General features: G+C 32.2%; 11 protein-coding genes and 1 long non-coding RNA gene across 22 annotated transcripts; 8 read left to right on the forward strand and 4 right to left on the reverse strand.

The window, feature by feature from the left end:
• Positions 1-4,415: 4,415 nt before the first annotated feature.
• LOC107411716 (FACT complex subunit SPT16) lies at positions 4,416-8,907 on the forward strand. Of its 3 annotated transcripts, none has more exons than XM_016019359.4 (3): positions 4,416-4,754; positions 4,846-5,108; positions 5,442-8,907. In XM_016019359.4, the coding sequence occupies exon 3, from the start codon at positions 5,459-5,461 to the stop codon at positions 8,657-8,659; it is 3,201 nt and encodes a 1,066-aa protein (XP_015874845.1). In that variant the 5' UTR covers positions 4,416-4,754; positions 4,846-5,108; positions 5,442-5,458; the 3' UTR covers positions 8,660-8,907. The 3 variants fall into 3 exon arrangements, with proteins under 3 accessions (XP_015874845.1, XP_048324062.1, XP_015874844.1); XM_048468105.2 differs by having other exon boundaries at positions 4,846-4,947; XM_016019358.4 differs by lacking the exon at positions 4,846-5,108.
• Positions 8,908-12,592: 3,685 nt separating this feature from the next.
• LOC107411648 (putative RNA polymerase II subunit B1 CTD phosphatase RPAP2 homolog) lies at positions 12,593-17,809 on the forward strand. Its single transcript, XM_016019267.4, has 6 exons — positions 12,593-13,332; positions 13,529-14,350; positions 14,471-14,718; positions 14,796-15,059; positions 15,160-15,315; positions 15,845-17,809. The coding sequence occupies exons 1-6, from the start codon at positions 12,732-12,734 to the stop codon at positions 15,947-15,949; spliced, it is 2,196 nt and encodes a 731-aa protein (XP_015874753.2). The 5' UTR covers positions 12,593-12,731; the 3' UTR covers positions 15,950-17,809.
• LOC107411657 (shaggy-related protein kinase alpha) lies at positions 17,672-23,158 on the forward strand. Of its 3 annotated transcripts, none has more exons than XM_016019277.4 (13): positions 17,672-17,892; positions 18,971-19,165; positions 19,283-19,375; positions 19,894-19,953; positions 20,063-20,335; positions 20,532-20,606; positions 20,782-20,838; positions 20,924-21,064; positions 21,145-21,195; positions 21,793-21,888; positions 21,964-22,047; positions 22,563-22,665; positions 22,770-23,158. In XM_016019277.4, exons 2-13 carry the CDS (start codon positions 19,052-19,054, stop codon positions 22,850-22,852), a joined length of 1,230 nt encoding a protein of 409 aa, XP_015874763.1. In that variant the 5' UTR covers positions 17,672-17,892; positions 18,971-19,051; the 3' UTR covers positions 22,853-23,158. The 3 variants fall into 3 exon arrangements, with proteins under 3 accessions (XP_015874763.1, XP_015874764.1, XP_015874765.1); XM_016019278.4 differs by having other exon boundaries at positions 18,993-19,165; XM_016019279.4 differs by having other exon boundaries at positions 19,015-19,165.
• A 1,045-nt stretch (positions 23,159-24,203) lies between these two features.
• LOC107411643 (zinc finger CCCH domain-containing protein 3) lies at positions 24,204-29,697 on the forward strand. 3 transcript variants are annotated; one of them, XR_007239248.2, is made up of 7 exons: positions 24,204-24,437; positions 24,535-24,596; positions 24,824-24,905; positions 25,067-25,135; positions 25,441-25,584; positions 26,081-27,744; positions 28,023-29,697. XR_007239248.2 is itself a non-coding variant. In XM_048468831.2 (5 exons), the coding sequence occupies exons 1-5, from the start codon at positions 24,308-24,310 to the stop codon at positions 25,548-25,550; spliced, it is 453 nt and encodes a 150-aa protein (XP_048324788.2). In that variant the 5' UTR covers positions 24,207-24,307; the 3' UTR covers positions 25,551-25,797. The 3 variants fall into 3 exon arrangements, 1 of the variants encoding a protein (XP_048324788.2); XR_009634544.1 differs by having other exon boundaries at positions 26,128-27,744; XM_048468831.2 differs by lacking the exons at positions 26,081-27,744; positions 28,023-29,697 and having other exon boundaries at positions 24,207-24,437; positions 25,441-25,797.
• Positions 29,698-46,573: 16,876 nt separating this feature from the next.
• On the forward strand, positions 46,574-50,130 carry LOC125421201 (uncharacterized). 3 transcript variants are annotated; one of them, XR_007239391.2, is made up of 5 exons: positions 46,574-46,934; positions 47,306-48,718; positions 49,107-49,259; positions 49,501-49,587; positions 49,857-50,130. It is a non-coding gene; the product is annotated as an uncharacterized LOC125421201 (long non-coding RNA). The 3 variants fall into 3 exon arrangements; XR_009634317.1 differs by having other exon boundaries at positions 46,578-46,934; positions 47,687-48,718; XR_009634316.1 differs by having other exon boundaries at positions 46,611-46,934; positions 48,533-48,718.
• Positions 50,131-50,901: 771 nt separating this feature from the next.
• On the reverse strand, positions 50,902-55,349 carry LOC107411650 (receptor-like protein 6). The gene is made up of 2 exons (XM_016019268.4): positions 51,987-55,349; positions 50,902-51,581 (listed from the first exon to the last, which is right to left on the reverse strand). Exon 1 carries the CDS (start codon positions 55,284-55,286, stop codon positions 52,005-52,007), a length of 3,282 nt encoding a protein of 1,093 aa, XP_015874754.4. The 5' UTR covers positions 55,287-55,349; the 3' UTR covers positions 50,902-51,581; positions 51,987-52,004.
• A 33,897-nt stretch (positions 55,350-89,246) lies between these two features.
• On the reverse strand, positions 89,247-93,402 carry LOC107411655 (uncharacterized). Of its 2 annotated transcripts, none has more exons than XM_016019275.4 (5): positions 93,246-93,402; positions 91,881-92,212; positions 91,222-91,326; positions 91,070-91,117; positions 89,247-89,745 (listed from the first exon to the last, which is right to left on the reverse strand). In XM_016019275.4, the coding sequence occupies exons 2-5, from the start codon at positions 92,145-92,147 to the stop codon at positions 89,503-89,505; spliced, it is 663 nt and encodes a 220-aa protein (XP_015874761.1). In that variant the 5' UTR covers positions 92,148-92,212; positions 93,246-93,402; the 3' UTR covers positions 89,247-89,502. The 2 variants fall into 2 exon arrangements, with proteins under 2 accessions (XP_015874761.1, XP_015874762.1); XM_016019276.4 differs by lacking the exon at positions 93,246-93,402 and adding an exon at positions 93,065-93,202.
• Positions 93,403-99,384: 5,982 nt separating this feature from the next.
• On the forward strand, positions 99,385-104,276 carry LOC107411652 (inactive glucose-6-phosphate 1-dehydrogenase 4, chloroplastic). 2 transcript variants are annotated; one of them, XM_016019271.4, is made up of 12 exons: positions 99,388-99,642; positions 100,342-100,507; positions 100,767-101,026; positions 101,351-101,445; positions 101,921-102,035; positions 102,157-102,362; positions 102,508-102,616; positions 102,707-102,744; positions 102,844-102,964; positions 103,031-103,233; positions 103,499-103,699; positions 103,810-104,276. In XM_016019271.4, exons 1-12 carry the CDS (start codon positions 99,538-99,540, stop codon positions 104,045-104,047), a joined length of 1,857 nt encoding a protein of 618 aa, XP_015874757.3. In that variant the 5' UTR covers positions 99,388-99,537; the 3' UTR covers positions 104,048-104,276. The 2 variants fall into 2 exon arrangements, with proteins under 2 accessions (XP_015874756.3, XP_015874757.3); XM_016019270.4 differs by having other exon boundaries at positions 99,385-99,642; positions 102,844-103,233.
• A 1,516-nt stretch (positions 104,277-105,792) lies between these two features.
• Positions 105,793-106,672, forward strand: LOC125421095 (uncharacterized). The gene has a single exon (XM_048468877.2). The coding sequence runs from the start codon at positions 106,170-106,172 to the stop codon at positions 106,596-106,598; it is 429 nt and encodes a 142-aa protein (XP_048324834.1). The 5' UTR covers positions 105,793-106,169; the 3' UTR covers positions 106,599-106,672.
• Positions 106,673-110,019: 3,347 nt separating this feature from the next.
• Positions 110,020-113,468, reverse strand: LOC107411651 (pentatricopeptide repeat-containing protein At1g56690, mitochondrial-like). The gene is made up of 2 exons (XM_016019269.4): positions 110,500-113,468; positions 110,020-110,416 (listed from the first exon to the last, which is right to left on the reverse strand). The coding sequence occupies exon 1, from the start codon at positions 113,218-113,220 to the stop codon at positions 111,109-111,111; it is 2,112 nt and encodes a 703-aa protein (XP_015874755.2). The 5' UTR covers positions 113,221-113,468; the 3' UTR covers positions 110,020-110,416; positions 110,500-111,108.
• A 741-nt stretch (positions 113,469-114,209) lies between these two features.
• LOC107411654 (GDSL esterase/lipase At1g09390) lies at positions 114,210-117,342 on the reverse strand. The gene is made up of 5 exons (XM_016019272.4): positions 116,823-117,342; positions 115,497-115,685; positions 115,126-115,286; positions 114,772-115,036; positions 114,210-114,607 (listed from the first exon to the last, which is right to left on the reverse strand). The coding sequence occupies exons 1-5, from the start codon at positions 117,076-117,078 to the stop codon at positions 114,375-114,377; spliced, it is 1,104 nt and encodes a 367-aa protein (XP_015874758.3). The 5' UTR covers positions 117,079-117,342; the 3' UTR covers positions 114,210-114,374.
• Positions 117,343-118,833: 1,491 nt separating this feature from the next.
• On the forward strand, positions 118,834-122,135 carry LOC107411647 (WAT1-related protein At1g09380). Its single transcript, XM_048468936.2, has 7 exons — positions 118,834-119,164; positions 120,383-120,445; positions 120,571-120,687; positions 120,809-121,061; positions 121,189-121,347; positions 121,493-121,644; positions 121,732-122,135. The coding sequence occupies exons 1-7, from the start codon at positions 118,986-118,988 to the stop codon at positions 121,958-121,960; spliced, it is 1,152 nt and encodes a 383-aa protein (XP_048324893.2). The 5' UTR covers positions 118,834-118,985; the 3' UTR covers positions 121,961-122,135.
• Positions 122,136-144,179: the final 22,044 nt, after the last annotated feature.

Consider the following 144,179-nt stretch of genomic DNA (forward strand, 5'->3'; position numbering starts at 1 on the left):
ATACAATTCTATTATAAAATAATTAAACTATGTAAAATAATTATTATGTCTTCAATAATGAATAATTTGTTCAATTACATTATCAATCTAACTATTATATATGATTTTTTTTATTTGGTGTAACATGATTTTGTTATTTAATATGGACGGCATAAAATTGAAAAGGAAGAGATATAAATCTATCATTTGTTTGATACAGGAGAGCAAAACAGGACAAGGAAAAAAAAATTAATTGTGAAATTTAAGATATATATATATATATGTGTGTGTGTGTGTTTAATGGACTGAAATACCGGGTTAAAGGGGAACTGAAAACCATGAATAATAGTAATAAAAAAATGACTTCGGTTATAAAAGTCAACAACAAAACTTGAACGGAAAAAACACATAGCATGAGTAAAACTAAAAAGGTCATAAATAAGACAAACCTAGCTAAATGACAAGTTAGACCAAAAACGACAAAAAAAATAAAAATAAAAATAAAAAGAGGAAAAAGAAAATACAGATCATTTTTAAAAAATAAGTTAAAAATATAAAAGAACGGTACGTAGAAAAATATATAATTTGTTAATTTTGTTTTAAATACAAAATAAAGAACCCGAGCATAAAACAAATATATGAATACAAAAACACAAAGTATGAGTTTATAACATATGTGACCATAAAAATAAACGATAAAAAAAAGGGGTTAAAAAACTGATTTTTTTTTTTTTGGGGGTGTTTTTAAAAGGATATGAAGTAAAAAATAGGATAAAATAGCCAAAAAATACAAAAAAAAAAAAGGAAAGCCTTTGTTTCCACTCTAACTCCCCATTTCCCACTAAACAAGTAAGGCATATTTGGTACCCCAATTAGTCAGTGGAATATAATATTTATTTATAAAAGTTAGCTATTCTTTTTGTTTTGTTATATTTTTGAATTAAATAATAATTCACCTCTATAGCTTCTAATTTTTTCAAAAAATAGTAATTCAATATTGTATTAGGATCAAATATCTTTAAATTTTAGGTTTAAAACTCATAAATTTAATATAAAGATAAAAGAAAACACATGTAAAATCTTAATAGATCCCAAAAGAAATGTGACTTACATGCAAAAATGAGTGTTAGAAGAAAATATAAAAAAATAATGGCTTATCTCTCATTTTTAAACTTTTGGAGGAAAAAAAAAAGTAATTAAACAATCTAATTATAGATAAGTGCACAATTGAAAGAATAAATATAACAAAACATAGAATGATTTAATGTTAATATATATCACTTGACATATATCTCAGTAAATTTATTTTCTATCTCTAATTTTTAAAAAATAAGAAAAATGCTATTTGTTACCTTTTTGCAATTTAATTATCTACCCTTTCTTTAGTTAGGTTTTTAATATAAAAATATATATAATTAAATATATGTAATTAAAATTTGTCATTTTAACATGTATCCTTACTATCAATCATTATTACTAATGATAAATAGCAAAATTTATAAAGAATAATATTATAATTATTCAAAAATTTATCAAAATGACTAATCAATATAGTATAGTAAGGTGATATATTATTTTATTTATTTAAATATTAAATATAACTTAATTATGGATAATTGAACTTTTGAAAAAAAATAAATATAACTAAATATAAATCAATTAAATAAAAATATTTAATTTTTTTAATTTTATAGTAAATATTTTGATAGATTTTTTTAGTACATTTCATATTCTTCTTTCAAAAAACCTTAAAATTATTTTCATTTTACTAGACATATAAAAACACGTTTTTCCACCAATGTTACAAAATTTATACCTAAAATACATTTGGCTCAAGAAATTATATTATAAAACATATTTTGTTTTTATTCCACCTAAAAAAAAAAAAAAAAAAAAAAAAACCCGCACATACGCACATAGGGACACAATGTGTTTTAAAACTATCCCTTCTATTTTATATTCATTCCCTTTTTTTTTTTTTTTTTTTTTTGGCTTAAAAAGGGGGGTTGTATTAACCAAAACAGGCAAGATACATCAAAAAACCATATCAAAGGGAAGCAATCAAGCTTCAATCCTGATATGCAGCCTCAACAAAATTTTCAAAAGACAAAGAGAGTGGAGTGTGGTAGTGCAGAAGACTCCACTTAGAAATATAATGAGCTAACTGATTATTGTTTCTTGGAATCCAAGTAAAGGAGAGATCATGAAATGCAGGCTGTAACTTGAGGATTTTTCGAATGACTTCGACCGTAGACCAATGGCAAGAGGCCTTTAGAGGATCATTAAGGTTTTCAACGATAGTTTTTGCATCACTCTCGTAGCAGATGCGGCGATATCCACCTGCTAAGGCAAGTTGGACCGCGTGGAGGATATCAGCTGCTTCTGTTGCTTCCGGAACCCCAATCTTGAGTCTAAACAACTGCACCATAAAAACTTGGCCCTCATGATTTCGCATAACTATTCCAATGCTCGCGACAGCACCCTTAACTGAGGCATCGCAATTAACTTTTATTATCCCATTCCCGGGAGGGCGCTAGGAGGTTGGAACAACTTCTCTCGAAGAAGAGTTAGGCTGTTGGGGAGGAAGGAAATTTAGAATCTTTTTATGATCTTCGAATCTATTGAGCAGAGCTCGAACTTCCTCTCCTAAATCAAGTTGCTTTGACTCGAACAAGATGCTATTCCTCAACTTCCACAAGGAGTCCAAAGTAAGAGCAGCAAACAAAAAGAAACAGGTACTGTCATCGGCGTGGATTGGAAGCACAGTAGTAGGATGAATCAAAATCTCAAGGAAATTTTCTAAACCCTCTAGCTGATAGGAATCCCATCTAATGCTCCGGGGTGATGCCAACCAAAAGGCCCTAGCAGCAGTACAGAAGAAGAACAGATGGATCTCAATTTCAGAGCATTCGCAACCATGGGGACATGTGATATCAGTAAGACCCCAGTTTCGATTTCTCAAGGTCGCCCGTAATGGAAGACCCCTTGATGCTACTTTCCACAAGAAAAACTTCAAACGTTCATGAATCTTGCTTTTCCACATGTGGTTCCACCAAATTGACTGATCCCCAGTCACGGGATTGATGAATTGGTAAAGCTGATTTGACTTGAAACCGACCTGAATGGGATCCTAACCAGATACTTCTGGGTGTAGTCGACCTAAAAAAGATTCAGAATTTGCTCTATAGAATTTTTATCAAATAATCTCAAAAGTGAAGAAGTAATTTTTATCTTTCCATTTTTGTCCTACTTCCACTTATTTATTTCCAACAAAATTATAAAAATCATTGCGATTATTTGTTATTTAATTCTAATATATATAACTGAATTACACACATATATATAGAGAAAATAAGTACCAAAAAAAAAAAAATCAATGGTGCAATAAAAAATTATGTGTTTGATTGATGAAATAAAATATTTATTTTATATATTCCTATAAGATTTGTTTTAAAGATTTTAAAACCATGATTTAATAAGCTCATCCTTTTAATTTTTCATTTTAAATTCTATAGGAATATTAATGATTTATATATATATATATATATTATTTGATATTGTTAATTAAAAATTATGATTTTAAATTTCTCAAATTACCTAATTATATAGACTTATCCCCCACGCCACATTGCAATTGACACATTGTATTTTTTTTGTTATACAAATACGAAACATTAGTCATGCATATATAACATAAAATATGAAATTAGTAATAGTTTTTTTTTTTTTTTTGGGTAAAAGTCCCCTCGATAACACTTTAGCGGCAAAGTCCACTCGCTCTTAGTAAACTGCATGGGTTCGAATTTCTTAATTTCCAATATTAAAAATAAAAAATTATACAAGGCAAACGAACACAATTGATTATGTTCAAGATTATAATACCAATTTCTGTTATTGTACGATTTGTGTATTATTTTTCATTTAAAAAAAAATCCATGCCAAATGCTGGAATGATTGGTGTTATTACTGACTATGTATCCATATTTATAATTATTATTTTTTTTTTTCAAAATCAGGATGAAAATCTGTATTAATTATATATATACTTTTTATCCAATAAAAAAACCTTATTTCCCGCCACATTTTCAACAAAAGGGTATTGATTTCCCGCCACCGCCCAGAAAAAACACGACAGCGTTTTATATCTGATAAACAAACAGTGACACAGGACTCCCATTAAAACCCTTTCCATCGAAACGACACCGTAAGGAATGAAATTACGTGTCCCACTATCTCCCAGAAGAAAAGGATCCGAATTTCCTTAAAAACCCTTACAAAAATTAAAAATAACATCCCAAAATGATTATAAGTTGGGTGTAATTTGCTTGAATGGTGGCCCTATTTCCGTCACACACAAAGTCTGTTACTGGCAAAGCTGCATAATCCCCCCTGAGCCCCCCATTTAAATTCTCTTCTAGAGCCCTCAAAATCAATATTTTTTTTTTTAATAACATTTTCAGTCTCTCCCTCGCTTTTTATTTTTTATTTTTTTCCTCTCTATCGCTCTCTCTGCTTCTCCAAAGCCTCTTTTACTTCAATTCTTTCTCAAACCCTAAATTTTTCTCCCTTCATTTTTCCCAAATACATCTTCCAAAAACTCCTTCTACTCAATCAGCTTCATCGTCTACAAGTATATATATATATATATAAATGTTTTTTTCAGTTTCTAATTGTTTTCGTTCTTTGAGTTTCGAGGACTGCTCCTAGCGGCCGTATTCTAAATCTCCATTTCGAGAAACCCTAATCAGCAATCGCAGTATTCGACAAACTCGAAGGTGAAATTTCTTTCAAAGGCTTTATAAATTTTCGTTTTCTGCTCTTATTCCCTTGACATTTTTTTTTTGATGGTTTTATGTGTTTCTGTAGGTTTTTTAGGGTCGTTCGTTCGTTTTGGAAAACCCTAATTTATGGGGGTATTGGTCGGAGTTTTGGGAATGAGAAATGGGAGCCTGTGATTGTTTATTTCTGGTGTTTTCGCTGCATTAATTTGGCTATTTTTACCATTTTCGAACACTATTTGTAGCCCTAGAACTTCGACTTATATGAAAACCCTAATTGTCTTTTTGAGTTTCTGAGTTTTCGATTGGGACACTGTTGTAGCCTATTTGTTGGCTTTAGATTTTGAGGAAGTAAGTGGTTTATGAATCGATTTTGTGTTTTGTGATTATTCTCCTTTCTCCTAAACGGTTCACCAAGGATTTTACCTTAACCTTATTTGTTTCGTCGAAGTGCTTTTTGCTTTTTGTTTTATTTCTTCATTTATTTATAGTGGAACATTTATTTATAGTGGAACTAAGGCGTAGAACACAATTATGCTTATTGTTAATTTATCTGATAAAGTTGCTTAAGAAAACAGGAAGAAATTTGGACATTGCGTCCTCGTAAATTTTCCCTTTTTTTTTTTAATTTTTTAATTTTTATTTTTTTGGGACTAACATGTAAGTGTTCTGCGGACTTTGCAGGCTTAATTCACTTTCCAATGGCTGATCATCGGAATGGAAGTAGCCAGCCTCCTAATGGGAAAGCCACTGCAGCAGGAAGTGCATATGCTATTGATTTGGTCAAATTCAGTGCACGATTGAAAGCCCTTTATTCACATTGGAATAAACACAAATCTGAACTGTGGAGCTCTGCTGATGTCCTTGCAATAGCAACACCTCCACCATCGGATGATCTGCGGTATCTCAAGTCCTCAGCACTGAACATCTGGCTCCTAGGCTATGAGTTTCCAGATACTATTATGGTTTTCATGCAGAAGCAAATCCATTTTTTGTGTAGCCAGAAGAAAGCATCTTTGCTTGATGTTGTGAAAGCACCTGCCAAAGAGGCTGTGGGTGTAGAAGTTGTGATGCATGTGAAGGCAAAGAATAATGATGGAAGTGCGCTAATGGAAGCTATATTTCGTGCCATCCGTGCTCAATTGAAGGTAGATGGCGATGATAGCCCTGTAGTTGGATACATAGCTAGAGAAGCTCCTGAAGGAAATCTCTTGGAAAAATGGGCTGAGAAGTTAAAGAATGTAAATTTCCTGCTTGGTGATGTAACAAGTGGATTGTCTGATCTTCTTGCTGTTAAAAGCAAGGAAGAGCTTGTGAATGTGAAGAAAGCAGCCTTTTTGACCACAAATGTCATGAATAATATTGTTGTTCCAAAGCTGGAAAATGTTATTGATGAGGAAAAAAAAGTCACCCATTCAGCATTGATGGATGAGACCGAGAAGGCTATACTAGAACCATCTAAAGCTGGTGCAAGGCTGAAGGCTGAGAATGTAGATATCTGTTACCCTCCAATTTTTCAAAGTGGAGGACAGTTTGATCTTAGACCCAGTGCTGCAAGCAATGATGAGCTACTTTATTATGACTCTGCTAGTGTTATCATATGCGCTGTTGGTGCCCGTTATAATAGCTACTGCTGCAATGTTGCCAGGACATATTTGATTGATGCCAATCCCCTTCAGAGCAAGGCATATGGGGTTCTTCTCAAGGCCCATGAAGCGACCATCAGTGAGTTGAAGCCTGGGAATAAAGTCAGTGCTGCATACCAAGCAGCTCTTTCAGTCGTTGAGAAGGATGCACCTGAATTAGTTCCAAATCTGACAAAGTCTGCTGGGACAGGCATTGGTCTTGAATTTCGTGAGTCAGGGTTGAACCTTAATGCGAAAAATGACCGGGTTGTAAAAGCAGGCATGGTCTTCAATGTGTCTCTTGGATTTCAGAACTTGCAGAACCAAACAAATAACACAAAGAACCAAACCTTTTCTTTGTTGCTTGCTGACACAGTTATTGTTGACAGTGATAAGGCAGATGTAGCGACAAGTAAAAGTTCTAAAGCCTTGAAGGATGTGGCATATTCGTTCAATGAGGATGATCAAGAAGAAGAAAAGCCTAAAGGAAAAGACGATGCTAATGGCACAGAGGCCTTCATGTCCAAGACAACATTAAGGTCAGATAACCATGAAGCTTCTAAAGAGGAACTACGTAGGCAGCATCAGGCAGAGCTTGCCCGACTCAAAAATGAAGAAACTGCCCGTAGACTTGCAGGTGCTGGAACTGGGGCTGGAGACCATCGTGCTGCTGCAAGGACTTCAACAGAGCTGGTGGCCTATAAGAATGTAAATGATCTACCCCCTCCAAAAGATCTGATGATTCAGATTGACCAAAAGAATGAAGCTGTTCTGTTTCCTATTTACGGGAGTATGGTCCCTTTTCACGTTTCTACTATAAGGACAGTGTCTAGCCAGCAGGATACTAATAGAACATGTTGTATTAGAATAATCTTCAATGTTCCTGGGACACCTTTTAGTCCTCATGATGCGAGCTCGTTGAAGGTCCAGGGATCTATATATCTGAAGGAGGTTTCGTTCCGCTCCAAGGATGGAAGGCACATAAGTGAGGTGGTACAGATGATTAAAACGCTTCGACGGCAAGTTATGGCCAGGGAGTCTGAGCGAGCTGAGAGAGCAACCTTGGTTACTCAGGAGAGACTTCAGCTAGCTGGTAACAGAAATAAGCCAATCAGATTATCTGACCTGTGGATCCGTCCTCCTTTTGGTGGTCGTGGAAGGAAGATGCCAGGCACACTTGAAGCTCATGTGAATGGGTTTCGTTTTTCTACCACCAGGCAAGATGAGCGCGTGGACATAATGTTTGGAAACATTAAGCATGCATTTTTCCAGCCAGCAGAGAATGAGATGATCACTCTTCTGCACTTTCATCTGCATAACCACATAATGGTGGGGAATAAGAAAACCAAGGATGTGCAATTCTATGTTGAGGTGATGGATGTTGTTCAAACCCTGGGAGGTGGAAAGAGGTCTGCCTATGATCCGGACGAGATTGAAGAAGAGCAGCGGGAGAGGGATAGGAAAAATAAAATCAACATGGGTTTTCAGAGTTTTGTAAATCGGGTGAATGATCTGTGGGGGCAACCTCAATTCAATGGCCTTGACCTTGAGTTTGATCAGCCTCTTAGAGAACTTGGCTTCCATGGGGTACCCTATAAATCTTCTGCATTCATTGTCCCAACATCTACTTGCCTGGTTGAACTGATAGAGACTCCTTTCCTGGTTGTCACTCTAGGTGAGATTGAAATTGTGAATCTGGAAAGAGTGGGCCTTGGACAGAAGAATTTTGACATGACAGTTGTGTTCAAGGACTTCAAAAAAGATGTTCTTAGGATAGATTCAATTCCTTCCACAGCACTTGATGGCATCAAGGAATGGCTTGACACGACAGATATTAAGTATTATGAAAGCAGGCTGAATCTAAACTGGCGACAGATACTGAAGACTATCACTGATGATCCTCAGAGCTTCATTGATGATGGCGGTTGGGAATTTTTGAACTTGGAAGCTACTGATTCAGAATCAGAGCGCTCGGAAGAGTCAGACCAGGGTTATGAACCATCAGATTTAGAGCCTGAATCAGATTCTGAAGATGAAGCTTCTGACAGTGAATCATTGGTTGAGTCTGAGGAAGAGGAGGATGATGATACTGATGACTCAGAAGAAGAGAAAGGAAAGACATGGGAAGAGTTGGAGAGGGAAGCAACCAATGCAGACCGAGAGAAAGGTGCTGAGTATGACAGTGAGGAGGATAGGAAGAGAAGGAAGACGAAAGCTTTTGGGAAGTCTCGAGCTGGTCCTATTAATACTGTCTCCAAGCGATCTAAATTGAGATAGATGTAGCTGGAAATTGCTTGTTTTCATCATTAAGATGTTTTTTGGGTTAGTCTCCTGCAGGAGCAGCAGCTGCTGCTACTGTACACTGACATAGCTTGGATCTCTTGTTTTGAACTAGATTTTTTTTTTTTCTTGGGGGTTTAGCCCTATTTTTCTACTAGATAAGGTTACCTGGAAGTCAAGATCTTTGTATTGTAAATTGGTAGCATTACTTTTTCTTGAAGTAAAATTTCTAGTTATTATTTCTACAGTCGTCTTTTTTATTTGTTCTTTTACTTGGTTGGCTCACTGATCTTGCTAATTGATTGGCTAATGTTCTTTCATCTCATTTTTCTTCGTGTGGATATTTCGTGATTGCAATTCCAAAGAACCAATTGTTTTTACTTTAGTTTGAATTAGAAATAGTTTTTGGGAGTTTAGTGGTGGATGGTTCACATAGAATAAACAAAACCTGTTGTGGATTTAGGACTATGAAAGTTTTGTAATTGTCAATTTGTCGTGGTGCAATTAAATTCCAGCTAGCTTATGTGGAGTGAATATAGGTAAGAGACTGCGTTGCTGTAAGTTTTGTGTGCTTTGTTCTTGAATTCTTTTTATATCCGCGTATGTTCAACATGTTTGCTATGAACATAATAACTATTGTCTTGTACTTTTGCATAAAGACTAATTGTTAATATTGATTATTTTGATCATGTCTGGAGGCATAATCCCTTGGCTAAGAAAGTTGAAACTTCAGAACATAGAAACAACGGGTTTAGTAGAGGGAATAGGTAAAACATAAGTTGGGTAATCCATGAGGACTAAATTGGTAGTGCATAAAGAATAACTTGAATTGTGAAAATATCTCATTGATATTTTCTATAATTACGTTATATATATACATATATATATACACACACACACGCTTATGAGTGTGTATAAGTTTAAACAATGAAAAGCTATTGAGGGAAAAATGAACAATTACTCTCTGACGTATAATTCTCCATGATCCTATGCCTATAATGTGTATGGCTGTATTGTATTGGTTTCAGGCTTTAATCTTGTGATTGGGAAACCTTTGGCTATAGCTTTGCATATTGCCAAGTTTGACTCCAACGGGTAGTGCTGAGTTTCTGTAGAAATTGGTGAAGTTTCTGCACTGGTTTCTTTACTGACAGTAGCTGTAAAGAAATTTTAAAGACGCTTGTTTACTTTTCTTGGGACATTTTCAAAATCAGATGTTGGAAGGTAAATGTGACTGACAATATCTAGTTTACAAGTACAAGAAGCCTAGCAGGTGTAGAAGGCAATCTTATAAGTGCCTGTAGAAACCTGCTTAAGTTTGTACTCTTTCTTTGGTATGGGAGGGCGAAGGAGGGTGTGTAGGAAGATTACTATTTGTATTTTTGATGTATAGTTTCAGTGTGCATACCATGTTACTTTGGTTGCTGGAACAAGATGCATAACTCCGTAAAAGTGTTTAAAGTCTGCCGTCATTTCACCTTGATATATTGAATGGTTTTACAAGGCATGGTTGTTTTTATTCTTGTAGCTTCACATATGAATTCTCCCTAATCCGTATCAGTCGGGTTTTCTCAGTTTGATGTTCCTCTACTCTTTTCCATTCTTTTAGTTAGTTAACATTTTCAGTTCATCCACATAGTTCTGAAAAGCATTATGTTTTGGAGGATGGAATGCTTAAGCATAAAAGAACATATGAAATCATATCCCCTGAAGATATTGGATTTGAATGATCCAATGAAGACATTGTCAAAAAATTTAAGTAAGCTGTACTTCTTTTGCTGTTTTTCAAAATCCCAATTTCTGTGTTGGTCTCATAGTTCTGTTATTTTCCTGCACGGTTGCATTTTCTGTTCATCCTAGGTTTAAGTGTGCTGGACTTTGTATTTGTCATGCTGGTTGTTATACAAAAGCATGACCTGATACCACAACCTGCATCTAGGGCAGGTTCTTTATGTGCTATAGTCGCTTGTTAAAGAACATTCATTCTATATCCTTAGTTGTGATGAATAGGACAATATAAGTCATTTTAACACGTCTCCCATTAAACTGGTATATTTACTGCCTCAGCTAATCTGGGAATGACCAAAGATTGCAAAAATAATGCAGTGCGAAGTTTGAAACAGGAGGACCAGCTCCTGAAAATGCATTATATTCATGTACTTAAACCGTTCAATTTCAATATTAACCTATACTGTTGGAACATCTATATGTTAGGGTGGCTCTCTCTTCAATTTGCGTTGATTTTAGAGTCTGGCTTATTGACCAAGGTTATCAAGGTTTGTGAGGGTCCCTTGTGTAGCATGTATAGATTAGAATGAAGTGTAGTGTCATTGATAAGTTTTTGGTTTTATAATGAACTAGTTAAGCTTTTGCACTAAAATGAAGTTTGAAATTTGAAATTTGTTTTAAATAAAAAAATTATGTGGATCTCTTGGATTTACAATAATTGTAGGGTATTTTACTTGAGAAGAGCATTACAGAAGATTTTGGCTTTTGTTTGTATGGTGTTCTAGAAAGTTTCTATACATTTTGCCAGTCCCAACATATTCATATCTTTTTTTTTTTTTAAATATTTACCTTTCAAGGATTCAAGATGTATATTTCATTTATAACTAGTTTAGTGCTTTTCTATTTCATAATTTGGGGGGTGAAATGTAAGAGATTTTTCAGTTTAAAATGGTAAAAACAGTTCTCTGCACAGTATTATAGTCGGTCATCTAGAATCTAAATATTCTCTTACACTCATTTTCTAGCTGATCTTGACAGGGTCATGATACTTTATCATATTATCCTTTCTTTACCTTAGGCTGAAGTATTTACACTTATTTTTTGGGCAAAAAAGAAGTATTTACATTTATTTATAACTCTTTCTTTGATAAGTCATTGCAGATCAATTCACCGTGCCATTCACTAGCTTATGGTTCTGTATAGCTCTGTCACATATAGGTAGGTCAATGTGCTTTGCTATTGGATTCAATGCAGGTTAGGTTTGGAAAATTTTCAGCAGTAATTAAAATTGGTGGAATTTGTAATGTTTTTATTTATTTATTTTTTTATGGAAAGGATATACATAAACAGCATGCATACAGTATAAAAATTGAACGTTAAAGTAGGTAGTCTATGCAATTCTAATTGAAATTTTGAAGTATCCAGTTGTGAGCAACACAATTAAGCAATCAAAATTGAAGCAGCATGGAAAAACCAATTGAAATTAGCAAAATCAAGCTAGGACCACGGTTTCGTGAGGAATCAAATTGGAGACCATCTTAATATTTTCTGTTTCCTTTTTGTCACATGGTCAAAAGTTCAGAAATTAAATAAGTATACAAAGTCATATGATTTCAAAATACAGTAATTTTCATATTATTTATAAGATAAAAAGCCCTTGAACAATATTTTTCATATAGTATTTTATTTCAAATGATAAAAAAAAAAATAATTAGAATAATAATAACACGGTTCAAGTTCATAATGCAAATTTCAAAACAGTCTGTATTCTATTTTGTATTTTTTTTTTTGGTTGAGTATATTGCATTTTTCTATTTTTTTTAAATATGTTTTTGAGTTTATATAATTTATTCTTTTATATTTTCTTTTCTTTCCTTTTCAATTTTACAGAAGAGTCACACTTTGTTTAACTATTAATCGTCTTATAATATAAAAATTTTTTTTAAAGACATTTTTGTTACTTTTATTTAAAAAAAATCATTACTCAATATCAATATAAATTAGTGAAATTTTTTTATTAAAATTTCAATAATGTAATGTGAGAAGACAAAAATGTTTTTTTAAAAAAAAAAAAAAAAAAGCAATGGAAAAACAAAGAAAAAGTCCAACACCAAACACAACCTCGAAAAGAAACGCCGTCGTTTTAATTTGCCCCCATCAATTACCGACTGAAGCAGCGGATGGTATAAATTTCGTCTGGTCTCCGTTTGAATTCATTAGGAGAAAAAGGTATCTCCAAAAAGCTCCAATTTTCCGGAAGCAATTCCTTCAGAACCCAGAACCCAGAACCCGAAACTCCCCCAAAATCTCAATCTTAGAAGACCTCGTTAATTGTCTTACCATGGCGAAGGAACAGCAGCAATCGCCAATCTCAGTCTCAGAAGCCGTATACAAGCTCCAACTCTCTCTTCTCCAAGGCATTCGCGATGGCAACCATCTTTTCGCAGCTGGTTCGATCATGTCCCGCTCCGATTACAACGACGTCGTAACGGAGCGCTCAATCGCCAACCTCTGTGGTTACCCTCTCTGCTTCAATTCTCTACCTCCTAATCCTCCCCGTAAAGGTCGCTTCCATCTTTCCCGCAAGGACCAGAAGATTCTAGACCTGCGTGAGACCAACATGTATTGCTCCTCTGATTGTTTTAACGGCAGCAAAGCCTTTGCTTCTGGGTTTTTGAAGGAAGAGAGGTGTTCGCCTCTGGATTTGGCGAAGATTCGCTCGGTTCTCAAGCTGTTTGAGGAGGAGGATCATGATGATTCGGTTTTGGAAGGTGATGTTGGGGATTTGGGATTGTCTGGGTTGAAGATTGAGGAGAAGACGGGAACTCGTGTTGGTGATGTGGATTTGGAGCACTGGGTTGGTCCTTCAAATGCAATTGAAGGGTATGTCCCCCAGAGAGAGCAAATGTCCAAGCAGTTTGCTTCGAAAAGTCCCAAACAAGGTTTTTTTTTGGTCTAAATCCCTTAAGCTGAGACTGCATTTTTTGTGTGTTCAATGACAAGCTCTGGGTTGTAGTTGTTGACTTGTTGTATAGAATCTATTTGCTTATATGTCGCTGAGGAAATTATATTACATTTTTCTGTTAGTTAAATGGTTTCTTTACGTTATAAAAAGTGATTTAAGATTGTATATTGCAGAGTCTAAAGCTAACAGTACTAAGACGACCAGTACGAAAGATCTCCTCGTCAATGAGATTGATTTTATGAGCACCATAATTACCAACGATGAATATAGTGTGTCTAAAATGCGGTCGGGATTAACGGATACTAAATTCGATGAAAAATTAAGAGAACCAAAGAGAAATTTGAGTGGCGATGCTGCGAAGAATCAGTTCACTGTATTGGAAACATCATCTACTACTATAAATGGGAATGATTCTGAAAGGAAAGCTATACAATCGAAAGGGGAAAGTAGCAAAATTGCCTTGGAGAATGAGCTTGGCGTTCAAGAATTGCCTTCAACTTCAACTCGCTACAAAAGTGGTTCACATGCAAGTACTGGACAAGCAGAAGAGGAACCCCAAGTAGAGAAGGCAGATATATCAAATGAAGCAACCCTTAAACCTTCCCTTAAACCTGCAGGGACAAAGAAACTTAGACGCTCCGTTACCTGGGCTGATGAGAAAACTGATAGCACTGGGATTAGAAATCTTCTTGAGGTTAGAGAAATTGAAGATATGAATCTTGATATGGACAAACTGTCTCTTAACCCTTCAGGGGCAAAGAAAGTCAGTCACACTCTTACCCAGGACACTGAAAGGATTGAAAGCAGGGGTAGTAGAAGTCTTTGTGACATTAGAGAAATGGAAGATAGGAAAGAAGCTCCTGATGTTTCATTTAGTAAGTATGTGGAAGAAAAAGATGATATGTTGCGTTTTTCTTCAGCGGAGGCATGTGCAATAGCATTGGGCGAGGCATCAGAAGCTGTAGCCTCAGGAGAATCTGATGTCACTGGTGCCAGTATGTCCCATGTGCTTATAGTGTGTGATTTGAAACTAAGTCATTTCTGGTTTAACTAATTTATTTAATTTTTTTTTACTAAGATTTTCTCTCTCCATGTCTTTTGAACTTGATATGCAGTGTCTGAAGCTGGAATTATCATATTTCCACATCAGGAGGATGCTGATGAAGGGGAATCTTCGGAGGATGTTGATGAAGGAGAATCTTCAGAGGATGTTGATGAAGAGGAGTCTTTGATAGATGTTGATGCTTCTGAACCAGAAAAAGCTCCTCAAAAGTGGCCAATAAAGCCTGGAACTAAACACTCTGATATGTTTGACCCTGAGGATTCTTGGTTTGATGCACCACCTGAGGGTTTCAGTTTAACAGTAATTCCTTAGTACCATCATCATAAAATTATGTTAATTAAGATTTATTCATGACAAAAATCTTCTGTATCTTTCAGTTATCGTCTTTTGCAACAATGTGGAATGCATTATTTACATGGACGACATCATCTACTTTGGCTTATATATGTGGACGGGATGAGAGTCTTCATGAAGAGTATCTATCAGTCAATGGGAGGGAGTACCCCCAGAAGATTGTCTTGGGAGATGGTCGTTCTTCTGAAATCAAGCAAACTCTGGCTGGTTCTCTTGCTCGAGCTTTACCTGGAGTTGTTGTGCAGCTCAAGCTGCGAATTCCAATATCTAATTTAGAGAAAGGAATGGTATTAATTTTGAATCTTTCTGTTTTGTTTCAATTATATTATCCATAATTAAATGGATCAATAATGACTGATGGACTGTCTCTGAGATGCTTATATACAGGGGCGCTTGTTGGATACAATGTCTTTCACTGAAGCACTACCAGCACTTAGGATGAAGCAATGGCAAGTGATTGTCCTTCTTTTTATCGAGGCTCTATCTGTTTGTAGGCTTCCTGCATTAACCCCACACATGACAAATAGAAGGATGCTTCACAAGGTAAGAGTCAGACCTGGAGATCTAGTTTAATCTTCTTGTTATCTTTTATGCTTGTGCTTGGTAAGAGAACTTCAAAATAAATGTAGATATGTAAATAATGTGCAATGTCAAAAGTATGTCTCATGATTTTCTTCCGTTAAATTTCTAGACGCATCTTGGTGAATGATTTAGAACGGTGCGGATAAAGTGTAGCTCTATAGTTTTATGCCGCACTTTTAGCATTATTAAGCCGCTCTTTTAGCACTATTAGCTTTTTTAAAGATAATGCTTATTCTTACTTTTTTGCGGTTCAATCTCCTAAGGAAGTTTATCAGCTTGTGAAACTAAGAATTCTAGATATGTTGAAAGTAATTGAGATGTTGAATGTTAAAATGAATTTGCAATTTAAACTCAGTAAACTACAACTTGTGTATCATTTCAATAAATACTATACTAGTCTAATTTCAAATCTGATTTTCAGAATTATGTCTTTTATATTTCAAAAAAATTTGATATTAATCATTCTTTTATTTTGGTTTTGCCTAAGCAGGTGTTGGATGGTACCCAAATAAGTGCAGAAGAGTATGAGGTTATGAAGGATCTCATAATACCTCTTGGGCGAGCACCTCATTTCTCGGCTCAGAGCGGTGCTTAATGGAAGAACTTAGTAACTTTTATCAGCTTTATGATATCGGCAATGTTTTTCCTTTCCTTGCTACCAAGGCTTCCTATAATATATGCTGCCAAATATGTGGTTTTGTTCCAAGAACCAACTTGGAGTTGTATCAGAGATTTGATCATGGACATGGAAGGTAGACTTTGACAGTGTAACAATTTGGGTTTTAGTTCTTGAAATGTGAGAAAAGCTAATATCAGTACAACACTTTTAGGAAATGACATACAGTACAACACTTTTAGGAAATGACATACTTTCTAATTGATACTAAACTGTGTTAAATTTTGAAGTTTAATTGTGAATGTTCCCTGAATATTCCATGGTGGCATTTTTGATATGTCAAGCGTAGTCATATATGTGTGTGTTGAAAATTTGTTTATATATGTTGAAAATTTAGGAAAAAAATTTCAAAGTTGAGAATTTTGACATTAATGTGATAGTTTGCCATACTTTATCATGCGAATGCCAAATGGGATATATGGATTAAATTCCACTGCTAAGCATGAAGAAGCACCTTCAACCAGTCATTCTTGTAATGTCATTAGGGCCCCCTTAAAACTCTTTTTTTTTTTTTTTTTGTTGGTGAATCGGTTAATCAAATTATTATTATTATTATTATTTTTTGTGATCATATTGAATCGGTTAATCAAATTATGAAGAGGTGGTCTTTGAATATTTTAGTCAAATTTGTACTGTATTTTAAAAATCAATACGTTTAATTTTACAAATATATTGCATTTTCATGGTTGATTAAAAACCTAAATGCATGAAAATGATCTTTACTCTATTATTATATTGGGATTTGGATTTGTTCTCCATTTGGTAAAACATTGTAGGCTTTCTGCCTACTTCCAACCACTAACCTAATGGCTAATTGACTTTAGGCCCAAGTGCAAGGGTAGATTTGTAAGTTCAAAACGTGTTAATGATCTGAGATGGATTAGATTGGAATGGGGACTGGCAAATAGCACTTGTGGGGCACATTCGCATGCTCCAGTAAATGATATGGGCGCTCCTTCTTACGTCATGGGCCGCTCTTTGAAATGACACTAATAACCTCACTGGATAATGAATTATTCTGGATAATGTTGGTTTAAATAAAATTTGCTTCTCTTTTTGCAAATAAGATAAACATTTTGATATTTTAACTTAAAACTTTAAAACCTTTTTTTAAAAAATATTTTCAACTAATATTAGAAACTAAAATTATAAACAAAATGACAACTTTTAACACAGATAATTGACTTTTGTTGCTTAAACATTTTAATGATAAAGTTATTTATGCCAAATCGGAAAAACAAGTGAAAATGTGGGTGCCCAATGAAAAAAAGAGTGTCAAAAATAAAAAAACCTGGCTTTACAAATTAATTATCTCATTTCTAACTTTTTAAAACTCCAAAAACCAAAAAAGTTTGTTTGAATGGTCAAAAGAGAAAGCCCACAAACCAGACTACTTACTTCACACCCTTAAAAAACATAAAATAAAAAAATAATAAAAAAAGAAAATTTTTTTTCTCTCTCTCACTCTGTTTTTTCTTATTAAAAAAAAAAAAAAACCTTCATATTTTATTAATTAAAAAAAATTAAATATATTTTAATGAGGAATAATAATAATAAAAAAAAGAGCTAATAATTTAGGGCTCTTCTTTGACTGTCACCAGCGCATCATAACACAACCACACACCAAAAAACACAAAAAAGCCAAAATAAACTCAACACACACTCTCTCTCTCTCTCTCTTTCTCTCTCTCTCTCTCACACACAATCCAAAGGAGGAAAATCAAAACCAAAAAAAAAAGAAAAAAGAACAGAGCTTTTTCTTCACACAGCTTCAAAATCTGGGATCTAAGCCTTTGATTCTCACATGAAGCTTTCTCTCTAGATGATCCCTCGTTGATCTTCGGAAATTTCTGCTTCGATCGGTATATTTTCCATCCGATTCCTCTTCTCTGGATACCATTTCTTTTTCATTTTGCTATAAACTTATTTTAATTTATTTTAAATTTTTTTTTTTTTTGGGTGGGATATTTGATTTTTTGATCGCTTTTTGTTTTGGGTATATGGATCGGCTTGTTTTGGTGTCTGGGTCTTAGTGTCTAGTTAATTTCTTCTGGGTTCGGGGTTGGGAAAGGGGTTTCGTTTGCCTTTTTTTCTTTTTTTTTTTTTTTTTTCTTCTTTTCTGTTTTTGAAATTTTTGGGTTGTATATATTTAGTTCTAGTTGGATCTCTGTAGTATTTTTGGAAGGTAAAAGATTTATTTATTTATTTTTTTCTGTATCTCTCTTCTTTCCCTTCTCCTATCCTCTGGAGGTAAGTGTATGAAGCAAACACGGATTACAATAAATTTATGGTTTTTCAAGTTTTTTTTCCTTTCTGGCTGAAATTGGTAGTTAGTACAGGAACATGATTTCCTCTAGAGAAAAACAGAAAACAGAAAACGGGAAAAAAAAAACTGGAAAATAAATTTATGGTTTTTCAAGTTTTTTCCTTTCTGGCTGAAATTGGTGGTTAGTACGGGAGCATGATTTCCACTAGAGAAAAACAGAAAACAGAAAACGAAAAAAAAAAAAAAAAAAACTTGGAACAGAATAGTCTGTACATAATTTTTTTTTTTTTTTTTTGTCATGAATATGTTGCCTTAGTTAGCAGATTTATGGCTTCTCTCACTATGTGATTTAGTGTGCTTTTCAACTTGGGATTTGGCATCCTTACATGTTTGAGTAAGACGCTTATTTGCTTGACCGCAAATTCATGATTTGTTTGGGTAGCTCTTAGCTGAAGCTATACTTGCGTTTTAATCTCGTTTAACATGAAAATGTAGTCGAAAGTTGTTAGAATTATGCAAGTTGGTTATTGGTTGGAACGGGCAAAGTTGGTGTGAAGGGCATTGTTTTAATTTCTTGCTGACCTGATTTTTAAAGGGTTCATCCAGCTTTATGATGCTTATACTGTTGATTACGGAAAATGAAGAGAACCCATGTCTTATTTTTTCGAATATAGATTTTTTTTTTTATTTGAACAGGTCAATGATTGGTTTTGTCAAGGTAAACTGTAACAAGATTTGAAGAACACTCTGAACAAATGGCTTCAGTGGGGGTGGCGCCTGCTGGTATGAGAGAACATCCCAGTGGCCATACTGTAGGTGTTGATAAGTTGCCTGAGGAAATGAATGACATGAAAATTAGGGATGACAAGGTATATCGTTTTACTGGTTTGGTAGTTCTTCTTTTCCGTCGTAATTGTATTCTTTGTATTTATTTGGTTCATTGACCTTTTTCATCGAAGACTCAAAAAGCCTTCTTAATATTGTAGGAAATGGAAGCCACAGTTGTTGATGGTAATGGGACAGAGACGGGGCATATAATTGTGACAACTATTGGTGGTAGGAATGGCCAGCCAAAGCAGGTATTTCTCTTCTTTTGGTATCTAATTTTGTAAATTGTATTATTGTATTGGTATGGAATTCTTTGCACTGTTCGATCTACTGCTGTTGATTTTATTACGTCTAATATTGATGTAAATGTGGTTCAAGACTGGTTTGCATGTTGGTGGTCTCTGTTCTTTATAACGAGGATAAAATGTTTTCTGAAGAATTGTTTTTCATGTGTTAAACTTGAACATTGAAGTGTGTAATGAAAAATTTAAGGTGAGAAATGCAAATGAGTAATTCATTCGTATAAAAGTCCAATTTATGATTTTCTAGTATTATCTAGTTTGAAATATGTCTTTTTTGATATGTTTTAGTAAATCCTAGTTGAGATGTTAATATCCTGTTTTGCATCCATGATGTTTGCTTGTGGTAGATATGTTTGCACGGTTGCTTAGAAGTTTCCATCTTGCTCATTTTGGAACTCTTTTTTTTTCCCCCTGATTTTTCTATATCACATTTTCCTCTATTGATGATATATGTTTCACAATTGCAGACGATAAGTTACATGGCTGAGCGAGTTGTTGGGCATGGATCATTTGGAGTTGTATTCCAAGTGAGTTTTCATAACATTTCACTTATAAGTAACCTGAGAAACTTGTTTATATATAGCTGAAAATCAGTATCATTGGTCTATTTACATGCCTATTTACTATTTTATTTAGGCAAAGTGCTTGGAGACTGGTGAAACTGTGGCTATAAAGAAGGTTCTTCAAGACAAAAGATACAAGAATCGTGAGCTGCAAACCATGCGTCTTCTAGATCACCCAAATGTTGTTTCTTTGAAGCATTGTTTCTTTTCAACGACTGAAAAAGATGAACTTTATCTCAACTTAGTACTTGAATATGTACCTGAAACTGTTCATCGTGTGATCAAACACTACAACAAGTTGAACCAGAGAATGCCTCAGATATATGTTAAGCTCTACACTTATCAGGTATATTGTTAATATAGAACTTTAAGTGTTTGATTTCTTTTTGTATATGCTGGAAGAACGTAAATATGTTCTTGAAGTTGGAAATCACTCAATTTTATTCTTAAGCTCTTATTACATTGTTGCTTGAATCAATTGTTGCATATTTTAATCTCAAATTTCTTACGTAAATTGTATTATGGACTTTGTAATTTGGCAGATTTTTAGGGCTTTGTCGTACATTCATCGATGTATTGGAGTGTGTCATCGGGATATTAAACCTCAAAATCTTTTGGTATGTTTTTTGGATATCCTTACATTTACATGCCGAGTTTATATTCACTTAATTACAGTTGTAAATTTCTCAAAAGCAAAGCATGTGAGGAGTATTGGTAGTGGTTTGTATTATTTAGAATTGAAAAGTGCCGGATAGAAATTTTTGAGAGTAAAATGATGTGTTTTCCATGCAGGTCAATCCACACACCCACCAAGTAAAATTATGTGACTTTGGAAGTGCAAAAGTTTTGGTATGTATTTCTTGCTTTATTTTTATTTTTTATTTATAATAGTCTTGAATTCTCTGTTCTACTAACATTGTCTTTTGTTTTACAGGTGAAAGGAGAGCCAAATATATCTTATATCTGCTCTAGATACTATAGGGCGCCAGAGCTTATATTTGGAGCAACTGAGTATACTACTGCCATTGATATCTGGTCTGCTGGCTGTGTTCTTGCAGAGCTACTGCTCGGACAGGTTGGTAATCTGTACCTTATAGTTTTGGGATTATTAATTGTTTGTAGGAGGCTAAGATAATGATTTTTCTATCATGCCAGCCTCTGTTTCCTGGTGAGAGTGGAGTGGATCAGCTTGTTGAAATTATCAAGGTAATTTTGATACCTCTTTAACTTTCTAGTGAATATTGTCATGTGTTTCTGTCCTGTAGAAACCAGATTAAACTTCCATCTTGGTTGGTAATCATAGTTAGCTTTCTCAAAGAGTTTGAGGTTGCAGCTCGTCCAATTGTTCATTTGCTTTACTTATGAAACTGAACACTTTTAGTGTGATTTTCCAAATTGGACACACTGCAACCCAACCTTCAGTGATATGTTATACTGGTATTTGCAGTCAGGAATTCTATGATGTTTCTAAAAATGTAATTCTTTGGGTGTATTTTTTTAGCCATTATTTATCAAGATGCCCTATACAAATATTTCATACTTTACATGCTAGTAGCTTTGTCCTGGAGTCTTCGTAACAGTGATGTAAAAGGAAGTATGTGGATCTAATATTGTTTCATTGGTGGAACATTGTTTCATTTGGGTTTGCATTGATCGACAATATGGCTTTGATGTCATCATTTATTGATAAATGGGGGGTTGATTTCCATTCTTGTTTTATTAGGTAAGAATATACCATCTTTAACTAGGAATTGATCCCTTTCTTCCTTCTTTCTTACCTTTTTATCCCTCTCTTTTGTGTAGGTTTTGGGCACTCCGACAAGAGAGGAGATTAAATGCATGAACCCTAACTACACAGAGTTCAAATTCCCTCAAATTAAAGCTCACCCATGGCACAAGGTATTTGAAAAATACTATATTCTGTTTTGTTTTATTACTTTTGATTCAAGTTACTTATATTTGTTTCATTTTTAGATATTCCATAAGCGTATGCCTCCAGAAGCTGTTGATCTGGTTTCAAGACTGCTGCAGTACTCTCCTAACTTACGATGCTCAGCTGTGAGTGGATGATATTTTTATGCCTATTCTATATATATATATATATATATATTCCCCTCCCCTCCCCCCCAAAAAATAAAAAAATAAAAAAATATGGCTTTGAGAATGAAATCTAGCCTAGAATAGATGTTTGACCATGCAGAATATTTCAGTTAATGAGTATAAGCCATTTTCTAGATTATTGTCATGGTTGAAATAGATTGTGGCACCAAATAATATATGGTATATGTTATTAATGATGTGGTGATTGATGGTCAAGTTCAAGAATATTCATGAATCAAGGGCGACTGAAGCATGTGTATCAAGAGAAGTGGGTAGCTAACGTTTTTTGTTCGACATTTTCATTTGAGTCTTAGTTTGCACTGTCACTGTTTGTCGTTTTACTGGTATTGGCACCATATTTATTCGTCATGTTGGCAGCATATCCAGGATTTTGAGTCTTATTTAATTGGGGGTGCTTCCTTCAAGTAGTATTTATTTGATGTGTTTTGATCATGTTTCCAAATCTAATGCAGCTGGATGCCTTGATTCATCCATTTTTTGACGAGCTCCGTGAACCAAACACTCGCTTGCCTAATGGGCGTTTTCTTCCACCGTTATTCAATTTTAAATCCCATGGTATGAAATCTTGTCTTGTCTTGTAAATTGTTTTTGAAAACTTAATCCTTCAATCATCATTCTGAAAGTGTTTACCTGTGATGTTGTCGCTGCCATCAAAATAGAATTGAAGGGGGTGTCAGTGGAGATTTTGGTGAAATTGATTCCGGAGCACGCAAGAAAGCAATGCCCCTTTCTTGGCTTGTGATTAGCGAGTTGGGGATAACAAATCTGCTAGTGGTGTCCCTTAATGTATGGAAGCGATGTATTGTCATTATCTACTATTTGTTCCCCTTGTCATTTAAATGTTACTCCATGTATCTTCCTGTTTTGTAAAAGCAGATCTAGATGTATTCTACTTTATATCTTGCCCAAACCTCAAATGGGTACTGTGATTACCCTATTCCTGTATCCCCAGAGATTTGTAACAACATAGAAGATTGACATGAGCATTTTATGTTACATGTATGTCTGTATTGGTATTTCTAGTAGACAGATTGACATTTGCAACTTATTCTCACTCGACTGCGATTTCCATTCTGGTTCAGGGTCCGATTGGTTGTTTACTTAGATATTTTGATATGGTAGATCAAGCATATGCTCTATAAGTAAAAATCTCAAGTTTTTGGTTGTTGTTAAATAAGTGTTTGTAGACGAAAAAATGAAAACCTTTTTGAGGTGTCAAGAAGCACAAGTTTTAAGATTTTCTATAAAACACTTTACTACAAGAAGCCTAAGTATCATTTTATTGCTTACCGGAATTATCATAAACCTTTATTATATACCAATTTATTTATTTATTTATTGTTATTTTAATAAAGTATCTAATATATTTTAAGGGTATATTAAGCAGCATATTTTTTAAGTTTTTCTTAATTATAGTAAGATATTTTTATAAAATTATAAAAATATAAATACAAGAATATCCGGAAATTAATAAATGAAAATTTTATACTCTGTAATATATCCAATATCTAATATCAAAATTCATTTGCTAAGATTTATTTTTATCTTCTTCTTGGACAATATTTTTTGTTTTGTACATTTTTAAAGAACTAATATATAATGTGGGAGTGGGATTCAAACCCAGGACCTCTAGGATGGTTGTGGGTGTAAACTTGACAAATTGTATTTAAGGTCATGGTGAGTGTGGGTGTAAACTTGACGAAAGGTCATGGTGGGTGTGGGTGTAAACTTGATAAATTGCGGAAAGGCAGCATCTTCCACTGAACTGGACTCCTACAAACCAGCCTGATCTGGTCCATATCTTGTTTCATGATTTGAATAATTAACAATGGTCTCTTTCTTTCTTGACCCACAAAAAAAAGAAAAAAGGAAAAAAAAGAAATAAACTATTTTATTAGAAAATTATACTTTCTTTTAAATGTAGTTTTAAAAATAAAACTAAAACGTGTCTTCTAATTTTATCATATTTTCATTTTAATGATTATTAAAAGCTTATACTTTAAAATTTGCAAATTTAGCTAATCATATGCAAAATCAATCCAACTTCAATGATTCATAGTATAAAATTAAAAGGAATTAAAAATCAATTTAGTGTAACCTTTGTAGGGCACATTGAAAAGAAAATAGGAAAATAAAAGAAGTTGACCGAAAACTCTAAAAACGAAGGGGAGAGAGGACAAGAGGTAGAGAGGCGAAAATGCCATTGGGAAAATATTACTGTGATTACTGCGACAAATATTTCCAGGACACTCCTTCTGCTAGGAAACGCCATCTTCAAGGTCTCCAGCACCTCAGAGCCAAAGCTCTCTGGTACGACTCCTTCAAAGGTATATATATATATATATATATAATTTATACATGATATATATATATATATATATGTATGTATATGTATATAGTTATTGATTTTGAGTTCAACTGCAGATCCCCATCAACCTTATGCTGAAAGCTTCGGCAAAGGGGTTTGCAACCGCTTTGTCAATACGGTAACGACTTCTTCCTCTCTCTCTCTTTCTCTAATCGAATTGTCCTTGTTTCATTATGTATACCGAATAATGGGTTGGAGGCAGAATTTGGATTTTCTTCGATTAGCCACTAGTCCTAGAAATTTTCTTACATACTGGGTTTGTGGCAGAGATTTACTCTTTACATCAAACTTTTGGGTTTCTTATTAATATGTTTATGTTTGATATTATTATCGCATGGATTATAGGGATTTTGCCAATATGGGGATTCTTGCAGATACGTTCATCCCATGAACAGGATGCAGAATTTGAATCCTCAAGGGATATCGGGTAAAAATATTAGACATACTATCTGTTTTGTCAATTGCTTGGTTAATGATCATTTTATTATTATTATTATTATTATTATTTTATTTTATTTTTTTATTTTTTAAAATGAAATGAAGTGGAGAAGATGTTTCTAATCTATTTGATCGACCATTTGGTCACAGGTTTCGCTGATAGTAGTCAGCTACCAACTTTTCAAGGAAATCAATTATTTGGAGGTAGCTCTGTGCCAGGTAATTTGAAATATATGTTGCTGAGATTCAAGAAATTGATTGTAAATTTTGCTCTTGTATCTTAGTTGTGCAGACAACCATGTCAAAGTTTTATTTCTTCACTATCTAACTTACAGGATTAATCCTTAAAAAATGGCCTGTGTGCTTGTATTGGTGGTTTTCTCATGATAGTCATTGATTTGTTTTGTATGTGCTTCATGTTTGATGAAATAGTTATGGCCTTGTGGGAATTTGAGCTGTTCTTACTGTTTTCATAATACATATTTTATTCCTGCTGCTTACTCTTTTCTAGTTGTGATTTGCAGGTGATATGGTTAGAGATAGAATGGGAATGTCATGGGGTAATCTACCTCCATCACTAAAGCCTCCTCCAGAGTGCGGATATCCGATGTTTCCCTTTGTGGACTGGGGTTAGGCGTGCTGAGTTGTTTGTCTATAATTTTTCATAGGTAGTTGTATGGAAGCTTCTGGTTGTCAGAAGATAATTTTGCTTCTATTTATTATTCTCTAATGAAACATGTACTTGGTTCTTCCTCGTTGAAAAGAATTTGTTGCACCTATTGTTATTTGTTCTTCCTTGCTAGTTGCTGTCCTGGGATGTTTCACAAGTTGCTTATTTTGTTTAGTTCTTTTGACTTCCTTATAACAAGTTTTTTGTGGGACTTTGTTTTTGTTATGACATGCACACTATATCTAAATCCTTTATGGGGAAAAAACAACTTGAGTATCTCATAAAAGAGACAGACATATTCCACTTTATGCTTCGAGGAGTCAACAATTGCAATATTGCAACAGTAATAAGGAGTCTAGAAATTAACTCAGATTCCTGAAGGTTGTTACTTTCTTATAATTCCATTTTTTTTATTTTGATGCTTCTAGCAGACTTTTTTGTGCTGTTTGCTTGTTTTTGTTGCTCCATCAAAATCTCTTGTCTTTGCTTTTTAGTGAGAATCATCTGATGAATGTTAGCATTCTACATGTGAGGGGGTCAGTTGTGCTTCAGCACAACAGAAAAGACAAAGGCAAGGCTGGCAAACAGCATGCACATTGCTGTCAAAATGAGAATGTCTGCGCCTATTCTTTCGTGGCGTAGGCTTCTCACTGATGCCATACATAAGATCCATCTGGAAATATTGGGCACTTGCAAGCTGATGTGCAGTTTTTTGTATCACAGTAAAAACTGATTGAGGTCAGTGCATTCATTGCATATTGGAATGGGTTGCTCCAATACATCCACTGGTAGAATTTTATATCTGATAGCACAACTACTACCCCAGAAGCAGAAACCCAGAGTGATGTCACGATGGACATGGCAAATGCAGCTAATGTTGGCACTGGTGATAGGAAGGTGATCATCATTCCAAAGTAGGTCATGCAAAGTGTGAAAATCAAAAGCACTATCCAATACATTAGGAGTTCTGCGGCAGATCCTGTCCCAGTACCTGCCATGCCATTCCCAATTGCTACAGCTGCAAGTGTTGCGAAGCAGATGTAAGGAATCTCACCCATTGCCCATGATCATGGATAGAAGATTGGAAGATACATTCCAGCTCTTTTTTCTCTCAAGTATACTAACTTGTCTGTGCCAAGCTGGGGAATAACATTGTTTGCTGAAATCACTCCTATGAGTATAACTTGCATGTAGATGTATAATGCTCGTGAAGTTACCCTATATTCGTCCTTATATCCAATTTGGAAGTACAGGGAACCCATTAGAAGACCTATCATCACGCACACTATAAGTCTACCATATGTATATTGGATGTTCCTCCATAACAATCTTAATGTTCTTAGTAGTACTAAAAGGGCTTGCTGTAAATATGGAGCTGGGTAACTAGAAGATTTATCCACCATTTCTCTGTTCTTCATCAACTCTTTTATACTGAGAATTTTTTTATTGTTTATCTCATGTAAAGAGCTTTCTTGATAGACCTCAGCGAAATTCATTTGAGGTGATGCCTCTCTATTTAAATTCCTAATCCCAGAGCTCCCACGACAAATTGAACTGGACTTTCTCTTGTGGAATAACGAGGTGCCATTGGGATTGATGTGAAATATGCTAACAATTTGTGGCAGTTAGATCCTGTTGGCCCAAAGTATGCTTGATTTCCTTCTCCTGTTAGAATGAGAACCTGATCAAAGAAAGAGAGTGTGCGTGCATTAGGATGTGATAGAGAGGCAACAATGACTCGCCCTGAATTTGACACTTGTGAGAATTCTGAGGATGGATTGGATTTCTGTGATATCGAGACCTGAAAGTGGTTCTTCAAGAAGGATAAGACTTGGATTTGCGGCCAGTTCAACTGCAATAGTTATCTTTTTGGCTATTTCAAATGTCTTTCTGGTGGCATCATGAAGAGAACCAACAAGTTTGTTGGTGTAGGGCAGTAAATCAAGTTGATTCAGAACCAGTTCAACATGGATTTGGTGGCTCATGGGGCTAATTCCTTGGTCAAGGCGAAGTGCGGCACTGAATTAAAGAGACTCACGAAGAGAGAGGTAATGTTGGTGGGCATCAAGCTTCTCAACATAGCCTGTCAATCTAGAGAAGGTTGCACTTATCTTGATACCATTTGCCTGGAGGTTTCCTCTGATGCTTCCAGTTAGAGGTATTCTCCCAGCTAGGCATTTCAGAAGTGTAGTTTTACTTCTTTTAGAACCACCCAATAATGCTAGCATGGTTCTTGGTCTAGCATAGCCCGTAACATAGTTGAAAACTGATGTGTTCTTTTTTGTTCCTCCATCGTACCTGAAACATGAATAAGTGGACTTGAAAGTACATCATTTAGTCGGTCTCTGAAAGCTTTATTTTACATGGCTATAGCTCTTAGTGGTTCTTAATATTGTTTTTTAACTACAATTTAAAACTTCTTTCAGATTAATCTAGGTGCACCAGGTGTGAAGTTGGGAAAGGATGTAGTAAGTAGACTTCATAGTTTAAAGGATAAAGTACTAGACCTTGAGAAAGATAATTCCTCAAATAGAAGGGTAACTGGCTTCACTGGAATGCCTAGCCCCTTTCTTTCCAGGTCAACACGAAAGTCCTCAATCCATTTCTCGACTCCACCACTATTATCATCTTGTTGTAGCCTCTCTTTGAAGTTTGTGGTCCATAACAGCTAGAAGAACTGTAATCATCAGATTGCTCCTTATGGCTACTGTTTGGTTGAAATTCACTTTCCCTGTCTTTCTTATAGTTGCTAAGCACTGGACTGTTTTTAAGGTGGGGTAGTCCTGGGCTCATTCCAGTAAAATCTATTTTCTTCAATCCTAACAGTGTTAACAAATTTGCAAGAACAATCCAACCCAAGAGAATGGCAAAAGGTAGCCATGGTCTCTCAGCATCTTCGTAAGCTCATAAAAATTCAGGTAGGCATTTCCAACTGTCATTGTATGATGTTTGTCACAGAAAGAAAGTTGACCAAGGTAGTTGGAGCAGGGCTCTTTGTAGTCCTTGTAAAATTGGGTTCTGCAAAATGAGACATTAGCCCAGTGAATTGGGTTCACATAAGTAAGCCATTTCCAGTATGTTGGTATATTGGATGGGTAGATCACAAAGCCACTGAAGAGTAGGAAGATTGAAACAAGTAGACCTGCAACAGTGCATTGTTGGAAGTGTCAGTATGTAGTTGATAGATTAGAGGGTTAAACAGTATCAACTTAAAGGATTAAAACATAATCTGATGTACTACTAAGGTAGTTGGGTTTACATATTAATGATAAATTAAATGCTTAAAAGCTATTTATGGATAAGACTTGACTGCTGGAGTACTCATGGTGTGTGAAAGAAGACCCACCATCCCTACCATGTAACTTCAGATATGCTAACTGCTTGTGTTAACGCTTCAGTTAGTGAAACCACATTATCATTTAAACTGCTATCTGATATAACCAGATATCACTTGTTTTATGTTTTCATAATGCTTCTTAATGTATCAAAAATCAGTCAAGGATGTGATCACAGGAAGAACATTTTCTCAGAGGAAAAGAGTTACCTGCCAAAGCGTTTCCTACTTCTGGAATTGAAGAGATGGTGCTGAGTAAGAAGAAGACTGATGAACCAAAATACGCTACTAAGAAAAAGAGAACCAGATACTCAAATAATGGTCCCCCATGTCCTGCCAGTGATAGCCCAGCAAAAAAGTGAACAGAGAGAGTATAGGATAGTGCCTGCAAAAATTAATATGTATCTGAGTTCTATGGGAGCTAAGGTTAATTCTATTGAGAAAAAGTAATAGTCAAAGAGTACTTCTAGGAGGGTCTGTGGGAGATTGACTATGCCGTTTGCAACTATGTAAGAGGAAGTTCTGAAGAATCTCTGGTTGCGATGCTTGTTAAAAATTGGCCTTTGAAGCATGTAGACAGGAAGCTGTACTAAATTTATGAGCATTATGGTCATGGTGGACACATACCCTAGGGCTCTTATTGAGTTCATTTTCTGTTGGTTGTATTCACCCCCAAGTTTGTAAAAAAGTGTCCCTGCTAACAAACCCAGCACAATGGCCTGCAAGGTTTAAAGACAGATTAATTTTATAGAAAGATATTTTATTCTTGATTAGGATATATGATTCTGTCTCCATATATTCTTCAGTCTATATATATGTATATGAATATATTAACATAACCCAATTATGGACATGGCTGGATAATTCTTGTTGGGTTAATTTTAGTACGGAACCAAGAAAGGAATGTGTGGTTCTGTCACTTACCTGCAACAGTCTTAATTTTATTAGAGAATGCAGTCTTTTCGTGATCTTGATTTGCCTGTTGATCAGAGTCCTAGTGGATTTCCACCATGTCTGAACAAAGGGCCTCTGAAACTGCTCCCATTGTGCTTGGTACTCATCTTCCTAGGTAAAAAAATCGAAACCATAGTCATTATTAGTCAGAAAAATAATTTATTTTGTCATTATTTATGTATGTCTGCTCGTTTATTTGTGGAATAGATGTTTGGATTGTAAATTCCTGCTCTGTTGCTTCATTTGTATCTGTAAAAAAAGGAAGATACCTCTTCTCTGTATCGTTCAACTTGGAGACAGATGCGGCCCTGTGCCCGCTTCAACATGGAATATGCATGCGAGGTCTGTTTGTGCTGCATATTTTTGGTTCCTACTGAAAGGTATTGCATTTCATCATTAATTGTGGAAATTGCAGTGACTAGATCTCCAACCTGAACTCTTCCTGTGCTCTCAATTCCCCCTGGGTGCCCTACTTTGTTAGAGATCTTGGAAACCACTAATTCTACAACCATGCAACCATTGGAATTGGTATAGTATAATGGTTTTTCAGTTGGAAGAACCTGTTCAAGTTGTAACTTATAGAATCCAAAATTTGACTGTAAAAACATGTAAAGTAATTGCTGTCATATGCTTGTCTCTCGCCTTGGATGTGCATCGACGGGGCAGTAGTACTTGGATGGTGTTTTAAGAGAGAATCCGAGCTCGGCCTCACTCTCCACCCAATAGATGTGCTTCACTTCGTCTTCATGAACGATTCTCATGATATCTTTGTAGTGATCTGAAGCCCTGTAGCACTCTACAAGCTCTTCTAGTGTATAAGAAGTTGCTTCTGGTGCAATATACTGGGAACCATCTTCACCTGCAATGCCTTCGAGAAATCCACTGGATTCCACATGTGATGGCTTTATGTACCTGAGCATTTAACCGGGGGACTGGTTTTAATGTCATCTGAATATGTTGTTACTGCAACTAACTTTGTACATGTTAGCTGCCATTTCTTTACAACTAAAACTATACGAGTTTATGGTGCATACTAACCCTAGTTTGGCAAAGTAAGGAATGATGAGGGCCTTGGAATAAAACTTGCCCTTCACTGAGTAGTATAATTCTATCAAAATGATCAAACACTTCCTCTGACAGTTGGGTGAGTGACATAATTGCCAAAGATTGCTGAATCCTGCTAATGGCTCTTATGGTGTCCACTAAATCATATGTAGCTGCTAGATCAGAGCCTGAAAATGGTTGATCATAAAGCATGACAGAATATGTTCCGAGTGCTAATTCTGCAGTTGTGAGCCTTTGGTGATCAGTATCTGAGATACCTTCTCCTGTCAGTTTGTGTTCTATCTGCTTCAAGTTTAAGGTTTCTAACACATATTCTAAAAAAGGATTCTGTCCTTCCACCAATGCTTGCGCAAAGAATTTTCTCATCTGAGGAGTGAAGTTCTCTTGTCGAAGTCCCTGAGTGCAACCCTGAGTGCAGTCCCTTGCAAACTCATTGAGTTTCCCGAACAGATAGAAATGGAATGTGGCTGCAAAATTTTACGAGGAGGTGAAAGTAAAAGAAAGTGAGAACGCTACTGATTGTTTGAATGTGTGAAGGGGGAAACCTGTTAGCATATGAAGACAATAAAAACCTGACCTTGGAAAATTTGGAATTGATAAAAGCAGTGTATTATGTGTTCTCTTGGTGGTTCCTTTGATAAATTAATATCTAATTGGCTTGTGGGTGGGTGGATATGAAATCAAATTTTGATTTATAATGAGTATACACATACACATATAATTTTGCCCTCGTGGGTGAGGTGGCTCATATAATCCATAAATTACTTATAACCAAATGTTGGGCGACATTGCCCACCATTGCAGGACTATATATATGTATATCTATATAAATATATATATTTGTATGTATTTTCTTTTCGAAGGTTTATTGAACACTTACATGTTAAGTTGTCTACTAATGTATGCAATGAGTCTGGTGAGACAAATATCAGAGGTATCCTTGTCATTGTACATTACAGAACCTTTCATCATAGAGTTCTTATTTTCTTTGACTCTTCCTTCCAGAATTTCTAGGAGACTACTCTTGCCACTACCTGTAAAATTCCATGAATGAATTATTTTTCATGGAAAAAGGATATTGCACTCCTATTTATAATACTTGTGAAACATTCACAGCTTGGCTAATTCTAGTGCCTACCTGAAAATCTACATTTGTATAAACGGAATTTTAAAATGTTTGTTTTTGAAACCAAAAAGAGATAAAGAGAAAGAAGATACTCATAAACCATGAAATTGTCAGTCTACCTGGAGGACCAAGTAGTAGGGTGATTGAACCAGGCATTATATACCCATCGACTCCCTTGAGAATATGCACCCATATTGAATTGTTGGTCCTAAGAAGAGTCTTCAGGGGCCTACAAAACACCCTACAATTTTGCTTCCAAAAGTTTCATATTCATTTTCGGAGACCTCAAAAGTTTTTTCTATAGTTTATGTTGGAAATCGAACTACCTGCAAAAATATATCAATCATTTTGGGGTCCATGAGATGTTTAACTGCAACACATGAATGTTTTGATAACTTATATGACAAATTATGCACCAATATTGAATGAAATTCGTTTTTAAGTTTGAGTTGATTTGTCACCAAAAAAAAAAAAAAAAAAAAAAAAAAAAAAAAAAACTTTGTCAATTCTATTTTTCACTTGAACAGTAGCCATTATGATACAAAGCAAAAGGGGTTGAAGCTTGTCTATATGGTTATGCATTACCTTGTTTTCCATTTTTCTTCTACATTCTTTGTCATTGTTTGATTTGTTTATTATTTATTATGAAGGTGGGTCAATTTGAATTCAGAATTATTGTCCTAAGAAATAATGACTTTGCAATTGGATTATCTCAACCAAGAAATATTATTGGTTGACCTTAGCCGGTTAAAATGTGTATCAATAACCTGATATTACCATTTCCTAGAGTTAGTGATCTTGTATAATCATTAATTAGAGGCTTTAAATTAAATGATCAATTAATTATAAGTTAGATGATTCTGAATCTAGACAAATCTTATATTCATTTTTATGAACCTATGGCTAGTCGAAGGTTGTAGGCGAATATTGTTTTAGAAAGTAATAATATTCAGCTTTTCATTATACTTTTTAATTAAGTAGTTGGTCAATTGCATCATAGATACTGATTTAAATCCATGCTGCTTACGACAGCATTGCTTATAGAAAAGTTATTCTAGATATATTATAATCTATCCCCTGGTAAGAGGAAGAGTAGGTCAGAAATATTAACCATCCTTTTAATAATTTAGTCTATTTATTAGTGACTAAATTATTATCTGTTCAACATTGCTTAACCACTAATCATTATTGTATTTAGTGACTCTATTCATTTATATATTTCACAGTATAGCACCAAAAGAATTAAGAATGAAGGGAAAAGAAAAGAAAGAAGTAAAATCACAATGTAAATCATGGTATAGAAAAGTGAGTCTCTAAGGTGCAAGCATGTTTTTGATGGTATGGTGACGACGTTCAATAAAAACATAAATTTTTTTGATATTGGCAGCTATGCATCTTAAATTTTATCGGAGTTGACACATCACCCTAAATTTTTTTTCCTAGTATTATGCATCCCAAACTTCTTTTTTCCTTACATTGTTAGTTCTTTTGTTAAAAATGCTTAACGGAATCATCACGTGTTGCGCATATGATCATCAAATAAGGGTAAATCAGGTCATTTTGTTGTTCTCAGATTAGAAATTAAAGCTTAAAAAATGGAATTTTAGCCCCAATTTTGAAAGAGATATTGCATTTTGAAATGCCTTCATTTTTCTCTGTCCTAAAAAAAAGAGCAGGAATTGTGAAGAGATAGCCATGGAAGGATACAATCGGTTTCCAATTCGAAAGCTTCTTTGCACACGGAATAGTGCAATTCATTCGAGATGTGAGAATCGTCGATCACAATCGTCGGCATTGACTAGATCGCAGTTTTGGATGCCGGTGGCTGCTTGCACCGTCCGATATTGTTGATTTCAATATGAGAAAGCTGCTCTAAAAGCTGATTGAATCTAGACCACAGTAGAACCTCTAACATGCTCGGCGGCAAAGGTCTCAAACCCGATCCAGCACTATCGTCCTAATAGGGCTTTAACCCACATTCCTCTGAACCACCATCACGTTAGCTCCATCCGACGATGATTCGTAAAGCACGATCACTGGGTTGAAAGGAGAACGGTCGCTGCCATGTCTTTCACATGAACAAAGCTTCCCTTTCCATTCCACAAACCATTAGAACCAGAATTTGCAATTAAAAAAAAAAAAGACTTATTGGATGGATTTTCAAGAAGTCTTCTCTACGAAAAGAAAAATCATCTTCACTCGAATAAGAGAGAAAAAAAGGGATAAGGGTGGTGTCTAGGAGACAAGAAAATGAAGAAATTAGGACTTTCTTGGAAAAAAAGTTGGACAAAACTCTAAGAAACTTTTCTGTTCCTTTTTTTTTTTTTTTCCTTGATTGTTTATATTTTATAAGTTTTCTTTTTAATTTGTATGAGAGAGGTCAAATTTTCCTTTGGAAAAGGGGTTTTGAAGAAACCTGAGAACAGTGAAATGACCTGATCTACCCCCACTTGATGATTCCGTTAAGCATTGTTGACAAAAGAACCAACGGTGCAAAGGAAAAAGAAGTTTAAGGTACATAATGTCAGTAAAAAAATTTAGGGTGCAATGTGTCAACCCCGATAAAGTTCGGGGTGTATAGCTACCAATATCCAAAATTTTTTACCTATTATTTGGCTTATTAGAACTTTATATATTTTGGCTTTTTGAGTGTAAAGAGACTGTTCATCAATGTTGATATTAGAAAATAATGATATAAGAATACCTGTTGAGGAATTGGAGGTATAATTCTGGCCACATCACGTAGATAACTAACAAATCCATCCTTCAACAAGTAGTCCATTCCTAAAAGCTCCTCACTTCTCTTCCTCACCCCATCAGCACCCTCTTCCTATATTACTTCCAATTCTCCGTCATCATTTTCACCATATTTTTGCAATGTCTTTCCAGCCTCATCTCTCAACCCATGCTTCTTCAAGCTCTCATACATTCTTAGTGCCATATGTCTAGCTGTCTCAAGCGATGCATTTTTGACATTTTTCCAAACTTCCGGTGACACTCCACCAGAGATTTTCGGCGTCTTGGCTTAACTAGTGCTGCTTGTTGATATTGCTGTCACTGGGGTCATGGTGCCTGTGATTGGCAAAGTCACCACGCTATCATTATTCATGGAATACTCACTCTAAAAAGATGATGGTCCAGGAGACTGGATCCCTCCGAACTCAACATCATCCCGAACCCACCACGTAAAGCTTGAAAAAGTACTTGAAGAGTAGTCTGCCATTATTTTCTTCAGAAAGAGTTTGTGGGAATTAATCATTATTGAAAGGTCTTGTTATACATGGTGTTTGAAGCAGTACTAATTGTCGCAAAATAATATGAATATAATATGAATATATGTATATACATGTGGATCTGCAGATGTAAACAAAATACAAGGAAAATAAATAAATCAAAGATTAGATTTGAAACCTGTGAGCCTTAGTATTCGATATGCTTTTGATGAATTTGTCTGAGGCCTGTGTGGTACCACAGTTTCCTTAAGACAATTTCCGTCCCACCGGTGCAGATGTTTCCCGACGGTTGTCTCCCAGGATATAACGGAGTCTAAGCTTTTGGACATAGCACCTCCAAAGCTTCTCTTCGAACTCTCAGTATACCTTTGCTTTACCACACTCCTCTGTCTCTCAAAAAATTCCAAACAAAAAAAAACAATTGATTTTTTTTTCTCTCTATTTTCAAAACTCACGTAGGAAAAAGATCCTTTTCCACAAAATCCTCCCAAATCTTTTTATTTTCTTCTCCTTTTTTTTTTTCTTATTCCAAAAACAGTTTTCTTATTCCAAAACTGTAAAACCAATTATGACAAGCCCATTAATGGCCTTATCAAATCATTCACATTAATATTTAATTAAAAAAAAATTTAATTAAAACGTTACAATCCCCCACATGAATGATTAGACTTCTAAGTACTATGCAAGACTCTGGTGGTAAAGCTCTGTAGTTGGAACCTGCATAGGATAGGTAGATGTTACTTTTTGAACCTTCCCTTGTGAAACTATATCTTCTTTACTGACTAATGGTAGATGCGATATCTTTGAACCATTTTGTCGTTTGTGTAAATAACAACATAGTTCACACATATTACTTCCTGGTACACTTCAGTTCTCACTATTGTGTTCATTTTGGCCTTGAACACCTGCCTGGTTCTGTGAGAGTTTCTAAAGAATTGCGCTCTTAACAATTTTCCTTTGAAGCGGCCACTCTTCTCTCTCACATAGATGATTCCTATTTCCAATGTAATCAGCATAACTATGCATAGATTACTAAACACACACTTTTAGGAATCATTAAAAGCATACTTCATGCTTAACCTCTATTTATCACTGTTTTATCATAGGAATGGGCAGAGGATTAACCCCCACAGTGATTCATACCAGTCTTTACAATTGCGTTGTTCCATTGAACCTAGATCTTGGGATCTCCAGTCAACTAGGTTGGGTTTCCATCGTATCGACTTTACTCACGGGCTTCAATTCCATTCCCCTCGATGACTTCTCAACTAATTCTCTATTTAACCCTTTGGTTAGCGGATCCGTAATGTTATCCTTTGACTTTATATAGTCTATCGAGATAACTCCAGTTGAGATTAACTGTCTAATCGAATTGTGTCTATGACAAATATGTCTAGACTTTCCATTATACATAATATTCTGTGCCCTGCCAATTGCAAATTGACTATCACAATGTATACTTATAGCTGGCACAGGTTTAGGCCACCTTGGAATGTCCTCTAAGAATTGGCGTAGCCATTCTGCCTCTTCTCCACATTTATCTAATGCGATGAACTCTAATTCCATCGTAGATCGAGCTATTACTGTTTGTTTTAAGGACTTCCACGTTACAGCTGCACCCGTTAATGTAAATACATAGCCACTAGTGGATTTTGAATCCTTTATATCTGATATCCAGTTAGCATCACTGTATCCTTCTAATACAGCAGGATATCTCGTATAGTGCAGTCCGTATTCACGAGTATATCGTAAGTATCTTAATACTTTAACGATTCCTTTCCAATATTCATCATTTGGATTACTCGTTATCTACTTAGTCTACTTATAGCATAGGCTAAGTCTGGTCTTGTACAATTCATTAAGTACATCAGACTTCCAATCACCCTTGCATATTCCACTTGAGCTACACTCTCTCCTTTATTCTTAGATAAGTGTAAACTCATATCAATGGGTGTTCTGGCTATATTAATGTCATCTTTACTAAAATTAGCCAGTATTTTATCTACATAATGCGTTTGACTTAGAATGATACCATTCGAAACCCTTGTGATTTTCATCCCTAAAATCACATTTGCAAGCCCCGTATCTTTCATATCAAATTTGGATTTCAACATCGCTTTTGTAGTTTGGACTATATTGTCGTTACTACCTATTATGAGTATATCATCTACATACAGACAAAGAATGACATATCCATTCTCTATATCTTTTACATAGATGCACTTATCACACTCATTTATCTTAAATCCATCACTAAGTATGGCACTATCAAATTTTTGATGCCATTGCTTTGGAGCTTGTTTAAGTCCATACAAAGACTTTACCAATCTACAGACTTTCTTTTCTTGTCCTGGTGTGGAGAAACCCTCAGGTTGCTCCATGTAGATCTTTTCGTCGAAATCTCCATTAAGAAAGGCTGTTTTCACATCCATTTGATGTACTTCAAGATTCTGCAATGCAGCAATCACCAGTACCATCCTTATGGAATTTATTCTCGTCACCAGAGAATAAATATCAAAATAATCAAGGCCTTCTTGTTGCTTGTATCCTTTAATTACAAGTCTTGCCTTGTACTTATCTATTGTTCCATCTGCTTTCATCTTCCTTTTAAATATCCATTTGTAACCTAACGGTTTACAACCTGGAGGAAGATCTACTAGTTCCTAGGTATGATTTTGCAATATGGAATCAATTTCACTTTTTATGACTTCTTTCCATAAATTTCCTTCAGGAGAACTAACAGCTTCTTGGAAGCTTTGGGGTTCACTTTCTAGCATATAAGTAAGAAAATCCGGACCTTAGGATTTTTCGGTTCTTACTCTTTTGCTTCGTCTTAATTCAACCTTAGTCTCAACTTCGGTCTCCTGATCTTGATCACTATCATGATCATCATCACTGATAGCATCATAAGTTCGTTTAGACGTTCTCGGTCTTGCTTTAATTTTATACGGAAAAATATGTTCGAAAAATGATGCATTTTTTGATTCCATTATTGTATTATTGTGTATATTAGGAATCTCTAACTTATACATGAGAAACCGATATGCACTACTATTTTGTGCATATCCTATGAAGATGCAATCTACTGTCTTGGGACCTATCTTTACCTTTTTAGGAGTAGGTACCACAACTTTGGCAAGACACCCCCACACTCGTAAATATTTATAGGTAGGTTGTTTTCCTTTCCAAAGTTCATACGGTATTTTCACCTGATCTTTACGAGGCACCTTATTTAAAAGGTCGTTTGCCGATAAAACGGCTTCCCCCCACAAGTTCTGAGGTACTCCAGAACTTAACAGCATTGCATTCATCATTTCCTTCAAAGTTTTATTTTTCCGTTCAGCCACACCATTCGATTGCGGCGAATATGGTAGAGTAACTTCATGTATTATGCCATGTTGAACACAATACTCTCCAAATGGAGTTACATACTTTCCACCACTATCACTTCTGATCACTTTAATTTTGCGGGTGAGTTGATTCTCAACTTCCGTTTTGTAGAGAATAAATTTCTCTATAGCCTCATCCTTGCTCTTAAGCAAGTACACATAGCAATATTTCGTGCTATCATCAATAAAGGTGATAAAATACGTATTACCACCTCTAGTCGGTGCAAACTTTAAATCGCATACATCACTATGTATTAAATCCAGAGGTTCATTATTTCTTTCAATTGTTTGATATGACAACCTCGTTAATTTCGCTTCTACACAAGTTTCACACTTATGTTTGGTATCAATATCGAACGTGGGAATATGATTCAAGTTAATTAACCTCCGCAGAGAATTAAAATTAACATGACCTAGTCTACCATGCCACAAAATGGAAGACTCAAGCAAGTAAATGGAAGAAGTACTAGCTTTATTATTAATAAACTTTGGCTTTACAGTCATTACATTCAATTTGAACATACCATTGACTTCATAGGCCTTTCCCACAAACATCCCATACTTGGACAAGATAACCTTGTCTGACTCAAACACTAATGTAAAACCATGTTTGATTAGCAGTGATCCAGACACCAAAGTCTTTCGAATGTCTGGTACATACAATACACTATTTAGAGTCAGATCCTTCCCAGAGGTCATCTTCAAGATAATCTTGCCCACCCCTTGGATTTCTGATGTGGCAGAGTTACCCATGAACAACTTCTCCCCATTTTCCTTTGGTTCGAAGGAGGTGAACATGCTCCTATCTGCACACACGTGGCGGGTTGCACCTGTATCTATCCACCACTCTCTTGGGTTAGAACCCACTAAGTTCACCTCAGAGACAACAGCGCTAAGGTCAATATCATCAACCTCTCTTGTGATGTGCTCCATCATCTGTGCCTCCTTGCTCCTTTTTCTTTTCGGCAATCTACATCTGCTGCTCTGTGACCCATCTTGTCACAATTGAAGCATTTTCCTTGGAACTTGGCCTTTTTGGAGATGCCTCCTTTAGGCTCCAACTTGGAACTCATTCCAGGTTTCTTCTTTTGACTATTGGAGCTACTCATATGCTCCACAACATTGGCCTTAACAGCAGCCTTCATGGATCTCCTATCAAATCTCCTATTATCATCTTCTATGCGAAGCTTGCTAACAAGAGCCTCCATATCCATTTCCTTTCTTTTGTGCTTCAGATAATTCCTGAAGTCACTCCAGCTTGGAAGTAGTTTCTCAATCATACAAGCCACTTGAAAGGCTTCATTAATGATCATCCCTTCAGCAAGAAGTTCTTGGATGAGCACTTGCAACTCATGTACCTGACTCATTAGTGGCTTGGTATCCACCATCATATAGTCCAAAAATTTGCCTACCACAAACTTTTCGGATCCAGCATTCTCGATCTTGTACTTCCGGTCCAAAGTTTCCCACAGCTCTTTCGCTGATTTCAAGCTACAGTATACTCCATAAAAGGAATCCGATAGGGCATTCAGGACATAATTCCGACATAAATAATCGAAATTCTTCCACACATCCACCACCATCAGAGTTTCTTTGTCACTTTCTTCACTACTCGGTGGTGCGTCTTCAGTCAGAAACCTTGCAAGGCCCAATGTAGTCAGGTAAAACAACATCTTCTGTTGCCATCTTTTGAAATTTGCTCAATCGAACTTCTCAGGTCTTTCTGCATGACTTGCAGTAGGAGGAGTTTGAAACACAGGAGTCTGTTTTGCTACTTGTGCAACGGGCACATCTCCACTTGCCATTTCTGTGAAATTACAAAAACCAGAAATCAATTAGTTGTTATTCTATCTTAACAAACTAATTCCAACCAATTTCCAATAGGAAAACACAAACAATATGATTTTCTAGGGTTTCTGTATACACCCACAAAATTTATTGTTCACGTGTACTGTTCAAAGGCACTGTTTATGTACTGTTCACTGACACGTGGCATCACCAGAGGCCGACACCTGGCACTGTTATACACCAACACGTGGCACACTGGAAGATTGACACGTGGCACATGTGATAGGTCGCAACGTGTCAACTCCATGATCCGACACATGTCCTATGTGACACGTGGTGTCTCCATGGTTCGCCACGTAGCCTTGCCACTGTGCACTGTGTCATTGTTCATATGCCACGTGCGCTCTCTCATGGAGACACATGGCGTGCCCATACCAATTGGGCCACTGTTCATGTGGGCTGATTCTTATCTGGGCTTGGGCCTTGGGTTAAACAGTAGCATGTTCTAACCTGGGTTGGGCCTTTGAACTGGCCAGATCCAATAGTACCCAATTTTAGACCCATTAACCTAAAATCCGGCCCGTCTACCCATTTTTAACCCTTCTTCAACCACCAACCGGGTCAAATTCGACCCATTTTACTGGTAAACAGGTTTTCTGACCCGGTTAATATTTTTTCACCTTGTTTTCACTAATCCGGCACCAAAAATCATCAAAAATCTTAAAATTCATGGGTAATTTAGTTTTGGAAAAAAATTTTTAATTTTAAACAATGATAAGGAATTGCCCAAGAATTTTCAAACCCATAAGAAACAACTTTCTCACATACCCAACACAACAAATAGATCAAATCATGGACATGTATATTTTACAAGAAATATTTATAAACATTTGAATAAGTAAAAACAAAAAATACCACATGTCCATCACACAACCCACTCGAGTTTGAAAGGCTTTTTTTTTTTTTAAAAACAAAAAAATTTACACCCGAAAGTCACTAATCAACAACAAGATTGAACAATCCACATATATAAACATATATTCATGCGGAAAATTGTTTTAAGATTGTCGCAAAATAATATGAATATAATATGAATATATGTATATACATGTGGATCTGCAGATGTGAACAAAATACAAGGAAAATAAATAAATCAAATATTAGATTTGAAACCTGTGAGCCTTTCGATCTGCTTTTGATGAATTTGTCCGAAACCTATGTGGTACCACAGTTTCCTTAAGACAATTTCCGTCCCACCGGCGCAGATGTTCCCCGACGGTTGTCTTCCAGGATACAACGGAGTCTAAGCTTTTGGACGTAGCACCTCTAAAGCTTCCCTTTGAACTCTCGGTATACCTTTGCTTTACCACATTCCTCTGTTTCTCAAAAAATTCCAAAAAAAAAAACAATTGATTTTTTTTTCTCTCTATTTTCAAAACTCATGTAGGAAAAAGATCTTTTTCTACAAAATCCTCCCAAATCTTTTTATTTTCTTCTCCTTTTTTTTTTTTCCTTATTCCAAAAATGGTTTTCTTATTCCAAAACTGTAAAACCAATTATGACAAGCCCATTAATGGCCCTATCAAATCATTCACATTAATATTTAATTAAAAAAATTTAATTAAAACGTTACACTAATTATTGATCGGGTTTACATTAGTAGCATGCATGAAAGTCAGTTGTTTTTCTACCACAAGTTGTTGTTTTATATAATGTTATGCGTTTTCGTTTAACATTGTGGACAATGAGATCAGATACAAAGTAAGAAAGGTATACCTGAAAAATGAAAATTGGACAGCAAAATGCCATGTGTCCATATATATGTATATATTAATATAAATTATATATGACGGAAGTTGAACAAGGACAAGGAGATATGGACAACTTTCATGTGACAGAAGAGGGTAAGTAATTAGGTAGAGGATTTTTCTTGTCATCTCAGTGCAGTCATATCTTCTTAGTTCTCAGGAGGTTTTCTCTGTTTTCTTTTGTAGCTTATTAGTGTATATAATAAGGCACACCTTATTACCAATAAAAAAAATAATGTATATAATAAGGCACACCTTATTACCAATAAAAAAAATAAGGCACAATAAGGCACACTTCATGCTGACAATATTCATTGCCATATAAACTAAGATTCTATGACTATTTCTCATACCTGATTGCTTAAAGTTCAATCATTATTTTATTTGAATTCTATGACTATTTCTCATACTTGATTGCTTAAAGTTCCATTATTATTTTATTTGAATAAAAGTAGCAGATGTGCAGCAGAAGCACAGACGGATAGAAATGCAAAAACAAGTAAAAACCATCAACTATTGAATAGGAATAGTCGTAAACGATTAAATGGGTACTTCATCAGATCAGCATATAATCTTGAGCTTGAAGCCTTACATGCAAAAACCAATATCCCTCTAGTGGTCTCCTAATAATCCACATCCAATATTTTAGTAGAAATGCTATTGCTAAAAGAAATTTCTTCTTGAGGACTGTTACTTACCTTGCCTCTAAAGGCCTACTTGGACCTTCTAATCTGAAGCAAAAGTCCCTATAAAAAAGGAATCTAATTTGGGTCTCAATATTCAAAATAGTGACAAGCAATGATGCAATTAGCTGCTTGAGTCCATGACAATTTAAAATACTCTTATATGTCACCACAAACAGAGGCATTTATAGCCAAATTGGTGAATTGGGTTTCTTTGGCACTAATGGTTGTTTTATATATATATATATATATATATATAAGCTTACAAGGCATTATTAGCCAAAATGATCTTCCGAGGTGTTGTAGACAGCACGCTTCCTGAACTTGCATATTGTTAGGTGTTTCAGGAACAGCAAATCAGCAATTTTTGGTCCAATTCTTTTGCAACAAAACCGCTTCATGAATTACGTTCAGATGATGGAAGGTGTTCCCATTTTTTGTTGTTGCGGTTGTTGTTGTTGTTGTTGTTGTTGTTGTTGTCTGTCGCAGATTGAAAATTTGAATTTCTTTCAGTTTTGTGATTATCACGTGTATACAAAGTTTAGAGAAACGGGGGAAAAAAAATGGAAAGAAAAAGCAGGTGATGACACTTGGAACCTTTTCATTGAAATCAACCATAAAGGCAGCTGCCGGCCAGCATAGCCTGAATTTAGATGTGACACTCAGATAAAGTGATTAAAATAACAGCTACTTACTCAATTGGTCTATGAATTCCTCAACCTGCTCAGTTCTAATTAATTACATGCCGGCTTACATAAATGATTGTGCCTTGCTTTGTTTAATAATGGACTTTGGTTGTTAAGGTGGAATTAAAAGTAACAAGGTTAACTATATATATTAGTCAAGGAAGTGAAAATGAATCTACATAATTAATTCCATTGCCACATGCACATATGAAACACCTGAGACATGTAGTTGCAACATAGATATACCATGGATGACTTGCTTCTCTTCTCTATTTCAAATTGTGGTCTTCAGGGACAACTAAAATTAACAGCTAAAACCTAACATATAGATATATTTTTTTATTACTTTAATTAACTGTCACGGCATTTGCTGAAAATGAGTGACATAGAATAAAATTTAATATATATATATATATATGTATATTATATAAAATTTGTGTCAAACTTAATTAAAAGATGTCTAATAATATTTAGCTACATTTTTCCTGCTACTTAATTATGTGGGGCATGCATATACATATATATATATATATATATCGAGAAAAATTATACAATGCGTACTAGTCCGCATACGATCTACATTTAAGCCGATGTTTTTTTTAGAAAAAAATATTGATTTTGTTGTATATATTTTTTGTAAAAGTTGATTTTTTTTTTTTTAAGACATCGGTTTAATATGATCCGCATTATAGAACTATTTTATATATATATATATATATACATGGACATTTTGGAAGAAAATTGAAGGGAAAAGTCTGATAAGAATGAGGAATAGTTATTCATTTACCTTTTTTCTAAACTAAAATTGTTTCATTTCTGCTGCTGATCCTACAGTTTGGAAGTTACAGGGCCTTTTACGGTGAAACACTATTTCTGGACAGCCATGGTCACTGAAGAAAATTAAAGGGAATTAAGAATTCGATAAGAATGAGGAAGTTATTTTTTCAATTATTTTGTGAGGTGACGATAGCCTGACATTTCAATTAAAGTTGTACGTAAATGTGATTTTAGACTTACTGTGCTTTTCAGGAATGCCATTTCTTGTGAGCTATACATTTAAAGTTTATTTTTTATCATCTGCAGTTGAATTATTCTGCTGATCCTGAAAACCAGATCAGGTAAGAAGGATTATCCATAGAGGAAGAAACATTGCATAATCCATGCACGAAGAATGGGAAGCTTTGACAAACATATACGTGTTAAATATTGTAAGGAAATATATACATATATATATATATATATAATTTAAAGGAAAAATATATAGATCGATGTATTTATTTTTCACTTATTATATATAATAATTCAAAATATAAAATGAAGAATAATTTATTAATAAAAGGACAAAAAGATCTAAAAAAACAATATCATTATCAAGAAAAAAAATATGACATAGAGAAAATAAAAAATATTTAAAATTCTGGACAATTTTGTTCTATTTTAACTAATGGTAATATTTTTACAAAAAAAAAATTGTTAATTTTTAGACTAATTATTTGATGAATATATTTAACTAGCAACTTCTATAAAGTATGTAAAACCACAAAAACAAAAAAGAAAAAAAAAAAAAAGAAAAAAAAAGCGCATATTAAACAGGAGCACTAATGCTAAAACTTAAAGAATAAAATAGAGTTATCTTGGTTCATCACCTTATTATTAAAAATGTATATAAAATTGCTAATTGAGTGTATTATATCTTTAAGATATAAACTAGATTACTTCCATTTTTAGCAAAAACGGATATTTTGATTGGAAGCCTTAAAAGTAACAATTGATTGTAGGAAAATTTATTTGGTATGTTATTAACTGGGGGAGGGCAAATTTCTATTTTCATTAACTTTAAATAGGTTATAAAAAGATTTAAAGGAAAATTAAAAGAAAATTGGATGGGTGTGAGGGACCGTGGCCCTTTGAAATATGAGAGTATCTTCGTTAATGATGAATATAGATTGCTATTGCTATTTATGTGATATAAAAATTAATATTATTTAAATATAGATGGTACAAGCACATCTTCAATAATTATGTTCATTGATAGATTTTATTTCACCACATCAAAAAAATAGATATTCATTAAAAATTAAAAACTTTTTCAATGAATTTGTCTAAATATCCTTTCAAGTTTATATGACAAGAAAAAATAAAAAATACTGTTAATGATTTTTTACTTTTGAAGACTTTATTAGATATTGTGAAATTTTTTCAAAAGTAAAATTTTTTTTAAAAAATTATTTTTTTTTGAAACAATTTTAATAAAATATATGTAATTAATTAATAACCATAAATAATTTTAAAATTGACTTGTACATTTATGCCTAATGGATTTGAAGTTTAAATTAATACTCATATATTTTGTACTGTGGTAAATTCACTTCTATTCAAACCTTGGTTTGAGTAAAAATTCTTTTTCCTTCTCTATTTGTAATAAATAACCCCAAAAAAAAAAAAAAAAGAAGAAGTACACTTCCTCCTGATAAATTTCATTGCCATAACTAAGATTCTATGGCTATTCCTCATACTTGATTGCTTAAATGCAATTTCATTGCATATACATCAAGATATCATTTATATTTAATTTAATTTTAAAAGATAGGAAGTTAAACAAACCCAACAAATTCAATATTTGAGATTTTAGTATATAATTATTTATTATTTATTATTTATTTTTTGTTTTTTGTTTTTGGGGTTTAAAACAAGGACTTCTCGGATTTAAAATAGGGTGCACACTAAAAAGAAAGAAAAAGAAAGGCACCAAAGCAGTCTATCATATCATAGTAGTATAATCTGGTTTGAAATTTTAATCTTTGTGAAAAATTTAATTATATGCATTTACTCAAATATATATATATATATATATATTCCTTCAAAACTGTTTTGAATTTTATCTAAATAAAATCAAACTGGTTATTTTCCAAAACTTCCAAAATCAATGGAAAAAACCTGACGAAACGGGCTTTAGAACACGGTTTCGGAATGGAAGGAAGGCACGTAAACGGAACTCTAACCCGACCCGAAAAACATATGCACAAACCAAAACTGTCTTCATTCGGAGCTCCGTGAACTACACTCTCTTTTGTCTCTCGGTTTCAGAGAGAGGGAGAAGAAAATGATGGAGCAGAGAGAGAGAGAGAGAGAGATAGAGAGAGCTCGTGGATGGCTTCAATGTGTCTATTCGCTGGTGGGGGCCGAAAGAGTACACAGTGTCACAGTTATGATCACAGAGCTCTGGTCAAACGCCGTATGCTCAACTCTACCGATATTCACTACCCTCGCGCCACTCCGGAGGTACACTCAATTTCGAATTTTAGTCGAGGAAGGGAAATTTGGCTGTTTGTTTTGTGGGTTCGCCTTGACTGTGAAAAATATATATATATATATATATATATTAACGTGTAAAAAGGTTTGCAGAGCAAGCAAATGGGTTGGATTGCATTTGGTACCGTATAATATGAAGTTAATTTTATTTTATTATTATTTTTTTTCTCTTGTTGGCTTTTTAACTTTTATGATGGTCTCTTCTTTTGCTTCTTTGTGGTTTCCAATTTTGTTACAAATTATTTAACTGACTTCTATGATAATGGTTGGTAGTCTAGGTTTTTTGTTTTTTTGTTTTTTTTTTTCAAATTCCTCTATAAAATTAACATGGTTTTGGCTAGGCTTTCATATTAAATTGGTTACACTGGTCTACCTTCATAAATCTAATTTTTAAATTGAGTCCTGCCCCAAGGTAAATCAATCTGCTATATAGTTTGCCACAAGGTAAATCCTTTGTTTTTTTGCTTTGTTCCAATCTTCCATCTTAAAATCTCTCTGCTTGGTAGGCTAGCATACTTCTAGAATGCACAAAATATTTGCATATATGGTTAGTAAGTACTCCTTGAAGAAGCTTTTCTCAGAATAGTACTCCCCCCCCTCCCCACAAGACATTAGACTGGTCGTTGTCTCTTGTAATCCATTATATGTAAATTTTTTTTTTCAATCCTTTATTATCATTGTTATTATTGTTGTTATTATTGTTATAATATAGCATGCATTAGGATTTTACATGTGCCCTGATTTGGTTGCAAAGACAAGGAAGGTGGCGTAGATGTGATCGAAATTTATGATTATTCATCACCATGCTCACTATTTATTTTTATCTGACTGCTGGAACACACGTGCCAAGGTTTGCTTCTTTCCTGTGCATTAGTAGATTTGATAGTTCAAAATTACTGACAAAACGAGATACATGAGCTTCGTTGGAAAGGCGATATACTTTTAAGCGTGACTGTACTAGACATTAACTTCAGTTAGTGCTGCTAGTCCAGTTAGGGAATCACCAAAAAGTGGTTCATTGGAAAAACAATATTTAGAATTAGAAGTAAATATAAAGGCCATTTAACTGTTGATACGAGTGTGCCTTTTATAAAAAGAGTATAATTAGCTGACATGTCACTCCAGTGCTGATGATAGAAGAAGATCCGTTAGTTATTGTACAAAGCATGAGTCATACAGAGGCTAAAAATACAAACAATGAGTCATACACTCATACTATGTGTGATCTAACATTGTAAAATCCTAGGTTAGAAATATCACTTAACAGGCAGGAAGCTGTTTAAAACATGCTTCAAGCTTACACAATCATGATTGCAGAGTCAGTTACATCTAACTTTTGCGTGTCTCATTATTTTGAGAAGTTTACTTCTTCCTATCTCACACAATTATGTGATAAAATATCGATCTTTACTTGGTCTTTTATCATTGTTACAAATGGAATGAATATAATAAGTATTTTTAGTGGTCCTACTTCCTTTCTTCTCTTTTGAATTTATTTTTGGGAAATGCATACAATTTTACCTCATATTGAATGTCTCTATTCTTTTCCTTTGTCATGATTAAAGCAGGTTGCAAAAAAATTCTATTAAAGATGGTAGAGTATGATTTGCCTCTTTCATTAGATGCAAGAAATGATGATTGAGAATAATGGTTTTTAATGTGGTGAAGTTCTTGGGGAGAGAAGAATACATTTATTGTCCAATGTATTTCAGCATTATTTGACAAAGCATTTGTCTGACTATATCTCTAATCAGGTATGTATTATTCTTAAATATATGATGATAACCAGATCAGATGATCTACTGGATTATCAACATTCTTATGTATCATAAATCTCTCCTTTGGTATAATGAAAATGTCAGAAATCAGATATAGTTATCAAAAATGTACATTTTCTTATGAAGCACCCCTTTTGTCTTCTCAGCTTTTGCACTGCCTTTATTGGTTTTACACATGTTATTGCTTTTAATTGTTCTTTAATTTTCTGTTTAAAGAGGTTTGTTTGGTAGAAATAAATACGGAGCTTTCTTGTGGAATAGAACGGTAACTGGAAGAGTATTAACTTTTTGTGCAACCTGGCCGTTTGGAAAATTAACATCTTCTTCTTTTCTTTATTAAAATTAATGTCTCCTTCTTCACCAGGGGCTTACCAGCAACGCCTTTTTGGTGGAGTTGACAATCACTACTGGACCTTGATTTCCTGCATCTGCATCAATCCCTGCTTTACCTTTTCCCATCTGTGGGCTGCACGTTATTTTTACCGTAAACAGCCTTGGAAAAGCAGGTTTGGTGAAGGTACCTTTCTGCCTCCCCTTGCCTCCATGATCCATCTAATGGGTTCTTTCAGTATGCTTCATTTTGTATCTACTTGGATTTAAATTTGTAACTACAAGCTCCTTTCTGGTATAAAACCATGCCATCTCAATGAGTAAATTGATTTTATGTGCTATTCAACTGGCATCAGATCATTCAACTCTATGTGCTATTTTAGGATTCTAACTAATGATATCTGTTACTGCTTAATGCTCTTATGTAGAATATTTGTTTTTGATGATGAAATTGCATTTTGGGAGTTAGATGCGTGATGTGCTGCTGCCTATATATGTTAACCGCCAACTTCAAGGTAAGTTAGCTTTACACACTGGAAGCACTGAATTTCAATTTTGGAAGAAATTGTTGAATATTATGCATATCATCTGAACTTGGTAGCTCTTTTAGTGAAGCCTTGGAATAAATATATTTTTCTTCTAAATCTGTTGGAAGTTGTGAAAAGGTTATTCTGATCACTGGTCCCCGTGGACAACCACTGGGAAAGAAAAATGGATAAAACCGAAAAAGTACCTAAAGGTGGTTCATAAATCCACATTGTTAATCTCTTTCGGTCTTCTGCAGGATGACTAGGAGCCTTCTCTTTACATTTTATTCACCTTTGGATATCAAACACACAATACAGTAGAAAAAACTTGCACAATAAACGAGGAAGGCAAACCATGAACGTGAAAACAATCTGTGATTAAAAATTTTGGTTCAAATGTTGAAGTTACAAGTTCTATAAGAAGCCAGAGAAAGTAGTTTTCCTCATAGAAAAGAACCTATTGTGGGATATAGATTTTCCCTTTGATGGAATCATCTACTATAAATCTTTTTATTTTATTTTGTTATCTTTCCTTTGTTGTTTGGTGTGTAGGAAATAATTTGTCAAACTGAAAACAAATCTTGGTTGAAGGGGTTTTCCCTTCCTTTCTGATTTCCAACAGTAATTTTCATTAAAAAAATCCTGCAGATTTTGAATACTTTCTTCTTATTAATGTTGCTGCTGATGCTAAACCCTCCCTATGGTCCATCCAACCAAACCAACAAAGTCCTTCCTTCCTTTCTGATGCCCAGCAGCTCTAGAAATAGGAAACTGAACTAAATCTATGAAGTATAAGTGCCAATTAGCACCTTTACTGCAATTGAAATGCAAAGTTTATGCACGTTGGTTAATGAATGTTGATTTTAACGTTTGTTATGAATGTTGATTTCTTTCTTGATCCTTTGAATTTCTTTTGATAGATTATAAAAAATTCTTGTATTATTACCTTGTTCCCCCTAAAGGAATGGGGCAGGGTTTAGAGAGGGGCAAATTAAACTATCTGAATTTAGAAAAATTTGGACATTTAGGACCTGTGAAAAGTAATCATTGTGGACTACCGGGTACGCTTCCTTTCCTTGGATTTTGAATACATGTTTATTTCTGTAGGAAAACTATATTTTTATGTTATTACAAAATTTTTCTAGTTTGAAAGTTTAACATTTTAAAGTTTAACTTTAAACAAAAATTTTGAAGTTTTGGGATTCTTTAAAAATTATATATACATAAATGAGAAAAAAAAAAAACTTAAAAAAATAATAATAAAATGTATGTATACCAAAAAACAAAAAAAAAGAAAAAAGAAATAGGCGTGCCTAATTTTAAAAATTATTTGAGATGATTTTCAATTTGTCTTGGTAATTTTATTTGCTTTTTGAAAATTAGCTAAAACTGATCTTCCACCTTAAAAAAGAAAAGGAAAAAAAAAAAAAAGACGTGCCTAATTTAAAAAATTATTTGAGATGATTTTCAATTTGTCTTTATAATTTTATTTTCTTTTTGAAAATTAGCTAAATATGATCATTCACCTAAAAAAATAAAAATAAAAAAGAAAATAATGAACAAAATTGAACAAAATCATTCACAACCCAATCTCAGGGAAAGATTCTGAGGCTAGGCTGACGCTTCCATTCCATCAAACGAGCTTAAAAGCTCATAAAAGAAACAACAAAGGCAGCCAAAACTTCTGCCTTCAGCCCAAAGCAACAAGACCATATACATACAACTTACCAAAACAACATCCACTGTAGCACTCAGGGCAGAAATCCTGACTCCATAGCTACGTCAACAACACATGGACACTACTAAGCCACATGGGCCATTCTTTAAAAGGAAAATAGCAAATAAAGACCAAATTCAAAAGAGCCCTGTCATCCCAATGGTAACAAAGTTCAAATAGGACGATGTCGTATGGGAAACTTCAGTTGCCTTCTTCAAGTCCCTTCAACAATGCTCCAATTCATCTCAACCGCCTCCTCTGTAGTCTGAAAAATGTGGTAAATGTGTTTATGAATTTGTGGTTGAGAGGTTTTAAGGTGTTCTTTTGTGCACAATACTATTTGTCATTTGTCATTTTTTCTATGGTCTCACATTTTGTATGGAGGACGAGATTGGAAAAGATAAGAGACATAAACAAGGATTTACGAATGGAGAGGACTGATACTGATATATAAACTTGGGCTTATATCATTTTAGGACTACATAAACTTTTTGCATATTGTTTATTCTAATATATAAGTTCTGCGTTTTCTATTTAATTTTGCCAATGCAAAACATCAAAATGTGCATAGAAGAAAACGTTAAAATCATAATTATGAAGTGCAAATCACTTATTACATGCTTTTGCTACAGACATGAAAATTATTCTAAATTTTATTATCATTACGTACCTTCAACTATGCTCCAATTCATCTCAGCCGCCTCGTTTGTAGTCTAACGCGAAACATTTTGGAAATCAAATTTGGCCTCCTTGAGGTGATCACATGTCCAACCATGAATCCAACTAGTAGTCCACATCCATATCCCACCGCTACAACCTTCCAACCAAAATCAAATATTGAATCTGATTTCTGAAAGTCATGATCATTATTAGTAGGTGTTGATGGAGGAGTAGGGGTACATTTTGTTGACAATGGCAAGCCACATAATCCTAAGTTTCCTTCAAAAGAAGAAGTTCCAAATGTGGTAACTTGTCCCCCTTGGGGTATTGCACCCTCAAGTCTATTATGGGACAAGTTTAAAAATGAAAGGAAAGTGAGGATTTCCAATTCTTGAGGGATTTTACCGTAAAGCATATTATTAGAGAGGTCCAATGACTGAAGCTCCTTCAAATTCCCTAACGAAGGGGGGATGCGTCCAGTAAAACTGTTTCTTGACAAATTGAGCATAACGAGAGATTTAAGATCCCATAATGTACTAGGAATTTCTCCATAAAATTTATTATCAGAGAGATCCATGGATATGAAGAGAGGTAGAGTATCGACAAATTCCATTTCTTGTCCCTTATTCGTCATGTTCACGGAGTTCTTCTCATATTCAGCTATCGGCCGCTCGACCCTCCAAATGACTTTGATGGTGACTGCCAAGTCATCATGTTTCTGGGAAACTTTAGCAATCATGGACGTCCAATTCCTAAAATATTCGGATGGAATCTTTCCAGTAAAATCATTATGAGAAAGATCAATGGTACGCAACATCACAAATTGAGAAAAGTTACGAGAATGCCATATGGAACCATGAAGTTTATTACAGCATAATATGAGAACTTGGAGCTGGGTCAAATCCTGTAGCCAAAAAGGAAATGTGTCATTTAACTTGTTGTGGCCAAGCTTTAAAACACTCAACTTCTTGCATTTGATTAGAGATCGTGGAATCTTCCCATATAGTTGATTGTAACTCAAATCCAATGTTTCTAAATCTTGGCTTTCACCGCTGCATAGCCGAGGTATATTGCCGTGGAAATTGTTATTTGCAAGCTTGAGAATTAAAATACCAAGTTTATCCGAACATTGAGGAATGGTGCCACTCAGATGATTCTTTGATGCATCGAGCACTTGAAGATTCTTTAGTTTACAAAACAGCGGATCAATTCCTCCAACCAAGTTATTATTTGAGATTAAGAAGACCCGGATGGACATTGGTGGAACGACAAGTGGTCCTTGAAACTTATTGGAACGCAGATCTAGAATTTCAATTGCCTTCCATGAGAAAAACAATAATTGGGCTTCTTCCCAGCCGCTAATGAAGTTGTGAGAAAGATTGAGACGTCTCAAGCTCTTTGTGCCTATGCCAAAGAACCATTTAGGCATTGGACCGCCAATCCTATTGCTGGAAAGATCCAAGCACTCTAATTCATCTTGTGCTTTCAAGAATTCTGGAAACACACTCAAGTTGCATGAGGATAAATACAGCTCATGAAACTGGGGAATAATAGTGGAATCCATGCTCGTATTTGCTACAGATAAGCGGCTGTTAAATGAAAGATTAAGAATCCGAAGGTTGCTCAGTTCTGAGAAAATGCCAAAATCAACATTGCCACTTAAATTATTTGAATCAAGCCTAAGTTCACTCAGCTTTTTGAATTTGGATATGGAACTTGGAATGTGTCCATTGAATTTGTTTCCACTTAAAGACAGAGTGTCTAATAAGGATGAATTAGAGATGTTCAAGTCTGTGAACTGATTGTGATCCAGACGTAGGGATGTCAAAGAAGGCATTGCAAATAAAGACCAAGGAATGACTCCAGTAAATAAATTGTTTGACAGATCAAGGTAAGAAAGGAAGGACAAGTTAAGATTGTATGATGGGATCGAACCTGTCAAATTGTTGTATCCAAAATCGATATATTCAATACGATTTGGGAATGACACTGGATTTGGGAATTTGCCGTGGAAAGAATTTTGTGAAATATTCAAATAGGTTAGCTGGGTCAAATTTCCCAATGAAGTTGAAATTTGACCACCGAAATTATTCTTTCCAAGGTTTAAATATTGCAGCTGTGGGAGGTTTTTAATGGAAGAAGGTAATTCACCACCAAATTCATTATCATCAAGACGAAGTGAAGTGAGTTTTGGAAGGTTCCCTAGAGTAGATGGAAACTGCCCTTTGAAAAAATTGGATGACAAGTCGACATCTACGAGTTTAGAAAGGTTCGAAAAGGAAGAAGGAACTGTCCCTGAAAATAAAGATCTAGAGAGATTTAAAACATTCAAGGACTTGAGGTTGCCAATTGAATCGGGCAATTTCCCTGAGAATTGGGTTGTGGAGATAATCAACCACTTTAGGTTACTGCTAGAATTAAATTCCGGAAGAGAACCTGTAAGATCAACGTTCAGTGACAGATCAACGAATTGTATATTTGGCATCCGAAAGATATTCTTTGGAAACTCGCCATACAATGCGCAATCTCGAAAAGAGAGATGTGTCAAGAAAGAGAGGTTTGCCATGGATTGAGGAGGCACTAGTGAAGAAGAAAGATCCACTTGGTCCAGGTTAAGGAGTCTTAAATTTGTCATGTTCTTGATAAGCCTTCCTAGTTCCCCTTCTCTTACATACAAACCACGCCCATATGTATAAGAAAGATCAAGGGACATAAGATTTGTGAGCATGGAGATTTCAGATGGAATCTGCCCAGAAAATTCAGAGGAAGAGAGGTTGAGATGGGTTAACCTGGAAAGTTTGCCCAATGCAGATGGGATAGGACTCGAGGCGAAGTCGTTGTAGGCAAGGTCGAGGTATTGGAGATGAAGCAACCTGAAAAGGCTGCTGTTAGAACTCAAAGGCCCATGAAGCCAGCCGCCGCTGAGGTCTAGGCTAACAACATGACCTGTTGCCATATTGCATTTCACTCCCTCCCACAAACAGCAATCGCTACCAGCCTTCCAATCACTCATCTGCGGATGTTTTCTATGCCAGCTGATATATGGAGGCAAGCTGAGATACGGATCCAAGTTGAGATATGGATTCCAGTTGAAATGTGGATCCATGGTGAGATTTGGATTCAAGCTGCGTTCTGTATAAAACATTTCGGGCTCCTTTAGAGTGAACTCTTGTTTTAATTGGAGTAAAACAGAGGCTTGCTGAGGAAGACAAGAGAAAGTGGTAGTGGAGGAATTCAAGGAATGTGTAAAAAACGTAGAACAGGAGATCACCACAACGTAAAATAAGAGGAACTGATGGGTCCTCTCCATTTTAGCTGCAGATTATGATATATAATAATGCCGAATGGAAATAAGAGGAAATAAATATTTGGAACTGCTGGAGGGTGTTGTGTGTGTGAATGTTAGAAGGCTTTATGGTTTATATAGTGCTAAAACTAAAATCATCAGATTATTAACGGAAAGTTCCTGTAAGTAACCTTTACGTCAAGAGAATGGGCATACGGGCGGATGACTCATCTTTAAACATTTTACATATGTAGTGCTAGCTAGCACCGGAACATTACATATATAGTAAATTTTTTCTTTTTTTTTAACAATCCAATACATAGTAATTGAAATTAATTACTATCTTTAAACATATTTATAACAAATGAAACGTTTAATATTGCTCAAAAAAAAAAATCCTCATCAAACTTGTATATTTTGCGCCCCCCCCCCCCCCCCCCCCAAAAAAAAAAAAAAAAAAAAGAGAAAGAAAACGCTTGTATCTATGCATCCAAATTATATGTAGAAAAAGAATTTTTTTTTTTTAACGTTGAATTAATTACAATATATATATATATATATCTTATCCACATATACCCTACTAATACCTATCTTATTCACATATGCATCTAGATTGAGATACAAATATTTTTTAGCAAAATTAAGAATTTTTACTCTGTGATTGATGAGCTGCAAGAAATTCCTACACTAGTATTTAACTTGTCATACAATTATTCAAGTCTCTGCAGTCTAGCGTTTTGCTTTCTTTCCACACATTCTCTGTCACTTCTTTTCTGTATATTTGACTGGATTATTTTGTCGTGGCCATTGACTTTGACTTAGACGTGTAAGATGTTCTTAACTATTAGGTTTAATGTTCACAAAAAAATAGAAGTCTATAGCTAATTACTAGTTGCATTAATATGTCAGTGCAAAACATCATAAGATGCATAAAAATAAACAAACTAACACAATTTAGCTATAACAATCTAATTTATTTTAAATTTCATTTCAATCCCTTCAACTATGCTCCAATTCATTTCAATTGCCTCTACAGTTTCACGCCAAAAATTTCGAAACTCAAATTTGATCTTCTTGAGGTGACGACATGTCCAAATACCAGTCCAACTAGTAGTCCACACGCCCATAAATATGAAGTCTGCTTTTGTTACGTTAGTTTTTACCAAACGTAGATGAGGGAGTTCCACATTTTCTTGACAATGGAAACCCAAATAATCCCATGTTTAATTGAAAAGAAGAGTTTTGAAATGTCCAAACTTGTTCCCCTTGTTGTATTGGACCCACAAGTTAATTTTGAGACACGTTTAAATCTTCTAGAATTGTGAGACTTGTCAACTGCTGAGGGATTTTATCGGAAAGCTTAATGTTTGAGAGGTACAGATTGAAGCTGCTTCAGATTCCCTAAAGATGATGGGTGAATCCAGTAAAATTTTTATTTGATAATTTTGACATAACTAAAGGTTGAAGATCCCATATTGTATTTGGAAAAAAAATATCAAATTCCTTATGAAAATAGCACCTCAACCTATATGATCAGTATTTTACACAAACCTGATCACATCATTTGCCATTCTAATAATTGAAATTTACAACTATTGATGATAACTATTACTATTATACTATTCAGAATAATCTTCTGCACATTAGTTAGTTGCTAATTTATGTCTCCCTGTTCTATCCCTGCATATTCGTGAAAGTGTGCTGAGTATTATATTTATCAAGACATTATCATTATTTAAAGTCGGTCTAAATAATGCAGTTCTCCTTTATCAATTATCAAAGGCATACGAAAAAAATGAAAGGGTAATTGGAATAAAAATAATTTTTAAAAAAATTTTAAACAGGGCAATTATATGAACTTGTTGTTAAACATAAGCTAGATTTAGAGAGTGCTGTAGTACTGACAGGAAATTCGTTTTCTTCCTTCTTCTTCTCAATTTACATGAGTAGTAAAGGCATTTAAGCTTTTATCATTCATACTTTTATTATTATTATTATTATTATTCATAGTTGGTTTGAATGAAAACTATATATATATAAAAAATTATAAATAATTCCCCCAAAAAAAAAAAGAAAAAAAGAAAAACTAGAATAAGAATAAATTACAATAATTTTATTCATAGTTGGTTTGACATTCAATATAATGTTCTGTTTTTTATTCCAAAAGGAAAAAAAGTAATGTTCTAATTTTTATGACCATATATATCTTATCCACATATGTTCTAATAATACCTATCTTATCCACATATGCATCTAGGGAAAAAGAAAGCATGATACTTCTCAGCCTAATTAAGAATTTGTACTCCATGATTGATGAGCTGCAGCAAATTTCTACACCATTCTTTAATTGTAAAACAAATTTTCAAGTCTCTACAGTCTAATTTTTTGCTTTCTTAATTTCCACATTTTTTGTCTATATATTTAATTGCATTATTGTCTCAATGAGGTCCCACCACTGATTTGAAGAGTATAAGGTGTAAGAATTCGACAAATGTTGCTTTTTTATTTTTTTCATATGCAGGGATTATATATATATATATATATATCTAAAAATATATTTTGTCAAAAACTAAAAAGACGGCATTTAGCAAGTAACTCCACCTTAATTATTAATTATTATGCTTTTATACTTTGGTCCCTATTTTTTTTAATGTCACTTTCGTCCTTAAGATTCAATTTTTTGCACTTTTATTCATTAACCTTTTTTTTTTCTTGTTTATTTTTTTGGCAGTTTTGAGGCTTGTAATATGCACGGATCTTCTAATTTTGTTGTTTTATTGTTTTAATAAATGCATTACATGCCTTATTAATGCTGCTAAAAAATATACAAAAAATGTTTAAAGGGCTAAAGGGCAAAAAATTTGAAGTTTAAAGTTCCAAGTGCAAGTAATAACGATAATAATAATAAAAGACGAAAGTACAAAAGCTTAATAATTGAGGGGCATAGGCATTAAAAATCCTGCCCCCAAAAAAAAAATAAAAATTTACAGATGATAGAAACTTTAAAAGATTTTTACACCCAATAAGACGTTAGTCATCATCTCCTTTTCATTGAGATTGAAAATTAATTATATATTTAATCACTGCTTAAATTTCACTTTAAATTTGCACGTAAAAAGTACGCCTCAATTATAAATTTAATGGTTAGTCATCAATTCTAATTTGGTAGATTTATCCCTATCATGGAATCTAGATTTCATCCTCTAATAAAAAGGAAATTAATTAAACTTGAAACTTCATCTTAATTGGCTAAAATTTCAAGTCTCTGCAATAGTCCATGCTCTTCTTCCTAATTCTACATCAAATAGTAATTAAATAACAGAGCTATTACCATTTACCCATACTCCATGGTTGAGCAGGAAATTCTGCAATGTACGTGTTATACAAGGTAGATATTTGCAGGTTGGTCTACTCTGTTGTCTGGCTTTTCGGCTAATTTCTTTTCCCACAATTAACTTTGATTAATTTGACGTTTTGCAGATTCTGATTGGCTTATAATTAATGTTGACAATCAAATATATATTCTCATGCATGTTCCAACACTTCGTTATGACTAAAGATGTGGAAAGTCATGTTCTGATGTGCTTATATGCATTAGTATGTCAGTGCAAAACATCAGAAGGTGCATAAAACAAACACACTAACACAATTTAACTGCAATCATCCATTTTATTCTAAATTTCATTTCAGTCCCTTCAATTACGCTCAAATTCATCTCAGTTATAACCCTTGAAATTGTTCAACATATATGCACGAAAACCCAGACATAGAGGAATATTGTTATCTAAATGATTATTATTTGACAGGTCAAGTGTTAAAAGATTACTTATTTTACAGAACAATGGATCAATTCTAATTCCAGTCAAGCTATTACTTGAGATAAAATAATCTTCCAAGGTCATTGGTGGGACAGCAACATGTGGTCCTTGTAACTCTTGGGTAATTTGTGTGGAAGGTGTTCGGAAACTAGGAGGTATTTTTCTAAAGAAAGAAAAGAAGATAGTTTTTTAAAATGAGAGGAGACTAAATTCCAGTCAAGCTAATATTTGAGATTAAATAAATCTTCCAAAGTCATCGGTGGGACAACAAGTGGTCCTTGTAACTGTTGGGTAATTTGTGTGGAAGGTGTTTGGAAACTAGGAAGCTTGCGTATTTGATATGCTAGCTGGACATTTAAATTAAAGACTACTTTTCCAAAGAAAAAAGAGAAGATAATTTTTCTAAAATGAGAGGAGATTAAGAGTTATACAACTTGAATGCCAATGCATGTTTGACACTTGTCTTGATTCTAGTTGATGAAGAACCATTAAGGTATTGGACCATCAATTGTATTTCTGTAAAGACTCATTGATACCAATTCATCTTTTGTTTTAAAGAAATCTGGAAATTCAATTATGTTGCAATGTACGTGTTATACAAGGTAGATCTACGCGGGTTAGTCTACGCTGTAGTTTGGCTTTGTTGCTAATTTCTTTCCCCACCGTTAACTTCGATTAATTTGACGTTTTGGAGATTCAGCTCATTGGCCTATAAATAATGTTGACAATCAAATATATATTCTCATGCATGTTCCAACCCTTCATTATGACTAAAGATGTGGAAAGCCGTGTTCTGATCTGCCATTAAAAGTCCAACATGCATAGAAGCAGTGGGGTTGTTCAGTTTGAAGCCAATGAGAAGGAGCTTTTATGACAAAAGATGTTGAACGTCGTTTTTGTAACCAATGAAAATAGTATCATGGAATCAATACAGAGTTTTCACACTCTTCCTAGCAAACCAAGCATGATATTTAGGACACTTACCGCCGAAGTCTCATCTCTACATATATACCTATATACATCAATTGTGTTTTATTCACCTTTGAGATATTTTATGACAAATATGAATTTGTAAATTATTAGTTAGTTTTTTAAAGCTTGTTTTACTTTGAGATGTAATTTCATTTTTAGGGAAACAGGGACCCAACAAAACAAACTAACAACGACGAACATCCTCCAACATAACCAAAAAGCAAGAAATGAAGTACCAAATCCACTAAAACTATGAACACCTAAGGAAATACTACAATTCATATTAGCTGAACGGTCAGCTACTTTGTTGAATTATTGTCTGAACCTTTTAAAAGTGAAGATTGGTACTATTGCAGTAGCTTACTATAGATACACAGATTGAGCAGGATACTCTACAGTTTTTTTTTTTTTTTTTATTGGGTAATGAAGGATATTTTATAGTTGAACGTACGTAGCATAAAAGAGAGCCAAGTCAAGTCTCCGCAGTTTGGCTTTTGCATTCTTTTCCTCCATGTTTTTTTTTTGTTTTGTTTTTTGGGACTACTGCTTCTCTGTGTTTGTGTGTGTACTTTTAGATTATTTTGTTGTTACAATCCCATCATGGCTTCAATCACTCGCACATTTCAGAGAGATCTCAACAAATTATAATCCACTTAGTTAATGTTGACAATAAACATAATCCATCCACATTAATGGTGTTCATGTGCGTGTATTTAGGGAAAAAGATAGCATGATTCAAATTCATAATTTAAGGTGTAATTACTCGTGATGTAAAAGTTTCACTACGCGAAAATTAAGCTCTAGCGACACACTATTAGCAACGTTATGAAATAAATGCATCTAAAAAAAAAAAAAAACCATGACTCTGAGTTTAATGCGTTAGTAAAAATTCGACCAATAGACGACGCATAAGAAAAATGTTGACGTCGAGAAGTCGCGAGAAACAATAACACACGACGCATCCGTTAAGAGTCGCTGAATATTCAGCCCAACAGAGTGGCCTTTAATAGAGTGCGTATATTTTATATCAGTTGTATTGTTTAAATGCTACACTAAAGAAAATTTTTAATCAATCTGATTTTCTTTCAACTTTCCAAATAGGTGAAAATATTTAATAAAACTTACAGAGCTGTATTTTAATTTTTTTTTTCGTTCCACCTTATAAGTATCCGGTGATGCATAACAAACTCTATGAGTCGCCTATTAAATTATTAATTTTTTTTTTATTTTTGTAAATATTAATCAGTTGATTTTCTTTCAACTTTAAATAACAAGTGAAAATATTTAAGCAGCATGAGAAAGATAATTTTTTTTTTTCCCAAAAACATATACATTCGGCGACACATAGGCGTATTGTGAGTCGCCTGATGCCCTTATATTTATTTATTTTCATTTTTCATAAAATATTAATCAATCTGATTTTCTTTCAACTTTAAAAACCAGTGAAAATATTTAAGAAAAATAACAGTGCTGGATTTTTAATTTTTTGGAAGACATATTATTGATATCAGGCGACGCATAAGAAATATTATGAGTCGCCTATTAGTTTAATATTTTTTTTTTTTTTGGGTTTTTTGTAAGTATTAAACAGTTGATTTTCTTTCAACTTTAAATAACAAGTGAAAATGTTTAAGCAGCATCAGAGAGCTTTTCTTTTTTGTTTTATCCAAAAAATATTTGTATCAGGCGATGCATAGGTACATTTTGCGTCGCCTTATTCTCTTATATATATATATATATTTTTTTCTCATAAAATATAAATCAATCTGATTTTCTTTAAACTTTAAAAACCAGTGAAAATATTTAAGAAAAATAACAGTGCTGGATTTTTAATTTTTTGGAAGACACATTATTGATATCAGGCGACCTGTAAATAATATTCTGCTTCACCTATTAAATAATTATTTCTTTTTTTTGGTTTTTGGAAGTATTAAACAGTTGATTTTCTTTCACTACGCGAAAATAGCGATTTAGCAACAGTAATATGGCGACCTAATACAAAAATATGCGATAACACGTCGTTGAATAATAATAATAGCGACGAACCTCACTCGTAGTTGCTACGTACAACACAATTGAGATGTAGCGACACCCATATTGCGACGTAATAAAGAATGCGAGATAACGTGTCGCTCAATAATAATATTAGCGACATACCTCACATAACGTTGCTATATTCCAAAAAATTGCGATCTAGCGACAAACAATTAGCGACAGTACGAAACAAAAACTCAGTTAGTGTCGCTACAAACAATACTAAGCGACGTTGCTTTTCAGCGTAGTTCAATATGACTCAAAACTTATTAGGTAGTTTAGTTGATATTAGTTATTTGAGTGTGTTTCAATATTTGTTTAGTTGATATTACAATTTGAAATCCAAGTAAATTACTCGTTTCTCTTCATTTTGTGTTTTTGTTTATAAAAAAAAGAAAAATGTATCCGGCAACCCACGTTAATTACATGAGTTGCCCACCAAGATAGGGAAAAGGGCAAAAAATATGATGATTTTTATATGAAATTTGCATTTCAATCAACCTCCAAATTTATTTAGTGTTTGCAATATCATTGGACATTTAGGGAAAAAAAATTATCATGTACATAAAAAAAAAATTTTGATATGGGGCGACATGGATTTAGTCGTCTGCGTCGCCCCATATGAAGTTTTTTATATCAAATTTACATTTCAATTAACTTGCAAATTTATTTAGTGTTTGTAATATCAGTGGATATTTAGGGAAAAAACATGATCATGTATCTAAACAAAAAAAAAATTTGATATGGGGTGACGTGGGTTTGGTCCTCTGCATCACCCCATATAAAGTTTTTTTTATGAAATTTACATGTCAATTAACTTGCAAATTTATTTGTGTTTTCAATATTAATTGACATTTAGGGAAAAAAAATGATCATGAATATAAAAAAAAAAAAAATAATGTGACATGGGGCGACGTGGATTTAGTCCTCTGTGTTGCCCCATATGAAGATTTTTATATGAAATTCACATTTCAATCAACTTGCAAATTTATTAATGTTTGCAATATCATTGGACATTTAGGAGAAAAAAAGTATCATGTAGATAAAAAGAAAAAAAGTTTTTTAGATATGGGGCGACATGGCTTTAGTCTTCTGCGTCACCCCATATGAAGGTTTTTATATCAAATTCACATTTCAATTAACTTGTAAATTTATTTAGTGTTTGCAATATCATTGGACATTTATGGAATAACACATGATCATGTATCTATATCAAAAAAAAAAAAACAAAGTTGATATGGGGCGACGTGGGTTTGGTCCTCCATGTCTCCCCATATGAAGGTTTTTTTTTTTTTTATGAAATTCACATTTCAATTAACTTGCAAATTTATTTGTGTTTTCAATATTAATTAACATTTGGGGAAAAAAATGATCATGAATATAAATAAATAAATAAATAATTTGTGTCATTAATAATTATTTTTAAGAAATTTTTTCTCAATAATTGTGTCATTAAAGGTTTGAAAAATTATTTAAAAATCTTTTTTATGTTTAAAAGGTAATGAAAAATTATTTTAAAAACTTTTTTATATTTAAAAAAGCATTTAGCGACGCATTTTTAAAAACAGTCGCCTATTATTACATTTAGCGACGAATCTGGAAACTACTCTCACAGAAATGCGTCGCTGTTTAATGAAGTTAGCGACGCATTTTTAAAAACACTCCTATTATTACTTTTAGCAACGCATCTGGAAATAGTCTCACAGAAATGCGTCGCCTATTCCAGCTTTAGTGACATTTTTTTTTTTTCCCTCCAATTTGAAAGTTGCTTTTTGGTTTTATCAAATTAGGATTATTTGATAGATAAATTCATACAAAATAATTGATAGAAAATAAATTTCAAATAAATATAGGCATAGAAAACTAATATTTCAAATAAATGAAATATTAACTTATATAATAATTTTATTATTTTAAAATTAATAATTTAATAAATAGTTAATACATATTTAATAGATAGGAAATAAAAATATTGTGAAAAATTTAATTATTTTGAAAATTTTAATAAAGAGTTAATAAATATATGAATAAAATATTAATTAAATATATTAATTAATTAATTAATTATTTTTTTTAAGTACAAATTATTTTCTTATTAAATTTCAATTATTTTAAATAGTATTTTTGTTATTTAAAAGGGAATCGACGACACAATGTTTTAATAGTGCGTAGCCTGTTTTTGGTTTTATCAAATTAGGATTATTTGATAGATAAATTCATACAAAATAATTTATAAATAATAAATTTCAAATAAATATAGGCATAGAAAACTAATATTTCAAATAAATGAAATATTAACTTATATAATAATTTTTTATTTAAAATTAATAATTTAATAAATAGTTAATACATATTTAATAGATAGGAAATAAAAATATTGTGATAAATTTAATTATTTTGAAAAGTTTAATAAAGAGTTAATAAAAATATGAATAAAATATGAATTAAATATATTGATTATTTATTTAGTTTTTTTTTTAAGTACAAATTATTTTCTTATTAAATTTCAATTATTTGAAATAGTATTTTTGTTATTTAAAAGGGAATAGGAGACACAATGTTTTAATAGTGCGTCGCCTATTACATTTGTTTTTTATTCATTCCCTTTTCTTTTTTAAAACAAAAATATAGTTTACATACTTGCAAATTGAAATAGAAAATATTTTTTTTCTTAAGAAACAAAATAAAAAGAGAATAACAATAAATATAAATATTATAGGAAACAGGCAACGCAAGTAGGAGGAATTGCACCGCCTGTGCAATTTTTTTGTAAAAAAAAAAAAAACAATTTACATACTTGCAAGTTTAAATACAAAATAAAATGTGTTTGAGAAATAAAATAATTAGAGAACGATAATAAAAATAATCACTGAATGCAACAGGCGATGCAATTAGGCGACATTGCATCGCCTTTTCCTTCTTCTTTTTTTCTATTTTTTTAAAAAGCCAAAATATAATTTAAAGACTTACATATTTGTAGGAATGTATCTTGTAAAATCAAATAAACTATCATTGAAGCACAAACACATGACTGAAAGTATAGCTCATTTAATATACTTATTTAGATAAATTGATCAATAAGTCTTTGTTGTATTAGTACTCTATATTTGGTATACCCTATCTTAGATCTTTAGATATTTGTGTTTTGTATATACACATATATGTGAATAATGAAATAACAAAATAACAGATATTTGCTTCATACTTTTTAGAATTATTTTTAGTATTTATTTGCAGATAAAAAAGAAAAAAAATGAAATAACAAAATAAAAGGAAATAATTGAACAGGCGACGCAGTCGTAGCAAATTGCGTCGCCTATTATTTTTTGTTTTATTTTGTTCCATTTTTTGAAAAAAAATTCTACAATTTAAAATTTTACAATTTTAAACAGAAAATAAACTATGTTTAAGAAACAAAATAATTAGAGAACAACAATAACAAGCGACGTAATCAGAGGGTTATTACGTCTCTTGTTCCCTCATTTAAAAAAAAAAAAACAATTTAAAAGACTTGCAAATTTTAAGAATAACTAAGCTATACTTGAAAAACAAAAAAATTAAACAACTATCTTAGTAGTTTTGCTTCACATTTTTTATAATTATTTTTAATATTTATTTGTAGATGAAAAAAGAAAAAAATAATTAGATAACAAAAATAAAAAATAAAAGGGGAACAAGCGACGCTACCAGAAACAATTGCGTATTCTGTTTTGTCGCCTTTTTTGCCATTTTTGTGAAAATTTTGGGGCGTTTTGAAATTTGTACGCGGGCTTTTGAATCTCTTTTATTTTCTAAACTACATCAAGTACTCTATCTAATAAATATTAGATTTGGAAACAACCTAAGAGGGACTTGAAGAGTGAGATATTTCAGATTTCATTTGTCATTTGCCTACGTTGCCGTCAAAAAGCCGAGTTTCTCTGTGTCACCCTCGTTGTGAGTTGGGTTTCTTCTTTTTTCATCTCCATCGTGTAGATGAGTTTCTTTTTTCTTTGTTGTTGGCAGTTGCATGTGGTGGGTTGAGTTTTTTATTTTTTTAATTTTTTTTCATATTAACCATAGATTAGTTTCGTTAAATTTTCTTAATCTTGCTTTTGTAGATATTTTGTTTGTGATATTGCTTAACATTGTTTTGATTCGAGATGGTCTATTGTTTTAACTCCACACAATATCATACTTTTGTTGAAGAAGAATTGGTTGAAGAAGATGTTCTGGGCGACACTACAACGGCTCACAACCCATCTCAATGAGTATGCAATTTATGGAGATCTCCATGGTAAGTAAAACTACCTTCTAAATAAATTGGTAAGTAAATTTATTAACTTATTGTCGAAGTAATATTTATGACATTTAATTAATTTTTTTATTTGCTTTCCTAAAAAACAACGGTAATATTCTCTATATCATCTACTAAATTACTTTTTAATAATTAATATTTTTTATTTTGCATAAGTGTTTATAATTTTATTAATTTTTTCATGCAGTACTATGAGGGTGTAATATATTCAACAAGAGGATGTCAACTTCCATCTCAACGAGTATGCATTCATGGAGATTTAATTAATATTGCTTTTGCTTTCGCATATACAATAATTCAATAGTTACCAATTCAAAAACTAGTTCATGAAATAATATTTAATTTATTTGATAATTATTTTGTTATGAAAATATTTTTTATGCAATTTTTGTATTCCAATTACTTTCGATCAAGATAATTTTAGTTATTTTGGTATTTTTATTATTTTAATTTTTTGGTATTGATAATTTCTAATCAATTTTCACACAATTCCAAAAAATAAATATAATAAAATAAAATAAACTAAACCCTAACAAATTAAAAAATAAAAAAATAGAAAAAAATATACAAAAAGCAAAAAGGGCGACGCATGACACATTTAGCGACTCATAACGTAAATGTTGCCAATTCAACTTTTAGCGATGATAATATTTAGCGACGCGAAATAAAGGTCGCTAAAGGTTAAACATCAATATATATAGCGACATATTAATTTCCTCAACAGCAACGTACAATTAAACTTGTCGCTAAAAGTCTAACATTTAGCGACGCGTATATTTGCCAAAACAAAGACATAGTATTTTAAATGTTGCTAAAAATCCTAACATTTAGCGACGTATATATAATGTCGCTGTTTAATCTATATTTAGCGACATAGGTTTTACAACGTTGCTGTTTCTCCATTTTTAGCGAACTTTTCTCATACGTCGCTGTTTATCTAATATTTTTAGCGACAGAGCATTAAGCGATGTGGTATAATGCGTCTCTATATATTTCGTTTTACTTTTTTTTTTTGCATCGCTAAATCGCTATTTTCGCTAGTGTTTCAACTTTAAATAACAAGTGAAAATGTTTAAGCAGTATCACAGAGCTTTTTTTTTTTTTTTTTTCGTTTTCTCCAAAAAATATTTGTATCAGGCGACGCATATGTATATTTTGAATCGCCTTATTCCCATCTAAATATTTATTTTTTTTTCATAAAATATAAACCAATATGATTTTCTTTCAACTTTAAAAACCAGTGAAAATATTTAAGAAAAATAACAGTGCTGCATTTTAATTTTTTGGAAGACATATTATTGATATTAGGCGACGCATAAGCATTATTATGCGTCGCCTATTAGTGTATTGTTTTTTTTTTTTTTTTGGGTTTTTGTAAGTATTAAACAGTTGATTTTCTTTTAATTTTAAATAACAAGTGAAAATGTTTAAGCAGCATAACAGAGCTTTTTTCTTGTTTTTTCCAAGAAATATCTGTATCAGGCGACGTATAGGTATATTTTGCGTCGCCTTATTCACATATATATATTTATTTTTTTCTTCATAAAATATAAATCAATCTAATTTTGTTTCAACTTTGAAAACCAGTGAAAATATTTTAAAAAAATAACAGTGCCGCATTTTTAATTTTTTGGAAGACACTTATTGATATCAGGCGATGCGTAAGCAATATTATGCGTCGCCTATTAGTGTATAAATTTTTTTTTTTTTTGGTTTTTTTAAGTATTAAACAGTTGATTTTCTTTCAACTTTAAATAACAAGTGAAAATGTTTAAGCAGCATCACAGTGCTTTTTTTTTTTTTTGTTTTTTCCAAAATATTTTTATCAGGCGATGAATAGTTGTATTTTGCATCGCCTTATTCCCATATATATATAATTTTTTTTCTCATAAAATATAAATCAATCTGATTTTCTTGAAACTTTAAAAACGAGTTAAAATATTTAAGAAAAATAACAGTATTGGATTTTTATTTTTTGGAAGACACATTATTGATATCAGGCGACGCGTAACAAGAATTCTGGGTCGCCTATTTATTAATTATTTTTTTTTTTGGTTTTTTGTAAGTATTAAACAATTGATTTTCTTTCAACTTTAAATAACAAGTGAAAATGTTTAAGCAGCATCACAGAGCTTTTTTTTTTTTTTTTTTTCCAAAAAATATTTGTATCAGGTGACGCATATGTATATTTTGTGTCACCTTATTCCCATATAAATATTTATTTTTTTCATAAAATATAAACCAATCTGATTTTCTTTCAGCTTTAAAAACCAGTAAAAATATTTAAGAAAAATAACAGTGCTGCGTTTTAATTTTTTGGAAGACATATTATTGATATCAGGTGACGCAGAAGCATTATTATGCTTCGCCTATTAGTGTGTTATTTTTTTTTTTTGGGTTTTTTGTAAGTATTAAACAGTTGATTTTCTTTCAACTTTAAATAACAAGTGAAAATGTTTAAGCAGCATCACAATACTTTTTTTTTTTGTTTTTTCCAAAAAATATTTGTATCAGGCGACGCGTAAGTATTTTTTTGCGTCGCCTTATTCCATTATATATATTTATTTTTTATTCAAAATATAAATCAATTTTATTTTCTTTCAACTTTAAAAACCAGTGAAAATATTTAAGAAAAATAACAGTTCTGGATTTTAAATTTTTTGGAAGACATATTATTGTTATGAGGCGACGCATAAGGCATAAGCTATATTATGCGTCGCCTATTAGTGTATAAATTTTTTTTGTGTGTTTTTTGTAAGTTTTAAATAATTGATTTTCTTTCAACTTTAAATAACAAGTGAAAATGTTTAAGCAGCATCACACAGCTTTTTTTTTGTTTTGTTTTTTTTTTCCTTATTTGTATCAGACAACCCTCAAGCATTTTGTGCTTCGCCTGTTCACCTTTTATTTAAATATTTTTTTTCTTTTGGTTTTGTAAAAATAGTTATCAATCTGTTTTACTTTTGGCATCAAATAATCTATTAAAATATTGAAGCACATAACTGTGATGGTTTTTGTTTTTTTTGCATTATTTGTATCAGGCGACTCTCAAGCATATTGTGCGTCGCCTGTTCACCATTTATTTTAATTATTTTTAATATTGTTTGAAATTTTGTAAAATTGGTATGTTTAGAACCAAAGTTCATGCAAAACAAATATTACCTTATGAGCGATTTTCACAAATTTGTCTACGATATTTTATATGTACAAACAAAAGCTATTAACAAAAGCTAGCTATTTCACTACCATTCATATATATTCATTGGTTTGAGATACTTGTGATAATCGCTGTTGCCCATTCATCTCTAAATTCGTTGACATTTTCAGCTTGTAACCAAGTGACACCTTCGTACTGAACATAAGAAACTTATGTTAATACATATACAAATAATCATAAATATTAATTATTACATAATAGAAATATGATGAAATCATTAAATTAATAATAATTTACCATTCCTCTTAAGTCCCGGGGAGGAACTTTGTGCCTAATGATATCTCGCATTATCATCATCATATAGTAACCGCATTCCGTACTCCCGGACTGCATCGGTGTCTAAATTTGCAAACAGTAAATTATGTGTAATATTAGATACGAATATATACAAGTATTTAAATTAACTAACAACTAATAAAGCTAAGTTTATATATAATAATTACCTTAGTATTTTGCCACTGAAGTTTCTTTTCAAATGTCTTTCCTTGGTTCCATGCAACGAAGGAACTATATAGAAATATAAATATTGTATAAGATTGTATAGTAGCTTCAAAAGTACAAATCCAATATAAGAACAATTAATTAAAAATATTAGAGTTATTAACTTACTTGTCGATCAAAGTTTTTAGATCCTTATCAATTATATTCTTATGAGTCTTCAAAGAATCAAAAAACCATGCTACTGCTTTGTATAAATCAACAACACATAGCATCCAATGATTCCTAAAAACACCAATAAATATTTTAGTTAATATGATGTTTTTCGAAATCAATATTTTCACAACATAATTCAATTAAAACTAACACAATATTACCTTGCACAGTAGGGAAAGAACCATAGTTGATTATTTCTTGCATCTTGACATCTACTCAATATATTTATCATCTGTTCATGAGGGTTTGGATGACCAACCGAAGCAATAATATCCGGATGAACAAAGCAATAATTCCCTTCGAAGGAGCCCGTCAATCCCTCACATAAATGCCTACATAATCCGATTACAAGTAATTATAGTGTTTAATTAATTAAATTAAAGAATTAGTTATAAAGACATCCAAATTTAGTTTACCTTATGTAGAACAAGATGCATTTGGAAGATAATTCTTGTATGTAACAAAAATTGTTTATATCGCTACTCACTATGCCCAACTGTTGTTCATCCCCAAAGATCTCTTTTTTCATATTAAAAAACCATAAATGATCGCTATCGACGTCCTTGATCCAACATAGCAACTCTCGGATCGTTGGGGTAACGACTAAGGGATCAACATTATCATCTTGATCATTCTCAACATTTGACCTGCTCGAGCTTCCCTACAAATATCAACAAACAACATTTAAAATAGAACAAAAACAAAATTATTTTAAACTTCATTAATATATATAGCTGCATCGAACAATACCTCCTCAGATGGCAAGATAACAAGATCTCTTGGCCATGCAACAAATGCACCTTCAGCATCACCGACACGTATGATGTCAAATGACAGAATAGGCAAAGGTGCAAATCCATCAATAACGTCATCAACAGTGACCTTATAATTTGATGCACCTAGCTTCACACCATGGCACATATCCGTTGGCAGCGAAGGTACCAAAGTGCCACGTGCTACTATATGGCCAACATTGCCTTGTGCAAGATTGCATTTTACACCTTGTAAAGTTTTAAAAAAAATAAAAAAAATTAATATATGTTCACATGACAATATTCCTTCAACTTAAAGACTCGATCCCATGACCTTATGGCGGTAGGTAAGACTCTTCAACCATGGGAGCTATATAGATAATAATAACCCACTTAAACATACATACATATATATATATATATATATATAAAATAATTACCTCAGGATAGATCCGAGGAGCATCAATCCAAGATGTAGATTGGGTCCCATGAGTAGCAACATCATCGAATTGGGTCCCTAGAGCATCAACATCATCGGCTGGGGGGGTCCCATGAGCAGCAACATCATTGACTTGGGTCCCAGGAGCATTAACATCATCGGCTGGGGGGGTCTTTTGACCAGCAATATCATCGACTTGGGTCCCAGGAGCAGCAACAGTATCGGCTGGATGAGTGAGTGACGGAATGTCAATACCACATGCCGATATGAGTGCATCAACTTGGGCAGCACTGCTGCTGCTTGAATTTCTGACGATCGCCACCAGACCTTTGAGCAGCATCTCATAGATTGAATTGTTTCCACTTCCCTCCAACTTGGTCTTTTTTTGTGAACTCGGCTTAGGAGTATGGAAAAAGTTATTCACCGTGTATCCTTTGCCTCGACCCCTAAGCCTACCTCCATACTCCTCTTTTCCCAAAGCTTGTGTTAGGATATCCACCGGAGGTAAAGGCCGAATTTCTCCTTCTGTTGCCTTTTTCTTTAAGTCATTCTACAATATATTTTTTGAATGATTGAATATATCAGCTAATATAATAATGAACTAAATAATAATATATGCAACAAATATTCATAAAAAATACAATACTCATAATTTTTTCCGCTACATGTTCAGTTTCTTCATCTGCATATTTTCCATCCTTCCCCATACGTGCCCGTATCCACAGGTCATCTCGGTCTACATAATCTTCGGTGCCTCTTTCAAGTTGCTTCAAAATTATAAATAAATTAATTTTAATAATGCAAGTGATCAAATAGCAATGACAAAATTAATATGGTTAAATGTAAATAAAAATAAATTGCATACAATGGCTCTTTCTAATCTCGCGTAGCCCATTGCACCCATCCTATGCGGATACCTGTTTAATTGCCGTTTTCTGAATATTTTTGACTTAATGCCTACAAAAGTTATAAACATACATATTAGAAAACCCAAATAACATAAGTCACCATAACAAATTTTAATTTTTATATAAATAATGGCAGCGCAATTTATCCTGGAATTTATCCGACAACCTTTGTTGTACAAAATCATCCCACACCTCTTGGCTTATGAATTCATAAATTGAGGGTCGATGCTTCAACTTTTTAGGTGTGTCAATATATGGTCGAACAAAAGATCTATATAAGTAATTCTTGAATTTTCTCCATTTGTCACAACAATCTTTTAAAGTTGCCTTCCTAAAACTATCATCCTTACCCGTATATTGCTGCAAAATTAAAAAAAAAATATATATATATATATATATATATTTAGTAACATTGATTGACAAGTAAATGCGGTAAGTTAGAAATGCAAGTAAAATGCATATATACAAGCTACAAATGCAAAAAAGGAATTATAAAATCTTCATCAATTAAATATTATTCATAATAAACAATATTTAACAATAATGCACTCCGTACCTTTATTGATGCCCATAGGTTATCTTTTAACCTATTGGACACATCTCTCCAATTAGGTATATTAATTGGTATTGTGCTCCTAGCCAACGAGCCCTCCAAATTGTTTAGTCGAACGGCCTCAGAGTTAATAGCAACTCCAACCTCATTATATTGAGGTTCCAAGTTTTTGTTTCCCGCCAAATACTTCCTAAGGCCTTTCATTGTTGTAGCCCCTCATTTTCTATGCCTTGGGGATGATGTATTCGGCCTTTCCATATCACTGGATGGTGATCCAGTGCCATCCCCATCCGAGAGGACATGTTCATTAAAAGGATCCATAATTCTACATATAAAAAACATAAACACAAATTAATATTACTAACAATATGAACATAGGGTGTAGTATAATGAATAAACCATTAATAACAATAATAAACGATAAATTCATGTATTTATTTACCAGGTGATGCAGTAATAGTATCTTCTCTTAACATCTATCCTCTTTAATAGTCATTAACATTTTCAAACTTTGCATCCGGCGACTAAATCACTAATGGATTTTGAGCCGTACAAACGACATTGTTTTAAGACCCGCAACAGAGCACCACCTCTGACATTTCCCACGCAATTTATAAAGGCTATATCTTGAATTTAACCATATAAACATATAATACAAATATTAGCATATCATTTTGCTTTACATACAATCGAACCCCACTCAATAAATATAGCTATTTTTCCAAACAAAATTTAGCTAACCCATTGTCGACGACAAGGCATGATTTTGACAACATAAAACCCCACCAAAATTACAGTAACAAACAAATATTTAAAAAAACAAAAAAACCAGCAAACAGAATATTTTTTTCCAGCAAACACATACACCACCGAAACCTAAAAGGGATGAAAAACAGCACACCTTTACAAATCCAGCAATCAAGAGGAACTTCAAGCCACCACAGCAGCCGACGGCGACGGCACGGCAGAAACCCAGCAACCCAATCCCCGCGACGAGACACCAAAAATCCCAGCCACCCATCGCGACGGCGAAGTACACGACCCACCGAACATGGCGACGGCGACGGCGACGGCAAAAGGGTGAAGTGCTTCCAACCCAACCACCGGCAAGAAGAAGAAGCAGAGGAAGAAGGAACTTTGAAATTTAGGAAAGAAACCCACAAAATCCTTCAAACTCGTGAAAGAAACAAGAATGCATAATGAGAGTGTGATCCTTCAAAATCTTCTCATACCTCCTAGATTGCTTCCAACTCTCAAGTTTCCGTACTTGGGGTTAATTGTTGAAAAAAAAGCCCATCGATTAACGTGCCATTTTATTTCTAATATTTTCTGAATATTGGAGAATAAAAAATGGTTATTAAAAACATTTTAGGGGCAAATAAAAATATTTAAAGACACAAACAAAAGAAAAAATGGAAATACAAAAAAAAAAATTGAAATTAGAACGCGCGACGTATAAAGAAGAAACTACGTCGCCTATAAAAATTAAAAAGCACATAAATTTTAAGTGTTTTGAAATGTTAAATAAAAAATAAATATACTTGAAAGAAAATCAGATTGATTAAAAAAATAAAAATAAAAAACTCATTCATGTTGTTTAAATATTTTCACTGGTGATTTGACTGAGAGAAAATCAGATTGATTAAATAGAAAGATCACACACCAAAAAAAATTATTTGCTAACATTATTTGAACAAAAAATTTGTTAATTTAATAAGTTGCTTAAATATATTAACAGGATATTTGATTTTGTAAAGAAAATCAAATTAAGTTAAAAAAAAAGAACCAAAAAAATTTATATTTGATTATAGGCAACGCATAAGAGCGATTATGCGTCGCCTATTAAAAAAAAAAAATCCTACTTTATCTTGTTTAAATATTTTCACTGGTTATTTGATGCTGAAAGAAAATCAAATTAATTAAAAAGGAAGATAACACAAAAAAAAAATTATTATTTTCTAACAAGCGATGCATAAATTCTTTTATAAGTCGCCTGTTACAATGAATTAAAAAAAAATTTGTTAATTTAATAATTTGCTTAAATATTTCCACAGGATATTTGATGTTGCAAAGAAAATCAAATTGAGTTAAAAAAAAACAAAAAAAAAATATTTGATAATAGGCGATGCATAAGAGTGATTATGCGTCGCCTATTACTTATAATTAAAAAAAAAAATGTTCTTTATCTTGTTTAAATATTTTCACTGGTTATTTGATGCTGAAAGAAAATCAAATTGATTAAACAGGAAGATTAAAAAAAAAAAATTTATGATTTGATTATAGGCGACGCATAAGTGTGATTATGCGTCAACTATTACTTATAACTAAAAAAAAAAAAATAACCCTACTTTATCTTGCTTAAATATTTTCACTGGTTATTTGATGCTGAAAGAAAATCAAATTGACTAAACAAGAAGATAACACAAAAAAAAAATTTATGTTTTGATTATAGGCGACGCATAAGAGTGATTATGCGTCGCCTATTACTTATAATTTTAAAAAAAAAAACTACTTTATCTTGTTTAAATATTTTCACTGGTTATTTGATGCTGAAAGAAAATCAAATTGATTAAACAAGAAGATAACACAAAAAAAAAATATTTATGATTTGATTATAGGCGACGCATAAGAGTGATTATGCGTCGCCTATTACTTATAATTAAAAAAAAAAAAACCCTACTTTATCTTGTTTAAATATTTTCACTAGTTATTTGATGCTGAAAAAAAATCAAATTGATTAAACAGGAAGATAACACAAAAAAAAAAAATTTATGTTTTGATTATAGACGACGCATAAGAGTGATTATGTGTCGCCTATTACTTATAATTTAAAAAGAAAAAAAAAACTATTTTATCTTGTTTAAATATTTTCACTGCTTATTTGATACTGAAAGAAAATCAAATTGATTAAACAGAAAGATAACACCAAAAAAAAATTATGATTTGATTATAGGCGACGCATAAGAGTGATTATGCGTCGCCTATTACTTATAATTAAAAAAAAAAAGAATAACCCTACTTTATCTTGTTTAAATATTTTCACTGGTTATTTGATGCTGAAAGAAAAACAAATTGATTAAACAGGAAGATAACACAAAAAAAAATAAATTGATGACTTGATTATAGGCGACGCATAAGAGTGATTATGCGTCGCCTATTACTTATAATTTAAAAAAAAAAAACCTACTTTATCTTGTTTAAATATTTTCACTGGTTATTTGATGCTAAAAGAAATTAAATTGATTAAACAGGAAGATAACAAAAAAAAAATTATGATTTGATTATAGGCGACGCATAAGAGTGATTATGCGTCGCCTATTACTTATAATTTAAAAAAAAAATCTACTTTATCTTATTTAAATATCTTCACTGGTTATTTGATGCTGAAAGAAAATCAAATTGATTAAACAGGAAGATAACACCAAAAAAAAAAAAATTATGATTTGATTATAGGTGACATATAAAAGTGATTATGCGCCGCCTATTACTTATAATTAAAAAAAAAAAAAAAACCTTACTTTATCTTGTTTAAATATTTTCACTAGTTATTTGATGGTGAAAGAATATCAGATTGATTAAACAGAAAGATCACAAACCCAAAAAAACAAATTATTTGCTCATAAGCTACTCATAAATATTTTAATGCGTCACTTGTTATTTGAAATGTCCTTCCCCAAATGTAATCTATTAGTTTATTTGGGTTCATATAAACTATCACTGATAGCCAAAAACATGAAAGTGTAACTCGTTGAACATACTTACTCCGAGCAAACTACAATCTCAAGAAATCACCACACCACCAGGTTAAATGACTTGTATGTACTAATACAACAAAAACTAGCTAATATAGTGTTAGACGACGCATTATTTAAATAATACGTCGCCAAAGATGAACAGGCGATGCATTCCTCAACAAATGTGTCGCCTTTTCCTTCTTTTTTTTCAGTTTTTTTAAAAAATAAAATCAAAATAGAGTCATGACAAGAATTGAACCCAGGACCTACTACACTCTCAAAAAATTACCACACCACCAGGACAAATGACTTATATGTACTAATACAAAAAAAACTAGCTAATATAGTGTTAGGCAATGCATTATTTGTGACGCATTCTTCAAAAAATGCATCGTCGTTTCTTTTTCTTTTTTTTTTTTTTAAACATTTAGAAACCCATAAAAATAATAAAATCAAAATAGGGTCATAACAAGAACTGAATTCAAAACCTTCTACACTCTCAAGAAACCACGACACCACCAGACTAAATGACTTGTATGTACTACTACAACAAAAACTAGCTGATATAGTGTTAGGCGATGCATTATTTAAAGAATGCGTCGCCAAATAGATGAATAGGCGACGCATTCCTCAACAAATAGGTCGCCTTTTCTTTTTTTTTTTTCAATTTTTTTGTTTAAACATTTATAAATCCATAAAAAAAAATAAAATCAAAAACAGGACCATAACAAGAATTCAACCCAGGACCTCCTATACTCTTAAGAAATCACCACACCACCAAGCCAAACAACTTGTATATACTAATTCAACAAAAACTAGCTAATATAGTGTTAGACGATGCAATATTTAAACAATGCGTCGCCAAATATATGAACAGGCGACGCATTCTTCAACAAATGCATCGCCTTTTTTTTTTTATTCAATTTTTTTGTTTAAACATTTAGAAACCCATAAAAAAAATAAAATCAAAATAGGACCAAAACAAGAATTGAACCTAAGACCTCCTACATTCTCAAGAAATCACCACACCACCAAGCCAAATCACTTGGGTACAATAATACAACAAGAACTAACTAATATAGTTTTAGACGATGCAATCTTTTAAGAAAGAGTCACTAAATAGACGAAAAGGCGACGTATTTGTCAACATCAACAACTGCATCGCTGTTTCACCCAACCAATTTTTAACTTTTTTTTCAATTTGAAAGTTGTTTTTAGTAATTTTTTAATTTTGCAAATATGCTTTCTTTCTTTTTTAATTTGTAGATGAGAAATCAACAAAACTAATTAAAGATTTAAAAAAAAATGGAATAGGTGATGCGTTTTAATTGAATTGCGTCACCTGTTCCTTCAATTATTTTTTATTTTTTTTATAAAAAAAAGCAATTTAATAGACTTTCAATTTTTAAAAACAAGTAAACTATCATTGATCACAAACACATGAAAGTTAAGCTCATTTAACATACTTATATAGATAAATTGGTCAATAAATGCTTGTTGAATTAGAATTCTATATTCGGTATCCTTTCTCAAATTGGGTCTTGAGATATTTTGTGTCTCGTCTATCCACATATATATGAATAACTGAGAAGAGCATTGACAAAACTATTTTCTATTTTTAGATCAATGGAATTTATGTTCATTGGATTGCTACATGAATATATTTGTAGATGAACAATTAAAAAATTATTTAAAGATTATAAAGAAAATATAAAAAAAAATGAAACAGGCGATGCTTTTCAACCATAATGCGTCGCTTGATCCCAAAATTCAAGAATAGGTGATCCTTCTTGAAGAGAATGCGTCGCCTATTCTCTCAATTAAAAAAAGCAAAAATTTTGAAAGACATTCAAATTTTATAAGGAATAAAGGTGTACTTGAAAAGCAAAAAAATAAACAGCAATCTTCGATATTTTTCTTCCCATTTTTAAGAAATATTTTCAGTTTTTATTTATAGATGAAAAATAAAAAATTAATCAAAGAAAAAAAAATACAATTGGAAGAAAATACGCGTTTTTGCTATTTTTTGAAAATTTTTGGCGTATTTTAAAATTTTTATGCATTCCTTTGAATCCCTTTTTCTTTTTTAAAACTGCATCAAGTACACTACCTAATAGATATTAGATTTGGAAGCAATCTAAGAGAGACTTAAAGAGTGAGATATTTCGGATTTTATTTTTCATTTGCTTACGTTATCGTCGGCCAAGAAGCTGGATTTCTCTGTATCGCCCTCGTGATTTTTTGGGTTTTTTCTTTCTTTGTCTCTATCGTATAGGTGAGTTTCTTTTTTCTTTGTGCTTGGCAGAAACATGAGATGGGTTGTTTTTTTTTTTTTTTCATTTTAACAACACGTTAGGTTCGTTAAGTTTTATTAATCTTACTTTTGTAGAAATTTTATTTGTAATATTGCTTGACATTGTTTTGCTAAGTTCAACAAGTATTTTATGTCAAAGATTAACTTAATTCAAGATGATCTATTGTTTTAACTTCACCACAACATCGTACTTTTGTTGAAGAAGATATTCTTGGAGATACTACGATGGCTCACAATCCATTTGTCATATAGTTGCCAAGTATCGATGAAAATGATAATGAGGATGAATGTGAGAGTGACTATGTTTGTAATGACTGTGAGGGGAGAAATGTGCCTCGTCAAATCTTAAGAATAATGTTAATATTCTTTAAATTTTCATTTACTAAATTACAAATTTAATAATGATTAACATTTTATTTATTTTGCATAAGTGCTAATAACTTTTTTAATTTTTCCACATGTAGTATGAGGGTGTGATATTGTCAACAAGAGGATGTTGACTTCCATCTCAATGAATATGCATTCATGGAAGTTTAATTAATATTAAATTTGTTATGAAAAATACAATAGCTCACAAGTTATGTAAAAATATGTCAATGAGATGATATTTAATTTTTTATAACAAAATATTTATTTTAAATTTTTGTATTCTAATTATTTTGGATGAAGCTAGTTTTCATGTTTTTGTATTTTAATTATTTTTATATTTTTACTATTTTAATAACTTTTCACAAAATTTAAAAAAATTAAGAAAAAAAAAGAAGGGGCGACGCATTAATAAATATTGTTTCGCTGAAAGTGTCGATACGTCGCTAAATAGGTGATTCTATTAATGCGTCGCTAAAATTATTAATGCATCGCTAAATAGGCGAATGCGTCGCTAAATAGTCAACTCTATTAATGCGTCGCTAAATAGGCGACTCATTAGCGACTAATATATTTAGCGACTTTATATAAAACAGTCGCCAATATATTTTTAGCGACATTGTTGTGAAACGTTGCTAAATAAAAGTCACTATAAGTGGATTGAGAGAATGCGTCGCTAAAAGTCAATATGCGTCGCTAAAAACTAAAAGATAGGTGACTCTCATACTGTGTCACTTGTTGTCTTATGGATTTAGCGACAGGACGTTAGGTGACTCCGTGCTATACGTCGTTGTTTATTTTGTGCAACACATTTATTGCATCATTTATCAATGCGATTCTAGTAGTGAATATACATTGATACTAATTAATCATGTCATGGGTATAAATTTTAATGTCACTTGGTGAAATCTGTCAATGCATGCAAATAATTTATTAAAAAAGTCATTTGATTAAATTTTATCTAATTTAAAATAAAATGGCACAATGTATATGAATATTTAGGAGGAATGTATCAAATATAATTTGTCGGTACCAGTCTACCAGATGATCATATGATGGACATATATGTTATATACTTTATAATTAACGAGAAAAAATACATGAACTCTCTCAGTATATAGTCAGTTCTTGGTATTGTACTTATTAATTATTTGTGGATGATTTTGGTTGGTTTCATAATTTGCCTTTAATTATTAAGTACTAAAAGAAGTGATTACCAGAAAAAAAAAAAAAAAAAAAAAAAAAAAAAAAGTGAGCACAAAACGAAGAAAGAAAATCACAGAATATATATCCAGAAAAAAAAAATCTCCAATATGATGGTCTATTGGGCTTGTTCAAAAAAATGGGCTGGTTGGGCCGAGAATGAGAATGTGCGACCAGATCCTAATCCAGAGGTTTCTTATGTAAAATAATAATAATTATTACTATTATTTAATCTGAATAGACTGTTAATGAATTCTAATAAAAGTAGAAAGCCCATAGGCCGAAGTAAAGAGGCAGATTTACCATTGGTTTCATGCTATTGTATGTAATATATATAGTGCTAAAAAAACATCTAAACAACAACTTGCGAGATTTTAAAAAGACGAAGTATAATAATAAAAACCAAAATAGCACAAACATCATTAATTTATTTCATTTTTCTTCTAATTAATTAATAGAGGAAATCATTTGTAGAATTTTGTACATTTAATTAATTATTTAAATCATCAACTGCCTAGCAAAACTGCAAAAGGCTAATACCTTATTTATTTAGTTCTAATTTGTTTCAACTTTACATTTCAGGGTGATCAGTATTGATATATATATATATATATATCTTCATTATGTAATGAGGGCACATTCAAAATTTGAAACTGCAAGTCTACCATGATTGCCATTTTCCTCCCACTTACAACAACTTCGAACTTTGCAGGTGACGTAACAACTTTATCTATAGAATTTGCCAAATTATTACATATTAAAGTCTTTAATTATTTCCTAGGTGATGGAACATGTCCGCTTAAATTCAGCTCCTTTTATCTTATTTATTTTGTTTTTTATGTTCTATTTTTGTTTATTGGTGGTTTTTTTGACCAAATGAGTCTGTTTATTTGGACTCAAATTCAGAGTATACAATATTCCACATATCCTCCAAAATTCTAAAGTTGATATTAAAGGAAAATGCATACACTCTACTAAAGAACAGCTAGTGGCAGAAAAAAAAAACAACAATATTCATGCATCCTCCTGATATAAAGTGTAAGTCCCCATCAAGTATTTATGTTCTTCAAAGTACACCAAATTATAACAATCACAAAATTAATATCCTAGAAACTCCCTCCAAGGGAAATAATGGCAGACAATTCTTCAACTTCAAGTTGGCTTGCTCAGTGAACAGTTGGTTTAGTTTTGTTATATGAACAGTTTGCTAATCTAGCCGTATGTAAAAAAGAATAGATTACGTGTAACTTAGATTATCTTTTGTTTTGCAGTAAAATTACTGATGAGGGATGAGGCATTTGTTTGGAAACTTTCTAGCACCATCAATTTTCTTCTTGTTTTTTTGGTTTTACATGACTCTCATTTTCTTAAATAAAGCTTATTATGTCATTATGTAAGTCCTTAGTCATCTGCAAAAGTAAAAAGAAAAAAAATATTCCAAAGCCAAAAGGGCATTAGAGTCATTCTCTCCAAGTTTTTGGCGCATAAATTCATGAACCGCCTATGACCTACCTAAACCCCAATTTCGTTGCACTTACAAGCTAGAAATGTATAGCTACATAGACACACACAGAGAGAGAGAGAGAGAGAGAGAGAGAGAGGACCAAAAATGAGGCACCTGATTGGTTGATTGGCTGTTGGTCCCCTCTTTCTCCTTCACTTTTTCTTTCTTTTCCCTTCTCTTAGGGCCTCCAAGGCCCAAGCTCTTATATATGCAATTGAAGAATTCCTTCACCCCAAGCTAATAATAATTCCTTGAGCCCTTGGCTTCCAACTACTTACTTGATAGCAACAATGTATATATCTTTGGCTCTACTTGGCAAATCTTGCAACTGCTTAGGCTTGTTCTTAGTTTGTCATGAGCAAGTTTGCTTAATTAAGATGATTTTTCTTGGCTTTTGTCACATATTATATATATATATATGGAAGAAGCAGGAGATCAAGATGAAATAAATTTGATATATATTCAAGCTGTGCGTCTCGTATGGAATGTTTATAAACTTTGAGGACTGAAAGACAACTGGAATTTATTATATATACCTTTGGCTTAGCAATAACCAAGACATTTACTTACTTGTAATGAGCTCTCTCTCTCTCTCTCTCTCTCTCTATATATATATATATAGTAGCTGTTTTTCGCTCGAGGAAAAAATCCATTAATTAATTTGATGAAATTAATTTTGTTTACAGTATTGTATTAATTATTGATATATTTTCAATAGGGAAACATCAAAGCATAAGAAGGACATGTAAAGTTGGTTTCAATAGATATGCTATCTCAAATATAATTTATTCGTAGCCGGCTCAAGTTGCCCCCTGGTTTTGATGTTTTTGAACACTATCTTTTCCTTTAATTTATTATCTGTATTTTATAGTATGAGTTACAAAAGGGTAAAACCTTAATTAGACTTGATTATTCAACTTCTTCTTAGCTTGCTAAAGTTTCTATATTGTCTCAATTGGTGCAATTTTTTCCATTTAGAGCGCAGATGTACATATGTCTATTTGACTACTAGTGTTCTTTTTGTAGAGAAAGGTAGTCCATAGGAAAAATAAATAAATAAGCAACTTTTGATTTGTTTGTTTATACTAACTTGTTCCCCGTCACTTGTCCCAATAGCCAAAGTAACATGCTTTGATATGCAATTTACTCTCTGTCAAACAAAAAACTTATGTATATACATTAAACAATTGAAAATGGGAAATTATCTTTCTATGCAATGGTTTTTTTTATCATACTAACGCTTCCATTTTTATTTTTATTTGGGTAAAAGAAAGTAACACTTACAATTTTTTTTTTCTTTTGTTGAATAAATTGGGAAGGAAAATTTTTGTAATTGATATTATCACCAATGGTTATTAATTGAACTATTTCAATGCTACTTATATACACATTCTTTGCTCAGTATAAATTACAAACAAAGGTTTTCTCCTTTAATAACATTTAAATAAAAGAACTATTCGAAGTTGAGTAATTTTTGTTAATTTAAAAATTAATATATATTTACTAAAATAAATCCTAATTCAATTAGAATATGTAAATTGTCAAATGAGATTGATCCAATGGTAAGCCTCTTACATTCTTATGGATTCGAAACATGTTCTCCTTTAGAGTATCAATTATTGTAATTCAATAAAAAAGTAGAATATGTAAGTTTTTGTTTAAAAAATTATTAGAGTTCTTTTTTCCCCTTTTTTGAGGCTAAAAAAAATTATTAGAGTTAAGAGGTAGTGTATAGAAATTAGAAACATAATAGGATTCATTTAAATAAAAAACTATCGTGAAGTTGAGATAATTTTAGTTAATTCATTAATCAATATATACTAGTAAAACAAATCGTAATTTAATTAGAATTGTAATTTTTTTAATATAATAAGAGGATTTCTAATTAATTACCAACAATATATCTAATACTTTTCTACCTATCCTGTTATAATTCTAGTTTCTACACACTACCAAATTAGAATTATAATAGGATAGATAAAAAAATATATATTTATTGTTGGTAATTGGTTAAAAGTTTGTTTTTATTATTTTTATTTCTTTCTTTTTTTTTGGGTTTTGGGGGGGGGGGGGGGGGGGTGGTGTGGGGATATAGATCTTTAATTAAAAAAAGTCACAGTATAATAAACTATTAATGAATTCTACCTAAGAGGCAAGATTTGCTACTGGTTTTATGCCATCGTATGAAAATATATTGCTAATAAAACATCTGAACAACAGTTGAGAAGCCAGGCAAATTGATCCGTAATTAAGAAGGAAGGAACAAATTTTAAAATTTAAAATTTCATTTTTTTTTAAAGTATGATAATAAAACGAAAATAACACAAAAATCATTGGCTACCAAATATATTGCAACATCTCTTGTTTAATCGATTATGGCACCTAGCAATCACCTTTGGAACCCTAGTGAACAAATAACTGAGCAGAGTACAAAATGATAATTTGTTATCCGCTGCCAATAATATTTGCATTATTAATTTATTTTATTTTTCTTCTAATTAATTAGTAAAGTGAGTAATTTCTAGATTTTTTTCAATTTAATTGATTAATTAAATCATCAACTGCCTAGTGTCTAGCAAAAGCCTAATATCTTCTTTATTTAGTTTTGTTTCAATTTTGCAATTTCAAGGTGAGTATTTATATATGCAATCCTTCATTCTGTAATAGGGGCAGAAGTCTACCATAGCAGCCATTTTCCTCCAATTATGACAATATCGAAACTTTGGGAATGATTTAACAGCTTCATGTAACATCCTGTTCCGAACAACATCGGAATTTTTTTCACATTAACTGAGGTTGATCGGGTTTGACCGCCATTAACCGAGAGGGGTCAAAATTTGACTTTTTGATCCGGATAGAATTTCTCTTTGACCAGGATATCGTTGCAAAGTATGCATCAATCCGAGTCCATAGACTAAAACGAAGCTACAGTTTGAAAGATATGAACAAAACAAGTTAAGGTTTGAACTGCCTAAGGGGTGCCAGAATTGACTTTTTGTTCATGCAAAGTTGAGCTTTGACTCATGCACGGTTGTGAAGTACTCGTTGATATGAGTTTATAGACTAGTGGCATGCCCGAAACGGACATATAGTTTACAAGTTATAGATCTACAAAGTTTTCTAATACATTATTATTTTATTTTATATTATTTTATTAATTTCTTTTCCTTTTCTTTTTTCTTTTTCTTTTTCCTTGATTTTTCTTTCTTTTTCTTTTCTTTCAGGCACGTGAAAAAGAGGGGGGAAGGGGCACTATTCATCATCCTCTCCCTCTCTCTCTCTCTCTCTCTCTCTCTCTCTCTCTCGCCCGTGAATATCTCTCTCTCGGTCTGCACCATTTCTAGCCACACGAACCGGCTACCGGTGAAGCCTAGCCATTAGCGAGCTTAGCTGCCAAGTTTGGCGGCCGGCCGACCGATGACACGCCCAGATCGGCAGATGAAGGCAGCGGTGGCCCATTTTGTTTCTCCGGCGATTTCGTTGTTTTCAGGCCAACCCAATCTAATTTGATACTCTTTTCCCCTTATTTTGGAGCTACTGAGCTCGATTTTGAGATCCATTCAACTCAATTCCTTACCGTTTGGGAGACACGACAAGTTGAAGTTCGGCCGAAATCTTCCGTCCACTTTCCGGCCACTTCCAGTCGAGTTGAGTCCAACGGAGGTCGGTAATGTGATCCTCATTTTATTAGCTTTCCATAGACACCTCATTTGTGAATTTTGGACACCGTTTGTGTTAGCCCCCGGGTACTGGGTATTATTTATCCGAATAAAATATTAATTTATTTGATCCTGTATAATATTATTATTCTAGGAGCACGTGTGAGTCGTAGAATTGATCCTATGGAAGATCTTGGTTGGATTGCCTGCTCGAGGTGAGTGATCCACCTTCAAACTTAATTTTGGGTGTTTAATTATATGTATTTTATGATAATTGATTATTTGAAAATGTAATATTTCATGTGTTAATTGTATATAATTGAAATGTATGTGTATTAAATCATAATTTGATTTTGACAAATTATGGAGATTTTATTTTTATGAAATTCAATTTTAAAGAAATTGTGAATTTGAATTGTTGAATTTAATTGTGAATTTATTTGTGTTTTATAAAAATATATTTACATATTGATGAATTGTGGAATTTAATTATATTTTGAATTTTGAGGAATTGAAGGAATATTTTTTTTTAAATTGTTGTTAATTTCATTGATGGATTTGAAATTGATGGAATTTATGCGATGGATTTATGATGATGATTTATAAAGAAATTGTGGAAAATTTATGGGTTTTATTGGATGGAATAAACCCGGTGGTACTTATGAAATTTTTTGAGATTTTGAAAACGTATGAATTTTATGATTTTTAGATGTACCATTCACGTACTGGTGTTCTGTATACATGGATATGATTAGGGTGCAAGTAGATGTGGTGAGTGCGTAGATGGGTGTGAGTAGCGCACAGGTGATTATGAGGTTGTCTTGTGGTTGCCATCAGATGAGGGTAGGCCACCCCTCCATGGCCGAGATACCTGTTTGCAACGGTGCTCCCACGCGACAGTATGCCGGTTTCTTTCTTTAATCTTCTGTCTGGCGGTGCTTGGGACGCTGGGTACCATTGGCGCCACTAGTATATAGTGGGTGCATCAAATGGTTTTCACGATGTGCTTTTAATCATAAAATATTTTAGAATTTTATTTAAATTAAAATGTTTTTATAGTGTTTTATAAACTAAATTGTTTTGGTATTTTAAATTGACATCTATTGTTAATTATTTGGTTTTATTTTATTTATTTAAATATTTCTTGGATCATTTTTGTTAATGTAAATTTTATTGTGTTTTGGTTTTAATTGTTTACAATACTTTATTTTCAATTTAATATTTGTCATTATCTTATTTTTTATAATTAGTTCCCATTAAAATTTTTGGATTATTAATTTATTGTCTTTTATTTGTAAATTATTAATTAAATATTTTCTGGATTTTTGGGGCATAAAATGTTGGGTTTTGCGAAAATGTTTTAAAAATGAAACTTTTCCAGCTGAGTGAATTGTGAGGGTTTTGAGGAAAAATATTATTTTTAACTACCTATTATTTATTTACTTATTTCTTATTAATCAATTAATTTAGTTATTTACTTTTTTATTTTTATTATTGTATAGTAGATTGGGTCACTCACTGAAATGATTAGCATTTCACGTATTTAAATTCTGTTCTCTTAGACCTAGGTTAGTCAACGTTGATCGTCCGGGAGCGAGCTCGACATCTTGGTTCGTTGCCGAAAGTTCAAGAGGCTTTTCCTTTCCTTTCTATCTTGTATTATTTCTTTTTATCTTGTATTGTATTAAATTTCATATTCAATTATACTGATAACACTCTGTATACTATTTAGATGATTATCTATTTAATTATGCATTGGTTCCTTGTTAATTATTGAAGTGCTGAAATTTGTGGTAATACTTTATAGTAAGATAGGAGGAATAAGGTGGTTGATTTAAAAGTGTGTTTTTTGTGTAGAAAATTTTGTGGTAAATCCTACCCTTAGAGGAGATATTGCCGGATTTTCTGTTGGGAGATTCAGTGGTATTTCCCTGGGATCAGGACTTGTCTAAGGTTCCGGTGAAGAATTTTGAACAGATCCTGACATTCATATATGAGATTTGCCCAATTATCACTCGTGAAAGTCTTCAATTAAATCCTGGTGGTGATAGAATAATTTTGCTTATATTCAACTCTTCTTTTATCTAATTAATTTTGTTTTTTTGTGTTCCTTTTTTTTTCATTGGTGGTATCTTTGACCAAATGGCTCAAATACAGAGGATCCACAATATTCCCCATATCCTCCAAAAGTCTAAAGTTGATATGAATATCTCAAAGTTTACAAAGCACAAAAATAGATCTTTAATTTTGCTCATGATGAAATATATATAGCTTTCTAAGGAAGAGAAAAGCAATACCCAAAAGAGTGATTAGAAGAAGTCAATTTGATTGCTAGAGAAAAGAAAAAGTATAAGCAATGAAAACGACATAAACAAAAGAATAAAAGAGAAAAAAGATTAAGGAAGATTCATCAGCAATGACAAGGCAAAACACAAAAGAGGAAAAGAGGCGCAAAACCATTGCTGGCTCTGGTGCAAATTTTGTACCTGAAAAGATAGCGCAAATTTTCACAAAGCAAAGACCCACCAAGAAACTAAACAAAGCCACAGCAGGAACTAACTGAATTCTCACATATTCACTAAACAAAGTTCCTAAAACAATTCCCACAGCGCAAGCTATTAGCTTCAGCTTTATGTCCAGTTTAAGATCTTTTGCTATGAATGTTACTTCTATCAGATTTGGATAATGGCCTTCTGAATCAACGTTACCGAACACGTCAGAAAACCATGCTCCATCTCTGGCTTCACCTTGGTTGGTCTCCATTCCAGAGGGGGTTGTGGAGGAGATCTTCAGAACAGTCTCTTCGTAAATTGAAAGCATGCTTCATATATGCTTATGTTGCTGTGTATATTTGTATTTTTTATTTTATTTTATGGGTTTGGATCAGTTTTAGAGTTGTGTCAATTTCGGAGCACCATAACAGATGTATCAACCTTAGAAGAGCTGATATCTTCTCCTTTCCTAGAATTTAGCCAAATTTGACCTCTTCATCAATGACATGTATGTACTACGATTGCTAAACACTAGCATGTATATATTGTATTTTAGGAACTAATCAATGTGTAGTATTTGTGAATATAATACTGCTGGTACAGTTTAATTCTGCATTTAGCAAAATAGTGGAGCTTTAGTTTGAACTTCATTGAAAAATCCATTGAAGCAGATTTTCATAAGATGTTGCAGAGACTAGATTGTACATAATAGAGTGATTAAATTGTAGATAATTTACAATCAAAGGCCGTGGAGGAACAAGTCCTCTAATTGACCATTTGGTTTCTAGTTGTTCTTAGGTTGTCAAGCTCTTATTTTGATTATAAATTATGGTGGCTTTGATTTTGTTCTTCAGGGTATCGGGCAAATTATCTCAACCAGTACAATCAAGTCTTACAATGTAAACCCGTAAATGTAGTTATTTATCACACCAGTTGAAGATATATATCACCATTCACCAGTAAGTTAAATAATAAACTTTGCTACCACACCAAATGTATAGCAGGCGTTGGTAATTAGAATAGATAAGGTATCAGACAAACGTAGACCAAATCGTACGTTGTGCTCTGTAAACAAACTGAAACCTCATTCACAAACTGCATTTCAAGCAAATCTTGACGAGTTGCCAAAACCTTCTGAAAACACTTAACAAAGTACATTTAGATGCAAGTTCCATGGATACATTTCTCCCCACTTTCTGATTATTAAAGCCATTTCAATTAACAAGCATCCATCCACTTTTACAAACATGATCAATGTTCATTCATACACATATATGAGCTCCTAAGCATTGCATTTAGACTCTGTGGTTGAATGATTGACAGATTACTGGCTTAACGAGGCAAGCACCTCTAACAAGGAAGCAGCAAATTGCATCTGAGTTTCCTCATCTATAGTCAAGAAGAGAGGAACATGCACAAACAGAGATTTGATCATGTTTTGCTCAGCAAACCGAAGTGAATGGTAGTAAACATAATTGCATACGAAGCGTCCTGCATCATCTGAGGTCATCACCTCGAAACCCTTCTTTGCCAAGGCCTTGGTTATCTCCTCAACAGGAAGAGAGGTCTGTAAACAATTGAACCTTTATCAGAGATATATAACAGACTCAGGATAATAACAGTTTTCCTTAGCCACATATTAACAATGAGATTGATTCACGAAAATATAAAGAAAATATAACCAGCAAAGAAAACGGCAACAGCTTGAACTTTTCGCATATTCTCAAATTATTTGTGACAGAAGCAGCTTAAGAATACATATACAAACCAGCATGCCCAAACAAACATAGAAAATCGGAAACAGAAAGCATAAGCAATCCGCCATGCCCTCTCATCCACAAAAGACCCAAGGAAAGTCATGGGATTTTATTGTTGTTGTTTGTTACTGTCAGGCATATAATTACTAACTTGAAAACCATGATTCCAAGCTCCCATTTCTAATTCAACTGCTCAAGTTAAGCTGCAAAGAACTCCAAGAAATAAGGGACAAGAAAGAAAAGAAAAGTTGAAAATTCAACTACCCGAAAGTTACCATTCCATGTTTTTATTTATACTTGATTCTCTCTATGATCCTATAATAATCAAAGTTATTTCAGCTTAATTGCTCGTGCATAAAACAGGAAACAAACCATAGCTTTGGATGATGGAGCAAATGAGAACAGCCAATGAGAGAGAATTTTGACTACTGTGAGCCTAGTGATACCAATCCAGGGTAAAGAAATAGAATAGGGTGCATGCAAAAAGTAATTGGCATATTACAAGCACCTTCTTGGGCTTTTAGTTCAGATGGACAAAATTTTAAAAGTAGCGATTGAAGGTACGACTTAAAAATACAATAAAACAGTAAATTATTCAACTGCGAGCATGACAGTTTGCATATTTTTCCAAGAGAGCAGATATATGTCTTTGAACATTCTTTGAATTATGCTCTTGAAGTGGTTTCCACTAGTTTGTTCAAACCAAAATATTGCACATTTCCCAACATCAAGAAACTTGCAAGGCTTCTCTTGTTCTAGCAATAAATTACGTCTATTGCTATGTTTTCCTTAGTATAAAATGAATCTTTTAACCAAACAAAAAAACTATGCACTATTTCTATGTTTTCCTTAGTATAAAATGGATCTTTTAACTAAACAAAAAAACTATGCACGGTACATATTTGAGCAATGTTGTGTGCAACAATTCCAAAACCATAAACAAGGAAAAGGAGCAGTTCAAGATGAGGCTTATAACAGCATAAGACCATACTTTCAATAACATTTCTTGGTCCATTAAGCAGGCATCTTGCGGAAATTATTAGATGCTTTACAACAAAAATTATAAAGTCCAAAGATAAATTATTGGAAACTTAAGGATTCAGATAATAAAAGAAACATCACCAATCATTCTACCTCTCGTATTCGTGAAATTCCACCATCTGCAGGAATTATGGGGACTTTCTGAAAAATGAAAAGTTAAAAAAGTTAATCAGAACAGACTAAAAGGGCATGTCAGGAAAAAATATACATGCACTTGAGGTAACAATTTAGGATATTTATTTCACCTGAGGTTTCCATCCCATCTCATCAGGGCAACGGAAAGTAGCTTCATTAACAGCTTGATGCTCAATGGCAAACCTGGATGCACCACTATTAACGCCAAAGTGTAGCTGAAGAAATACAATGAGAATTTAGAAAGGAGAATACATAAGACATGAATAGAATAATACCAAAAGAATACTGTTGGGTGATAGTCAAAACTGGCTCTGTTTGTAGATTAAAGATTAAGTAAAATTCTTCTAAAATCAATAGGTGGTGCATAAAAACATCTCTTTCATTCGTAGTCACGAAATCAATATTCAGAGTCTGCTGTCATCTTCTTTATACATGGATTAGAGAAACCTTAACTTGTGCAACACAACAGAGAGCCAATGGAAATGAGACTAGAACAATGGTAATTTCTACATACAATTTATGTATGCTCTGAAATTTTACTTCCTTATTTCTGAAGGGTTTTTCTCTTTTGGGGTATAAAGCAGCACCAAACTATAATTGTTTCAATTTCATTAAGCTAAACTACCAAACCATGTATATTCTCAGTTTGTGCTACAGCAGAAACACACGGGCTGTTGATGAATATGAAGTACTTACTTCACAGATAAAGAGGAAGATGGAAAGAAAAGAACAAGAAAACAAAAACAGATGAGACATGGAAACAACTAACCCAAATAATTCGTCTGGAATTTGAAGATTCAGAATCATTCTCGTTGATGGCAGATTGCAATGTCTGGTAGAGGGAAGCAAGTGATCCTTGTCCTGCAGTCTCAAGAATGCTGCAACTCCCAAGAGTCAGACCTTTTGGCAAACCCTTCTTCTTCAAATACTCTTTCAGATTATGGACAATTGTCTCCGTTGGGTTCTCTGAAACTCCATGGAATTTCTTAAACCCTGTGACATGAATTGTAACTGCTGCAGGCCCTTCAGACCCCATTTACCAGATATTGAGATAAAGTGCAAATGCGTTATAGCATCTAAATCAAAATTTTATATATACACCTGTACCAAACAACAGGAATGCGAATCATGAAACCAGAAAACTACTGATGCATAAACATGAAGAACTGGAAAATTATTACATTCAACATCAATGTCTACCTAAAAAATTCATGGACTACTTTCAATCATTTTCTTTTCTTATATTCAAGCAAATGAACGAATAATTTTATGTCATTCAAGAAAAAGTTATTGCCTAAATATCTTTATCTTTATAGAGGCATTGTCTCATTTAGAGTCAAAAGCAAAATTTGAACAGGTAATATAAATGCTTTTACATAAAAATTATGCTTATGGTCTAGTCCATAAAGACGATATCATAACTGAAAAATAAGACCAGCACATGATACCAAAACAGTCATAAACACAGAATTTTTCAAAACGAAGCAAAAATTTTGCTTCATAACATATAGAACCTATCGAATTTCAGTTAAAAAACCAGCAACAACCACAACCCGTTACTTTAATTTATCTATTGGTGAATAAAAAATACTTTTTTGGATTAAACGACAAAGAAAAATAAAAAAATTTCCATTTCGAAACCAAAAAACGCAAGAACAAAATTGGCAAATCCAATATATTGAAAAAAAACTAACAGTTAAAAAAGAAAAATAGTTGGGAGTAAAAGGAGAGAAGAAAGGAGCATGAATTATCTGAAGTGAACAACAACGGAGGTCCATATGGACCCAGCATCTAAAACGACAAGGATTATTAGGGGAAAAAAATAAAAAATAAAAAATCCTTTCCCAAATCAAAGACAGAGACATCCAACAACAAACTGGACCGTTTTGAGAGAAACAATGAATTTCCCAAGATAAAGAAACCAAATTTATCACTGGATTTGAGACAGAGAACCTGAACCCAAAACTCAATCATAAGAATTCAAACTGCTCAGACAGCCAGGATGATCATAGACATCTCAGACCCAGAACAAATATACATATAACTCGAAAAGTAAAAAAAGGCAAAGACTTTGGAATTAAATCATGTGGGGTTATGAGAATTATGACAAACAAGAAACAAGAGCTTATCTTACCTGTAATCTTCAAAAAAAAGAAAGGATTCAACCACCAGTCTTATCTGCTCAAAGACGATTTACAACTGGTGAAGATTCCAATCAGATTATATAAGATAAATAGGGAGAAAGAAGAAAGAGAGAAAATTAGATTAAGAGAACGTGGTAGTGGAGGGTCATTTTCAAACAAAAAAGACACTGTATTATATCCGAATATATTACTATTAATATACATATTATATATTTAGTTTTTTTTTTTTTTCTTGAAAACATAATATATATTTAGTTATGATAGACTTTCATCGCAATGACATTCTTTATTGGACATTGCGAATTGGAAAAGCTACGGCTTTTTTTTTTTTTTTTTTGGCTGTTTATCCAATGGTTTGTCGTTTCTTGTTTACTGTGTTCTCTAACTAGCTTTATAGGCCCATTGTTTTTGGTTTTCATGGTTCAATTTTGCCGCAGAAAATAAAAGAAAACAAGCAACCAACACGCATTAAAGAACTATTACCAAAAAAAAAAAACACACACACACATTAAAGAACATAGAAAGATTCGTTTATATTGAAAGTTTTGTCTTAGGATTACATGTGGGTTTGTTAAAGATTTTTATACCTCCACCATGAACTGTTATTCCTTTAATTCAAATTTTATTTATATATATGTGTATGTATTGCATGTGCTATAAACTTGTATTTTTATTTTACTTTTCTAGAAGAAGTAAAGACATCCAAAGAAATACTCTGTTTTGTAATTTTAATAGGATATTGTAGAGTTATTATTAATAAATAATATTTAAACCATTTAAAGAAATCTATAATATTAATAAATTGACTTGACTTGCTTCAGTAGTAGACCAAATAAATAATAGGGTTGTGTAACTTCGATGGTAATATTTAATATTTCATTTTCAGTGAAAATAAATATTTAATATTTCATTATTGTAGTTTATCGTGATAAGGACTCTAAAACAATTTAATTTATAATAGGGCCCCATCTAGCTATAGGTACATAGAACTTTAGGTTTTTTTGTTTTTTTTTATTTAAGAAATAAATAAAAAAAAATTAAACTGAAGTTTAGGTAGCTCCCATTTTTAACACATTTCCTATTTGTAGATGCGTATATTTTATTTTATGACATGTTTAGAGTTGTAACATATGGTTTGCATGAATTAATAATTCAAATGCAATAATTTAAGTCCCTTAATCTAATAAATAATTAAATATGCTATCCTAATCATAGCAAATGACCTATTACAATATGCTTAATTTCATTCAATAACACAGTTCGTAACAAGAAAAAGGATACCAAATTATGGTCTCCATTCCAGCTGACCCTATTGTTTTCTTTTTAATAGTATATTAGGTTAATGATCATGCAGAGTTGAGCCAATAATAATAATAATCATGCATGGTTTGGTAACTAATACGATAGGTACCAAGAAACAGAAGAAAAAAAAAATAAAAATAAAAGAAAGATCCAAAATACTTTAACAAACAATATAAGAAAAGAAATGCTTTGATAAACTTTTTTCTTTTTTGATGAATTGCTTTAACAAATATTTCATCACGATGAATTTAGTTCATAGTCACTCATAGAAACAAAACCTATTTATTTAATTTCATTTAACTTGTTAGCAATTTTTTTAGTAAATTATGTATATTTTCATAATGTTGTAATATTTAATATTACAATTTCTTTTATGGTTCAATTTGGCCTAGTATGTTTCTTACTCTTGCATCTCGGCTTAGATTCGACCTTATTAGGCCCGAATATTGTCTTATATTGAACTACCTCAGCCTAATAATCTTAATAATGTAGGAACGTGCCACCTCAAATCCAAAATATTAAATTAAAAGATAAAAATAAAATAAAATAATTAGTAATCAAACAATTGAATTAGAAAGAGAGAACAGCAGAGAATTCTAATCATAATGGATTATAATAATTCTAATCATAATGGATTATAATGCCTTAAATAAAGGACTTTAATATAAAATAAAAATTCTTGATGGCAAAAATGAAATAAACATAAAATGGACCTTGACTTTAAAATAAATGGATCAAAATGACAATAAAATAAATAAACTAGAAATTGGAACTTGAAGAAGTAAGCTAAAGGCTTGAAGAATTGAATAACAAAATGAAAGAATTTCTACAGAAATTTTCTTGGAGATTTTAAGTTGTGAAATAATGAGACATTCTTTCCCCTTTATATAGGCACCAACAAAAGCTTTTAGATAACTGATAGGTTTGATGAGTTTGACCCTAATAACTTCAATTCTTGATAAAATCCTACAATTTTGATAATATCATGTATTAATCTAATACCTATATATTTTATACAAATTAATAATTGTAGCCAAAACCTACAATTGTTATTTATAAATATTATCTTCATTCCATTTCAACTCTATTTTGATAAAAATTTATCTCCATTCAAATATAAAATTTGTCCTCATCCTAGATAAATTTTATCTCCATCTAAATAATTCTAAGTTGAATATTTTTCTTCAAAAAATATTATTTTTGGCTGGAGCACATAAACTTGAAAAAGAAAAAAAAAATGAAGAAAGGAAAACATACTGTTTTTTCTCTTATTATATATAGCATATGGGAGATTTTTTGTTGAATTATAGCACATAGGAGACTGGTAAAAACTTAAAGAGTAACCAATATTTTTCATGATATAGAAGACGTTATGTAATCAATAATGTGCTGGTTAAGTTGGTAGGAGACTGCAATCCCAAATTTTTTATTTGATCAAAGTTAAATGTTTAAATTGAAGTAATTCTTTTTGGAAGAGAAAATACCCATTAATACTCTAATCATAGATTAAACTCTAAGCCCATAAGGCACTCCTTGTGATCAAAAAAAAAAAAAAAAAAAAAAGAACGTTATATGTAGAATTCAAGGATATTTAATGAAAATTGGATGATGTCCATTACCCTATAGCTGGAATTTTTAGTTATTTATTTATTTATTTATTTTTGTTCTGGAAACATATAAAACTTTGAAACTAAAATTATTATTTTGCAATATAATTAATAGAAAGCATTCAATGTCAAAATATTTGCCATATATTTTTTGCAAAATTACTAAAGGTATCAAATAAATCTATCAAAATTATACCAAATATTATGTGTCAATATTTTATTGGTCAATATTTTAGTATAATTTTTTTTGGTGAATCAATATAACTAAATATAAACCAATCGAATATTGACATATTATATTTGGTGTAGATTTTGATAAACTTATTTGGGATAAATATCATTATTGCACTCTCTAATTTGTTATTTTTCTCAGTATTACATTTTTATTATGAAAAATATCAATATAACATTATATTTTACTTTTGTTTCAATATAACATCATTTTTTATAACTCTTAGAGTAGAATTTAATTAATTTACCCTTCATTTGTCCATTTTTTTCTCACTTCTATAGCTTTTTTGTTTTTTTTGATTTCTAAGAACTTAAAAAAATAAAATACAGTGAGATACATATACACACTTCTTATAAAACTACTAAATCTTATATATTCTGTGCTAAAATCCTCCACTTCAATTTATATAAAAAAAATAAAGATCAAATTATATATAATAACCATGATTGTCTTAACCACAATTTCAAAAGTTAAACTTATCTACATTGAATATATTTGAAACTATTTTTTTCTTAAAAGGAAAAAAAAAAAAAAAGAGTTAATCATGAGTTTAATCACATGATTTTCAATTATTAATTTACATTATTTTTTATTTTCAAAAATAAGTAAAAAATTTATTATATGAAAGATAAATAAGTCAAAAACTAACTTTATTATTAAAAATTTTTAAAAATTATGCTATATTGAAACAAAAGTGAAATGTAAGATAATTATGCTGATATTTTTTATAATAGAAACATAATATTGAAAAAAATAGCAAAATAAAAAGGGTTACAGTAATACTTATCCATTTATTTATACTTTGCATTTTTCTATCTTGTGGAAATCTTCCTTTATTTGTACTTTGCATTATTTTATTTTGTTGAACATCTTTTTGAGTACATTCAATGGCAAAGAGTATTAAATTAAAGGTAAAATATCCTGTTGGGACAATTCAATTGGTAATAACTACCGGTGACAATCTCAATTTGCGATTTCAAGATTTGGTGATAAAATTTCCTCACCAATTTATTTAAAATAAAATAAAATAATTATATCATAATTTATACACTGTTAAATCTCTCAATTTAATGGTGAAGAAATATATTAATACATAGAAATAACCTCTAATTTCATTAACATGGTTTTTCAAGGTTTCTATAAAAATAATGTATACAATGTAAGAGATAATATAATTCACCAAAAAAATAATAATAATAATAATAAAAAAACCTAAAGATCATAAAAAACAAAATAACCATTGGCGTTACGCTGATGATACAAAGAGATATTGAGTTATTCATTTATATATCTATTTCTTGTTTGGTCATGTATTAAATTTATATGTTTTATTGAACTTACAAACAAAAAATTGTTAATGAAATTTATTTCTCAAAACCAAACGCTAAATAACGATTTAGATTTAGATTTCAATACACTTCCATGTACAAATCGATGATAAAGACCTCCAAAAACATAATTGATGATGGAGACCTCCAAAAATTATTGACTTTCCGTAACTATCTATATACCTAAAAAAAAATTGATGTGAATGTGCAATTTTTATTTGAAAAGATATATATATATATATATATGTTTTCAGTTTCTTTTTTCTTCAAGAATTTTAATTCCACTATCCTTTATTTCATTTTATGTATATATGTATATATGTATATATATATATATATATATTTTTTTTTTTTTTTTCTTTTTGATAGTTCTCATCAGTGGTCTAAAAAGCCCGCTTTAGCCTTGCTTGGCGCTTCAAGCTTGAGAAAATGCATATCTTAGAGCAAGGCCTTCAAAAGGTGGCCAACACTATGTTTACTGCCTAATGCGGCTTTTGGCGCCATAAAGCACTAGTTATAGCTTGGCACCATAAAGAATGAATTTTTTCATTATTTTTTCTAAAATTAAGTTTTTTTTGAAAAAAACAAAAAAGGAAGGAAGAAAAGAGTTAAAAAATTATAATAAAAAAAAGTAGAAAATTAGTGTTGAAAAAAGCATAAAAAAATATTTGGTAAAATCCTTAAGTACTCATATTACATGATTCACCTGTTCAAAGGAAAAAAAGAAAGTTAATAAGTTAAAAAAAATTAAATTACACATTTTTAAATGGCAATGAATTGAAATTCAATCAAGAGTTAAATAAGAGTTTATTAGATTATAGTTAATTTAAATTTTATATTGAAGTAGTAACTGAGTAATAATATATTTGTAGCATATACGAAATTAAATTCTTTTGTTGGAAATTTAAAAAGCATAAAGTTTCTATAAATTTATTATAAATAGATGTTTGTTAATTTTTTGTTGAAAGTTTAAAGTGTACAAAGTTTTTTATAAACTTATTATAAATATGTTTGCCCATTTATATTAACTACATGATGATATAGACTTATATTATATATATATATATATATATATATGTATGTATGAATTTTAAAATATGAATTGTTTTATTTAGTCAGTAGTTTAATATAATTAAATTCGCCTATAGACGTCTAGACTCATAAGATTTGAAATTTGATTTCACCGTCCTATCACATTTTATGCCTTTTAGAACCTTAGTTCCCTAGTGTTCTTATGAGGAAAATTTTAACTTTTAACTTTTGCTTACATAATTTCCTATGTAATATGTTTGCAATGAAAAAAAAAAAAATTTTTTTTAACAAATTACCAGGAATTTGGGAAGTGAAAATAAAATTCGTCAAATATTTCAATACAATATATATTTTATTTGATATTGATATTCTTTAATAAGATGAAAATGAGCAAGAAGACAAATGGAAGTACATTTATCAACGCAAAATCCTCTTAAGTGTTTAATTTACTATCCTCTAGTCATCTTGATCAACGGTTCTGATTTCACACCCAACCATAAACAACCAGCAAAATAGCTTACCCGAATTCTCTCCCCTAGGGGGTCCTACTTGCTCAAACATTTTTAATAATCACATCATTGCTCAGATTCCGACCGTCGGATCAAAATCGGACAACCATTTATAGTCGCTTTGGGTTGTTGAGATAGAATCCGCTGTGTCCAAAACCACGAACGCTTATTAGAATCGTCTTCTATGTTACCTCGAGAGGACATTTTGAAAAATACTCTTAACACAACATTTTAAACCTCGGAAGTTCTGAGGAGCTGGTCAAAGAATAAGGATGTCGATGTCAATTTCAGCTTTGTCCGTACCGTTCTCGGAATACTCAGTTTCAACTCCAATTCCTCTATCTTATGCTCACCAATTCTCTATTCGTAGCTTCGCGGTAAGTTTTCTATCACTACTACTGAATATGTGTGCACATAGTGGAAATTTTGATTTCGTAATGAAATTCAAAGAGAAAGTGAAAGAACGTGAGAGAAAGCGAAAGAATTTTGAAGCTATTGGACTGAAAGAGAACAGATGGGACTAAGAATTTCTTCTTCTTTTTTTTTTCTTTTTTTTTTCTTTTTTAATTTTCTTTCAGAAAACTTGTGCTCACCGTTCATATTGAGTTTAAAGAAATTTTTTTAGAAACCCCAGAAAGTTAAAATTGACTATGAAAAAAGATAAGGGAAATGGTAAAGAAAAAAACTTTGTTTATTTTATTTGATTTTATTTTATTTTCCCTCAAGAGCCAGACAGTAGGTAGAAGTAGAGTATGGTAGCTTTGGTTTTTTTTATTGGATCTTCAAAATCTTAATGTGGATTACAACTAAGAGAATCCAAAAGTAAAATAATAATAATAATAATAATAAGAGAGTTTTGCATTATTATTGTTCATTCGGTTCCAAAATTTTGATACTGCTGTAACATAATTGAAAGTGCTGCTTCAGTTAGAATACAATCTTAATGCATACCTTCTTTTTTTTTTTCCCAATATAATTTGGTGATCTTAGAGTACAATCTTAATGCCTACTTTTTTTTTTTTTTTTTTTTTCAATATAATTTGGTGATCTTTTTATTTTGTCTATCATTTGTGTAGGCTCCAACAAGCAAGTTTCATTTGGGGTCAGGTGGTCGTCATGTGGTCTATGGAGGTGGAGCAACCGGTTTCTGTCAAAGATTTTGTGGCTTAAAACGATGGATATTTGAGAGCCTTAATTTACAGAAGCACAACAAACAACCTGGACCGGCGATTGAGTTCAAAAGTATGAATAATCGAAATACAAACTTTTCCTAAAATTTTATTGTGAAACAACTTTATCACTCCAACGACATGTTTCTGATGATAAAAAGTTTGCAAACGCTTGACAAAAACTACTTAATTTTGAGTTTATTCATGAGAAGTGATTGCTTGTCTTTGAATTTCCAGTTGCTTTCCTTTCGACTTCAAGAGAACCATTACTGTTTTGTCATATTTGATGCGTAAATTTTGGACATTTACAACATCCAAATGGGTTTTTACAGATTCCAAGGAAAAGATAGCAGTAACTTCACAACTTGAAGACAGTTCTTTGCCTCATATCCAACCTGGTGTGTCTATGGAAGTGTCTGCTTCTTTGGGATCTCATTCATCTTTTCCACAAACACATTCCCTTGAATTTCCAGTTGAGAGAGGTCAAGGACCCTCACTCTGCATTGCTGTCATAGGAGCTACCGGTGAGCTGGCAAGGAGGAAGATATTTCCAGCACTGTTTGCTCTGTACTACAGTGGGTTTCTTCCTGAGGTAGAACTACTTTTCTATCATTATTCAATTGGATTTTAAGGGAATTGCTATCATGTAAGATATTTTATATATTAAAAAAAATGCATAGGATTTCTTTTTTCAATGCTTTCTTCTCTGACTCAGAGGTTGGTTTTCTTCTTTTACATTGTTAAGCTTATTTAGAAGTGCTAACATCCGCCTGCCTGGAGTTCTAGATGAAATCAATAACCTCCTTTGAGTTTATAACAATAAAAACTTGTTTGGGAAAGTTAAATATGAATATGTGCTAAAGTTGGTTAAAAATGATTTCTTCGAATGTCTCACTGTTTTATTCGTTGGCTGCAGAATGTTGGTATATTTGGTTATTCAAGAAAGAAGTTGACAGATGAAGACCTAAGATCTACCATAGCCTCAACTTTGACTTGCCGTGTTGATCATCAGTATGGTTTTCATATAAATGCCTTCTACTCTCTTAAATCACTTCTTAATTTCTTGAATTAAGAGGTGTATAGTTTCCATATAGAAGACAGATGATATCATATTATCTGCATGTTTGACTGTTATTTTTGGGAAAGCAAATTATCGCTGACAGTCCATACACATTGTCTGAAAAGAGTTTGGCATTTTCAGTTTTGTTAAGATGGTGAGATGACCTTTGCTTAAAGGTTTACTTTTAGATTATTTTTTGTCGAAAAAAGATCTTTACATGAGCAGTTGTAAGGTGATTATCTAAAAACTTAAGAAGACTAAATCAAAATGGAAACTTAAGTGATGCAACTTTAATGTATTGTTGAAATTTGAGAAGTTACTGTCATATTTAGTAATAATACCTACTGCAATTTGCATGTACTTAAATTTAATATGTATTAAGGACATCAGAGTTCTGAATTAATCATAAAAAGTAACATCTTCCAGAGAAAACTGTGGGGACAAAATGGATGCTTTCTTGAGTAGAACATACCACATCGATGGAGGTTGTGACAACAAAGAAGGGATGACAAAGCTCAATTCTCTGATGGAGCAGATTGAGGTAAAATGAATCCTAGATATTTAAGAACTTCATTTTTGTTTGTGCAGGATTCTAAATGAATTTCCAACACATATCCTGGATGTTTTTGATAATTGACTCTTTAACAGCTTACTTAACTCAGGGAGGATCTGAAGCAAACAGGATTTTTTACCTTGCTGTTCCCCAAGAAGCACTTGAAGATGTTGCATCCTCTCTGGCTGATAAAGCCCAAACTTCAAAGGGCTGGAATCGTATTATAATAGAGAAACCTTTTGGCTTAAATGCATTATCATCTCGTCAGATGACACAATCTCTTCTTTCTAAGTTTGAAGAGAAGCAAATATACAGGTGCTTATGCTCACATTTTGTGTTTTAGAGAAAGGAGAAAAAAAAAAAAAAAAAAAAATAGAAGAAGAAGAAGAAGAGACTAGTCATCACTGTATGGTTTCCCTTAAAAGGTTTAACTGGTTCATTATTATAAAAATTATTTCAGGATTGATCATCTTTTAGGAAGGAATCTTATTGAAAATCTCACGGTTTTAAGATTTGCCAATCTAGTTTTTCAACCACTGTGGAGCCGTACATTTATACGAAACGTAGAGGTATATCTTTGGTTGCTTTTAGTCAAATGAAATCCACATGTTCCTGATACCAAAATTTTAATATGCATGTATCAATGAATCATGTTGCAGGTCATCTTATCAGAAGATGTAGTTGTACAGGCAGCAAGGTTTTCATAATCGCTGTACTCTTGTCGTTTTGAGTAGCATTGTCAAATACATCTAGAGAAGATCAACAGGCTAACTCATATTTTTGTTGTTTCAAACAGGTACTTTGATGGCTATGGAATCATTCGTGACATAGTACACAGTCATATACTCCAAACAATAGCATTGCTTGCCATGGAACCACCAATCAGTCTTGATGGGGAAGATATTCGAAATGAAAAGGTATGTGTGCATGTTGTTCCAAATTTTTGGTGCATGTACTTTCTATATTCAGAAGATTTTTTTCAGGTCAAGGTGCTGAGATCAATTCGGAAATTGGAACCCAGTGATATCATTCTTGGCCAGTATAAAGCAAGTACTAAAGACAAGGTTGATGTATATTTAAACAGTCTGACCCCCACATATTTTGCTGCTGCATTGTATATTGATAATGCACGCTGGGATGGTGTGCCTTTTCTGATTAGAACTGGCCTGGGTCTCATCCAGCACAGGTTAGCTCTGTTTCAATTTTGCTTTGTGATTGCAAGATCGTTTATATTCCAATCTTTTAGGGCCCACTGCCTGATTTCCAGATTTCATGAAATGTAATATTGAATCTATGCGTCTAGGTTTATTATAGATATGAAGATGAAGGTTTTGAACTCAAAAATCTCAAGTTCATAGGTTGAGGCATTTTGTCGTTTTTGTGCATACATGCAGTTTGAATACAGTTTGACAATATAGAATCTCCTTACAAAGGCTAGCTTTAAAATGCAGAGTGGAAATACGCATACAATTTCATCATGTTCCAGGAAACCTTTATCGTGAGCGTATAGGGCATAATATAGACAAGGCTACCAATGAGCTGATTCTATGTGATGTACCCGATGAGGCCATCCTCGTTAAAGTTAACAATAAAATCCCAGGATTGGGCTTACAGTTGGATTCTCCACAACTCAATTTGCTTTACAAAGACAAGTAAGCACTATAATATCCAAACGTTCGCAGCCAGTCTGCAACACAAAATAACATTTGCCTGCTCGTTATTATGTATCATTCATCTGCTTGTCAATGTGTTAACATGACAGGTACAAATTGGAGATCCCTGATTCATACGAGCACCTTCTTCTTGATGTCATCAACGGAGACAACCATCTGTTTATGAGAAGCGACGAGCTTGCAGCTGCATGGAATATTCTAAGTCCTGTTCTGCATGAGATAGACAACAACAATATAGCACCAGAGCTGTATGAGTTGGGAGGTAGGGGCCCAGTTGGAGCATATTATCTGTGGGCAAAACATGGGGTTCGATGGGCAGAGGACTAACAACACAACATTAACACAACACAGCTCATTCTGTGCCTGCAGATAAACCAAAGGCTTAGCAATTATGTGGTACAAACTGGCCTAAAATCTTACTTTGCTCAGATAATGCATATGTTTGGGTCATTTCCGTGTGGGTCTGTGGTGAATTCTTCTATCTTTTCATACTTCGCTGTTATGAGGAGATCCTATTTTGGAATCTTCAATGCACATGGACACCACATTAAATTCATCTTTGACTAGGATGGATTTTTTTTCTTTTCTTTTTAAATTTTTTTTTTAAATAAAAAAATTGACATGATTAAGGTTATGGTAAGGGTATCAAAAATATAAATAAATAAATAAAGGTTATGGTTACCGTATCACCAAAGAATACGACCCATCAGTGTTATATGAAATTGGGACCCTCTTTGAATCAAATCAATTTCAGTATTAGGTCCTACAATTTTGTGGCTGGTTCGATAGTTGTTCTTGTATTAGGTGAGTATAAAGGATGCTCAATACGGTAGCTTTGTTGGCCTGGCAATAGGTTTTTTATCCTGAGACTCGTCAAATCTATATTTTACAACTTGGCCTGATTACTATGTAGATTTTTTTTTTTTTTTTTTTGGGAGTAGGGTTAAAAATCTGAAAGCTCAATAATTATATGGCTAGCCTTTGATCTTCTTGTCTCCATAGTTGAAACTTCAATAATGGTTAGGCTAAAAGTCTTCCCTTTTGTCACAAAAAAAAAAAAATGTTGGTTGCAAATAAATGGAACAATTGTCAAAGTGAGGTTTCATACCATAACATACACCAAAAGTTGGGATAAAAGCAAACTTATTTAGCAAGTGGTAAGAACTTTAAACATTGATTTTTTTATATTCATTTTGAAATTTGTTGTTATTCATGGTTTCTTGGATAAGGGGTCTTTTCAAGATTTAAAAGAAACTTAACTCTTTAGGATTTTATTTTTTTTATTTAAATTAAAAAAAAAAAATAGAGCATTCAAATTAGAATGCTTGTGAGAGAAAATTTAAACAAAAGGCTTTCTAAAACTTTCACACGATTCAAGAATGGTTGGACAAGGATGAATTGTTTTCTTGGCATATTATAATATAGTAATTCTCGCAAAAATATAAAATAAAATAAAATGAAAAATCATACTCTTGCGGCAGAATAGCAATGAGACCATCCAAACCTAAGAACGATCTCGTACCCCCAAAAAAAAAAAAAAAAAAGAGAAAATACGAGATCAAGCCACGTGTACATGATAGATGGGGCCCATGATGATGCCAGATATACGGTGCAATGAATGGAGGCGCACGCAAGATGCCACACATCACATGTCACGAGATGGTCGTCAGACGTGGCTGGTGGAAAAACATTACGTTATGGGTTGTGATGCAGACAATTATTATTCAGGTCACCCACCCCCATCCCCATTCCTCTTTCCCAAATTACCAGTATACCCCAACTCTTTTCCATATGGTTTTCTTAACCCTCCCTTCCATTTGGTAGAGCAAATTGAATTCATATCCATAAGGTTTACCCTAATGATTATATTAAAACAAATTTATATGTGAGTTTTATCAATTAATTTTAACAATTAAAAATTTATATTTTATAATTAAATAATATTATAAAAATATAATTTTGAATGGGTAAAAATTGATAAATAAAAGATTAATGATAATACTTCGTAAAGCATAAATTGAAACATAATTTAGATAAAACTTAAGCGTTAAAAATGAAAATTTTCCCATTTTTAATACCCCACTGCGGACATGAAGGGTCAAAGAAACACTCCATTTAGGGCCAACTAACACGGTTGTTAACTCAGTTTAACAAACTCTCTCTCACACACACATAGAAAAATCCCATACAGTGAATAGTCTCTCTTCTCTTCTCTCTCTCTCTCTCTCTCTCTATCTCTCTCTCAGCAAGTAATGGGCAATAAGAAAAGACTACGAGTCTTCAGTTTATTCACTTCAACAACTACATGCTCGCTCACTTTCTCTCTCTCTCTCTTCCATTGTAGCCCATAAAACACGATAAAGGGTAAGAATAATTATTACCCATTTCTTCTCTGTCTCTGAGTCTTTCTCTTTCTCTGTCTTATTATCCACAGACACACAGCAGGACCATGGAACGAGGAGAAAGAAGGAAGAGGAAGATGAACAGCCAAGAAGAAGAAGAAGATGATGAAGATGAAAAGATGGAGAAGTTCTTTGCTTTGATTAAGAGCACAAGAGAGGTACGTGAGCTTCTTAGGAACACCAACTCGAATGAGTCAAAGCAAGAACAAATACAAGAAAGGAAGTTTGATATTGTTCTAGGACAGAAACCAACTGGGATTTGGAATCCATCTTTCCAACCGGAAGATTTTCTTGGTGATATTGATAATTACAATAATTATATTAATAATATTCCTGCTGGTGGTGGTGTTGGTACTGAAGCTGGTCCTTCTAAAAGAGAAGATCATGATCAAGAAGACAACAACAAACGAGTAGATGAAGAAAAAGATAATAAAGAAGGTAATGATTTAGAATTAGACCTCAAACTTTCTTTGTAATCAAACAAACTAAGTTATACACACATCAATGGATAATATACTGTGTGTGTTCCATAGTGATCATATTATATTCATAGCAGCGGTTAGAAATGATATATATATATATATATATATATATATAGAAAAATTCTATGACGGACGGTTGTTTGTATGCAAACTGGATCATATCAAAATAGATGTTTTTTGAAAAAAATATCAATTGTACTATATATGTCAGTTTTGCTATGTATGTCGGTTTTACTATATATATATATATATATATATATCGTAAAATCGATATTTTTTTTTTTAAAATATAAAAAATATCAAATTTGATATAATCCGTGTATAATCCGATTCCCATATAGTCCGATCAATACCGTAGAATTACTATATATTTATATATTTATATATATATATATATACATACACATATAAACGGACTGTTTTGCTGTGCTGTACTCTATCATGAGTAATCTCCGAATTTTCATATAATTCGCAATGCATTTAAGAAAGCACAGCAATTCCATGTGCGCATATGTAGAATGGGTCAATGACAAGGTTATCTCCTGCATTTAGTCCTTTTTTTTTTTTTTTTTTTTTGGGACAGTGGATTCAAAAGATAAAAATAAAAAAGAATAGTAATAGCAGCAGGGCACATATCTCAATTATGGACAAAAACAAATTCATTAAATCGTAAGGACCACCACCATTGGACGACATAATACCAAAATTCAATTTCAAGCATTATCAAAACTAGAAAATTGGGGTGGTAATTAAACAAACAGTGACTTCACTGCCTTTGTATCATGTGATTGCCAGCACAGCTTTTAGGCTTTTTTCAACTAAGGCTCCAATGACCTTCTTACGATTTTGTACTTCAGTTTCTTTTAAAAAAAAAAAAAAAAAAATTTGCGTTGATACCCTTTAATTTTATATGCAGTCTATCTTTATAATCTTTAATTCTTAATTACAAACTTTAATTGTTGGGCGATACAATTTTGAAGTTAAAGGTTGTGTTAGGAGGAGAAAATGGAAATACAAATTTCTTTGTGTAACTCGCAAGCAAATGAAGTACCTCTGGAAATAGCTCAAAATACATGTACTGATACAGAGTTGAGAAGTAATGATTCAAAAAAATAACAAAAAATCAGATTAAATTGCAAAAGATCATGACATGCGCAGACATTGATGCAAGAAATACTAGTTTGTTGTACCCAAGACTTGTAGTCTGTAGACTTTCAAAATCAGAAATGTATTTACTTGTATAGAATTTAACAACCATCTGTTTCCAATGTCAAAAAAATATTAAAATTTTTCTTAAAGCACTTAGAAAAGTTAAGAATACTATTTCTCCCAAAAAAAAGAAAGAAAATGATTTCGAAATGACCACTTGTTCATAGGTTGCATAAGAAATACAGTAGTTTAGAACAATTAGGCAATGGCTAATAAGAAATGAAAATGAAATGCACAAGTTTTAGCGACAAATCCAATGATTCATTCATAAAATATGGTAGCAACTTCCCTTTCACAATTAATAAAACTCTATTCTATTACCCAAAAAAAATCAATCCATACATAATTATAATGATCATTATGCAGAAATTGGAATTTAAAATTTTTTAAAAAGTAGTGGCAAACATTTGAAAACCTATCGAATACTCATCCAAGCAAAAATAATATAAAACAACTTTTCTATGAAAGTTCACAAGTAGAAAGATTATTAAAAGGAGACTCCCTAATTACTCTCGTTCAGTTATCTAGTCAGTACTCAACCAGTCACCGCACAAAAATATTAAAAAAATAAAATAAATAAAAAATAAAATAAAAGTAAACAGCTTTCTGTCAAGTCTTTCAAATGAAAATTAAGGTAGAATATCTTTTTCGTGGGTATAATCATTAGCACCAATGATCTAAGGCACAACCGCGTAAATGGAGCGAACAGAATTAGGATAAGAAAAAAATATATATATATATATATCTATAATAAAATAGAAAATTTTGGAACCGTTTGTATAAGAAGGAAAAGTTAAATGAGTGATGCAATGCAATGACATCATCCCAACAACCATCAATTATATGCATAATTAGTCAGCAACTTTGGACAATTACATGAAATTAAAAAAAAAATTACATATCTTTAAATGGGTACATACTAATAAGTAAAACAAAGAATATGTAGCAGCAATGATTTCAAATTCAAATAAGAAAATGATTAATAAAAGTGGAATAAAGTTGAGAAGATTAGCATATATGAAAAAAAAAAAAAAATCTGTTTGGTGATGTAAATAGCATGATGACACCCGAAAAACACCAATTATGCAACTTTTGACAACAAAAGGCAGAGTATTGGTAGTTGATTCGCATCAAACACCTTCACTGGTCCACGATTAAAGACATGACAACCTATAGTTGGTCCCACTTTGATAATGGTGATGGATGCATTTTATTATGATCTAGATACGGGTCTCACAGATTTATACAATTATAACCTGCTTCAACAACACATAGCGTTAAATAAAACATCAAGAAGAATCTCTTAGGTGGTGAAACAAGCTCTGAGTTGCAGCATGGAAAGAGAAGGGAACAAGAGAATGCTGACACCTGCAGATGAAGAAGAAACAGAGAAAGATGATGAAGAGAAGATTGAGAAGTTCTTCGAAATAATTGGAAGATTGAGAGAAGCTCGATTTTCGACCAAATATCTGCATGACTTGGAAGTGAACGTGGCAAGAAAAAAGATGAAAGCTCATGAACCTGTATGGACTCCTATATTTGAATTGGAAGATTTTGCAGGGCTTGAGACAGACAAGGCCAATACAAATATCAATTGCTCTTCCATCAAGGAATGCCAAATGAAAGAAAAAGAAGGAGAAGAGAAAGGGTTAGACCTAAACCTTAGCTTGTAATATTGTATAATGGAAAATGCAGTTCTATGGCAAGCCGGATAAGGTTTCACGCTTCACATATTCTATGTGGCGTCGGAATGCAAATGTTTAATGTATTTTGATGAAATCATTGTTCTTAAATAGCCTATGTTTCTTCCTTTAAGGTTGTCTATATCAGGCAATTTTTCAGCTATAACATTTTATCTCCAACATGAGTAAAACTCTGTCATACTTGAACTCAAAATTGACTTTATCCTGCAACCTTGTTCAGTTTGAAGGCTGAAAAGATAGATCATAAAATGACTTGAATCAAAAAGGGGAAATCATTATTCTCCTCCTGTTTTTTTCCCCCCACATTAACGAGTAGATACTAAACCACAAGCAGAAGCTGCATATTGAACTTATTATTGCTATTATCTATCTTAGCATCTGACTAAGTTGATTTATATTGAATAATCATCCAAGAAAGTAGCATGAAGTGGTGGTGTTGAGTTCATTCAAACACAGTGTTTTGTCATGAACTATAAAATCAGCAGATAAACATCTTACACTAGTAGTAAAGAAAAATCAAACAAAGCACAGCATAACAAAATCGGCATGTAACCAAACATGTTTTCGTTATAGGTTTACAACTTTCCTCATAATAATATCCCAAACCATATCTAATAAACGAATTTAATAATCTTCACTATGAAATCAATGGGCTACTTCTAGACTAACTCGATCATCTCACCAACCTTATAGTTCATATGTACGGCCTAGGGGGAAGAGAAGGTTTTCTATTGCAAGAAGAAAACCAAATCTCGAAAACAATAGAAGCTGGAACTACATAGTTCATTATCGAAAGATAGCCTCCTTTGAATGAACTTCAAGCAAATGGAAGCCTTCTATGAAACTACTGGGGTAAACACTGTTTGTAACATGCTATGTTCTACCAATTAACAATATCACCTGGAAATGTGGCAAAAAATATTAGAATCTTGACAGAAAAATGTTCCAGAGAAGATTATATACTTCAACGTAGAGCAACATACCTAAAGACAAGAAATTTCTTGATAGAGTTGTTACTGCAGAAGTTGGTTCATACGACACAGCATATAACGTCGAAGCTCCATCTCCACAAGCAACTATGAAGAGCTCTCTTCACAAGGTCATATTCAAAAACTAGTTCAGAACGGTACAACATTGGCTCACAAACTCCTGACATTATAAAATCTCTTTTGGACTGCCAGAGCATAATAGCGCTATCAATTGCATCGAAGGATGGTGCTATGGAAATGAGGCCCCATGAAAAACGGGAATGGGAATCTACAAGTTCATCAGGGCATTAGTCTGAACTTCTGATTGCAAACATGTATGAAGCATCAAATATTTTTCACCTTTATTGATCTCTTCTACCTAGAGGATAATTAGCCATGAACCGTAAAGTTTGTGATTGATTTGGTCAACATGTTCCAGCTCAGTATTGCGAATGTTTCCTTCATCATACAGATTAGTAAATTACTCATATAGAGTATCATACAACCACCATCTGCTCTTGTCAAATTGTTGACGTGATGCAACACAATAAGGTGGGTGTCCACAATTTCTCAAATAAACCAGCCCGCCTTTGGATGTGTCAAGGAGCAAGAGAGGCCATGCAATCACCAATAGTCTCTGCAAGAACACACACCATCCTTGAAATGATGAAATCTGTTAGCATCCCTCAAAATTATCTCTCTCGCAGTGACTTTAGCAATCAATTTTATTGCAGAATGGCAATCCCCACAAACCCGAAGATTCTTCATTACTCTTATAGGCATTGGTTCTGGCACCTTTAGAAGTCCATATGCCACAGCCAGTTTCTCACTGTGATGACGCAAACTATGCACCTTCTCTTCTTCATCCACATCATGCAGAACAAAGCTACCATCGGGAGAGTAGCCAGCTTCTCTAAGCAATCCTCCTAGTTTCTCTAACATTTTCATTATCAGGGCATGTTCTGGGTGTCCCATGTTTTCTCCCCCAGTGAACATATGTACTTTTTTCTCTACCTCAATCCAGCTACAGCCAGGTGATTTCATGATGCTCCTTGTTCTCATGTTTTCCCTCAGCTCTGCAACCTCATTCCATTTACCTTTGGAGGCATAAATATTTGATAGCAAAATGTAAGGCCCAGAATTGTTAGGCTCAAGTTGAAGAAGTTTCTTTGCTGCAACTTCTGCCGAGTCCAGTTTCATGTGAGTTCTGCATGCACCTAATAAGGAGCCCCAAACAATAGCATCTGCTTCAACTGGCATTTTTTCAATTAAATTCATTGCCTCATTTACCTGGCCTGCTCGGCCAAGTAGATCAACCATGCAAGCATAATGTTCAGTTCTTGGCTCCACCTGATATTTGGATTTCATTGACTCAAAAATTTCAAGGCCTTCTTTTACCTTTCCAGTGTAGCTGCATGCCGAAAGAACTCCAATAAAGCTAATATTATCAGGCTTTATGCCAAAAGAGCACATCTCCAGGAAAACTTGTAACGATTCCTCTCCTAAACCATGCTGAGCATAACCTGTAATAATAGAGTTCCACATAACAACATCCTTCAGAGGAAACCTGTCAAACACCTGTTTTGCCTTCACAAGGTTGCCACACTTAACGTACATAGTGATCAAAACTGAGACAACATACACATCAAGATCAAAGTGCGATCTGATCAACTGGGCATGCACCTCTCTACCATGATCAAGACTTGCAAGGCTGGCACAAACAGAAAGTACACTTATCAGAGAAGGGAAGTTCGGTCTAACTCCTTGTCTTTGCATTAAATTAAATAACTCAATTGCTTCTAGTTCAAAACCTTTTCGTTCATAAATCTTAATCATGGAACTCCATGTTCCATCATCCCTGTCTCTCATTCGATCAAATATCTGCCTTGCTTTCGATACTTCTCCATTTTGGCCAAACCCAACTATCATTGCATTACAAGCAATAGCTGACTTCATAGGCATTGCATCAAAGAGATCTGAAGCCTCTTCAATGCGCCCACACTGAGTGTACCCCATCAGCATGGCCGTCCACGACACCTCATTTTTCTCCGGCATCACTTCAAAAAGCTTTCTTGCAACATCCACCCTTCCATTGTGCGCATACCCGGAAATCATTGCCGTCCACGAAATGACATTCCGACGTGGCATCTCATCAAAAAGTTCACGAGCTTCAGCCAATCGGCCATCCTGACAATACCCACCAATCATACTGGTCCTTGCCACCACATCCTTCTCAGGCATTTCATCGAAAAGCCGACGAGCCTCATCAATCCGGCCATCTTCAATTAGGCCATTCAACATCACTGTCCAGGATACAACATTCTTTTCAGGCATTTGCCAAAAAAGTGACTCCGCCTCTGATATCGTACCTTCTTGAACATACCCTCTGACCATGGCAGTCCAGGAAACAACATTGCGTTTGGGCATCGAATCAAATACTTTTCTGGCTTCATTAACCATACCATTCTTAATATACCCAGAAATCAACCCATTCCAAGAAACAGTGTTCCTCTCAGGCATCCGATCAAACAGTTTCTGGGCTTCCCGTGGCTGATTATTTTGGAAGTACCCAGCAATTATGGAGTTCCAAGACACAATGGTTTTATCAGGCATATGATCAAATACTCTCCGTGCATTATAAATTTGGCCGACACGAGCGTACCGTGCAATCAGAGAAGTGTTGGAAATCGCAGCACTAGTGGAGTATAACCTAAAAGGAATAAACAAAAACCGCATTGATCTGCAACAACACCGATTAATCTGATTTTTTTTAAATAGGAAAATATAGTAATTTTCTTGGATAATAAATAATCAATCAAATTGGCTCATTAGCACAACAATCAGCTAATAACTTTAAGTTCGAAAAAAAAAAAAAAAATTCTGGAGTGGGAGGATTGAGGAAGTTATGAGGCGCGGGAAAAATATGTAGCTTTACTAACGTTCCCGTCACTTTCCGTGGGGGCTCGGGTATTTTTGCAATCAAGGAAAATATGTCTTTTTTATTATTATTTCATATATATATATAATATATATATATATATATATATATTTTTTTTTTTTAGCTGAGTCCCATTTTTTAATAGTTTTTTAACCCCAAAAAAAGAATCGTTTTTATAGAAGTTCATTATATTCCCTAATTCTGAAAAGAAAAATCATGTGCAACCTTGTTGGTTGTCAAGTATAAAATTAAACAATAAGATTCTTCTCTATAACATTAAAACAATTGTACTCTTGATTCTAAATCAAATAATGCTAATAATTAAAAAAAATAAAAATTAATCTATCATTTATTTTAAGTGTTTTTTTGAATAATAAAGTATAAATTATTCAAAATTTATAAATTTGATGAAAAATGACAACGTGTATTTTGTGCAAAAATAAAAAATAACAAATAAAAAATAAAAAAATAAAATTGTTCTTGATTGCATGAAATATGAAAAACCAAAGTACTAAATTCGAAAAATATGTTGTTCTAAAAAAAATATTATAAAAATGAGCTGAATTGCTAATGGCAAAATGGTAATAAGAGGAAGTACTCGCCAACGTTCCAAATTAGTACTTTACCAATAGTTGTCTAATATATCAAGATCTATGAGCTATTGTTGTTTGCCCATCTTAGTTTCGATAGCTTTTATCCAAATGACAATGGCAATCTCTTTGCCCCCCCCCCCCCCCCCTCATCATGCCTTTGTGAAAAATCACCTTGGTTTTTGGTACTTCATAGGTCCCATTCAAGTTTCTTTCCCTTTCACTTTCTGGAAGGTACATTCATTATTGATTGCTAAGCCACAAAAAAACCAAAAGTTTCAAGGCCATTGTGCTCTTGAAATTTGGACAAAGTAGATATAACTTGGAACTTCAAACACTACAAATTCATGTCAAAGAAACCATTAACTGCGACAAAAGAAATCGAACTTTTGACGCGGTGTTGAATAATTCATGGATAGTACTTTGGAAGCTATAATGGAGTTTGCGGCGTCGGTGAAATGAATTCCATCCCAGCTTATGAACTGAGACCCTTCTTTGCAAACTTGATAGCCAGGCTGACCGCAAGTTACCCTGATGTCATAATTGTATGGAGGCCCTCCGTAGCCGCAGCAAGCCATTAGAGGACTTGAAAAACCTACAATACAATCAATTTGGTAGTAGAACCGTGTCAGCAAAACTTTCAACCAATAAATTTTGCAGAAATAAGGATTAAATATGTCTGGAAACCATAAACTTCTTTGAGTCACATAATCAATGATATGGAAATGCAAATTATGCATTTGGTGAATTATAACTTACCATATTTGGTAGAGTTGGCAATGAGATCATACTTAATGGCATAAATATCCACATAAACTATATTTGCATCCTTGAGTTCAGATCTCATCTCTTGGCTCAAACGGCGCAGTGCTTCATTGAACAATGCAGCTGCAGCATTGTAACTTGAAAGACACCCATATGGATCAAGATCCTTCAGCTGAACTAATGAGAGTTTCTGAGGAAGACAACCTAATGGTCCTGTGTTGTGTATCCAAAAGTTCCTACCCCCTTCATCATATAAAGTCTGCATTTCCATACAAAACTTCAGTTTGATAAGAAAATCTATTGGCTTATCGATTTGATGGTATACATTATAAGGAACTCTGTACTCACCTTGATTGCATTCTTGATTTGTATAGTTATGGATGGAATTCTCTTAATAACTTGCACGTATGAGAGGTTTTTAGCAAATGAATCAGCAAGGTCATTTTGCCCAATATCAATCATGTACAGCGCATTCCGAAACCCTTCATCATTGACAAAACTTTCTGAACCTAAAAAACAATTTAGCACACTATAATCAAATTATCAAATTCATTAGCATTACAGGTTATTGATCTTTGTGTGCTTGTATAGAGGTTATATATGTCCATTAACTTCTCAACCTTCTTTGGAGCTATAAAGAGGAAACAAACCCAAAATACTCGAAAACAATGGAATTAATGGGTTTATGAGACATATGGGCATTAATGGTAATAAAGTACCTGCTGTGACAAGCTCAAGAGTGCGAGACTTGAAATGAAGGAATTGCATGAGCTGGATATTCAAAGAAAATGGGACATATTTAGGAAGGGTAGAGGACCCCACAACCGCAAAATTTGCCCCATTGGTGAACTTGTTTCCTGTTAAAGAGTCTAGGTATGGACTCAAAAGACTCGCATTCAAACTTTGGCCTGCACATGTATTAATATAATAAAAACGCCATCTTTATTATAATGCAATACAGTGAAACTTTTTGGACCCCAGTGTCCCTGTCGGGTCATTGAAAATTGAAAGTAGAGACACAAAACTATATGATACTAAATAAGAAAGACGGCCCCTCCTTCAGCCCATAACATAGAGAATCGAATCTCTCACATGCTACCCTATGTCTAATCCTTTGCACTTATTTTATTTAGGTACTAGTTTTTTCTTACACTTCTCTAGAATGAAATTGTGTTTTGGACTGATTGGTAGACTTATTGTACGTGAAAACTGTTGTTTCAATTATTATGATTATTCGAGGCGTAAATCTTAAGTGATCAAAAAAACCAAAAGGAATTCAAAAAAAAAAAAAAAAAAAGACATGGAATAAGGTAAAGGGTAAGAAGCTAATGACCAAAGATGAAATATAATATTCTTCCTCAAAACCATCTACGCAAGTAAAAATGAGAATTACTTTAGGTGATAAAATTAATCATGCTATAGAATACAAAATTCAATTTTTTTTCTTTTAAATAAATTGGTAAAGGAGAATTTTAACACCGAAAGTTTAGGTTATCATTTAACAAAATTCAATTGGATAATAAAAAGGAAAAGGAATTTTAGAACCAAGAGATGCACTATATATTATTTTATTTACCAGTCCTAAATACCTACCAGAGCATCAATTTCCTATAAGGACTAAACTAGATGGGCCAATTCAGTAAAAAAGGTACAACAAACTGAAGCAAAGGAAAGCACATAATAACGTGAAAAGGAAGTAGAAGACGCCAGTTACGAGGCAAAATGCCCAAGTAAACACCGGTCCTGCCCATAGAGATTCGATCCCCACCCAGATGGTGACAATTCTACATCACTTGTTTCCATCGCTCTCCTGTGGGACCCGCATTTTTTACACACACACACACAAAAAAAAAAAAAAAAAAAAACAAAAACAAAAATCGAAATCGAGGCTTAAAACGAAACGAAAATCAGTGTCATCGCAGTGGTAAACACACACACACACACACGCACACACGCACACCGACAGAGAGTCGGTCATTGAGATGGACGTTGTGGATATCAATATGATGTGCACGTGGAGGGGATAAGATGCAGGGACCACTTACAGAGGAAGTCGATCAAGAGGCGTCCATCTGATAAACGACCCGTTGATCTGCGAAAGAAAGTACGGCCATTCGGAGGGTTGACGGGGAATCCGAGACCAGCCACAAGTCCGCCGGTGTCTGAGTTGGAATCGCCGAAGTTGAAGATTACGGGTTTCTTGGTGCACTGCGATTCGGCAGCTGAAACTAAAAGAAGAAGAAGCAATGGCGAGAGAGTGATGAGAGCAGAAGAGTGAGCGTTGGAGAAGAAGGAAGCCATTGATGGTTTTAAGTTTTGAATCGTGAATGAGAGTGAAAGTGCAGGTACAACCAAGTATTTATGAAATGCAGGTGATCATTATCGGCGTGCCTTGATAACCTTTTAAAGTTTCAAACGGGAAGCAACGACGTATTTTTAAGTGTCGTTTTTCGCTTTGTGATTTGCAAGCTAGCAGAGGGACCCATTTGCGACATGAATGGGGTATTAAATTAATGGGAATGGAAAGTTCCTGCGGTTAGAGTTTTTGAAATGCTCGAGAGAGAGAGAGAGAGAGAGAGAGAGAGAGAGAGAGCGATACCATTGTCGTTGACCCAAACAATCATTAAAAACAACTCGAAAATATCAAGTTAATAATCCCATTTTATTATCCAAATAAAAAAACAATCAATGTCACAAACATATTACAGTAAAATTTACTCTCTTTTTTTTTTTCCCCAGTTTTATTGAAATTTTATATTTTTTTATTTTAGAAAATTATATTTTTGCAACTTCACATCAGCATTTTTTTATGTAATATTTTTAAAAAAATTTCACATAAAAATTTAAAGTAATTGTAGATAGTTTTAATTTGTTGTATTTCATAAAAGAATGACCAATTATGATAAAAAAAAATTTTAATATATATATATATATATACAGAAAAAGAAAGAGTATAACTGTAATTTTCCCTTTGGATGAGGTATAACTACTGTACATAAAGTTCTGATAGTGGTGTATTAAGTGGCTACACAATTTATGGGCCAATGAGCTACATAAAGTTCTGATAGTGGTGTATTAAGTGACTACACGGACAATAGGCCAATGAGCTCAAGACCCAACTTCCAAAGTGGGCCTAAGATTTGCCCATGTATCTGTCCGTAAATGTCAACTTGCACAATCTAAATCGGAGAAGACTCAGTTTTTGGTGTGGCATAGGGCTGGAGAAATAAGGGCTCAACCTGACATGAATGAGATGCACATGCAAACATTATATGATACATACATATACAGTCACCAAAATGTAATATATATATATATATATATATAAATAATACATACATATATGAAGCATATATATGTATATATAATATTCATTTTCTTTTATATACCATGATATCATTTCCTGCATTAAAATGGGAAAAAGTTTAAAGTTGAAAATGTATGAAACACGATTAGTTTCCTACATTCTATATATATATATATATATTGCTACTTTTACTTTAATAATACGAGAGAAAACGTACAAATTTCATGTTGCACAAAAAATCATTCATTCATGAATTTGGTAATACCCAAAAGTTCAACCATATATATATGTATATTGATTTATCTTATATAACCAAAATTTTGATGCAGATCATACAGAAATTAAATATATCCAATCATGAAATAATGGTGTTGCAAAAATCGGTAAAGAAAATGAAATAAAGGTGATACATAGATATGGTGGGGAGGGTCCTATAGGGGGATTCATTTTGGGGGGACCCAGTTATTGGTTAAGGGGGTGAAATGGAAAAAAAATGCAAATTTGGTTGCTTCAAGTAGAAGACCTCTATGAACGTAGTTAGGCCAAAGACAAAAAACTGAAAGTGCCTTTATGTCGTGGACTTGTGTTGGCAACCACTCGTGCCCATGCAATTGCCCAAGTGTTGCAAGAAATCTATTCTTGATCTTTTAAAAAAAATAATAAATAAAAAATTATCTTTTTTTCATGCAATATTTCCTTCTTAGCTAGCCACTTTCTGTTTCACCTTTGCTCTCTCTTATATATGTGCCTGTCACACCCCTCGTTTCTCATCATTCTCTACTCTAGTACTCTATTCTATACCTCTCTTATCTCTCTCTCTTTCTCCATTATCTTTTTCTTTACTGTCTTTCTCTCTAAACTTAAAGAAGATCAAGAAGAGCTAGGCAAGAAATTAAAGACAATGGTAGGGGGGGATTCAGTGCCATTCCTGGTAATGGTATTTGTTCAAGTTTGCTATGCGGGAATGAATATTAGTTCAAAGCTTGCAATGGATACGGGGATGAACCCACTTGTTCTTGTCGCTTACCGTCAAATATTTGCCACCCTTGCAATCGCTCCCTTCGGTTATTGGATGGAAAGGTAAATCATATGTGTCAACTCAGAATCTCTAAAATAGTCAAATTCATGCTTTATATATACACATATATATTGGTTTTCCTGACATGGAATTTGAAATGGGTGTGACACTTTGCTTTTGATGATCTTCAGAGAAATCTGAGTTTCGATATATATCGTGCATGTGTCATCATTGTACATTTAACTCAAAGAATCCAAAATGGATTACATGGGTTTTGATTTTTTTTTTCTTGTTTATTTTCTGAAAATAATCAACAACCAACCAAAAGAACCATTTTCTTGTTAAAAAAATATAATCAAATGTTTTTTTTTTCCCTTTATTTGTTTAATCGGGTTGTTTTAATATAATAAATAAACTAATACTTCCGGAGTCCTCTGTTTGGTTGCTAAGGAAAATAAAGCAGGAAAAACAAAAGTAAATCCCAAAATGGTGACTGAGAAAGAAATCAAAATATACTCATCAACAAAAACACACTTTTGATCATCTAATTAGCTTTTCATATTATTCCCACACAACCAAAAAAAAAAAAAAAAAAAATTTTCATATCTTTTTTGGTGAAAATTAGCTTTTCATATCAAATATAGAAGAAGACGTTTATTTTAACTTTACTCTTTCTCTTTTCCCATTTAAGGAAAGAAAACTACAATTAATAAAATCAAAAAGCAGTTCCTCGAAAAGCTAAAAGTCTTTTTCTCTGAGAAGTGTGTTAAAGAATACATATTAGTATATATATAATTACAAAATAAACACACATAGATGGCGTGCATGTCAACTGTTTCCTGTCCTTATTGACTTTAACGCACATAACGCAAGCGCCAAGCAGGCTTCTGAACATGTGGCACCGAATCTGTGAATCTCTGCATGCTTAATGGCTTTGCATGGTTGCCATGTCATATACATATATATATATATATATATATATATATGCATGCCTATATACATATATATGATGTAAGTATTCCTTCAAGCTTCCTCATTTACTACTACTACTGTCCTCTAATGCCTGCTAGCTTTTCCTTAATTAATTATAACTTCAAATAACTTGTTCCAAGACTTTGCATGCATGGTGCATCTTTATTTGCTCTGATTCTCTGCAGAATCCTCGGATACATATATGATATTTAATAGTAACCGTTATGTGCTGTGTATAATTTATTGCACTAGTCTTTTTGTTTTTATATGAACAGTGACATATCAGTTTTCTTCAATTAATGGTACAGGAAAACCAGACCCAAGATCACATTTTCTGTTCTGTTCCAGATATTTCTTTGTTCTCTGACAGGGTAACTAATTAACCATCTATACATGTAATATATACCTTACTTTAACAATATGATACAAATATGTAATCGGATTTTGATTAATTTTCCATCCTAATCACCCAATAAATTGATTAAATAAATTACAGGGCAGTAGCAAATCAAGTGTTTTACTTTATTGGTTTGAAAAATTCAACCGCAACTATTGGCTGCGCATTGACAAATATACTTCCTGCTATCACATTTGTCCTTGCCGTCCTCTTCAGGTATATATACTACTCTGTCTCGTAATTTGGGCTTTCCTTTCCTTTTTACTGTATCAATTTTTTTACTTAATAAAACAAAAAGTTGTAATTAAGTTGTTAAATATAATATTGTGTTTGGCAGACAAGAAACTGCAGAGATAAAGAAGAAATCAGGGATAGCAAAGATAGCAGGAACAATTGTATGCGTAGGTGGAGCTATGCTATTATCATTCTACCATGGACACACCATAGGTTTAGGCCAATCCAACATCCATTGGACATACATTGACAAAATGGGGGGAGATTCAAATTCAACCACCAAATCGAATTTCATCTTAGGCCCTCTTTTCCTAATGCTAAGCACCGTTGGTTGGGCCCTCTGGTTCATAATCCAAGTACATTAATTGATTCTACTGTTCCTAGCTTAATTTCATGTAATTCTGTCATGGTATTTCCCCAAAAGAAAAAAAGAAAAAGAAAAAAGTAATTTCATAAACTTGTTTCTTGTTATATTAATTGCAGGCTAGACTGAGTGAAAATTTCTCAGCACCATACACCAGCACAACTTTGATGTGTTTCATGGCCAGCATAGAATGTGGGGCAATAGGCTTATTCGTGGAGCACAACATGTCGGGTTGGTCATTGAGGAATAACATGAGGCTCTTCGCGTCTCTCTACGCGGTATAAGTGTTTCATTACTGCTAATTAAAATGTCTTTAGACTGGCTAGTTAACTTTAAATTAGAACTCTCAAAAATTGGGGTTGTGAAGTATTAATTAATTTGTTTGATATTGATTTTCATATTTGATGATTTTAATTATTTCAGGGAGTTTTAGGCTCTGCAGTAGCATTTTTTCTGACTTCGTGGAGTATCCAAAGGAAAGGACCTCTATATACATCAGTATTCACACCCTTGCTTCTCATTGTTGTGGCTATAGTCAGTTGGGCCTTGCTTCGTGAGAAACTCTATGTTGGAACGTGAGTATTAATATTAAGTATTTGCATATTGACAACAACATATACTATACATATAATTAACAAGTTTTATGTGGGGGTGTGATTCAGTGCTGTAGGATCTCTATTAATTATCTGTGGACTGTACTCTGTTCTATGGGGGAAGAATAAGGAGATGAAACAAGGAAATAAGACCATTGAAGATCAGATTAGTAATGCATCAAACTCGAAGATAGAGGAAAATGATGAGAAGAACGACTTGGAAATGCAACCTTATGATGTGCAGCAATATTCCAATGGAAACCAAGTTAGAGAGGAGAAACAGTCTCAGTTTCTGTAACTTCGTTATGTTCATTTGTGATACTAGTAATGGTAGTAGTAGTAGGAGTGCCTGTTTTAAGTGTAAAATGAGTTTCCAAAATAAATGGGGTTCTCTTTTTTGGGTTCCCAAAATCTAGCTCGTTGAACACTTTTTAACATTTTACTAAGAGGAGGAGAGGTTCTTTTGTACTTCACTTGCAGTGCTCAAAATTAATCATCATATTAACTTTGAATTGCTTTCAAACATAATACTCTTGCATGTTCACTTTCCATTCTTTTTGTGAACTCATCAAATCTTTATTTCATTTGGCATCTAGCTAACTTTGTTTGGGATGTTGATCAACTTGGTCTAAACTGGATTGGATTAAACTGTTTTGAATTTGATATCTAATAAAAATATTAAATAGTAAAATCCAATGCAACATTTTAAACAAACTGTGTATTAGTTTTAATTTAAGCATACCATTATTATTTATGTTAAATGCATCATTTTTGTATATAAAAGTATTAATTCTATGCTTTTCGTAATTCTTAATTTAGGATCATTCATAAACGGCTTTATCACATTACATGCCATCGTAATTGCTAGTTTAAAGATTTCTTAAATTGCCTTCGACCAGCCAAAACACCTCGTTCACACAATCATAAACAAGGAGCTATGCATGCAAAACGGTTCTTAACCCCCTGAAGAAAAAAATGGTGGTGGACCCCAGTCATGGTCCACTCTATTTATAACCCTCCTTCCTTTATGGCCAATTAAATGCTTCGAGAATGCTTCAAGAAATTCTTAAGTACACAATGCATACCAAGTTGATTTTTGATCTGGTACACATTGGCCATTATCATGTTTGTACACATTTTTAAAAGAATCCCACATAAGATACCATAGACTAACAAAGTTTTGAGTCTTTTTTTATTTTATTTTTTTATTCCTCTCTTCTTCCCCTTCGTGAGAAACTAAAAAAAAAAAATAAAAAAAAAATAAAAAAATAAAAAAATCCCATTGTTTCAAACTCTTCTTCTTCAATTTTTGAAATGTCTCCAAGATGAAAAACTTTTTGATGTATAAATCTATATATAAACTAAAATTTTTGTTTCTTACATTTTGTACAATTTTTTTAGAAACTATACAAAATCCAGTACTTTGAAGAAAACGAAAAGCTTACAAAATTTACAAAGAGAATAGATATTGAATAATATATATATATATATATCCAACCAAATGATCACAAAAGCATAAATCATGGAACTTCAAACTCCACCAACAAAGTATATATGCATGTATGTTCAACGAAATGATTAATGATGTTTTTTTCTTTTTTCTTCTTCTTTTTCTAGATCGAAAATTCAAAGCCCAAATTTTTATTCGATAAAAAATAAAGCCCCAAAGCAAATGGGTATCAAAGATGTTCTTAAATTCATGAAACCTTACACTAAAAACTAATTCTATGCCAATTCCATATTTGATTTAGATGAAAGTGCTTTTTTTTAATTATATATTTATCGGATTTATTTGTAAGTGGAATTAGAAACATCAAAGGAGGAGCTCAAAGAAGAAAGTATTCAGTACCCTAGATTTTTTTTTTTTTTTTTTGGTATCTTATAGAGGTTTCAAAAATTGAAAGAGAAGAGCATGAAACTACGGAGTTTTTTTTTTTTTTTCCTTTGTTTTTTTCTTTTTCCTGGCAAAGGAGAAGAAGCGAGAAAAAGAATAAATAAATAAAATAAAACAACTATAAACGGCATTAGAAATCTACAGTTCCTTATCTGAATTTTTTTAAATGAATTGTAACTATTGCAAATATGGGATACCAATCTATTTGTCTCCAAAATTCTGTTCCTAATTTTGATCCATCAATAAAAAATTAACATCTTATTTAAAATGCTAGCACACACTTTCTCACATCTTCACGTCATTCTTCGTTAACTTACACTAATGGACTAAGTCTTTTTATAAATGCAAAATATCAACCGGATCTCACTTTATTAAAATTTTAAAAGAAACACCATATCATTTTTCTTTTTTTCTATTTTATTTTTTTTTCCTGAAAAAAAAAAGAACTTCTGTGAGTATCATTGGCCCAGACTTTAAAGATGTAGGCCATTAGTAAAAAATTAACACCTCGTTTAAAATGCTAGCACATACTTTCTCATAGTTTTCACGTCATTCTCCATTAACTTACACTAACGAGCTAAACCTTTTCATAAATGCAAAATATTAACTGGGTCCCACTTTGTTAAAATTTTAAAAGAAATTCTATATCATTCTTCTTTTTTTCTAATTTTTGTTTATTTCTTGTTCTTTTTTTTTTTTTTTGGCTAAAAAAAAAGAACCTCTTGGTGAGTATCATCGACCCAAGCTTTAGAGATTGATAAGCCATTAAGAGCTTGCGTCTTGCTAATCTTATGTAAGTCAACAAACTGCCCAGCTCATCGTCTTTATCATCCTTTTCTATAGTGATATACACACATAGGACTCACACCAAAGCTCAAAGTGAATATCATTTGCCCAGGCTTTAGAGATTAATGGGTCATTAGCAGTTTGCATCTTATTAATCCTGTGGGAGTCCACAAACTGCCCAACCCATCGTCCCTATCGTCCTTTTCTACAGTAAAATACACACATAGGACCCATACCAAAACTCAAATGGGATATGGGGGTCGACTCGGTGGCTGCATTTCTCAGGTATTAGTACTCCCACCGCCTTTTTTGTTCATTTGGACAAGATATATACATTAACAACTCAGGATTATTAAATTTGGATTGGGTTACATAGGCTCAAATCTTTATTGAAGTATGAATTTTGTATCCAATTATTATTTACGTGGGGTTTTTGGAGGCATATTGTCGAAGCTGATTTTTTAGCACTCTGCACTCTGCACTCTGAATTTCACACAATCAGAAACAAATTTAGAAACTATGATTAATCATCAAAATGAATGCTGCAGATCAACCCGTACCTTTCATGATCATGGTCCTGGTTCAGTTGTGTTATGCTATGCCAGGATGAATATTAATTACATCAAAATTAGCCATGCATGGCAAATAATGTGTTTTACGCTATTGGTTTGAAAAATTCCACTGCAACTATTGGCCGTCCCTTGAGCAATATACTTCCTGCTGTCACATTTTGTAAACTGCCATTCTCTTCATGTATATATATAATTAAAAAGTTTTGATGTGGGGATGTGATTCAGTGCTGTAGGATCTATATTAAAATTATTTGTGGGCTGTATTCTGTTCTACGGGGGAAGAATAAGGTGATGAAACAAGGAAACGAAGACCATTGAATATCAGATTAATAATGCATTGAACTCGAAGACAGCGGAAAATGATGAAAAGAATGACTTGGAACTGCAAGCTTATGAATCTGCAGCAATATTAATACATCAGAAACCAAGTTAGAGAAAAGAAAGAAGCTCAGTTTCTGTAACTTCGTTATTTTTGTAGTAGTAGTAGTGGCAGTAGTGCCTGTTCCAAGTTTCAAAAACAAAAGGTTCCCTCTATGGGTTCCCATATGTAGCTGTTGAACATTTCAGCAAAAATGCAAAAGGTTTGTCTTGTGCTTCACTTGTACTCAAACTAATCATATTAGCTTTGAAGCTTTTCTCAACGTTCAAAATCACCATTTCTTTGTAAACTCATTAAATCTTTATTTTGACGGCCATCTAGCTTGATTTGGATTAACTGGACCGGATTAGATTAAACTATTTTGAATTTGATATCTAATAAAAATATAAAATAGCTAATCCAATCCAACATTTCAAACCAAACCATGTGCTAGTTTGTATACATGACATTTGACATAACTCTATGCTTTGGTAACACTACGCGAAAAATAAGCTTTAGTGACACATTATTAGCGACGTTACGAGATAAATACGTCTAAAAAAATAAAACCGCGACTCTGAGGTTAATACGTTAGTAAAAATTCGACCAATCGACGACGCATAAAAAAAAAGTTGTCGTCGAGAAGTCGCGAGAAACAAAAACACACGACGCATAAGACTTAGAGTCGCTGAATAAACACAGTTATGCGTCGCCTATTAGTGTAACATTTTTTTTTTTTACGTTTTTTTAAGTATGTAAAAGTTGATTTTCTTTCAAATTTAAATAACAAGTGAAAATGTTTAAATATTTCGGAAAATATTTTATTGATATAAGGCGATGTATACACTATTATGGGTCGCCCATTAGGGAATAAATTTATATTTTTGGGTGTTTTTTCTAAACATTAAACAGTTGATATTCTTTCAACTTTAAATAACAAGTGAAAATGTTTAAGCAGCATGATATATATATATATATTTTTTTGAAAATTTTTTTTTAAAAGATTTATTAATGATATCAGGCGACAAGAAGAATTGTGCATCGCCTATTAGTCTATTATCATATATTTTTTTTGAAATTTTTAGTAAGTATTAAACAGTTGATTTCTTTCAACTTTAAATAACAAGTGAAAATGTTATAGCTACTTCACAGTGCTTTTTTTTTTTTGTTTATTCAAATAAATTTTTAGAAAATATGTTATTGATATATGGCGACGCATAAATACAATTATGCGTCGCCTATTATTGTGAAATTTTTTTTTTTGGTTTTTTTCTAAGTATTAAACAGTTGATTTCTTTCAACTTTAAATAACAAGTGAAAATGTTATAGCTGCTTCACAGTGCTTTTTTTTTTGTTTATTCAAATAAATATTTAGAAAATATGTTATTGATATATGGCGACGCATAAATACAATTATGCGTCGCCTATTATTGTGAAATTTTTTTTTTTGGTTTTTTTCTAAGTATTAAACAGTTGATTTCTTTCAACTTTAAATAACAAGTGAAAATGTTATAGCTGCTTCACAGTGCTTTTTTTTTTGTTTATTCAAATAAATATTTAGAAAATATGTTATTGATATATGGCGACGTATAAATACAATTATGCGTCGCCTATTATTGTGAAATTTTTTTTTTGTTTTTTTCTAAGTATTAAACAGTTGATTTCTTTCAACTTTAAATAACAAGTGAAAATGTTATAGCTGCTTCACAGTGCTTTTTTTTTTCGTTTATTCAAATAAATTTTTAGAAAATATGTTATTGATATATGGCGACGCATAAATACAATTATGCGTCGCCTATTATTGTGAAATTTTTTTTTTTGTTTTTTTCTAAGTATTAAACAGTTGATTTGTTTCAACTTTAAATAACAAGTGAAAATGTTATAGCTGCTTCACAGTGCTTTTTTTTTTTATTTATTCAAATAAATTTTTAGAAAATATGTTATTGATATATGGCGACGCATAAATACAATTATGCGTCGCCTATTATTGTGAAATTTTTTTTTTTGTTTTTTTCTAAGTATTAAACAGTTGATTTGTTTCAACTTTAAATAACAAGTGAAAATGTTATAGCTGCTTCATAGTGCCTTTTTTTTTTTGTTTATTCAAATAAATTTTTAGAAAATACGTTATTGATATATGGCGACGCATAAATACTATTATGCGTCGCCTATTACTGTGGAAGTTTTTTTTTTTGTTTTTTTCTAAGTATTAAACAGTTGATTTCTTTCAATTTTAAATAACAAGTGAAAAATGTTATAGCTGCTTCATAGTGTTTTTTTTTTGTTTTTTCAAATAAATTTTTAGCAAATATGTTATTGATATATGGCGACGCATAAATACCATTATGCGTCGCCTATTATTGTGAAATTTTTTTTTTTTGTGTTTTTCTAAGTATTAAACAATTGATTTCTTTCAACTTTAAATAACAAGTGAAAATGTTATAGCTGCTTCACAGTGCTGTTTTTTTTTTTTTTTGTTTTTTCAAATAAATTTTTAGAAAATATGTTATTGATGTATGGCGACGCATAAATACCATTATGCGTCGCCTATTATCATGAAAATTTTGTTTTTTTGTATTAAACACTTGATTTCTTTCAACTTTAAATAACAAGTGAAAATGTTATAGCTGCTTCACAGTGCTTTTTTTTTTTGTTTTTTCAAATAAATTTTTAGACAATATGTTATTGATATATGGCGATGCATAAATACCATTATGTGTCGCCTATCATTGTGAAAATATGTTATTGTTTAAGCAGCATCACAGAGCTTTTTTTTTGTTTTTTTTTTCTTATTTCCCTCAGGCGACCCTCAAGCTTTTTGTGCGTCGCCTATTAACTTTTTATTTAAATATTTTTTTTCCTTTGGTTTTGTGAAAATATTTATCAATCTGTTTTACTTTTGGCATCAAATAATCTGTTAAAATATTGAAGCACATAACTGTGATGGTTTTTTTTTTTTTTTTTTTTTTGCATTATTTGTATCAGGCGACTCTGAAGCATATTGTGCGTCGCCTGTTCATCGTTTATTTTAATTATTTTTAATATTGTTTGAAATTTTGTAAAATTGGTATGTTTGAAACCAAAGTTCATGCAAAACAAATACTACCTTATGAGCGATTTTCACAAATTTGTCTATGATATTTTATATGTACAAACAAAAGCTATTAACAAAAGCTAGCTATTTCACTACCATGCATATATATATATTCATTGGTTTGAGATACTTGTGATCATCGCTGTTGCCCATTCATCTCTAAATTCGTTGACATTTTCAGCTTGTAACCAAGTGACACCTTCGTACTGAACATGAGAAACTTATGTTAATACATATAAAAATAATCATAAATATTAATTATTACATAATAGAAATATGATGAAATCATTAAATTAATAATAATTTACCATTCCTCTTAAGTCCCGGGGAGGAACTTTGCGCCTAATGATATCTCGCATTATCATCATCATATAGTAACCGCATTCCGTATTCCCGGGCTGCATCGGTGTCTAAATTTGCAAACAGTAAATTATGTGTAATATTAGATACGAATATATACAAGTATTTAAATTAACTAACAACTAATAATGCTAAGTTTTTATATATAATAATTACCTTAGTATTTTGCCACCGAAGTTTCTTTTCAAATGTCTTTCCTTGGTTCCATGCAACGAAGGAACTATATAGAAATATAAATATTGTATAAGATTATACAATAGCTTCAAAAGTACAAATCCAATATATATAAGAACAATTAAGTAAAAATATTAGAGTTATTAATTAACTTACTCGTCGATCAAAGATTTTAGATCCTTATCAATTATATTCTTATGAGTCTTCAAAGAATCAAAAAACCATGCTACTGCTTTGTATAAATCAACAACACATAGCATCCAATGATTCCTAAAAACACCAATAAATATTTTAGTTAATATGATGTTTCTCGAAATGAATATTTTCATAACATAATTCAATAAAACTAACACAATATTACCTTGCACAGTAGGGAAATAACCATAGTTGATTATTTCTTGCATCTTGCCATCTACTCAATATATTTGATATCCGTTCATGAGGGTTTTGATGACCAACCGAAGCAATAATATCCGGATGAACAAAGCAATATTTCGCTTCGAAGGAGCCCGTCAATCCCTCACATAAATGCCTACATAATCCGATTACAAATAATTATAGTGTTTAATTAATTAAATTAAAGAATTAGTTATAAAGACATCCAAATTTAGTTTACCTTATGTAGAATGAGATGCATTCGGAAGATAATTCTTGCATGTAACAAAAATCGTTTATATCACTACTCGCTATGGCCAACTGTTGTTCTTCCCCAAAGATCTCTTTTTTCATATTAAGAAACCATAAATGATCGCTATCGACGTCCTTGATCCGACGTAGCAACTCTCGGATCGTTGGGGTAACGATTAAGGGATCAACATTATCATCTTCATCATTCTCAACATTTGACCTGTTCGAGCTTCCCTACAAAATATCAACAAACAACATTTAAAATAGAACAAAAATGAAATTATTTTAAACTTCATTAATATATATAGCTGCATCGAACAATACCTCCTCAGATGGCAAGATAACAAGATCTCTTGGCCATGCAACAAATGCACCTTCAGCATCACCGACACGTATGATGTCAAATGACGGAATAGGCAAAGGTGCAAATCCATCAATAACGTCATCAACAGTTACCTTATAATTTGCTGCACCTAGCTTCACACCATGGCACATATCCGTTGGCAGCGAAGGTACCAAAGTGCCACGTGCTACTATATGGCCAACATTGCCTTGTGCAAGATTGCATTTTACACCCTGCAAAGTTAAAAAAAAAAAAGAAAAGATTAATATATGTTCACATGACAATATTCCTTCAACTTAAAGACTCGATCCCATGACCTCATGGCGGTAGGTAAGACCCTTCAACCATGGGAGCTATATAGATAGTAATAACCCACTTAAACATACATACATACATATAAATAAATAAATAAATAAATAAATAAAAATATGAAATAATCACCTCAGGATAGATCCGAGGAGCATCAATCCAAGATGTAGATTGGGTCCCATGAGCAGCAACATCATCGAATTGGGTGCCCGGAGCATCAACATCATCGGCTGGGGGGGTCCCATGAGCAGCAATATCATTGACTTGGGTCCCACGAGCATTAACATCATCGGCTGGAGGGGTCCCTAGACCAGCAACATCATTGAGTTGGGTCCCAGGAGCAGCAATAGTATCGGCTAGATGAGCGAGTGACAGAATCTGAATACCACATGCCGATATGAGCGCATCAACTTGGGCAGCGCTGCTGCTGCTTGAATTTCTGACGATCGCCATCAGACCTTTGAGCAGCGTCTCATAGATTGAATTGTTTCCACTTCCCTCCGACTTGGTCTTTTTTTGTGAACTCGACTTAGGAGTATGGAAAAAGTTATTCACCGTGTATCCTTTGCCTCGACCCCTAAGCCTACCTCCATACTCCTCTTTTCCCAAAGCTTGTGTTAGGATATCCACAGGAGGTGAAGGCCGAATTTCTCCCTCTGTTGCCTTCTTCTTTAAGTCATTCTACAATATATTGTTTAAATGATTGAATATATCGGTTTATATAATAATGAAGTAAATAATAATATATGCAACAAATATTCATATAAAATACAATACTCACAATTTTTTCCGCTACATGTTCAGTTTCTTCATTTGCATATTTTCCATCCTTCCCCATACGTGCCCGTATCCACAGGTCATCTCGGTCTACATAATCTTCAGTGCCTCTTTCAAGTTGCTTCAAAATTACAAATAAATTAATTTTAATAATGCATGCAACTGATCAAGTAACAATGACAAAATTATTATGGTTAAATGTAAATAAAAATAAATTGCATACAATGGCTCTTTCTAATCTCGCGTAACCCATTGCACCCATCCTATGCGGATACTTGTTTAATTGCCGTTTTTCCGAATATTTTTGACTTAATGCCTACAAAAGTTATAAACAAACATATTAGAAAACCCAAATAACATAAGTCACCATAACAAATTTTAATTTTTATATAAATGATGCCAACGCAATTTAATACAACAGTACCGTGAGTTAAATAAAACTATACCTGGAATTTATCCGACAACCTTTGTTGTACAAAATCATCCCACACCTCTTGGCTTATGAATTCATAAATTGAGGGTCGATGCTTCAACTTTTCGGGTGTGTCAATATATGGTCGAACAAAAGATCTATACAAGTAATTCTTGAATTTTCTCCATTTGTCACAACAATCTTTTAAAGTTGCCTTCCTAAAACTATCATCCTTACCCGTATATTGCTGCAAAATTAAAATATATATATATATATATATATATTTAGTAACATTGATTGACAAGTAAATGCGGTAAGTTAGAAATGCAAGTAAAATGCATATATACAAGCTGCAAATGCAAAAAAAGAATTATAAAATCTCCATCAATTAAATATTATTTATAATAAACAATATCTAACAATAATGCACTCCGTACCTTTATTGATGCCCATAGGTTATCTTTTAACCTATCAGACACATCTCTCCAATTAGGTATATTAATTGGTATTGTGCTCCTAGCCAACGAGCCCTCCAAATTGTTTAGTCGAACGGCCTCAGAGTTAATAGCAACTCCAACCTCATTATATTGAGGTTCCAAGCTTTTGTTTCCCGCCAAATGCTTCCTAAGGCCTTCATTGTTGTGGCCCCTCGTTTTCTACGCCTTGGGGATGATGTATTCGGCCTTTCCATATCACTGGATGGTGATCCAGCGCCATCCCCATCCGAGAGGACATGTTCATTAAAAGAATCCATAATTCTACATACAAAAAGCATAAACACAAATTAATATTACTAACAATATGAACATAGGGTGTAGTATAATGAATAAACCATTAATAACAATAATAAACGATAAATTCATGTAATTTATTTACCAAGTGATGCAGTAATAGTATCTTCTCTTAACATCTATCCTCTTTAACAGTCATTAACATTTTCAAACTTTGCATCCGGCGACTAAATCACTAATGGATTTTGAGTCGCACAAACGACGTCGTTTTAAGACCCAAAACAGAGCACCACCTCTGACATTACCCACGCAAATTTAACCATATAAACACATAATACAAATAATAGCATATAATTTTGCTTTACATACAATCGAACCCCACTTAATAAATATAGCTATTTTTCCAAACAAAATTAGCTAACCCATTGTCGACAACAAGCCATGATTTTGACAACATAAAACCCCACCAAAATTACAGTAACGAACAAATATTTAAAAAAAAACAAAAACACTAGCAAACAGAATTTTTTTTCCAGCAAACACATACACCACCGAACCCCAAAAGGGATGAAAAACAGCACACAAAAACAGCACACATACACCACCGAACCCCAAAAGGGATGAAAAACAGCACACAAAAACAGCACACCTTTACAAATCCAGCAATCAAGAGGAACTTCAAGCCACCACAGCAGCGACGGCAACGGCACGGCAGAAACCCAGCAACCAAATCCCGGCGACGAGACGGTAAAAACCCCAGCCACCCAGTGAGACGGCGACGGCGACAGAGAGAAGGTGAAGTTCTTCCAACCCAACCACCGGCAAGAAGGAAGAAGCAGAGGAAGAAGGAACTTTGGGTATTTAGGAAAGAAACCCACAAAATCCTTCAAACCCTTGAAAGAAACAAGAATGCATAATGAGAGTGATCCTTCAAAATCTTCTCATACCCCCTAGATTGCTTCCAACTCTCTAGTTTCCGTACTAATGGTTAATGGTTGAAAAGAAAGCCCATAGATTAACGTGCCATTTTATTTATAATATTTCATGAATATTGGGGAATAAAAAAATGTTATTAAAAACATTTTAGGGGCAAATAAAAATATTTAAAGACACTTACAAACGAAAAAAATGGAAATACAAAAAAAAATAAATAAAAAGAAATCAGAAAAAGCGACGTATAAAGAATAAAATACGTCGCCTATAAAAATTAAAAAGCATATAAATTTTAAGTGTTTTGAAATGTTAAATAAAAAATAAATATACTTGAAAGAAAATCAGACTGATTAAAAAATATAAAAAAAAAACTCATTCACGTTGTTTAAATATTTTAACTAGTTATTTGATGCTGAGACAAAATCAGATTGATTAAAAAAATAAAAAAACAAAACTCATTTATGTTGTTTAAATATTTTCACTGGTTATTTGATGCTGGAAGAAAATCAAATTGTTAAAAAGCATGGTTTTTTTGAAAAAAAAAAAATTGGGTATTAGGCGACGCATAATACTGCTTATGCGTCGCCTATTACTATAATTAAAAAAAAAAAACTCTCTTTATATTGTTTAAATATTTTCACTGGTTATTTGATGCTCAACTAAAATCAAATTGTTAAAAATGAAGGTTTAAAAAAAACATATATATAGGGTATTAGGCGACGCATAAGCATCCTTATGCGTCGCCTATTACTAAAATTCAAAAAAAAAAAAAACTCTCTTTATCTTATTTAAATATTTTCACTGGTTATTTGATGCTCCAACAAAATCAAATTGTTAAAAATGAAGGTTTTAAAAAAAATATATAAAAAATAAATGTGTATTAGGCATAAAATAGATTATGAGTCGCCTATTACTGTAATTTAAAAAAAACAAAATCCTGTTTATCATCTTTAAATATTTTCACTGGTCATTTGATGCTGGAAGAAAATCAAATTGTTAAACAGGAAGAGTTAAAAAAAAAAACCTTCTCTAACTAGTTTAAATATTTTAACTGGTTATTTGATGCTCCAAGAAAATCAAATTGTTAAAAAAGATGGTTTTTTTTGGGGGAAAAAAAAAGGTTATTAGGTGACGCATAAGGATGATTATGCGTCGCCTATTACTATAATTTAAAAAAAAAAAAAACTCTCTTTATCTTGTTTAAATATCTTCACTGGTTATTTGATGCTCCTAGAAAATCAAATTGTTAAAAAAGATGTTTTTTTTTGGGGAAAAAAAAATGGATATTAGGCGACGCATAAGGATGTTTATGCGACGCCTATTACTATAATTTAAAAAAAAAAAAACTCTCTTTATCTTATTTAAATATTTTCACTGGTTATTTGATGCTCCAACAAAATCAAATTGTTAAAAAGGAAGGTTTTAAAAAAATATATGAAAAATAAATGGGTATTAGGCGACGCATAAAATAGATTATGAGTCGCATATTACTGTAATTTTAAAAAAAAAATCCTGTTTATCATCTTTAAATATTTTCACTGGTCATTTGATGCTGGAAGAAAATCAAATTGTTAAACAGGAAGATTTAAAAAAAAAAAACCTTCTCTAACTAGTTTAAATATTTCAACTGGTTATTTGATCCTCCAAGAAAATCAAATTGTTAAAAAAGATGGTTTTTTTGGGGGGGAAAAAAAAAGGTTATTAGGCGACGCATAAGGATGATTATGCGTCGCCTATTACAATAATTTAAAAAAAAAAAAAACTCTCTTTATCTTGTTTAAATATCTTCACTGGTTATTTGATGCTCCTAGAAAATCAAATTGTTAAAAAAGATATTTTTTTTTGGGGGGAAAAAAAAAGGGTATTAGGCGACGCATAAGGATGTTTATGCGTCGCCTATTACTATAATTAAAAAAAAAAAACTCTCTTTATCTTGTTTAAATATTTTCACTGGTTATTTAATGCTCCAACAAAATCAAATTGTTAAAAAGGAAGGTTTTAAAAAAATATATAAAAAAAAAATGGGTATTAGGCGACGCATAAAATAGATTATGCGTCGCCTATTACTGTAATTTAAAAAAAAAAAAATCCTGTTTATCATCTTTAAATATTTTCACTGGTCATTTGATGCTGGAAGAAAATCAAATTGTTAAACAGGAAGATTTAAAAAAAAAAAACCTTCTCTAACTAGTTTAAATATTTTAACTGGTTATTTGATGCTCCAAGAAAATCAAATTGTTAAAAAAAATGGTTTTTTTTTGGGGAAAAAAAAGGTTATTAGGCGACGCATAAGGATGATTATGCGTCGCCTATTACTATAATTTAAAAAAAAAAAACTCACTTTATCTTGTTTAAATATCTTCACTGGTTATTTGATGCTCCTAGAAAATCAAATTGTTAAAAAAGATGGTTTTTTTTTGGGGAAAACAAAATGGGTATTAGGCGACGCATAAGGATGTTTATGCGTCGCCTATTACTATAATTTAAAAAAAAAAAAAACTCTCTTTATCTTGTTTAAATATTTTCACTGGTTATTTGATGCTCCAACATAATCAAATTGTTAAAAAGGAAGGTTTTAAAAAAATATATGAAAAATAAATGGGTATTAGGCGATGCATAAAATAGATTATGCGTCGCCTATTACTGTAATTGTTTTATAAAAAAAATCCTGTTTATCATCTTTAAATATTTTCACTGGTCATTTGATGCTGGAAGAAAATCAAATTGTTAAACAGGAAGATTTAAAAAAAAAAAAAACCTTCTCTAACTAGTTTAAATATTTCAACTGGTTATTTGATGCTCCAAGAAAATCAAATTGTTAAAAAAGATGGTTTTTTTTGGGGGAAAAAAAAAAGGTTATTAGGCGACGCATAAGGATGATTATGCGTCGCCTATTACTATAATTTTTAAAAAAAAACTCTCTTTATCTTGTTTAAATATCTTCACTGGTTATTTGATGCTCCTAGAAAATCAAATTGTTAAAAAAGATGGTTTTTTTTTGGGGAAAAAAAATGGGTATTAGGCGACGCATAAGGATGTTTATGCGTCGCCTATTATTATAATTAAAAAAAAAAAACTCTCTTTATCTTGTTTAAATATTTTCACTGGTTATTTGATGCTCCAACAAAATCAAATTGTTAAAAAGGAAGGTTTTAAAAAAATATATGAAAAATAAATGAGTATTAGGCGACGCATAAAATAGATTATGCGTCGCCTATTACTGTAATTTTTAAAAGAAAAAAACTCTGTTTATCATCTTTAAATATTTTCACTGGTCATTTGATGCTGGAAGAAAGTCAAATTGTTAAACAGGAAGATTTTAAAAAAAAAAAAACCTTCTCTAACTAGTTTAAATATTTCAACTGGTTATTTGATGCTCCAAGAAAATCAAATTGTTAAAAAAAATGGTTTTTTTTGGGGGGAAAAAAAAAGGTTATTAGGCGACGCATAAGGATGATTATGCGTCGCCTATTACTATAATTTAAAAAAAAAAAAACTCTCTTTATCTTGTTTAAATATCTTCACTGGTTATTTGATGCTCCTAGAAAATCAAATTGTTAAAAAAGATGGTTTTTTTTGGGGGAAAAAAAATGGGTATTAGGCGACGCATAAGGATGTTTATGCGTCGCCTATTACTATAATTTAAAAAAAAAAAAAACTCTCTTTATCTTGTTTAAATATTTTCACTGGTTATTTGATGCTCCAACATAATCAAATTGTTAAAAAGGAAGGTTTTAAAAAAATATATGAAAAATAAATGGGTATTAGGCGATGCATAAAATAGATTATGCGTCGCCTATTACTGTAATTGTTTTATAAAAAAAATCCTGTTTATCATCTTTAAATATTTTCACTGGTCATTTGATGCTGGAAGAAAATCAAATTGTTAAACAGGAAGATTTAAAAAAAAAAAACCTTCTCTAACTAGTTTAAATATTTCAACTGGTTATTTGATCCTCCAAGAAAATCAAATTGTTAAAAAAGATGGTTTTTTTTGGGGGGAAAAAAAAAGGTTATTAGGCGACGCATAAGGATGATTATGCGTCGCCTATTACAATAATTTAAAAAAAAAAAAAACTCTCTTTATCTTGTTTAAATATCTTCACTGGTTATTTGATGCTCCTAGAAAATCAAATTGTTAAAAAAGATATTTTTTTTTGGGGGGAAAAAAAAAGGGTATTAGGCGACGCATAAGGATGTTTATGCGTCGCCTATTACTATAATTAAAAAAAAAAAACTCTCTTTATCTTGTTTAAATATTTTCACTGGTTATTTAATGCTCCAACAAAATCAAATTGTTAAAAAGGAAGGTTTTAAAAAAATATATAAAAAAAAAATGGGTATTAGGCGACGCATAAAATAGATTATGCGTCGCCTATTACTGTAATTTAAAAAAAAAAAAAATCCTGTTTATCATCTTTAAATATTTTCACTGGTCATTTGATGCTGGAAGAAAATCAAATTGTTAAACAGGAAGATTTAAAAAAAAAAAACCTTCTCTAACTAGTTTAAATATTTTAACTGGTTATTTGATGCTCCAAGAAAATCAAATTGTTAAAAAATATGGTTTTTTTTTGGGGAAAAAAAAGGTTATTAGGCGACGCATAAGGATGATTATGCGTCGCCTATTACTATAATTTAAAAAAAAAAAACTCACTTTATCTTGTTTAAATATCTTCACTGGTTATTTGATGCTCCTAGAAAATCAAATTGTTAAAAAAGATGGTTTTTTTTTGGGGAAAAAAAAATGGGTATTAGGCGACGCATAAGGATGTTTATGCGTCGCCTATTACTATAATTTAAAAAAAAAAAAAACTCTCTTTATCTTGTTTAAATATTTTCACTGGTTATTTGATGCTCCAACAAAATCAAATTGTTAAAAAGGAAGGTTTTAAAAAAATATATGAAAAATAAATGGGTATTAGGCGATGCATAAAATAGATTATGCGTCACCTATTACTGTAATTTTTTTATAAAAAAAATCCTGTTTATCATCTTTAAATATTTTCACTGGTCATTTGATGCTGGAAGAAAATCAAATTGTTAAACAGGAAGATTTAAAAAAAAAAAAAACCTTCTCTAACTAGTTTAAATATTTCAACTGGTTATTTGATGCTCCAAGAAAATCAAATTGTTAAAAAAGATGGTTTTTTATGGGGGAAAAAAAAAGGTTATTAGGCGACGCATAAGGATGATTATGCGTCGCCTATTACAATAATTTAAAAAAAAAAAAACTCTCTTTATCTTGTTTAAATATCTTCACTGGTTATTTGATGCTCCTAGAAAATCAAATTGTTAAAAAAGATGTTTTTTTTTGGGGGAAAAAAAAAGGGTATTAGGCGACGCATAAGGATGTTTATGCGTCGCCTATTACTATAATTAAAAAAAAAAAACTCTCTTTATCTTGTTTAAATATTTTCACTGGTTATTTAATGCTCCAACAAAATCAAATGGTTAAAAAGGAAGGTTTTAAAAAAATATATTAAAAAAAAATGGGTATTAGGCGACGCATAAAATAGATTATGCGTCGCCTATTACTGTAATTTAAAAAAAAAAAAATCCTGTTTATCATCTTTAAACATTTTCACTGGTCATTTGATGCTGGAAGAAAGTCAAATTGTTAAACAGGAAGATTTTAAAAAAAAAAAAACCTTCTCTAACTAGTTTAAATATTTCAACTGGTTATTTGATGCTCCAAGAAAATCAAATTGTTAAAAAAGATGGTTTTTTTTGGGGGAAAAAAAAAAGGTTATTAGGCGACGCATAAGGATGATTATGCGTCGCCTATTACTATAATTTAAAAAAAAAAAACTCTCTTTATCTTGTTTAAATATCTTCACTGGTTATTTGATGCTCCTAGAAAATCAAATTGTTAAAAAAGATGGTTTTTTTTGGGGGAAAAAAAAATGGGTATTAGGCGACGCATAAGGATGTTTATGCGTCGCCTATTACTATAATTAAAAAAAAAAAAAAACTCTCTTTATCTTGTTTAAATATTTTCACTGGTTATTTGATGCTCCAACATAATCAAATTGTTAAAAAGGAAGGTTTTAAAAAAATATATGAAAAATAAATGGGTATTAGGCGATGCATAAAATAGATTATGCGTCACCTATTACTGTAATTTTTTTATAAAAAAAATCCTGTTTATCATCTTTAAATATTTTCACTGGTCATTTGATGCTGGAAGAAAATCAAATTGTTAAACAGGAAGATTTAAAAAAAAAAAAAACCTTCTCTAACTAGTTTAAATATTTCAACTGGTTATTTGATGCTCCAAGAAAATCAAATTGTTAAAAAAGATGGTTTTTTTTGGGGGAAAAAAAAAGGTTATTAGGCGACGCATAAGGATGATTATGCGTCGCCTATTACAATAATTTAAAAAAAAAAAAAACTCTCTTTATCTTGTTTAAATATCTTCACTGGTTATTTGATGCTCCTAGAAAATCAAATTGTTAAAAAAGATGTTTTTTTTTGGGGGAAAAAAAAAAGGGTATTAGGCGACGCATAAGGATGTTTATGCGTCGCCTATTACTATAATTAAAAAAAAAAAAAACTCTCTTTATCTTGTTTAAATATTTTCACTGGTTATTTAATGCTCCAACAAAATCAAATGGTTAAAAAGGAAGGTTTTAAAAAAATATATAAAAAAAAAAATGGGTATTAGGCGACGCATAAAATAGATTATGCGTCGCCTATTACTGTAATTTAAAAAAAAAAAAATCCTGTTTATCATCTTTAAATATTTTCACTGGTCATTTGATGCTGGAAGAAAGTCAAATTGTTAAACAGGAAGATTTTAAAAAAAAAAAAACCTTCTCTAACTAGTTTAAATATTTCAACTGGTTATTTGATGCTCCAAGAAAATCAAATTGTTAAAAAAGATGGTTTTTTTTGGGGGGAAAAAAAAAGGTTATTAGGCGACGCATAAGGATGATTATGCGTCGCCTATTACTATAATTTAAAAAAAAAAAAACTCTCTTTATCTTGTTTAAATATCTTCACTGGTTATTTGATGCTCCTAGAAAATCAAATTGTTAAAAAAATGGTTTTTTTTGGGGGAAAAAAAATGGGTATTAGGCGACGCATAAGGATGTTTATGCGTCGCCTATTACTATAATTTAAAAAAAAAAAAACTCTCTTTATCTTGTTTAAATATTTTCACTGGTTATTTGATGCTCCAACATAATCAAATTGTTAAAAAGGAAGGTTTTAAAAAAATATATGAAAAATAAATGGGTATTAGGCGATGCATAAAATAGATTATGCGTCGCCTATTACTGTAATTGTTTTATAAAAAAAATCCTGTTTATCATCTTTAAATATTTTCACTGGTCATTTGATGCTGGAAGAAAATCAAATTGTTAAACAGGAAGATTTAAAAAAAAAAAAAACCTTCTCTAACTAGTTTAAATATTTCAACTGGTTATTTGATGCTCCAAGAAAATCAAATTGTTAAAAAAGATGGTTTTTTTTGGGGGAAAAAAAAAAGGTTATTAGGCGACGCATAAGGATGATTATGCGTCGCCTATTACTATAATTTTAAAAAAAAAACTCTCTTTATCTTGTTTAAATATCTTCACTGGTTATTTGATGCTCCTAGAAAATCAAATTGTTAAAAAAGATGGTTTTTTTTTGGGGAAAAAAAATGGGTATTAGGCGACGCATAAGGATGTTTATGCGTCGCCTATTATTATAATTAAAAAAAAAAAACTCTCTTTATCTTGTTTAAATATTTTCACTGGTTATTTGATGCTCCAACAAAATCAAATTGTTAAAAAGGAAGGTTTTAAAAAAATATATGAAAAATAAATGAGTATTAGGCGACGCATAAAATAGATTATGCGTCGCCTATTACTGTAATTTTTAAAAGAAAAAAACTCTGTTTATCATCTTTAAATATTTTCACTGGTCATTTGATGCTGGAAGAAAATCAAATTGTTAAACAGGAAGATTTAAAAAAAAAAAACCTTCTCTAACTAGTTTAAATATTTCAACTGGTTATTTGATGCTTCAAGAAAATCAAATTGTTAAAAAAGATGGTTTTTTTTTGGGGGAAAAAAAAAAGGTTATTAGGCGACGCATAAGGATGATTATGCGTCGCCTATTACTATAATTTAAAAAAAAAAAAACTCTCTTTATCTTGTTTAAATATCTTCACTGGTTATTTGATGCTCCTAGAAAATCAAATTGTTAAAAAAGATATTTTTTTTTGGGGGGAAAAAAAAAGGGTATTAGGCGACGCATAAGGATGTTTATGCGTCGCCTATTACTATAATTAAAAAAAAAAAACTCTCTTTATCTTGTTTAAATATTTTCACTGGTTATTTAATGCTCCAACAAAATCAAATTGTTAAAAAGGAAGGTTTTAAAAAAATATATAAAAAAAAAATGGGTATTAGGCGACGCATAAAATAGATTATGCGTCGCCTATTACTGTAATTTAAAAAAAAAAAAATCCTGTTTATCATCTTTAAATATTTTCACTGGTCATTTGATGCTGGAAGAAAATCAAATTGTTAAACAGGAAGATTTAAAAAAAAAAACCTTCTCTAACTAGTTTAAATATTTTAACTGGTTATTTGATGCTCCAAGAAAATCAAATTGTTAAAAAAAATGGTTTTTTTTTGGGGAAAAAAAAGGTTATTAGGCGACGCATAAGGATGATTATGCGTCGCCTATTACTATAATTTAAAAAAAAAAACTCACTTTATCTTGTTTAAATATCTTCACTGGTTATTTGATGCTCCTAGAAAATCAAATTGTTAAAAAAGATGGTTTTTTTTTGGGGAAAAAAAAATGGGTATTAGGCGACGCATAAGGATGTTTATGCGTCGCCTATTACTATAATTTAAAAAAAAAAAAAACTCTCTTTATCTTGTTTAAATATTTTCACTGGTTATTTGATGCTCCAACAAAATCAAATTGTTAAAAAGGATGGTTTTAAAAAAATATATGAAAAATAAATGGGTATTAGGCGACGCATAAAATAGATTATGAGTCGCCTATTACTGTAATTTAAAAAAAAAAAATCCTGTTTATCATCTTTAAATGTTTTCACTGGTCATTTGATGCTGGAAGAAAATCAAATTGTTAAACAGGAAGATTTAAAAAAAAAAAACCTTCTCTAACTAGTTTAAATATTTCAACTGGTTATTTGATGCTCCAAGAAAATCAAATTGTTAAAAAAGATGGTTTTTTATGGGGGAAAAAAAAAGGTTATTAGGCGACGCATAAGGATGATTATGCGTCGCCTATTACAATAATTTAAAAAAAAAAAAACTCTCTTTATCTTGTTTAAATATCTTCACTGGTTATTTGATGCTCCTAGAAAATCAAATTGTTAAAAAAGATGTTTTTTTTTGGGGGAAAAAAAAAGGGTATTAGGCGACGCATAAGGATGTTTATGCGTCGCCTATTACTATAATTAAAAAAAAAAAACTCTCTTTATCTTGTTTAAATATTTTCACTGGTTATTTAATGCTCCAACAAAATCAAATGGTTAAAAAGGAAGGTTTTAAAAAAATATATAAAAAAAAAATGGGTATTAGGCGACGCATAAAATAGATTATGCGTCGCCTATTACTGTAATTTAAAAAAAAAAAATCCTGTTTATCATCTTTAAACATTTTCACTGGTCATTTGATGCTGGAAGAAAGTCAAATTGTTAAACAGGAAGATTTTAAAAAAAAAAAAACCTTCTCTAACTAGTTTAAATATTTCAACTGGTTATTTGATGCTCCAAGAAAATCAAATTGTTAAAAAAGATGGTTTTTTTTGGGGGAAAAAAAAAAGGTTATTAGGCGACGCATAAGGATGATTATGCGTCGCCTATTACTATAATTTAAAAAAAAAAAAACTCTCTTTATCTTGTTTAAATATCTTCACTGGTTATTTGATGCTCCTAGAAAATCAAATTGTTAAAAAAGATGGTTTTTTTTGGGGGAAAAAAAAATGGGTATTAGGCGACGCATAAGGATGTTTATGCGTCGCCTATTACTATAATTAAAAAAAAAAAAAACTCTCTTTATCTTGTTTAAATATTTTCACTGGTTATTTGATGCTCCAACATAATCAAATTGTTAAAAAGGAAGGTTTTAAAAAAATATATGAAAAATAAATGGGTATTAGGCGATGCATAAAATAGATTATGCGTCACCTATTACTGTAATTTTTTTATAAAAAAAATCCTGTTTATCATCTTTAAATATTTTCACTGGTCATTTGATGCTGGAAGAAAATCAAATTGTTAAACAGGAAGATTTAAAAAAAAAAAAAACCTTCTCTAACTAGTTTAAATATTTCAACTGGTTATTTGATGCTCCAAGAAAATCAAATTGTTAAAAAAGATGGTTTTTTTTGGGGGAAAAAAAAAGGTTATTAGGCGACGCATAAGGATGATTATGCGTCGCCTATTACTATAATTTTTAAAAAAAAACTCTCTTTATCTTGTTTAAATATCTTCACTGGTTATTTGATGCTCCTAGAAAATCAAATTGTTAAAAAAGATGGTTTTTTTTTGGGGAAAAAAAATCGGTATTAGGCGACGCATAAGGATGTTTATGCGTCGCCTATTATTATAATTAAAAAAAAAAAACTCTCTTTATCTTGTTTAAATATTTTCACTGGTTATTTGATGCTCCAACAAAATCAAATTGTTAAAAAGGAAGGTTTTAAAAAAATATATGAAAAATAAATGAGTATTAGGCGACGCATAAAATAGATTATGCGTCGCCTATTACTGTAATTTTTAAAAGAAAAAAACTCTGTTTATCATCTTTAAATATTTTCACTGGTCATTTGATGCTGGAAGAAAATCAAATTGTTAAACAGGAAGATTTAAAAAAAAAAAACCTTCTCTAACTAGTTTAAATATTTCAACTAGTTATTTGATGCTTCAAGAAAATCAAATTGTTAAAAAAGATGGTTTTTTTTTGGGGGAAAAAAAAAAGGTTATTAGGCGACGCATAAGGATGATTATGCGTCGCCTATTACTATAATTTAAAAAAAAAAAAACTCTCTTTATCTTGTTTAAATATCTTCACTGGTTATTTGATGCTCCTAGAAAATCAAATTGTTAAAAAAGATGGTTTTTTTTGGGGGAAAAAAAAGAAATGGGTATTAGGCGACGCATAAGGATGTTTATG

The sequence above is a fragment of the Ziziphus jujuba genome, chromosome 10 (genome assembly GCF_031755915.1).
Source record: "Ziziphus jujuba cultivar Dongzao chromosome 10, ASM3175591v1".
NCBI classification, from domain to species: domain Eukaryota; kingdom Viridiplantae; phylum Streptophyta; class Magnoliopsida; order Rosales; family Rhamnaceae; genus Ziziphus; species Ziziphus jujuba.

Coding starts and splice junctions, on each gene's coding strand:
- LOC107411647 (XM_048468936.2), top strand. CDS start 118,986: ATGGTAGGGGGGGATTCAGTGCCATTCCTGGTAATGGTATTTGTTCAA. Junction 120,446..120,570: donor TTTCTTTGTTCTCTGACAGG/GTAACTAATTAA, acceptor AATAAATTACAG/GGCAGTAGCAAATCAAGTGT. Junction 121,062..121,188: donor CCCTCTGGTTCATAATCCAA/GTACATTAATTG, acceptor TATTAATTGCAG/GCTAGACTGAGTGAAAATTT.
- LOC107411652 (XM_016019270.4), top strand. CDS start 99,538: ATGTCGATGTCAATTTCAGCTTTGTCCGTACCGTTCTCGGAATACTCA. Junction 102,036..102,156: donor CTCTGATGGAGCAGATTGAG/GTAAAATGAATC, acceptor TACTTAACTCAG/GGAGGATCTGAAGCAAACAG. Junction 103,234..103,498: donor CTGGGTCTCATCCAGCACAG/GTTAGCTCTGTT, acceptor TTTAAAATGCAG/AGTGGAAATACGCATACAAT.
- LOC107411716 (XM_016019359.4), top strand. CDS start 5,459: ATGGCTGATCATCGGAATGGAAGTAGCCAGCCTCCTAATGGGAAAGCC.
- LOC125421095 (XM_048468877.2), top strand. CDS start 106,170: ATGGAACGAGGAGAAAGAAGGAAGAGGAAGATGAACAGCCAAGAAGAA.
- LOC107411648 (XM_016019267.4), top strand. CDS start 12,732: ATGGCGAAGGAACAGCAGCAATCGCCAATCTCAGTCTCAGAAGCCGTA. Junction 14,351..14,470: donor ATCTGATGTCACTGGTGCCA/GTATGTCCCATG, acceptor CTTGATATGCAG/TGTCTGAAGCTGGAATTATC. Junction 14,719..14,795: donor CTGAGGGTTTCAGTTTAACA/GTAATTCCTTAG, acceptor TGTATCTTTCAG/TTATCGTCTTTTGCAACAAT.
- LOC107411654 (XM_016019272.4), bottom strand. CDS start 117,078: ATGGCTTCCTTCTTCTCCAACGCTCACTCTTCTGCTCTCATCACTCTC. Junction 115,287..115,496: donor TCTTGAGCTTGTCACAGCAG/GTACTTTATTAC, acceptor ATTGTTTTTTAG/GTTCAGAAAGTTTTGTCAAT. Junction 114,608..114,771: donor TGCCAACTCTACCAAATATG/GTAAGTTATAAT, acceptor ATTGTATTGTAG/GTTTTTCAAGTCCTCTAATG.
- LOC107411650 (XM_016019268.4), bottom strand. CDS start 55,286: ATGGAGAGGACCCATCAGTTCCTCTTATTTTACGTTGTGGTGATCTCC.
- LOC107411651 (XM_016019269.4), bottom strand. CDS start 113,220: ATGCGGTTTTTGTTTATTCCTTTTAGGTTATACTCCACTAGTGCTGCG.
- LOC107411655 (XM_016019275.4), bottom strand. CDS start 92,147: ATGGGGTCTGAAGGGCCTGCAGCAGTTACAATTCATGTCACAGGGTTT. Junction 91,327..91,880: donor ATTCCAGACGAATTATTTGG/GTTAGTTGTTTC, acceptor GTATTTCTTCAG/CTACACTTTGGCGTTAATAG. Junction 91,118..91,221: donor AGATGGGATGGAAACCTCAG/GTGAAATAAATA, acceptor TTCATTTTTCAG/AAAGTCCCCATAATTCCTGC.
- LOC107411643 (XM_048468831.2), top strand. CDS start 24,308: ATGCCATTGGGAAAATATTACTGTGATTACTGCGACAAATATTTCCAG. Junction 24,438..24,534: donor CTGGTACGACTCCTTCAAAG/GTATATATATAT, acceptor GTTCAACTGCAG/ATCCCCATCAACCTTATGCT. Junction 25,136..25,440: donor TGGAGGTAGCTCTGTGCCAG/GTAATTTGAAAT, acceptor TGTGATTTGCAG/GTGATATGGTTAGAGATAGA.
- LOC107411657 (XM_016019277.4), top strand. CDS start 19,052: ATGGCTTCAGTGGGGGTGGCGCCTGCTGGTATGAGAGAACATCCCAGT. Junction 21,065..21,144: donor CAGAGCTACTGCTCGGACAG/GTTGGTAATCTG, acceptor CTATCATGCCAG/CCTCTGTTTCCTGGTGAGAG. Junction 21,196..21,792: donor AGCTTGTTGAAATTATCAAG/GTAATTTTGATA, acceptor TCTTTTGTGTAG/GTTTTGGGCACTCCGACAAG.